The sequence below is a fragment of the Podarcis filfolensis genome (assembly GCF_964270895.1).
Source record: "Podarcis filfolensis genome assembly, chromosome: 7".
Lineage (NCBI taxonomy): Eukaryota > Metazoa > Chordata > Lepidosauria > Squamata > Lacertidae > Podarcis > Podarcis filfolensis.
In genome coordinates, this window is record NC_139603.1 from 7,376,103 (window position 1) to 7,498,111 (window position 122,009).

Below are 122,009 nucleotides of genomic sequence, written 5' to 3' on the forward strand. Positions count from 1 at the left end.
CACAGAAGTAATTTAGTAGTACAGTGGTACCTCAAGTTACAAACGCCTCAGGTTACAAATGCTTCCGGTTACAAACTTCGCTAACCTGGAAGAGTTACCTCGAGTTGAGAACTTTGCCCCAGGATGAGAACGGAAATTGTGTGCCAACGGCACAGAGGCAGCAAGAGGCCCCATTAGCAAAAGCACGCCTCTAGTTAAGAACAGTTTCAGCTTAAGAACGGACCTCTGGAACGAATTAAGTTCGTAACTAGAGGTACCACTGTAGTTGCCATCCATCTGTCCTGAGAGACAATGGAATGTGCCTAGGGGGGTGAAGTCAAACAGCTGTGTTAGCCGCCCCAAAGTGACCTCCAGTATGTATGGAAGTCCTGGGCTACTCAGATGACAAGACCCCACCTTGGCCTCACTAATGTGGTCCAAAGAAAAACAGAGCAATATGTTTGGCACCAGCTTGGCTGCAGGAGTTGCTGGAAGGAGGCAGACTAGACACCATCCAACTGTCTTAGGGACTTGATCCCGGATTTGTGTGGCATTTACTCTTCTTCTCCTGAAGATATCCTGCAAGGCAGCAGAGGTATAGTATCAGCTATCTTTCTCCTAGATGGACTCCCTCCCCAGGTGAACAAGCCCCATCTGCCCCTCACTTCCCTCCGCAGCACGTGCAGAAATCATTATTATTATTATTAGATCCCCTATGGATCTTGTCCCCTCAACCCTTCACATGCAGGAGAAGTCCCCAACCCACCTTAGCAGGCTGGTCAAAGCCATTCCCAACGTGTGGCTACTATCACCTGCTGAAAGCTGCTAGGAGTCACAGGTGAGAGCTGAGTGCAGGGTGGGGAGCAAAGGTGTAATAACGAGAGTAATATATATGCTTGTGATGAGTTTTTTACAAGCAGCTGTAGAAGTGAAAAGGGGATGTGAGTAAGGGGAATGTTTGAACACAAGGGCATTGGGGGAAGAACCAAAAGGTAGAGGAAATTTGTAGAGTTGCTAGTGCCATTCAGTGGTGCCCAAACTTTTTTCAAAGAGGGCCAGATTTGTTTTTTGTTTTTTAACTATATCTTTATTAAATTAAAATAAATACATTTATGAGAAAACAGACGTACGTACAAGTAAACAAACATACAATCAATCAATCAATCAAATTGATCAACAATTGATGATCAAACAAACAAACAGAAAAATCAAACCACCACACTATAAGATACAAGAAGAGTAATATAATTATCATCATATATACTCATTCTGAACACAATTATAAAACTTATAGAGAAGCAATTTAAAACTGACTTCCAATTAATCTCACTGTACTTTATCCATTACTTTATACCGCACAGTTACATATTTCTTATATAATTTCTTTTTACCTCCCTACAAACTTATATTTATACAATAAACTTTTATTTCTACTTATATTCTGCCAAGATGTTTCCTTTTATTCCATAGTTTTCTAAATATTCTTTAAAGATTCCCCAATCCTTATAGACTTTTTGTTTTGACTGGCCAAAGAGGGCCAGATTTGATGAAGTGAAGGGCCATGAGGGCCGACCAAAGTTGTTAACCTTTTTTTAGGATTGAAGTTGTTGAGCTTTTCATCGATATTACCCCAAAGTTGTTTTAGGATTGAATTTGTTGAAGTTTTTTTTTACAATTTTACCCCAGGAAATAAACTGCCACAGGGGCCAGATTAAACCGACCGGCGGGCAGATTAGGCCCCCGAAATGGACTTTGGACATACCTGTGAAATGGTGAAAGTTGTGCTCACCACCTTACAGGGCTTCAAACATCCAGCTGTCCCTGTCCCTAAGTTTCAGTTGCTCACTTTTTGGGATGCACTCAAGATACTTTGCATTTGTTATTGCAGCCTTCAGGTTTAAAGCTATCCATTTTCTCCATCCATATTCCAGACAGCAACATCTGCTCAGCTTTGTACTGAAACGTATTTCCACTGCGGAGTTCTAACAATTGCGTAGCAATTCTTTTCCATTCTGACTGATCTTAACACATCAAGGTTTTGTTTTTCCAGCCAGGCATACCATTTATGTGTGACAGAAATGGGGAAAGGTAAAACCTTGAAATGCGCATAATCCACACATTTCTCTCAAAGCCGCGTACTTTAGGAGTCACACAGATGGAAATGGGATTCACAGTCAACAGAGGTAGCAAGAGCTCCAGATTATGGATTGCACCTGGAAAAAGCACCCAATTCTTTTTCCCAGATTTGTACATAGACTATATAATACCAGTGAGTCATTTAATTAGATGACTAAGGGGAACTTCATGTTCTGAAGTTGTCATACGGATATTGTATTTGTACAGAAATAAGTACACCATCACATGTGACAAGTACACCTTTGTATGCACATGAACTTTATGTTGTGTGGAAGTCACTTTGGGGATGAGTTGCAGCTTGGAAGGTTAGATGAATCTTCCCAACCACCCACACTGTGGTCCTCCCCCAGTTCTACTCTAGTGGAATTGTTGCTTTTAAAATTACAGTGGTACCTCGGGTTAAGTACTTAATTCATTCCGGAGGTCCGTTCTTAACCTGAAACTGTTCTTAACCTGAAGCACCACTTTAGCTAATGGGGCCTCCCACTGCTGCCGCACCACCGGAGCACGATTTCTGTTCTCATCCTGAAGCAAAGTTCTTAACCTGAAGCACTATTTCTGGGTTAGCGGAATCTGTAACCTGAAGCGTATTGTAACCTGAGGTAGCACTGTACTTGCTGCATGGAGGCACAGCTGAGGAGTGGAGATAGTTGGGACAGGGAGGGAACAGGAAAGGGAGAAAGAAAGGGGGGGGGAGAAATGCAATGGATGGATGTGTGGATGGACGGAGTGTGTGTGTGTGTGTGTGTGTACTTGCATGCATGCATGAGAAGAAAGGGCGGGGTGATTCAGGCTCTGCCCTCATCCATTGCTAGCATGCAGTCCTGGAAAGTGCCTCATGGAAGAATGTGGCCCTGGGGCTGCAAGACGGTTCTCCACCCTGTGTCATCACCAATAATCTTTTCTCACCCTGTGCAGAGATGATCGAAGATCCATGTGCACGTTTGCCCTGATGAAATCTATCTAGGAAAATCATAGCATGTGAGGGGAAAGACCTGCTTGAAGCCAGGATTTCACCCTTTGGATCAGTCTGTGTTAATAGTTCTCAAAGCACCACACTGTTTTTAAAGTTTTATTTTAATGATTTGTTCTTTTTTGAATGTGTGCTGTTTGATGAAATACGTTAAATGGATTTGTATCTCCACTTGCATTTTGTAGTTCTATATGCATTGAATTTTGGGGCCCCATTACAGCAATATTTGATTCACATTTGTAACACTTCTTTTTATATGAAAATCTGTGATGTGAAAATCCGTGTGAAAGCGCAAAGCTTTCCTACGCACACTGTCAAAACAAAATACATTCATCTGTTTGAAATCTGAAGCAGCAAATGTTGCTGGTGGATAAATGTCTACTGCACTGCTGCACCATTAAGCAAAAATTAGATCATTAGAAGGTAAGTGTTTTGCACAGCGGCAAGAGCAACCCTAGTTGAGAAAGCAATTGATGGGCAAATAGCTTATATGGCACTCTGCCTCCAAATGAACTATGCGGCAACAGACTTTATTACATTAGGGATCTGATCTACAACTTCAGATTTTCTGTAATATTGTTATGACCATTATTTCCTGGCATGCAAAGTAGATAAATTGTCTCATCTTCTGGGCATCTTGAAACTTATTTTCTGCAGACAATCAAAGCTGATTAATGGGAAATTAGATGTGGCAGGAAGGGCTTTAAAAGCCCTTAGTCCCAAGCCAGCTGCAATTTAAGTGCCATGTACCAACACATAAAATAACAAAGGAAAACATCTCTTTGGAATACTTATTAAGGAAAGGCTTGAGGTTGTGAGGGCCTGGCATGATACAGATGTCAAAACAGCTTAGTGCGCAATCCTATGCCTGCCTGCTCAGGAAAGGAGGCTATATCCAGTTCGGTTCTCCGGCGATTCAATCACATACCAGCAAATTCAGCTTGTGCTGTCCTAGTGCTATTTCGAGGTCTTGTGCAATCAATGAGTGTCCCCTAAGGACTGGACTTTTTGCCATAAGGAAAACGATGGGGAAATCCACTGGAAAGTGTGGGATAACACAGTGTGTGCACAGCCTACAGATGTCCTCAGCAGGACCATTTAACCAACCCCCCTGTGCTTACCTGGTATAGCCTGTGGACCCTATGTCTGCACCACCATCTCCCAGCACCTCCCAAAAGTTAACAGCAGGAATGTACTCATTACTCTTGTCACCTTGCCCTGGCAACCAACCTTCCCCCTTAGCCAGGGGTTGCCAGCCCTTTTGGACCAGGAAGCACATTTTGAATTTTGAGGGAGTACTAGGGGTACCAGTCACAACACGACTGCCAAGGGAGCACAGCGTAGCACAAAATTAGAGACAGGGCAATCTTGGTGAAGCTTTCCCCATAATTGTGTTTTCATATGAGAAAAGGCTTAACCTATTGAATTTCTGCCTAGAAACTAGGACCAACGCTGAGGAAGTGCATTAAAGGGGAGGCTGAAATAGCAGTTCTTTAGAACCCCAAGGATTCTTATTGCCTGCCGTCCAAACAACTCTCTTATCCAGGGGTCAGCAACCTTTTTCAGCCGTGGGCCGGTCCACCGCCCCTCGGACCATGTGGGGGCCGGACTGTATTTTGGGGAAAAAAATGAACGAATTCCTATGCCCCACAAATAACCCAGAGATGCATTTTAAATAAAAGCACACATTCTACTCCTGTAAAAACACCAGGCAGGCCCCACAAATAACCCAGAGATGCATTTTAAATAAGAGGACACATTCTACTCATGAAAAAACACGATGATTCCTGGACCATCCGCGGGCCGGATTTAAGAGGCGATTGGGCCATATCTGGCCCCCAGGCCTTAAGTTGCCTACCCATGCTCTTATCCATCTCAGGCTCAAACTCCAGTAGAGGGAAGGAGCCAGTCTGACTCATTTCACAGGAATCCATTAGAAAGCTACCTGCATGTTTTGTTTCATAGCTTTTGCTTCTTAGCAAGGAAAAGGGCTAAAGACTTAACTTATCATTTTCTCTCTCCCCCCCCCCCATTTTAAGGAAAGCCCCTGCCCAACATGCGCCAGCAAAGAAGCCCTTTGAGTAGCCACGATTCCTGTCAAAGTACCTGTGCAAATGCCACTGAGAGGATGCTACTCCATACCTCTCCCCTTCGTTACACGCTTGGGGTAAAATGACTGCATGTGCAAATGGAGGGCTGACCTGGAGGCAAATCAGTTTAGCCCACAATTAATCCCTGTACGCACATAACATTGAGCTTTCTAAATCAGCGAATCTCATTTGCTTATTTATGGGTGGGGCTTCGATTATTACCTGGAAAGAGATTTTAACAAAATGAACGAATAAGTGACGTTAGGGATAGCACTAGACCAGGGCCAGATTTAGGTTTAATGAGGCCCTAAGCTAGTGAAGGTAATGGGGCCCTTTTTATGTCCAGCTTTCCTTTGTCAACAACAAATTGTCACTGTTTTTTGTGTTGAATATATGCTATATGGTAATTTATGGACCGAATAGGTATCTAAAGCCATTTGCACATGCAGAATGTAGGCACCCTATATATAGAAATGAGCAAACCAGTGATATTTTAGGGAGCAGGCTAGCAGGCGGGGCCCATTACGTACATCACAAGAGCCTACACAATGCAAAACACTGTTGATGTATGTAGGGTTTTTTTTTTAAATTTGTTTTTTATCTTATATTTTGGAAATGTACATCCAGGTTTTTTTTCTTTAATTTTTTTGTGGCCCCCCAAGAGAGTGGGGCCCTAAGCTATAGCTTGTTTAGCTTATACGCAAGTCCGGCATTTGAGACCCTTTCTCATGTCCAGTTCTCGCAAAGCAGGAATGAAAAGACGATCCTAGACGAGGCGAGCAGCCACGAAATTAAAAGACGCCTGCTTCTTGGGAGAAAAGCAATGACAAACCTAGACAGCATCTTAAATAGCAGAGACATCACCTTGCCAACAAAGGTCCGTATAGTTAAAGCTATGGTTTTCCCAGTAGTGATGTATGGAAGTGAGAGCTGGACCATAAAGAAGGCTGATCGCCAAAGAATGGATGCTTTTGAATTATGGTGCTGGAGGAGACTCTTGAGAGTCCCATGGACTGCAAGAAGATCAAACGTATCCATTCTGAAGGAAATCAGCCCTGAGTGCTCACTGGAAGGACAGATCCTGAAGCTGAGGCTCCAATACTTTGGCCACTTCATGAGAAGAGAAGACTCCCTGGAAAAGACTCTGATGTTGGGAAAGATGGAGGGCACAAGGAGAAGGGGACGACAGAGGACGAGATGGTGGGACAGTGTTCTCGAAGCTACCAGCATGAGTTTGACCAAACTGCGGGAGGCAGTGGAAGACAGGAGTGCCTGGCATGCTCTGGTCCATGGGGTCACGAAGAATCGGACACGACTAAACAACAACAGACGAGGCGCGCAGCTGTTGCACGAATTGCAGAAGCAGCTCCCGAGCTCAGGCCGGCAGCTCTGCAAAGCGGGACCGTCTTGAGGCAAACGTGGCCGCGAGGGGCGACTGTTTTTGTTATGTACTGAGTTGAATAGGATCCAAACTGCAGCAGTCTGATTGGTCCTAGAACAATAGGATCCAAAAGGCAGCAGTCTGATTGGTCCTAGAACAATAGGATCCAAAAGGCAGCAGTCTGATTGGTCCTAGAACAATGCAGCAGTATGATTGGTTGGCAGGAACCACCCAATCATGCTCCAGATAGAAGTGAATCCACAACTTGATTGGCTTACAGTAGAATTCCGGAATTAGCCAATCATGTGCAGCCCATTGTGTAAATAATGTATATAAAGCAGATGCTTTGAGGGGACTTTCATTCATTCCTCCTCACCACTACGAGCTGAATAAAGAGCATGAAATCACTTTGCAACTCTGAGTATATTTCAGTTTTTCTCACATCCGTAAATAATAGTGATCTTGGCCACGCTCCCTACATTGGAGAAGCCGCCGAGGTCGGTAGGAGGCAGCCCGCCGGCGAGAGATAAACCCCTTCCGCCGCCTCGCCCGGCCCCGGCCCTGAGAGCGTCGGGTGCTGTTTCCGCGGGGACGCTGTGCAACTGCTGCACCGGTCCCCCAGCGACGCTGCTCTCCGGCTCTTCCTCCTGTCAGGCCGGCCGGGCCATGCCGTCGCGGATGCTCTTCCTCGGCGGCGCCGGCGCCTGCGGGGTGTGCGGGGCTTCGGCGGCGACCAGGCGGGTCCGGCTGCTCCTGCGACAGGTGGCGGCCTCGGGAAGCGGCGGCGCCGGGAGCCTCCGCACCGGCCGGGCCCGGCTTCTGCACTCGACCGGCAAGGCCGAAGGTAACGGCGGGGTCGAGAGGGCGCCTTCCCGGGCCTCCGCCGGCTGGGGCGCCAAGGTCACCCCCGGCCCAGCGGGGACTGGGAGCCGGGTCTTTGCCGGGTCCCCTCGTGGCGGCAGGCCCGGGGGTCCTGAGGACCCCACAGGATCGGACGGAAAGGGCTGCTGGAGCGACGGCATCCCCTGGTCCTCCGCTTCTGGTCTTCCTGAGCTTATGGGACTCACTGCCACGAGAAGAGTTCGGTGACTTCTGCTCCCAAAGGGTTTTTTGGGTTTTTTTTAAAAGAAATATTTATTAAGATTTTACAAAAAACAGATATGCAGAAACACATAATACAAAAAAACAAGAAAAAAAATAAGAATAAACACACACAAAAAAAGATACAAAAAATTAAACACAATTCTTTTTCATAATTTAAAACTCATTTGCTTGTTTCTTTGACTTCCTCACACCTCCCCTTCTTGTATTCCCATTTAAATAATCAAATCAGCAAATCCTTACCCTCTTTCATTTATCTTATCTCTATATCTTGACATTTTACAACTCAGTATTTTCATCCATTATCAATTCATTTTTGCATATTCTTATTAACTTTGTTACTAATACCACTTATTTCCAATCCAACACCATTTTAGTTATTTTTTTTTTTACCTATTTATACCCTTCTTCCATATTCTTAAAGCATTACAGTTGGAAACCACTTAATTTCTATCCAACATCATTCTAACATTCATTGGGTTTTTTGGTTTTTTAAAGGCCCTTTTGTGGGGTTGCTCTTCCAAGAGTGCTTCAGCCCTTTCAGTGGAACCGCTTCTTTCTCAAAAGCCACACACCTCTCTGCACCAGCATATTGTTATTATTATTATTATTATTAATAATTGAATTTCCTTGGCCCTCCGCTTCTGGTCTTCCTTCCCCGTGGCTGAGTGAGCTTATGGGACTCACCGCCACAAGAAGAGTTCGGCCCGGGTGACTTCTGCTCCCAAAGGCCCTTTTGTGGGGTTGCTTTTCCAAGAGTGCTTCAGCCCTTCCAGTGGAACTGCCGCTTTCTCAAAAGCCACACACCTATTATTATTATTATTATTATTATTATTATTATTATTATTATTTATTGAATTTATATACCGTCCATGGGTCTCAGGGTGGTTCACAGAATAAAATCCTTAGGGGAGGAACAATCTACCTTCCTAACCCGCTTGCTGGCTTCCTAGCAGCATCTCTCGAAACACGACATCCTTTTTTCTAAACCCTGTTTCTCCTTTAAGTCTTCTCTCATTCCAATGGGAGCTATGCTTTACCTTTTTCCTTTACGTCATAATAATAATAATAATAATAATAATAGGGGTTGTTATTGACATGACTGGGCTCCTCCCGTTGAAATCAAGTAAACAAAAGCTACAAATTCTAAAAGGAACTGGAAAAATAGGCCACATGGATAGGGATAAATAGGAAATAGGCTCCTGCTCCCCCCACCCCTGAGACTGGCAGTAACAGCCTTTCTCGACTGGTCTTGCTAGCTAGGGATGATGGGAGTTGTAGTCCAATAACCTTGGGGGAAGCAGAGGTTGAGAAAGGCTGGAGACGAGCCTATATCTTAATCAATATTATTAGTCATTTCATTTCTAGGCTGCTTTATATTTTTAAGAAAAAAACCTCAGATGTGGTTTACAACACATTTACACTACTTAGTTTATGCTACTTTTATTAAACCCTTTATTGTGGATCTACTTTGGTGGGATTTCCTTCTAGCTGTGATTTTGCACGTGATACTAGAGGACCCTTGTTGTCCCTTCCAATTCCATTCCACAATTCTATGAGGTACACAGAATTGCAGCCTTGCTCTTAATTTCCCAGAATAAATTTACCGGTACTTGGATGCTCCATATTTCAGTATAATATAAAAGCAAACTATATGATTCTGTACCACTTTATTATTTTGGTTTGCAGATAATATAACTGTTTAATCTGTTATTGAGGTCTAGGTTTAACACTCTAGTATAATTTAAATGTGGTCAGAAGTGACCCTGATTTTTAATGGAACTTACTGCCACATACATGTGTTTTGGATGATATCTCAGCTTTGACTTTCCGTCACATTTATTTTGATTAAAGTGTTCCTGTTTCTCTTTTGTCAATGTTCTAAGCTTCTATATGGGAACCTTTTCTACGTGTTTAGCTCAGCTCTGTATGAAGTATTTGATGCGTATCTCCTTTTGACCGTCTTCCATGCTTTTCATTGTGCTTCTGCTGGGGTTGTGATCATAACATCTTGTTTGGAGAGTGGTTTGCCCATTTTTCGCTCTCAGTATAAATTTCTTGTTGTCTCCCAGGCGCACTAAGGATTTCTGAGCTTTTCCTTATCTCTTGCTTTTTAAAAACCTGGTAATAAGTACCGTATTTTTCGCCCTATAGCACACACTTTTTCCCCTCCAAAAATGAAGGGGAAATGTGTGTGCGTCCTATGGGGCGAATGCAGGCTTTCGCTGAAGCCTGGAGAGCAAGAGGGGTCGGTGCGCAACGACCCCTCTCGCTCTTCAGGCTTCGCAGACCTCTCCGCAAGCAGTGAGGGCGCTTCCGCTGCTTGCGGAGAGTTGCCTGCACGCCGAAGCCGGCGTGCGCTGAGATCAGCGCGCCCAGGCTTCGTGGACCTCTCCGCAAGCAGCGGGAGCCAGCGCTGGGCTCCCACAGCTTGCAGAGAGCTGCCTGTTTGGGGGCTGGGGTCGGCGGAAGCTCGGGCCTCCCCCGCCGCAGCCCCGCACCTGGGGGGGGGGGAAATAATTTTTTCCCCTTTATTTCCCCCCCAAAAAACTAGGTGCGCCTTATGGGACGGTGCGTCCTATAGGGCGAAAAATACGGTACTTCCACAGCAAGATTTGTGTTTGTCACCCAGTTGCCCAACAGCATCAGTTTCGATCAAAGTCCTTTTAGTTAATTTTTTCCTGGTCATCCCCCCCCCCCCCGCCCTGAAACTGACTTGCAGAAACTCAGATTCATTTCAGTTGCATTAAAAACATTATTAAAGAAAAATAATAACAGTTGACTTTAAAGAACATATTCAAAATGAGTAGTTAACCCTGGTGTTAAGTAACTATTTTTGAAAGGAGAAATGAGTATACAACAATTTACAGCTGGCAGGCAGGAAAGATAATGAAATCCTAAAATTGTTGAAATGGGATATGTTTGCCCCATGATCAAACAGAGATTTGTATAACATCCTCACATTTTTCACTTGAGAATCTAATGATTGAGCCCTAAATATCCCTGCTCTCTTTATCTTCACTATGGCCACATATGCATCCCAGAAGTGCTGAAAAAAATAATAAAACTTGTATGTCAGTCTTCCATTACCCCATGTTGTTCTCAGCTATAATTAGCTGTGATTGCCATGTGGTATTTCAGAGCCCCCCTCCTTAATTTAGTGAAAAAAATAAATGTTTTTACTCTTACAGCTTGTGGGGTCTATTCTGCCCCTCTTGGAATGACTGAGAAAACCACAAAGGGGTGCTTGTTACAAGTCAGTGCTCTTGCAAAACGTATTTAAATGTTTATTACCTGCCATATCTACAGATGCTTAGCACAGAACTTGCTCTGCTCATTTAATATGAAAAAAAAAATCATATTTGGTCTATTTTCACAATAGGTAATGGGGTGTACTATACACACACAGTAGTTTGAAGTGGATATGAGATGTGCATGCTTGTTCTCCACGTGGCATTCTCCTCATCAAAATGCCAACCCACAACTCTTCCCCTCCAATAAAATACTGATATTCTCATTCTGTGGATAACCCAATAAGGGAAAACAAGCCACTTGTCATCTGTAGCTGCTGCTGTTGTGGATGCTTTTTAGTGCTTATTTTTTTTGGTGGGCAGTTTGTCATGTGTGTTTCATTGAGGACGCTCTGTTGCCACACACCCTATTTCGTTTTTCTCCTTACCTGATTGCAACCTAGCCATTGGGTTTTGGGTAGCCTACATGATGCCAAAGGCATCTCACACAGGGCCTCAAACCCTTGGAACTGCCCCCCTCCCCCCGCATCCTGGAGCGGGCGCATTGAGTGGACCTTGCCCAGAAAGCAAGGCAGAGAGCTTAAAAGCTGTTTCCATGCTGGGAAATTCTTGTGTGCATTTAATTACACAATTTCAGGATTCAGGTGTAATAATACTTAAAATAGATTGGTTTAAACTAGATTTCAGTAGGCCTGTGCTAAGCATGACTAAGGCTGGATCCAACCCCACATCTTTAAATAAAATGTTAAGTATCTGTTATGTACTGAGTTGAATAGGATCCAAACTGCAGCAGTCTGATTGGTCCTAGAACAATAGGATCCAAAAGGCAGCAGTCTGATTGGTCCTAGAACAATAGGGTCCAGAATGCAGCAGTCTGATTGGTCCTAGAACAATGCAGCAGTATGATTGGTTGGCAGGAACCACCCAATCATGCTCCAGATAGAAGTGAATCCACAACCTGATTGGCTTACAGTAGAATTCCGGAATTAGCCAATCATGTGCAGCCCATTGTGTAAATAATGTATATAAAGCAGATACTTTGAGGGGACATTCATTCATTTCTCCTCACCACTATGAGCTGAATAAAGAGCATGAAATCACTTTGCGACTCTGAGTATATTTCAATATCACAACTTGAATGAATGACCTGTTCTTTTGTAGAATCTCTGCAAAGTGGCTGATGGAGCTATTCATTTACATGTGTCCTTTTTCTAAAGTTCTTGGGGTTGCAAAGGCCAGGAGTTGAAGTGGAAGCTAGATTAAGGTTACCAGACGTCCGCGTTTTCTGGGGACAGTCCCCAGATTTACAAATCAGTTCCCATACAAAATCCATTGAAGTTGAAAAGTGTCCCCGGATTCATTGAAAAAAAAAATCTGGTAACCTTAAGCTAGATATACTATGTTTGTTACTCTGTACAGAGGTTTACTATTGCAACTATTGACACAGAGAGTAAAGGCTATAACAAAGATTTTATGATTAAAATGCCATCTTGGATCATGCCCTGCAGGAAGGTTCAGAAAAATATTATGTGCCCTGAATGAGTAAACGTCTTTCTCTTTGTAGTCTGTGTTAGATTTGTGATGATTGTATAGTTAGCAATCAGTGACAGTTCTCCCCTTTCTTTTCAGGCGATACTGTTACTATTGGAGATGTGTCATACAAACTCAAAATTCCAAGAAATCCAGAACTTGTCCCAGTGAACTACAGTAAGAAACAATATTCTTCTAATACCCAGCTGGTTAAACATATATGAATAATTATAATGATTTTAAAATTTATTTTCACCCCACCCTTCTCCCTGACGGATTCAAGGCAGCTTACAGATAAGAACAAGATTCGCTAAAAATATATTAAAAAATAATTTAAAACAATCTGTAATAGAATTTTTTAAAGCTTTTTGATGTTATACTGTGAAATTATAGCAGAAGCCAGCTTGGCAGGATTTGACTAGAAGGCAGCCTGCAAATAGTTAAATAAATATTAGAAGAGTTTGATTACTACAGGGTGGAGAGAAGGTGGAGGAAAGATAAAAGGAAATGCGAGATGGAGAAAATCTGGGAAGATAAAAACATTTTAGTTGCCTTCATTAGTAATGGTTAATTACTTTATGTTAACCTGAGCACTAGTAAAATAAAACTGTAAGATCAACTAAACATGTTTGCCAATTCCTACCTACAAGCCTTTCTGTGCTCTTGTTATTTCATATAAAGGAAATAGTGAAATTTTGTAGGAGCTGGTTATAGTATTGAAAAGTGCATTTGAGTCCCCTTGTGTCTGTAGGGTCTGTGGCCCTGAGACTTTGGGGGTATTCTTGTATGCATTTATATTCTGTTCCTATCTGACAGATTGTTTTGCATTCTTGAGTTTTCTTTCCATTTTAGGTGTCTCTTAAATCTGATCCAATTTCTTTTCTTCAAACTGTAACTAAAAATAGGGTAAAGGTAAAGGTACCTCTGCCCATACGGGCCAGTCTTGCCAGACTCTAGGGTTGTGCGCTCATCTCACTCTATAGGCCGGGAGCCAGCGCTGTCCGCAGACACTTCCGGGTCACGTGGCCAGCGTGATGAAGCTGCTCTGGCGAACCGGCACCAGAGCAGCACACGGAATGCCGTTTACCTTCCCGCTGGTAAGCGGCCCCTATTTATCTACTTGCACCCGGGGGTGCTTTCGAACTGCTAGGTTGGCAGGCGCTGGGACCGAACGACGGGAGCGCACCCCGCCGCGGGGATTCAAATCGCCGACCATGCGATCGGCAAGTCCTAGGCGCTGAGGTTTTACCCACAGCGCCACCCGCGTCCCATGTAACTAAAAATAGAACTAGCTAAATTTATTAATGTGAAATGTACCAGGAGCGTGGAGTTGGAAGCTTCTAAGTCTGGCTGTGATCACACATCATGTTAAGCCGTACTTAATGGTTCATTATGGTTTAATGTGAACAAGCCCCCTGCCCCCTGCTGAGAAGTCCCGGCTTCTGGCTACACCATGCCGAGAACAGAAAGATGTGCAGGGTAGATCTGCTCCAGGGGACGCCAGGGATGCCACACCAGCGTATAAAGCTGTTTTCAAATCTCTGTTCTGCATTAACCGTGCCTAAGCCTGGCAAAGGAAGCTCACACATAAGAGAGAAGGAGCCATGTGGAGAATAGAATAAAGGCAGCCTTCTCCAGGGACTACAGCACCTTCCATAGCCCAGGGGTAGCCAACATGATGCCCTTCAGAGGTGGGTTTAACTCCCATCAGCCTTAGCCAGCTTGGCCAGTAGTCAGGAATGATGGGAACTGTAGCCGAACCTCAGGAGGGAAGCCACCACATTGGCTATTGCTGCAATAGCTCGATGGCTATTCCTGAGAAGACACTCTCTTGTATTTGTCTCATTTGTAGCCCCAAGGAGGTAAAAGAGCTGCCTTTGTGTTACTCTTATTTTACCTTCCTAAGTATCTTGTGAGTGCCGGCAGAAATGGTGTGCTAAAGTCTACCCAGGGACTTTCAGCGATGAGCAGACATTAATTATTTGTTTGTTTAGTTGCCTAACACAGGCCAGTCTTGAGACGCCTTAATGTTTAATCAAATGTCCAGCTGGAGGAAAATCTTAACCTAGCTCACCCACTGCCTTGGCTTTAAACCCAAGACTCTAGATGGCACTTCCTTTTATTATTTTAACTGGACTCTGTCCATCCATTTTATGCATCCCAAACTCTGACAGTTGCATTGGTTTGAACTTTAATAGATTTGAAATGTTTGTACTCTGAAAAAAAAGGACCTCTAAGCAGTGAAGCTAGGGACGTGGGTGGCGCTGTGGGTTAAATCACAGAGCCTAGGACTTGCTGATCAGAAGGTCGGCGGTTCGAATCCCCGTGATGGGGTGAGCTCCCGTTGCTCGGTCCCTGCTCCTGCCAACCTAGCAGTTCAAAAGCATGAAGTGCAAGTAGATAAATAGGTACCACTCTGGCGGAAAGGTAAACGGCATTTCCGTGCGCTGCTCTGGTTCGCCAGAAGCGGCTTAGTCATGCTGGCCACATGACCCGGAAGCTGTACGCCGGCTCCCTCGGCCAATAAAGCAAGATGAGCGCCGCAACCCCAGAGTCGGCTACGACTGGACCTAATGGTCAGGGGTCCCTTTACCTTTTAAGTAGTGAGGCTAGAAAGATAAATTCAGAAATTGAAGAGCAGTATCAAAACTATTAAAGGTGCTTTGGAATTTAAAAATATTTGTTTGTAAATTCTTAATTTAGACCAAAGTCCACACTTTTCTCATTCAGTTTCAGACTCTGTGGCTCAGTCTGTAATCCAGCATTTAAGATGGATCATGCAAAAAGACCTTTTGGGCCAAGACGTCTTTCTTATAGGACCACCTGGGCCTCTTCGGCGATCGATTGCCATGCAGTACTTGGTAAGCTTGGGGAGAGACTTAATTTTCATTTGGAAACTGGAGTGGACATTAGTAATTCTTAGGTCTTGGTGTAGTAATGTTTAGCAGTCTAAGAGACATGTATCCTAGGAGAGTATCTTTTTGGATTTCTGGCAGAAGGCCCTGTAAAGTGTCCATCCCGGTGTGCAGAGAGTATGTTTGGTAATCAAGGATTGTTTAGAGTTACTTCCCAATTTTGAAGCCTTTGAATCAAACCAAGAACACACTACAGTTGAGTTTCTAGACTTTTGACTGGGAGTGGCTGCTGGGACCATATAACATCAGTCCTAAAGGATCTTCATTGGCTCCCAGTGCATTTCCGAGCACAATTCAAAGTCTTGGTGCTGACCTTTAAATCCCTAAACTGCTTTGGCCCAGTATACACGAAGGAGCGTCTCCACCCCCATCGCCTCAAGAGATGGTGTTGCTCTTTAGTTTTATTCCATTTAGTGATGTGTCACTGCCTCTGCCTCTGCCTCTGTTGGATAATTTGCTGTGCTGATTGTAATCTATATGTTTTCAAATATTGTGCTATGTCCTACAGGAGTTGACCAAGCGAGAAGTGGAGTACATTGCACTCTCCAGGGACACAACAGAAACAGATCTCAAACAGCGGAGAGAGATCCGAGCTGGGACTGCTTACTACATTGATCAGGTGAGTACCTATAATTGCCGTGGGTCTTTATTGTCAATCTGATAAGAACTGATGATTTCTGGGCAAGGTTCTTGAGAGCGTGGTTGCCAACCAGATCCAGGTACTCTTGAGGAGTCAGATTTCCTAGATCCATTTCAGCCAGAATTCAAGCTTGGTTTTGATATGGAAACTTCCTTGGTCGCCATGCATGATGACTTGTGTTGAGAGAGAGACAGGGAGAGTGTGACTCCATGGATCCTACTTGATCTCTTGGTACCTTTTGATACTGTTGACGATAGTAACCTTTTGTTTGAGTTTAGGTATTGGGGGCACTGTGCTGTAGGGGTTTCATCCCTGCTTGAATTGATGGCTCCAAAATGTGGTTCCTGGAGGAGCAATACTTGGCTCTGGGGATACTCCAGTGTGGGGTCCCACAGGAGTCAACTCTGCCCTGCTCCATGCTGTGTAACATCTACATGAAACTGCTGAGTAGGATCATACAGAGTTTTGTAGAGCATTGTCACCACGACACACCTGCATTTCTCCTTTTACGTTTTGAATTAGCTCTTGGTTGTGATAATAGACTAGATGAGGGCCAATAAACTGAAGCTTAATCTAGTCAACACTGAGATGCTGTGGTGGGTGGTTCCTCTGGCATATTTGTGTGGTCCCTACTCTAGAGGGGCCGTTCTCCCTTGGAAGGGGGGGGCACGCGGTTCTCCTGGATCCATTGCAGTCCCTTGGAGGACAGGTGGCCTCGATGCCACAATGTTCCGTCCTTTCATTTAGGCTGGTGGCCCAACTGCAACTCTATCTCTACAGGAAGAACTTGGCTATAGTAATATATGCTGTAAGTAAAGGTAGGGCCCCCAATTTTTGCAATTCACATTCTCCCCTGAAAGTTGACAGATATTCCACCCCTGTTTTCACAGGGGAATATGGTCCTGCAAATGTGTGCAGTGGGAAATATTCAGCCCAGCTTTCGTTTTGTGAACTCTTATTCAGCTGTTTTTGCTTCTGAAGCTGATTTTGTTTTGATGGGCAGTGTGCCGTACGAGCAGCCACCGAAGGTAGAATCTTGGTTCTGGAAGGCTTGGAGAAGGCTGAGCGGAATGTCTTACCCGTCTTGAACAATTTACTGGAGAACCGGGAGATGCAACTTGAAGATGGCCGTTTTCTCATGTCAGCAGAACGTTATGACAAACTGCTGAAGGTATTGGGTTGTTCCATCAATATTAGATCCCAAACAACATTAAATCTAACATAAAAGTTGCTGGAGAAGCCTTGATCTCTAGAAGGCTTATATGGTTTATTTTATATTCACTCCTTCCCTGCTGGATCTCTCAAGTAACATTTTACTGCATGGAACTCTTTCTTTCTTCGTTATATTTCTATGTTTGCCCTTAAATACCACAATATCTATCTAACACATGCTTCTCATAGTGGGGAGGTCGGTACACCATAGGAATCCTGAACCCTATGACCCAACTTCCAGAACTTGCACTCGGAAAACTGGGTCTCCCTAATAGGAAGGTTGGTGAAAACGAAGGACTTCTTAAAAATCACTGCAACCTCCCTCCCCACCCAAATGATCTGGATTGCTGTGCATAAGAGAAACCTGGTGGACAAGCAGTGGCAAGAACAGGCGCAGCTACCATGCCCAGCCATGTCTCTGTTACACGTGCAGGTCAATTTCTTGATCGAGTCATGGATGGCTCTGGTCTTATGAATCATTGACCTGGCATTGCAGGTAATGATGGCTCCCTTGCCATGTACCAACATTTCCCCCCTCCTCTTGTTAAAGGAAGATTTCTAAAATTGTTTTCAGGGTTATGGCTCACTGTGAAAGCACAGTGAACATGCATTCAGATCACTAATGTGTGAAGTGACTCTTAAAATCCTAAAATCAATATACAGTTTTGTTAATACTGGCATTTATATTGAAGCTGAAGGAGTGTGAGCTCCATGTCTTCCAGATCTATAACTCATTTGTTGTCCAGTTCAAACAGCTCTTCATTGGGTACTCTGAATGGTCTTTTTTCTGAAGTGGTTGCAGAATTCTAATTATAGACTTAATTTATGCAGGAGCATAATAAATCAGAGTTGGATGCATGGAAGATTGTTAGAGTCAGTGAAAACTTCAGAGTCATTGCCCTGGGCCTTCCCGTCCCCCGATATTTGGGTAACCCATTAGACCCACCTCTGCGATCTAGATTTCAAGCAAGAGATGTTTATTATCTACCGTTTAAGGTAAGTAGTGTTACGGGTGTCTGGGATTGTACACAAAGTACAGTTGAATCATGCTTTAATGTGTGCATTTACATGGGAGTCAAAGGTGTTCTAAAGGAGGAAAATGAAATGACGGAGAAGCTAAATGCATTATTTGCATTTGTTTTTCACCGTGGAAGGGCAGATGCCTGTCTCTTTACTCACTTTATCAGGAAGTGAGTCTGAGGAACTGAGGCAAATAGTAGTGACAAGAGCTGATGTTTTAGGCCATGTTGACAAATTAAAAATGAAGGCTTCACCAGCTCTAGATGGCATCTACACAGGAGCTCTTTAAGAACTCAAAATTAGAATTGCTAATCATCTAGCAAAAAACAACAACCCACAGTTGGGGAGTAGGGATCCTGGAGATTACAGGACAGTTAACTTAACATCTATTCCAGGAAAACTGGTGGAAAACATGATTAAAGATAAAATTACTAAGCATACCGATGTTGTCTTGCTGAAGAGGAGCTGGCATAGCTTCTGCAAAGGAAAGTCCAGTCTACTTAACCTTTTAGAATTCTTTGAGTGCATCAATAAGCATGTAGGGAGGGATGGTGCAGTAGACTGTGTGTGTTCGACTTTTTGAAAAGCTGTTGCAAAGCCCACCACCAAAGACTTCTGAGCAAGCTTAGCAGTCATGGAATAAGTTATCTTATGGATAAGCAAGTGGTTAAAGTACAGGAAGCGAAGAGCATGAATAAATGTCAAAATGGAATAATGTAGGATCCCCAAAGGATCTGTATCGGAACTGGTGCTTTTTATATTCTTCATAAATGATCTAGCGTTAGTGGTGAGCAGGACAGAGGCCAAGTTTCCTGATGACACAAAATTGTTCAGAATATTAAAACGAAAAGGACAGTGAGGAGCTCCAAAAGGATCTCTCCAAACTGGGTGAATAGACATTAAAATGGCAAACACTGTTTAATGTAAGCAAATGTAAAGTGGTGTGCATTGTAACATAACATCTGACGTTGACGGACCAGGAACGAGAACTTGGGTGGAGAGCTTGATGAAGATGTCATCCTGCACCCTGGTGGACAGAGTGCTGTTGCTGGAGTAAATGGCCTGATAGGTGATACTGTCTTCTGTTTTAGGACCACCTTTCACAGTTATATTGTATTGGACCTAACGTTTCAACTGAGAGGTAAATATATGCATTACAGCTATGCATAAATGTTCTTAGAATTTAGTTTTCTTACCTATTGGCTTCCCTCGTAGAATATTAGAGTTGTGTAGAGTTGTTGTGATATGACCAAATGAATTGGGTGAGATAATCTAGACATGATATACAAAGGTTCAGATTTTTATTAGGCCTCCTAACAGATTTCATGGCTAATCTGGTGGTACAAAATTTGGGTACTTCTATCTTCCAACCAAACTCACATCTTTAGGATGGGGTGAGAAAGAATCCTCTGTGAATAAACCTAAATGAGCTCCTTGATTAACTTTCACTTCATGACAGAGGTCCTGTAGTTTGTTTAAACTATAGTTAATGAGGAAAAAGTCAGAAACAACTGAGCAACTGTGATTTCAGATCTCCCTGAAACCATAGTTTAAACTACAGTTCCCCAAGTTCAGAAATTATTGTGGGAATGTTCAGGGAGGCAGGAGAGGATATGTTGTTTATTAATATCCTTCCTAACTTGCGCTAGCAAGTTCGATAACTTAGCAGAGTTTTACATTCCCATTTTAAACGCACAGCAGATAGCTGGTTGCAGGGTTGTTTAAGCCTCTCAATATTAGATCCCTGGTAAGTTCCCTTATATCCCTCTTAAAAGAATAAACACACCACAATCTTGTGTAAAGTATATAAAAGAAGTTTACTCACATCATCAGTTCACAGTTGGATCCCTGAAGGCAGACTTAGTTACAAAGTATATACATGTGGATCTATCCCATATGGAGATAGTCCCAGTGTTCTCCGTTGGCTAAGAACCAACAGAGCAATTCTAGCTAAAAGCTGCTGCTCCAACAGAGGAGGAAGTCAAAAAAGAGTGTGGCAGCATCCCTTGTCCTTTTGTTACCTGAACAGGTAAGGTCACACCCACCTCTAGTCACATGCAAAGGAAGGATGTTCCAGCCCAGAAGGAAACAGGAAGCTTTCGAATGGCTGGACCAAACATTCCCCCAGAATGCTTCTCTAGGAAAACAAGGAATGTTGTGTTTGACTGCTCTCAGTGGATTACATCCCACAATTATGGGGAATTGCACTCAGTTTAAAATTGGAAGCAGGGGCTTCTGATCTCTTCCTTAGTGTGCAAAACAGGAGATACTGGGCATGCACAAGATGGAGGCCTGCAGCTTGTTCATGTAAGTGGTCATGTGAAGTCTGAATGGGGCCAATGTGAGATTAAAGATACTTGTACCTTTTTTGTTTTGATTGCTTGTTTCCTTTTTAGAATTTGTGGATAAATAAGCTGAATGGGCCAGGGATGGGAAATAGAACAACACATCTTAAATTTCAGCAATGATCTCTTGCTCTGTTAGAAATGTGCCTTAAAAACAACAACTGTGGCTTGCAGGATCAAACATTCTGTGCTGGATCCCATGTTGTGTGTGAACATGGCATGTACACAGGATGGATATATGCCTTCCTGTTTACACTCCTGATATTATGGTTGTAACAACTGTTATCCTTACTTTACTTAGCATTTTGAATTTAAGATTAAAATTTACCTAGATGGGTTTCTGTCAGTATATTATAAAACTTAAGGGTTGCCATATTTTGAAGAGCAAAAAAGAGGATCCATTTGTCGTCTTCTACTTTTAACTATGGATCACTATGACAACAGTCATTTTACATATCCATGAAAAAGAGGACGTGTCCTGGAAAAAGAGGACATATGGCAACCCTATGAAAGAAGCTAGTATTCTAATTAAAGTGGAACTAAAGAAAGTGGCCTCTATTGCAATATCATATAGAAGATTGCTCTATTTAACAATGATTTTAAGATGTCATCCATATTGGCAGCTAGATTAAGCAAATTTATTGCTAAATAATTTGATGCAGATTAAACTGGATTTATCCTAAATTTCAACATGAGAGTATATTAAAAGGTTAATAAATAGTATTAATGCTATCTATATTCTCAAACAAGGGACTAGCTTGTTTTTAGATCCCAAAAAGGCATTTGATAGGCTTGAAAGACCCTATCTAGCACAGGTTTTACAAACATTTGGAAGTGGATATGTTTCTTCAAGATGAATTAAAGCTTCCTGGATGGGCATGATAGCATCAGTTAAAATGATGATTTTACCATTTTTAATTCTTTTTGTTTCAAACTCTGCCTATAAGTATTTCAGGAAAGGACCTAAGGAAATGGCAAAAAAATGATTGTAAGTGTTGCTCATCAGGGCAAGAGACCTAGACTACAGTTAACTGTAATGTCCTAACCTTCCCAGAGAGGGGCTATGTGTTTACCACATCTGCGAAGATATAATGATGCGGTCCATATACAAAATGCCATTACAGGCAGCGGCCACTATAGGCACATCCGATATGTGTGAACCATGCACATGTGCCTTGTGCCAAACTCAGAAGTGACCCGAAAGCATGACAAAAATGTCACCAAAAGGGGTGGAACAGGGTGTTTGCAGGTTTTTTCAATGGTGTTTCAACCCCCACATAAGTTGGGAGTTGCCTGTAGTATGATCAACAATGTGAAAAGGGAATGTTTGGATACAATCAGAGTTTGATAAATTTGAGCACAGAATACCAGGTAACCCATTTTTTATTCATAACATAAACTGTCCAAGAAATTATAACAAACCCATTTTGCAAAAGCAGAATTCAAGATTGGCAATCCTGGATATCAAAATGAGCACCTCCTGTATCACAGTTGACTCCCTTCGCATTGCAGCCCTCCTTCCACACATCTGATTGGAAGCTGTTGGATATCAACTGGAAAGAAAGAGGCTTTTATAGATTGATTCACTTTTAGGAAAGCGATATTTCTCTCACAGCAGGGCAAATCATGGAAAGAATTGAAGGGTGTAATATGAATTGGCTATTGATCTTTCAGGTAAAACACTTTATCTCAAACTCAACAGTTAAATCTCAGGCAATGAGACCATTACCACCATTTGAAAATCTGATTTTGAATCCCCCTCCCCAGTTATCAATTTGAAGGTGAATTAAGGCTATTGTATAGTGCCCATATAACCAAGCTAGTCAATGATGGAGCTATTTCAGAGCCATTCTTATTAAACTGGGACACAAGGCACAGACACTCTTTGTCATCACTGCTGTTTGGATATTGAACCATTTGCCATTGCAATTAGATTTAGTGAAGGAACCAACAGGGTGAAGTTGGTAAAAAATATGAATCTTTTACAAAAAATATTATTTTTCTTTTAACAAGTGTTTTATTTAGAAGTATTGTTTGTCTAACATTTTCTGCCTTTGGGTTTTCTTTCTAGAATTTCTAAACTTTTGTCATTTGCAACTACTTTTTGCACCCAAGAATCCTCCGCCCTGGGTCTCCCTGATTTTCCTCTGGACACGTTAGCATCTGCTGTGCAGATTCTGGTAGGTCCTTGCAAATAAATACAGTGGTACCTCAGGTTACATACGCTTCAGGTTACAGACTCTGCTAACCCAGAAATAATGCTTCAGGTTAAGTAGTTTGCTTCAGGATGAGAACAGAAATCGTGCTCCGGCAGCGCGGCAGCGGCAGGAGGCCCCATTAGCTAAAGTGGTGCTTCAGGTTAAGAACAGTTTCAGGTTAAGTACGGACCTCCGGAACGAATTAAGTACTTAACCTGAGGTACCACTGTAATGGATACCAAGATGGAGATTCCTTATCTGGAGTTTAGGGAAAGCATTCAGGTATTAAGGATAAAGAAACTGCTTCTACAGTGTAGCTAGAAAAAAAGAAGAAGAGAAAATAGCAAATTGCTGCAGTGAAGGCTTATTTTCTTTCCTAACATAGTTGTCATCTGCAATTGAAAACAGTTTTGTATTTCTACTTCTTCTTTGTTATGCTGCTACAGATGCGTGAACTATAGTATGTTGCCTAACACTTTTCTGTTCCACTGTGGGCAGCTGAGAGCTGTTAACATGAAGATCCAATTGAGGCCAGTGCGCACCTGTTGAATAGTTTGTTTAAATGTTAGGGTTCATTATTGTTTCACAGGATGTGTACCACTTTAAAAGCCAGGGTGCTTCTCCTGACCTAGTTTTTACAGCTGTGTAGCAGTGTAGCAGGTGCTGATGAGTCACTGTAATTAGCTGTGTCAGCAATTGTGAATGGTATATAATGTGCTGTATGTACCTTACTCTGTCCCCTGGTGGATGGATGGGTGATGATTATAGACACTATGTAAGGTGTATGTTAGAGGAGTTTTGTTATTAAACCTTGCAAAGATCTCTTTGCGTCTCTTCAATGATTCCATCCGTGTGGTCTACTCTGCACGCACTCTGCGGCATGTTTCAAATGCCCAATAGCACCATGTCAAATCTTGGCCAGTGAACTAATGCTTTTTGGATCCACAGTCAAGGCTCAAATTTGCACAGCAGCAATCCTGCAGAGCAGAATAAAGCTCAATCAGTAAAGCCACAGATTCAAGACCGTAACTGAAAGGAATCACTTGGGTTATTATTGAACAAAACTTCACAACACTTTGAGAGATTATGGAATTTATAGGAAATAAAAGCTCTTTAAGCTCCCTATTGTATTAGGTTAATCAAATTCATAGTTACTAATCCAAGGCAGAAAGCTAGCCCTTGTGGTCTTCAGTTGCACAAGGCTTGCAAATGACAAGTCTTGGCTGAAGCAGAGCCAAGAATTTTAAAATTCTTTGAGAAGGTGAACTAGAATATTGATAGAGCTGATCCGGTTAACAGAGTGGACTTGGGCTTCCAAAAAGCTTTTGACAAGATACTTCACTGCAGACTCCTGAGATCACTTCCCAGGCATGGACCCAGAGGAGAGATCCTCCTGTGGATCTGGAGTTGGCTAAGTAGCAGGAAGCAGAGAGTAGCAATAATTCAGAGGCAACCTTTGTCCTTTTGCTTCAGACAGTCAACCATCTTCGGCAGGCCCTGCCTGTGGCCTTGAGGAAATCCTGCTTTTTTGCTTGGGTTTCTCTAATTTCAGAACAAAATTTTTTTTTCCCTTCCAGTAGCACCTTAAAGACCAACTAAGTTAGTTCTTGGTATGAGCTTTCGTGTGCATGCACACTTCTTCAGATACACTGAAACAGAAGTTGCCAGATCCTTCTATACAGTGAGAAGGTGGGGAGGGGTATTACTCAGAAGGGTGGTGGGAATGGGTGATTGGCAGATAGCTGTGATGAGCCTGTTGACGACTCTTAACAACTGCAATAGGTCTTACAGGAAAAAGCAAGGGGTGAGAAGGTGAAAAATGGCTTTGTCATGTATAATGAGATAAGAATCCAATGTCTTTGTTCAGACCAGGTCTCTCCATGGTTTTAAGTTTGGTAATGAGTTGCAATTCAGCAGCTTCTCTTTCCAGTCTATTTCTGAAATTCCTTTGTAGTAATACAGCTACTTTGAGATCTTGTATAGAATGTCCTGGGAGATTGAAGTGTTCTCCTACTGGTTTCTCTGTCTTGTGATTCTTGTTTTGACTATGGCAGACCAACACGGCTACCTATCTGTAACTCTAATTTCAGAGCTATCTTTTTGAGTCTAGTGGAACCTAGGAACCTCAGAAAATTGAGCTTGCCGAATAACTTTTGAAATACTGGTGAATGGCACTCACTTGCCTGTTTCCCACAAAATGTTGGCACCAATGTTTCTTTCAGGTCTAGCACAATAGTGATTCCATGTTCACTTTTTCTGTTCTCTCTCTCTCTCCCCCCTCCCAGAACTGCTTGCCTATGATGTCAATCCAGCATATAATCAGGTGGCTTTATCCATATAATGTTCTTTTGGGGAGGGAAGGCAAGACAGCCGTAGAAGATGCATTGAAGGTAAGCGTTCACTGTTTCCATAGGTAGCAGCCACACTTTACACTTCTCTGGAATAAAATAATAATAATGGCTAAATATCTTCTGCTGCTGTTTTATGTTTATCCAAAAGTGTCTTCTAGTTATTGTGGCTTTATGTATTTATTTCTTGTCATTTTGGGTGGGGACAGAGAGGACTGATAAAAACTGTAAGTGAAGGCCTTCCATGAGCTGTGTTTTCTTTTCGTGGTTCTTTTTTAAAATACATATTTTTATTAAAGATTTCTTAGTTTACAAAAATGCGTGCATTGTCTCTCTTTTCAATTTGTGTTCTCTACAGATCATTTTCATTTCATTCATGTGAGACATTAATGTTGCATACAGTGTTAGGTTAGGAAGGAAAGTGGGGGAGAGGGGAACAGCGAGTGGGGTGGGGTGGCAATGCTTCTATTCTTCTACTCAGTGTATGTGTGGGGTTTTGTGTCAGTGTCACTTGTGTGGGTTCTCTTACTATTCGCTTGTTGTATTTCCTTGGTGGTGAGAGAGGTTGGGGGTAGCTTAGAGTGTGGTTGGTTGTCTTTGTTTGGCTGTAGTGAGATTTGCTTTTGTTTGTGAGTGGGGTGTGTGTGTGTGTGTGTTTTCGGATCAGGTTAGCCAGATTGATTCTTATGCTGTCGGTGGATTCTTCTTGTTATCTTGTTGGGCTGTGTATGTTTCGTGATTCTTTTTGACATGTTGAAGTCTAATGATGATTGAATAGCAAGGATGTCTTGAGGGACGTAGTCTTCCATGTTCATGGTGCCCTGTAGGCTTATTAAATATAAGTTAATTGAGTGAAACACAGAAGATCTGCATTGACAGTGCTCTTGCTTAAGGGGACATATGCAACGCAAACCTGTTCATATTTCTTGAAAGTAATTCCCAGTGTGTTTAATAGGGCTTGCTCCCAAGTAAACGTGCATAGGATTGTAGCCTTATTTTTTTAAGACCAGTTTTCAGGAAGCTTTCCATGTTTGCTACCTTCCCTTCAAACTGATGACATTTGATTAATTAACATTTGATTATGACATTTAATTAATTAAACTAGATCTGAAATATTGAAAAATTAATCATACATTTTGGGATCATTTTACTTTTCCCAGTTATGAGGCTTCATTTTGCTATTAGATCTGTTCTTTAACAGAAAGGAAATACTATCTCCACCTGAGTCTCTTTTTTGGGGGGTGGTCATGTCTACAGGAGGTCTGGTTAAAGGAGCAGACAACATACAGCTGGCCATTATGGAAGCTATCTGATGTAATCCTCACCCTTTATGTGACTGCAGCCAGTGTTGTGATCTGTCCCATGAGGCCATCCCAGGTTTCTCAGGTTCCTTCTTTATCCCCCATGAACACTGTCACTGGGCAGGGGCAACTTCTAGACACTGGGTCTCTCTATTTGACTGTAAGTCCCTCTTGAGTTGCCCTGGGCAAGAGAAAGTGGCTAACAAATTTAATAATAATAATATTTGCTCATGGCTCTTGGTGATCCTGTAACATTGGTGCAAGTTCAGCATGGTGGCCAAGCCCAGACTAAGGACCAAACAAGGTGGAGGAGTTTGGGGCTGAAAATACTTTCACAAATAGAAAAATCTAGACCTTCTATTCCTTCCTCTTTCTTAGCGATTTGAGCTCCAGGATTCAGAAAGACCTGTTGTACCTACAAGAGTTATAAATGTGAACAAGAGGGAGGATGGCAAGGTTTTGCAGGCTGACGTGACAATTCAAATAGCCGGGGAAGCTGTGACATTTCAGGTAACTATTTAATTGTTTAACAAGTGGGAGGTTAAGCTTTATTGCACATGTATTGCTATGTTGCTGCCTTCCTTTCATTTCTGACTTTCCCAGAATTTGACATAAAAATCAACAATATGTTGCATTCCTGTAAACTGGGATGCTGACAAACTTGCTTGGGTGTCGTGACAAGCTATGGTTATTCTAAAGCAGGAGTGAAAACTTCTAAAACCATAATTGTGGCAGTTCCAGGTGCTTATGCATACGTGCACAAGCAGGAAGCTTGTTGTGGAGCACCCTTGAAGTGCTAAACCATAGTTTATTGTTTGATGATACAGTAGTCAGCAAGAAAGACTTAAGCTGAGCTATGGATGTAGACGTACATATGGTTTGTTCGTTGTTCAGGATACAAGTTATATTCATATTATTTGACAGGCAAATGTCAGAATTTGTTTTCTGGAGTGAAGGCTTGAGCAAAGAGAGCTATGTGTTGTTAGCATATTACAGATATTAATATTGCACAGTTTGAAGCAAAGGAATGCATGGAAGCAGAGTGCCATGATTATTCAAAATTTTACTTGCAGAATGTTCTTTAAAACATAACACACAAAAAAGTAAATGATAACATCAAAACAGTTTCATATCTTGTGCATGTCCAGCACAGGCTCAGCATCTTCTTAGAAATAAAATAAGCTTATAATGAGAGCTGACAAACACACACTCTCTCTCACTCACAGACACACAGACACACACACACACACACACACACACACACACAGAGAGAGAGAGAGAGAGAGAGAGAGAGAGAGAGAGAGAGGCATTGCCTACATTCCACCCTCCATTTTCCCTGGAGCTGTTTTCTCTCCCTTCAGGAGAGTCTTTTACACATCTTTACTCCACAGAGTCTGAAAGAACAAAAGATTCTAGCCACCACCCTCCAAAGATGGCGAATTTGCAACTCAATACCTTAATCACCTGATCTAAGGTTACTCACTCACACGTTAGCTACTAGAGAACTACAGTTAATTATCAATTCAGCTAGAGTTCAGAGACCCTTTCTTGGCTTTAATATAGCCCCATGGAAAACCCCCATGTTAAACCTGTTCACCAATACACAGGTATTCACCATTTCTGTGTGAATTAAACCAATTATACTTAACATAGTGCGATCTGTCTTTTAGGTTCCTGCTGGGACTAGGCCACTAAACCTGCATTCTGGGACAGACAATTTCATTAAGACTCCCAGCCATGAACAGCAGTTGGCAGAAATGATATTGTCCCACATGGTTAAAGATATCTGTTTGATTGGAGAAAAAGTAAGTGCCATAATGTAACTGTAAAGGTAAAGGGACCCCTGACCGTTAGGTCCAGTCATGACCGACTCTGGGGTTGCGGCGCTCATCTCGCTTTATTGGCCGAGGGAGCCAGCATACAGCTTCTGGGTCATGTGGCCAGCATGACTAAGCCACTTCTGGCGAACCAGAGCAGCGCACGGAAACACCGTTTACCTTCCCACCGGAGCGGTACCTATTTATCTACTTGCACTTTGACGTGCTTTTGAACTGCTAGGTTGGCAGGAGCAGGGACCGAGCAACGGGAGCTCACCCCGTCACTGGGATTCGAACCGCCGACCTTCCGATCGGCAAGCCCTAGGCTCAGTGTTTTAGACCACAGCGCCACCCGCGTCCCTAATGTAACTGTACATAGCGCTAAGTTTAATGCAGTATTGTGATAGACACAAACTTATACCAGTTGGTGAGGGTGGGGGAACTGCCCGTACTAATTTATCACAGACTGGTTTCTATTGTGCGCCTCACCTGGAAGTAATTGTTACTTGCTCAGGTTGAACGTACAGCTGCTTCAATCAGCTTGTTCTCCTTTCCCCCTCCAGGGTTGTGGCAAAACAGTTCTTGCTAAGGAATTTGCAGCTACATTAGGGTATAACATAGAACCCGTCATGCTATATCAGGTAAGTTTATCGATATCCCAACCCTTGGCCTCCTAGGCTTGTCACACACTGACCAGAGGGTTGCATTTGGATTGTCGTTCGTCTCTTATGGTGTTACCCTATTGCTTACTAAGGGAGTTGGACCAGGCTATACCATTGCAGATGCCATGCAGTTGAAGTCCCTTCAAGAGTCCCTGCCCTGAGAATTGTAGTCTATTCTTTATGGTTCCTGTGCTGCAGGGATGTTAATTTTTATATAGAAGAATAATGTGAGATCCCACCTGCAGTCTGAGGTGGTATAGCCCAGGCACTGCAGTGAAAAGTAGGCCATTGATTCTGCAATCTGTTGGCAACTGGAGCTGATTTCATTTTCAAAATAAATCTGCATGTTAATAGTTTAGGTTGCTTTTATGTTTACTTTAAAACAACAAAGTTGGGTTTGTGTTAAGGTGGTCTGGTGCAGCCTGCATGTCTTGGCACCATTTTATCACCAGAACCATAAAATATCTGTATGAAGAGTATAGGGACCAAGTTTCATCAGTGTTCGGATAGCACTCAGCTCTGCTTTTTGGATGGCGTCTGAATCAGGAGAGGCTGTGGGAGCCCTGGACCTGGATAAGGGAAAATAAGATGACATAGTAACTATCGTACATTGAAGTTGTTTAGAAACCAGTTTTTCTTTTCTACTGCTCTGTTCTTGGTATTGCCCATTAAAGGCATGGGTTGATGCCTAGGTAGCAGTGGCAACTAAGTAAGGACAACGGATTACAGAAAAGAGAGGTCAATCCTTAAACTGCACCAGGACTAAAACAGTATTTTGCCTTAATTGGCAACATCCTTTCATTTGAGGCAATGCTTGTTGCCTGTTCTGGAGACAAAGCTGTAGCATGCTTATATGTGTATCACACATTTTATGTGTGCATAAATCCATGGCTAAAACAATCACGATTCCCTTTTTGATGTGTCAATTAAAGCAAAATATTACAGTGCCTACAAAATAAATGCTTTGTATTATTGAGACTCACACTAATAGTAGTTTGCTGCTGCTGTTGTTACTCATAGGATATGACAGCCCGAGATCTACTGCAGCAGAGGTACACTCTCCCTAATGGGGACACTTCCTGGAGACCATCTGCACTTATAACAGCTGCCCTGGAGGGGAAGCTTGTTATTCTGGATGGGATTCACCGTGTCAACCCAGGAACCCTCGCTGTTCTGCAAAGGTCAGTGTGACAGTCCTAGAGGAATAGATCTGTGGGGTGTTAATGAAGGATGCAGTGACCGAGGCTTTAAGAAGTAGTAGTAGTAGTAGTAGTAGTAGTAATAATAATAATAATAATAATAATAATAATAATAATAATAATAATTTATTTATACCCCGCCCATCTGGCTGAGTTTCCCCAGCCACTCTGGGCGGCTCCCAATCAAGTGTTAAAAACAGTACAGTGTTAAATATTAAAAACTTCCCTGAACAAGGCTGCCTTCAGATGTCTTTCAAAGATAGGATAGCTGCTTATTTGCTTCACATCTGAAGGGAGGGTGTTCCACAGGGTGGGCGCCACTACCAAGAAGGCCCTCTGTCTGGTTCCCTGTAACCTTACTTCTCGCAATGAGGGAACCGCCAGAAGGCCCTCGGCGCTGGATGTCAGTGTCCGGGCTGAACGATGGGGGTGGAGACGCTCCTTCAAGTATACAGGACCAAGGCCATTTAGGGCTTTCAAGGTCAGCACCAACACCTTGAATTGTGCTCGGAAACGTACTGGGAGCCAATGCAGATCTCTCAGAACTGGTGTTATGTGGTCCCGGCGGCCACTCCCAGTCACCAGCCTAGCTGCCGCATTCTGGATTAATTGCAGTTTCCGGGTCACCTTCAAAGGTAGCCCACGTAGAGTGCGTTGCAGTAGTCCAAGCGGGAGAAAACTAGAGCATGCACCACTCTGGTGAGACAGTCTGTGGGCAGGTAGGGTCTTAACCTGCATACCAGGTGGAGCTGGTAGACAGCCACCCTGGACACAGAATTGACCTGCACCTCCATGGACAGCTGTGAGTCCAAAATGACTCCCAGGCTGCGCACCTGGTCCTTCAGGGGCACAGTTACCCCATTCAGGACCAGGGAATTCCCCCCCACACACACACCCTGTCCCCCCAAAACAGTACTTCTGTCTTGTCAGGACAGGTCCACACTCACCGGGGCTTCTGCAGGAGTGTTTCTGGAAGATTCTGACAGTGCTTGTGAAGAGTCACCAATCTGGTGGACCAGTCACGAATTATGGAGTCTGGGCGATATTTTTTCAAGCCAATGGAGCTGTGCAGCCTCGGACACCAGCCCCACAGAGAGCCCCCAGTTCAGGGAAATGTTGTTTCTGCGCAAGCACAGCCTGCTTGCAGTCCCACATGCTTCCGAGGCACGAGGGGAGCTGCCAGCAAGTGCGAGTTGGCCATAAAAAGGCAGTTCACTTAAAATACTATAAATAAATAGGTTGGCAAAAAAGGACTGAGGAGCACAGCAGATGTCATGTTTGCCACATAGGCTGGCCTTACACGGCTGATTTGACAAGCAGAATTGCCAGTTCTGAAGAAGGGTGATCTCGATGCAGAATGTGGAGGGAGGGGGCTTTAACTGTTGCCCTGCCGTAGCCCTTTTAAATGGCACTGCAAGTGGGGCATAGGATTTAACCACCTCCCTCCACACAAATGTCTTTCCTATGTATATGCTACATGCCCACATGAGGAATATGAAAACACAGGAAGATTGTGCTTCAGAATTAGGGGCGCTTTAAGTTAAATTAACTGAAAACAGCTTAGGATTTTATTTAAGTTAAGTGATGAATTAATATGTTTAATTTCACAATGTGAAGATCTAAGGATGTTAATGTTTAAGTTATTTTTTTTTTAAGAACTGTGATTTGGAAAACCGTTAAAAGGACATGCAATGAAATTCAACCAAGGGGAAGCGAGGAAGTCACTTAACAATGTTAATAAGTGTAATTTTTAATAAGGCTATGATTTATGTTTGTTTGTTCGTTTATAATGTTGTGAAAACCAATAAAAAAAATTTGGGGGAAAAAATTGGGGGCGCAGGTGGCACTGTGGTCTAAACCACTGAGCCTCTTGGGCTCGCCGATCAGAAGGTCGGCGGTTCGAATCCTTGCAACGGGGTGAGCTCCCGTTGCTCGGTCCCAGCTCCTGCCAACCTAGCAGTTCAAAAGCATGTCCAAGTGCAAGTAGATAAATAGGTACCACTCCGGAGGGAAGGTAAACGCGTTTCCGTGCGCTGCTCTGGTTTCTCCAGAAGCGGCTTAGTCATGCTGGACACATGACCCAGAAGCTGTATGCCGGCTCCCTCGGCCAATAAAGCGAGATGAGCACCGCAACCCCATAGTCGTTCGTGACTGGGCTTAACTGTCAGGGGTCCTTTACCTTTACCTCCACACAATGGACCTAATCTAGCTCTACTAATCCTACCATGACTGATTTTGTTTTGCTTTTTTAAACTGCCACACAAGGCCAAACCACGTGACAGGTGCCACGTCCATTTTGGTCCTGAGTTATCCTTAGGTTGCTTAAGTTGTTAAACACGATGGAAAGTGTATGCCTAGGTTTTGCATCTGATGCTCACATTGAATGGAAATAGATGAATTACACATAGGAATATTCCGCACTGTGACATTTAATGAAGTTAAAGCTGAATCTAGAAACCAGACTGAGCACATACAAAGCGACTTCCATTAGTTGTGGCAGTCCCGGCACATGTCTCCCTATGTTTATCCTGAAGCACAATCTTCCTGTGTTTTCATATTCCTCATGTGAGCATGTAGCATATACGCAGGAAAGAGTTCTTCCATGTAAAGTCTAAAGTGGCCCCAGGCCATAGCATTAACTCTTTCAGTATGAAATGGTTGTTTCATAACTGGAGCTGCAGTCTTCTGAATTTGCTGTTGGTTTCTTACTGCCCCTCTAAACGTCGTCATTCTAAATTGTTTCATTAGGGATTGAAATGAGATTTATCTGTGATGGTGATAATAAAGTGTGAAAATGTTCGGTGTGTACATTTCTAGTTTAGTTAACACCACTGATTCTGTGAATTTGCCTTCAGTTATATTGCTATGCTTTCCTTTAAATCACATTTTTGAATTTGTACTGGTTATGTTGTTGTTAACACCTTGGAATTGGGGGGAGAACAGGAAACTGTGTTGTGGGTAGGATATTTTTAGCCCTTATTTTCCCCTAGAGTGCTTGCTCCAGATTTTCAAAGTACTTTTCCTGTATGGAAGCTTTAAAGAGCGATTTGAGGTTGCCTTTTGAAAGAGAAACCCTTGGGCAAAGGATGCATGTGCAGACTGAATGCCTGGGCATCTCTGTGTCTTAGCCCATATATTTAATTTTGTTCATTTAAAACGTATTGTTAAACTGTTCAATACTACATTCTTTCAAAAGATAGGAGAGCAAGATTATTACTTGATTATTTCAAAGGATAGGAGAGCAAGATTGTTACATTATACTTCATGCATAATTTAAAAAGCAAGTGTTAATTCCTTGTCCTAATTGGATGTTCTCGATCAGAGCTTTAACAGAGTCTGAACTTCCGCTGTAAATTACATCCTTCAGAAAATGTGTTCAGATTGGAAGACGGCCCTCAACTCATTCATGTTTACCTGTAGGTTTGTTTTATGCGTGGATATTTCAACACATGAAGGAATTGCTCTGATGGTCAGTGGCAGGAAGGGCAAGCATGAAGTGTTTCTTTAATTAACAAGTACTGATTATTAGAACAGAACCTCTAACTTGCTTATTGCCCTCTATTTTGTAAAATCCTGTGCAGGTTGATTCATGACAGAGACATTACTCTGTATGATGGCACTAGATTGCTCAGGAATGAGAGATATCAGAAGTTGAAAGAAGATCTACAGCTTTCCGATGAGGAACTACAACAAAGGTAGCCTGCTGGGTGGTGGTGGTGATGATGAAGATTAATGTTCGTTTGCCTGTTTGTCTGACTGTGTTGCCCCAGCCACTCTGGTTGGCTTCCAACAAATTAAAACATCAGACACAGTAAAACATCAAACATTATCAAACTTCCCTATATAGGGCTGCCTTCAGATGTCCTCTAAAAGTCAGATAGTTGTTGATTTCCTTGACATCTGATGGGAGGGTGTTCCACAGGGCAGACACCACTGCCAAGAAGGCCCTCTGCCTGGTTCCCTTTAACTTCGTTACTTGCAGGGAGGAAACTGCCAGAAGACCCTCGGAGCTGGACCTCAGTGTCTGGGCTGAGCAATGGGGGTGGAGACGCTCCTTCAGGTATTCAGGGCTGAAGCCATTTAGGGCTTTAAAGGCCAGCGCCAACACTTTGAATTGTGCTTGGAAACATACTGGGAGCATATGTAGATCTTTTAGGTCCAGTGTTATATGGCCCCGGTGGCCACTCCCAGTCACCAGTCTGGCAGCCACATTCTGGATTAGTTGTAGTTTCTGAGTCACCTTCAAATGTAGTCTCATGTGTGTTGCAGTAGTCCAAGCGGGAGATAACCAGGGCATGTACCCGGGCAAGACAGTGCACAGGCAGGGAGGGTCTCAGCCGTTGTGCCAGATGGAGCTGATAGACAGCTGCCCTGGACACAATCAGTTTAATCATAGTCATAGACCAGCAGTTTGCTCTGGACGCAGAAGTGACTTGTGCCTCCACAGACAGCTTTGAATCCAAAATGACTCCCAGGCTGCGCATCTGGTCCTTTAGGGGGCACAGTTGCCCCATTCAGGAACAGGGAATCCCCCCCACACCTGCCCACTTCCTGTCTCCCAGAACTAATACTTCTTTCTTGTTGGGATTCAAACTCAATCTGTTGACTGCCACCCACCCCACAACCGTGAACACCCAGCCCAAACCCTGTGATGAAGAAGAAGAAGAGTTTGAATTTAATATCCCGCTTTATCACTACCGGAAGGAGTCTCAAAGCGGCTAACAATCTCCTTTCCCTTCCTCCCCCACAACAAACACTCTGTGAGGTCAGTGGGGCTGAGAGACTTCAAAGAAGTGTGACTGGCCCAAGGTCACCCAGCAGCTGCATGTGGAGGAGCAGGGAATCGAACCCGGTTCACCAGATTACGAGTCTACCGCTCTTAACCACTACACCACACTGGCTCTCCAGTGTGATGACACCTCCCAGCAGTCTCATATATTAAAAAGCACAGGGGAGCAGACAGAGCCCTGAGGCACCCCACAAGTGAGACCCCCCACTACTTTCTGGACACTGCCCAGGAGGAAGAAGCGGGACCACTGCATAACAGTGACATGCTTCATAGAATGCTCTGTGGCCACAAGAAGCACAATAGCTTGTTTAAAATCCTGGGTATTTTCCTTCTCATAACTTTTCCCCTAATTTTTTAAATTAGTAACATCCAGAATATGTGTTTGTAGCATTTTTGCAGCGCATGAGGAGCCATGGACTTGCTGTGATCTGTAGCTAACTGGTAAAGACTCAGAGGAGCCTCATGAACGTGATGAGGCTGCATATCGCTGGCGCTTTGCACCAGTGGCTCACAGATATTTTACCACGGGAATCTTTTTGTTTTTGAAGGCCACTTGCCCTATTAGTGCAATGCAGCCTGTAAGGGAACTGACTGCCAGAGCCCTGCATTTCCTGACACAAGTCATCACACAGAGGGATTGGAATGAGTTTCAGAAATGAGCACGTTATCCTGTTTACTAGTGAAAATAGAAGTGTATAAAATAGAAATGTGAAGACAGCTGCCCTACAAAAGTAGCTCTTTCTGTAATAATCATGGTTGCTTTTCTTCGACATTTGCTGGTTTCCTACATTTTGACAATTCCATATTCATTATTCCCATTTCACATTATTTATTTCAGACGCTTTGTTGTTTGTGTTTTATCAGTCAGGGATTAGCTTTGAGGCTTATGACTTTAAGCTAAAAATAACTGATGTCACCACCAGCATTTTGATCTGAGTCTTTTCAGCAGGCAGTTCTCAGCTTAGCCTTTGAAATACTAGATTTTTTTTTGTAACCGCCACTTTCCAAGCAGTGATGTCTAACGTACCATTCTTGTTCAGAATGCTGCCATACTGTGTTGGTCTGACAAAGTGAAAAACAGAATAATGTAGGCATTGCCGCCTCTCGGACAACATGCAATGAGTGGGAATGCGAAAGCGAGACGAGCTTTTGAGCTGCATTCAGGTGTTCTTCAGGCCTGGGCAAGATGGCATATCTAAAACTTATAATTTTCTCGCAGGTCCATTTTCCCCATTCAACCTTCCTTTAGAATAATTGCCTTAGCAGAGCCACCTGTCATAGGAAGCTCAACGCAGCAATGGCTGGGCCCAGAGCTCTTGACGCTTTTCCTTTTCCATGACGTAAAGCCTCTGAACAAGAGTGAAGAAATTAAAGTTATTAAAGGGGTGGTAAGTATTTGCAAAACTTTGCCTTGCTGCTTGGCTTTGGGTAACCATTCAAGGAGTCCTTTGAATGGCTACCCAATGCCCTTTCTTTCTTTCTCTCCCCCCCACCCCCCTCTCTTCTCAGCTTTTTGAGAAGCAGGAGGTGTGCGAGGTGCTGCACAAACGGTGTTTTTTGAGTTCTGCCCTCTCGTTTATACTGTGAAAATGAATAGATCAGATATAAACAGAAATACATGCATGGTATGTATGTGTATTACATGTATACAAGAGGGATTGGCAACAAAATGTTGCAGTGTGGTGTGCTGCTGTCCAGGGTGCTGATCGAACAGGCACGCAGCCCTGTCTCTTTTCAGATTACTCTCTTCTACTTCCATGGCCTTCTTCCCCATTTTTGGTTCACCCCTCATGAAACAGACATTCCGTGTTCTGTGGCTGCTGAGCAGGGTTTGTCCTCAGTGATCTGGGTTTTTTTTGGGGGGGGGGTCTTTCCTCCTAAGTTCTGTAAACTTGGGGTTTTCCAAGGCTGCTGATGCTTCTCTGTGGATGATGCCATTTTGGCAATGTCAGCACTCAGATAATGAATGAATTATATAGTGCTAGCCATATTTTATATTTGTATATATTTTTTTCAGGTTCCAAATGTTCCTAGTGCTGCAGTGGAGCAGCTGTTGAAATTAGCACACAAACTCCGCGAGACAAATGATCCCACTGTGAGTCCAACCATTCGAATTTCAATTGTTCCGTTTTGCTTTCCTCCTTCTTTATCGCGTCCTGTGTTTGACTAGAATAACAGCACTGCTGCAAGACCACCAGCAAATGCCCCACTTACCAGCCTAGCAGCTGTAGCCTTCAGACTGTCTTCAAGGAGAGTCCCATGTTGCAGTAGTCCTGGGGGGAGGTCACCCGAGTATGGACAACTGAGGCTCTTCTGGTCCAGGAACAACCGTAGCTGACAAGCTGACCTAAGCTGGGCATAAACACCCAGTTCATTCAAGGGGGAAGTGCAGCCCTTCCCAGAACAGTTCATTCACCTAATTCCTGGACACAGAAGCAGCCCCACTCCCACGCCTCTCTCTTACAGCCTCAGTTTATTGCTCTCATTCAGCCCATCACTGTCTCCCAACACCAGTCACACCTTCACAGCCTCCCCTAATTCAGATGGAACGGAGATATAGAGGACTCCGTGGCCTAGGTCTGCAGGTGACGGCTCCCAATGGTTTCATATGGTTGTTGAGTTGCATAAGGGAGGGAATGGTCCCTTGATGGACCCTACAACTCAAAGCCATGGGACTGAGCCACGGTCTTCAAGGACCACTTTCTGGTGGTGATCCTTTGGGCAGGAGGAGTGCCTCACCTGAGTAGTGCCTTTGGGAGACTCAGGAGAGAATCCACAGGGTTGGTGTTAAAACTAGGCCCGAAACCTGGCTGAATGAGTGCAGATGATCTGCTTTCTCCAGGCATGCTGAGAGCTGGCCTGCCATATCTGTCTTGACTGTCTTTCCCAGAAAGGGGAAGTCCAGGAGGGACTTCTTCAGGAGGTCCACCACTGCCACTTTATGGAGTGGGCATCATCCACTCCCTGGACCCATCCAGCCAACCCCCCTCCTGGATTTTACCAGCCCTAATGGGCATGGATGGAGAGGGCACACAGTCTGCCTCACTGTTGCAAGTGTCCTGTAGACATCCTGAGGCTAGAACCACTTAAGCTGATGCCACAGGCTGCAACTGTGCTCCAAAGACCCCCACTAATTGTGGCATCATGGATCTGAATGATTTTTCACTCCATGCCCTTTACGCCTCAACAGGAGTCTGTGAGTGGCTCATTAATGATACAGCTCTGGTCTGGACCAGTCCATTTGCCGCTCCAAACACCCCTACTGGGCAATTCTCAAGAAGCCATAGGGACCGAGAGGTTGTTCTCTTTGCTGCCACCTCTGACCTATGACCTATGACCTGTGTATTTGTACCTATATTCGATCAGATTCCCACTGAGACTTGTGCCACCTGCGTTCTAGCCATTATCCAGCACCCTTCATTACCCAGAATTCCTCAGAAAACAAAGGAGCCCATTGGACTGCCCTTGGTCAGAGAGGGTACTTAGAAGCTCATTGATGACCCTCTGCATATTGCCATTCCACTGTGAAACTAGGACCTAGAAGATCCCCCAGAGCATTCAGAAATTGTATTATTTAACTGCCATTCATTCTATGTCTGCATTTAATAGGAAATGATTACACATTACGTGTTTTGGATGCTGGTACAGTGGTACCTTGGGTTAAGTACTTAATTCATTCCAGAGGTCCGTACTTAACCTGAAACTGTTCTTAACCTGAAGCACCACTTTAGCTAATGGGGCCTCCTGCTGCTGCCGTGCCGCCAGAGCACGATTTCTGTTCTTATCCTGAAGCAAAGTTCTTAACCTGAAGCACTATTTCTGGGTTAGCGGAGTGTGTAACCTGAAGCATCTGTAACCTGAAGTGTATGTAACCCGAGGTACCACTGTAGTTTTGAAGGGCAAAAAAAAATCAATGTATTATTCATTTAATGCCTAATTAGCACCCAAATCTGCTATATCTAAAAAGAAAATCTATGTGGCCCTTCACATAGATACAGATTTCTGACATACAGTGAGTCTGAAAAGTGGGGCCTCTCCACAGGGATAACGTTTTGAAATTTCAAAATGTCCAGAGGCCTGCACATCAGAAGTGAGTCACAGTTCGGACTGAGGGGAGATTCCTACAGATGAATAGTGACAGGACATCTGCAGAAAGATATAAATAGCCCTCTTGTGCTGCGAGTTGAAATGTACGCCTTAGGTATACAATCCTTGATGGCTCATGCAGCGTCAGGGAGAGAATCTAGCTGCTCACTCCCCCCCCCATAGGGTTCCAGATGCATGTTTACCCTTGTGTAAGGCGATAATGACAGGGCATGAACTTGGTTGCTAACCTGTTCAATACACAAATTACTCTTGCTTTTAAACATGACCTGTATCTTGAACTTGAATGTCCCTGCCAGATGTTACATTTTCCAGAGTCTCTTTCTGTTCCATGTAGAAAATGCTCATATAAATAGTTGTAATTTGCTTGCATCTTGGCCATTGGAGAAAAGCAAAGTTTGCTGACAACAAATGGATGTGAATTTGTGAGCAGTTCTGCTTTGCAGTATTAACTTACATATATATATTTAAAAAGCTGACTAGTGCAAATTTGCTGTTTGAGGAGAGTGAGAGCCAACTGTATAAATGGATTCAGTGTCTCTTCTAAGCCACAAATATATAGGGTCAGGTTTAAGGTGCTGGTTTTGACCTTTAAAGCCCTCTGCGGCCTAGGACCCTCGTACTTATGGGACCGCCTCTCCTGGTATGTCCCGCAGAGGACCCTAAGGTCCATGAATAATAATAGCTTAAAGGTCCTGGGCCCTAAGGAAGCCAGACTATCCTCCTCCAGGGCCAGGGCTTTTTCAGTGACGGCTCCGACCTGGTGGAATGCTCTGTCCCACGAGACTAGGGCCCTGCAGGACTTGATCTCCTTCCACAGGGCCTGTAAGACAGAGCTATTCCGCCTGGCCGTCAATTTGAATTAGCCTGATCCTCTATTCCCTTTCCCCTTTCCTCTTCTATGAAGAAACCCTTTCTGGGACCCCACATTTAAATTCTTCCCTGTTCCCCTTGCTGGCCCTAGTAGGACCAACTTGGCCAGTTAGCCCTGGTGATCATTTGATGTCTACTGACTGGGTTTTTTCTTTCTTTCCCCAAAATGACCCCTGAATTTTTGAATTTCATTGATATTGATGCTGCATTTTATGTTGTATTTTATGCTGTTTTTAAGTCGCATTTTAATCAATGTTTTATATTGGCTGTTAGCCGTCCTGAGCCTGGGTTTTAAAACTGGGAAGGGCGGGGTATAAATAAATAAAAAATTATTCTTATTATCCCAAACACTATGGCTTTGGAAAGCACTACAAATGGTATTGCTCTGTTAGTGCAGGTATTTGAGAGAGAAGCTGCAGTATGTTTGCTGCTATCTTCTTACTGGTTCCCATTGTGCTATACTCACCGTGTAACATCTGGAGTTCAATGGATTGTTCTTATAGTTTATCATGCTGGCATAACCCCAGGGATCTCTTAACCACAGTTAAGGACTCAGAAGCAGGCTAGGGGATTGTGTACTTGCTCTTCACCAGACCACCCCACTCACTTCACTTGATGGGATTGACATTGGTAGAGCATTGAGCTGACACTGTTAAGGCCAACCAGAGTTTGCTATTCAGCTTCGAACTCCCATTTCAAATTCCATTTAAGAGGGAATTCTGGTTAACCATATCTAATCATCAATCAATCTTTATTACGGTCCAGAGACCCAACAAATCATTACAAATCAATAATCATACAGCCCACCTCCAGGTTAAACAAGCATTTTGTTTAGAATATAGGGCTCATTTGTTCTTGCAACCACCGATAAAAACTTTGCCACTGCTAATGTTCTAGCATTTGTCCTGTCTTCCAATAGGAACCTGACATAGTGAGCCTCTGATTTTCCCGGGAAAGGTACCGGCAAGGGTAGTATCAGTTCAGGCCTGGCTTGCTCATATTTTGCACAATGCAACAAAATATGTTTTATGGAATCGATGTCTTGAGCACACGAGCAAAGTCTGTCCTGGTAGGGAACTCCTCTCAACTTGCCATCCAACACTGCAGAAGGAAAGACGTTTAGTCTGGCTTTGGTGAAAAGCCTTCAGTAGTTTGGTACTGTCAGGTTTTTAATGTAAGATGTTAACTTAAAGACATACCCATATTGAACTCCTACTAATGTTAGTGCTCAAGTCTTGATGCTTGAACTTCCTCAGTTGAGATCTAGTAATTGACATCACTGTGAATTTATGGTATTTTTTATTTGGATAGTGGATTTTTTTCAGGTTATATAGCACTTAAAGCAGAGACGTGATTGAATTGCGCACTGGTGTCAGTTGCATAACCAAGGGCAGCTTGGGATTTAAGCCGTTTTCCTCCTGCGTTACTGATTAAGAAATGGTGAATAAAATTAATTTTACTTTGGCTAGGCTCAGTCATTGGCATCATCCTTGTCTACACGGCAGCTATTGAGAATTTGTCGGCGTCTATCTCAGTACCCAGATGAAAGACTCTATGATACTGTCAATAAAGCTTGTCTTTCCAGGTATATTTTTGCATTCTTACGGTTGTGAATTATTATTATTGTGTTTAGTTTAACAACACAAATACATTATTTATTAACAATCTGAAATTTCCAGATATTGCTTTTGATCTTTTTGTTTAACTGAATTCCACTTAATGACGATAAAAGGGCGAAGACAGAATTATTTGTTTGTTTCTTAACTGTATATCCCATGCTTCCTCTCAGTCGAAGGCAGCAAACAGAAAAGTGAGAAAACAATACAATTTAAAATAAAATAAAAGCACATTTAAAACATTTGAAAACATCTAAGAATGTGTTACAATATTGCAAACATCTAAAAACGTGTAATGCAATCAGATAATCTCACAGCTAATAATGTCAGGGTTGCCGGAAAGAGTAGCTGAATAGTAGACCTGGGTGTGGAGAGGGCAGTTGAGTGGGACCCAGCGAGGGGCAGCCTGAGCAAGGAACACCCACCCTGGCCTGCCCATAGAAAGCAAGTTTCCAGGAAGTCTTCTCATAGTGGGTGAGCTGAGAGTTTGCTTGGGCCCTGATGGCTGAGAGGGAGGGTACACCAGAAGGAAATTGAATTGAGATTCATTTAGATATTAGTAACTTTGTTTCTTGGGACGCGGGTGGCTCTGTGGTCTAAACCACTGAGCCTAGGACTTGCTGATCGGAAGGTCTGCAGTTTGAATCCCCGCGACGGGGTGAGCTCCCGTTGCTCAGTCCCTGCTCCTGCCAACCTAGCAGTTCAAAAGCACGTCAGAGTGCAAGTAGATAAATAGGTACCGCTCCGGCGGGAAGGTAAACGGTGTTTCCATGTACTGCTCTGGTTTGCCAGAAGCGGCTTAGTCATGCTGGCCACATGACCCAGAAGCTGTACACTGGCTCCCTCGGCCAGTAAGCGAGATGAGCGCCGCAACCCCAGAGTCGTCCACGACTGGACCTAATGGTCAGGGGCCCCTTTACCTTTACCTTTAACTTTGTTTCTATAGGTAATGTGTGTTTTTGCAATATTTTGTTCAAGCTCTCTGCTGTTGCTTCTTTTATGTACGCTGCTTGGAGATGTTTTTAATATATTAAAATCAGTCGGTGAGCAGAGGTTCAGTCCATCTCACTTTGGCTGAGCACACCTGCTCCCTTGCAGGGAACATGTCTGAGAAGCACACCCCAACAGGATTGAACCCCGCCCTCCTGCCCATCAGCTGATGCCACCCAGTGATGTCACCTGATGGGCAGGAGGGTGGGGCTTGGGGGGAAATTGCCTCACAGGCCAAGATCAGTCTGTACACTGGAGGTTCCCTCCCTGTGCTCTACAGCCCCCGAGTAAATAGGTTTGTGACCTTTGTCTTGGCTAGTGTTGTTTTAAATAACTAATGTATTCATTATAATCTGGGTGCATTTCGCTGCAATAAGGATTAGAGCAATGGAAAGAAATCGGAGAGTTTACCCTCCCATGACATAGTGTCTAAGATCCATGCTCAAACACAAACACATTTCCGTAGACACATCTGAAGTGGTTGAAGTAAATATGTGGATGGTATTCTAGGACCACAACACACTATGGTCTTGTCTCTCCGTATTGGAGAATTGCAAATATTGTTGATTATTTTCCCCCACCCAAAAATAAACTTTCTGCCATTTCTGTCTCATTAGGTTTTTACCCAACCTTGCAAAATCTGCTTTACATAAAAATCTGCTGGACTCTGGAATTGAAGCAAGCCCCATTGAAACTCTGGAAATGGAGGGGAAAGGCTATAGCTGTAAGCTGTGGTCATTTCTCTCTCTCTCTCTCTCTCTCTCTCTCTCTCTCTCTCTCTCTCTCCCCCCCCCCACCCCCTGCTGCTTCTGTTAAAGTGAACTTTAGGATAAACAGGTCATGATTTGGTGTTTCAATCCCACTACCTCCTTTAATGCCATTTGTGTACTTGTACCCTTTTACTCTGAGGGTTTGCTATGGCAGCCATTTCTCTAAGCAAAGGGAAACACAAAAGCTAAGTGGAAAGTATTGAAGTGCAGTCAGGCCAACCAGAATAGTGGCAAAGCACAGTGAACAGCTCACTGCTGAGAGCAGGCCTCCAATTCGGAACTCTAAACTCCTCAAATGCACATCTCAGAACCACGTTTTTCTTCTCAGAACCGCATTTCCTTCCCCCACCCCCCAAAAAACGTATTGACCGGTGAGCCATTGCATGGGGCTGCATTTCCCCCACTTCCCTAAAATGTGGCCTCTTCCCCTTTCTGCTACCTGGAAGATCTGTTGTAACTCTAAAAGTAGCAACAAGCATGTAAGACAAGTCATGGCATCATATGTCTACACGGTATTTAGTTTCTAAATAGTTTCTAGGTTTTAGAATGCACAGCTCTCCTGATAAGCATGTTTTCTAGCTAGATGCTCATTCTCAAAATCAAGCTTTCATAATGACAAGTCTCAATGTATCTTATCATAGAATCATAGAATCATAGAGTTGGAAGAGACCACAAGGGCCATCGAGTCCAACCCCCTGCCAAGCAGGAAACACCATCAGAGCACTCCTGACATATGGTTGTCAAGCCTCTGCTTAAAGACCTCCAAAGAAGGAGACTCCACCACACTCCTTGGCAGCAAATTCCACTGTCAAACAGCTCTTACTGTCAGGAAGTTCTTCCTAATGTTTAGGTGGAATCTTCTTTCTTGTAGTTTGGATCCATTGCTCCGTGTCCGCTTCTCTGGAGCAGCAGAAAACAACCTTTCTCCCTCCTCTATGTGACATCCTTTTATATATTTGAACATGGCTATCATATCACCCCTTAACCTCCTCTTCTCCAGGCTAAACATGCCCAGCTCCCTTAGCCGTTCCTCATAAGGCATCGTTTCCAGGCCCTTTATGTTCCCCACCTCCATGACTTTGCTAAAATCAAATATTTCCATTGCACTTCGAATGGATATAGTTGTTCATATATGTGGTTTGTATGAAACCTCCAGGTGAAGTGGACTCGGGAACCCTGAAGATTGGGGCAGTCACAATCCCAATTTATAACCCCTTGGAAAGGATGAAAGTGCCTGATGTTCTCTTCTATGAAAATACCCAAGTAAGTGCTGATCTCTCACTGACCAATTTTGGCCAAGATTTTAATAGCAAATACTTACGACCAGATTTCTCCGCCATCCTTTTCTAGTGTGATTAAAACACTGCAAACGTTATTCGAATGCTCTGACTAAATACATCGCGACCAAAGAATTTTGTTAACAAGTTTTCTGTGGCTGTTTACAGCAAGAAGTGGCACTCCTAATTTCTTCACTTACCTCAAGTCCCATTTGCCACGTAGGAAGTTTATTGGGAGAATCCTTCTTCCATTCATTGCTGTGTTAGTTCACCTTCCTAGCAGTGGATTTTACATTTTTCTGCTGTGCGTTAAGGACAGCCTCTGTTATTATGCCTCTATTATTATTATTATCAGTATCAGTTTTAGTATTATTCAATAGATTCATTACTGAGCTAGACGTACCTGTAGCTGAACCAATCAACATCGGTTCATAAATTCTTACTGATATAGATTAATGTGTAATTAAAGGAAATATATATTATTGCCTCTCTAAATGGGTGTGGCAACTGTGCATCACCAACACCACAAAAAATTACACATGTACATTCAAAAGCTGTAGAATACTTTTTCCTGCTGCCTTGCCATTACTAAGTTGTTTCAAGTTTTACAAAGCAGTTTTAATTTCTCTCTAGCATATGATGGTGATGGAAGATATGCTGAAAGACTTTTTGCTTGGCGAACACCTTCTCTTGGTTGGCAACCAGGTGAGAGCAACCCAATTTTTCTTGCTAGCGTGCACTTTTGTTTTACTGTAATTAGTATTTATTGAAAGCTCTGACCTGGATAATTTGACAGAGGACTGACACTGAAAAGTCCACTGTTACTGTACATTGGGGGGAAACCTTGCATCCAAGGATGTAAAATTATTTTGAATATTACCCTCAGTCTCAGAATGAGCTTTGGAAAAATAAGCAGACTAAGGCGGTGTTAAAAAGTGTGTGGCTCCAGGGAAGAGATAGCCACTGCTTTGCAGTGTGGCAGCAAAGCCCCTGTCTAGACGCAGGTGGCGTTGTGGTCCAAACCACAGAGCCTAGGGCTTGCCGATCAGAAGGTCGACGGTTCGAATCCCCGCGACGGGGTGAGCTCCTGTTGTTCGGTCCCAGCTCCTGCCAACCTAGCAGTTCAAAAGCACGTCAAAGTGCAAGTAGATAAATGGGTACCGCTCTGGCGGGAAGGTAAACAGCGTTTCCGTGCGCTGCTCTGATTCGCCAGAAGCGGCTTAGTCATGCTGGCCACATGACCCAGAAAAACTGTCTGCGGACAAACGCCGGCTCCCTCGGCCTATAGAGCGAGATGAGCACGTAACCCCAGAGTCCTCCACGACTGGACCTAATGGTCAGGGGTACCTTTATCTTTACCTTTTGTCTACTTATCTGAACCCAGGCTCATGGCTGGGCTCTCCTCCTTCATCATGAATGGTAGCTGAGGACAAACCTACAGCTCGTTGTTTGCAAGGGAAGTCCTTAACTACTATGAGCTCAGCTTCAGCTGACAGTGCAAAGCCAAACCTTGAGTTAGCTACTGCAGGTGCTGGGAAGGATCTCCTCTCCAGAAGTCAGCACGTTCCCACAGTCCTAGGAAGCCATTGTTGACTGTGTTGTGCGAACTAGGCCTAAAAAAATGTTTCTACATACAGTACGAGCATTGCTTTTTGTTAATCATTTTTCCATGGTTGGGGTTTGGTTTTCCTTGGTTGTAAAGAATATTTAATCCCGTTGCATTAATTTGCAGTTAAGGAATGGAATGGTTTTCCTTTCTGCAGGGTGTGGGGAAAAATAAGGTGGTTGACAGATTCCTTCACCTGCTCAATCGACCAAGAGAGTATTTGCAATTGCACAGGTAAGAGGGGCTGTGTAGTCATTTTACATGACTTCACAATCAGGTAGGCACCCGTTTAACCTGTTTTTGCTTATCATTGATTTTAATCATTTTTTAAATGTTTTAAAGAGCTGATATTAACTGTTTTTACTGATCATTTTACTGTTTTGTTCTTGTTAACAGCTTTGATGCTTTTTTTGTACACTTGGTATATAAATTTTATTATCTCAATTATTGGGCTTCACTATAAATTACCATATTTTTTGCTCTATAAGACTCACTTTTTCCCTCCTAAAAAGTAAGGGGAAATGTGTGTGCGTCTTATGGAGCGAATGCAGGCTGCGCAGCTATCCCAGAAGACAGAACGGCAAGAGGGATCGCTGCTTTCGCTGCACAGCGATCCCTCTTGCTGTTCTGGCTTCTGGGATTCAGAATATTTTTTTTCTTGTTTTCCTCCTCCAAAACTTGGTGCGTCTTATGGTCTGGTGCGTCTTATAGAGCGAAAAATACGGTATGCTGGATTTTTCAGACACATGACTGGTGAAATGTTACAGATGCTTTCAGTAAATATCCCTTTAGCTGGCACAACCTACTTCCAATACTGGATAGAGTGATATAGCAATTTAGAGTTGGAGTGAATAACAAGGTCACAGGAAATGTGCCGCATTTAAAGTTCTAACAAGACAACAAATTAAACAATTTTTAGAACATAATTTTAGGAAAAGGTGAGTTGAATAGTTTGAGCAGTCACCCATAAGAATGAATAGCTAATAAACAGAGACAAATGCACCCAGATCTATGTGCTCTTGCATGTTTCCCTCAGTGAAGCAATGCTTATCAACTTGTATCCCTCAGTTTAGCTTCTGAGTCTCTTCATGATCCTCTCCTGTTTCCTTCCTCTTCAATTCAGCCATTTCAGCTGATCAGGTCCAGCAATTACCTCTTCTGTTTTCCAACTCAACTCCTAAACAATATTTTCACTCCCCTTCTTAACCTTTTTAGCCAATCACCAAAGGAGAGTAAGTTTCTGTTCGTTTAGTTTTTCTTTCCCCTAATTGCCACGTTCCTGATCTAAACCTTTTAACATCCTGTGCAGAATTTCCTGAGCAAAACATCCCCTTGAACATTATTTTGAACTTTTGACCCTTCCCTTCAGGAAAGCTGCAAAAGCAGCCATTTTGCAGCCCATGTTGTAAAACCAAATGCAAAATGGCTGAAAGTCCTGCTCTTTTGCTCTCTTTGGAGTTATTCAATCCAGTGGGTGGGAAGAGGAGTAGTCGCGTTCTCCCATGAAAGATTCCTGCCTTCCAGGGGGTTGGACTTGATGATCTTTGTGGTCCCTTCCAACTCTGCAATTCTCTGATTCTGTGTTGAACAGGAGGGTGCATCAGATGAATTCTGAGACAGGTTGCCTTGGAGGGATTTGGGGTTTGTCCAAAGTTAAAGCAGGCGTCCCTTTGTGGCATCTTGGCAACCCAGACATAAAAAACATGCATGGACAAGCAAAACTGTTTCTTTAGGTTTATTGTGTATGGAGAACACCAGGGGAGAGGGGGCAACTTTGCAAAATTGAAACTAGTGTGTTCTAAACAACGCATTGGAGTGGAAAGATTCTGAATGGAAAGGGATTAAAGCTTTCAAAGGTTAAATAATGCTGAATGGCATGGTCTCTTCTACTCATTAAAACAAGGGACTGCTAACTGAAAAATCATCTTGAGGTGGTGAAACAGAGTATAACTTCCCCGAGAAGACTAACTTCGGTTCCCTTTTCAACACCAGTTTTGTGATGAAAGCATTTTTCCTTAAAGCTCAGTGCCCTTTCTAAGGTGGTTTCTAAGTGTAAAATGGAGTCTGATATTTTGAAATAAGAATAAATGAATTCCCTTTTTGACTTGTGCATGTTTTGCTATCTTAGAGACACGACCGTGCAGAGTCTTACGCTTCAGCCTTCGGTTAAAGATGGTCATATTGTCTATGAGGATTCTCCACTAGTAAGTCCACATTTGTATATTTGAATATATGAGTTCTTCACTAAAATTCGTTGATGGGTCCAAGTCCTTATCTTGAGATGAAATACATCATTACAAATCTAAGAATGCCCTGTTTCTTTTCAAAGTAAGTTTTCTAGCCCTCAAAACAAGTAAGTTGAAATGGCCGTTGATCTGGCAGAAGTTTCTGCTAATAGAAGTGGACAAGTGGAGAAAACAATCCATTGAATGTGTTCTCTTAAATACCCAAAATGTGAACTCTATGACAAATGCACAGGCAGTAAATTTATATCTTTATCAAAGTGCATCCAGAGTTGTGCAGTTTCTTTTCCAATGCGCGTGCTCTTTAACGTTTTCCAGGTGAAAGCTGTCAAAAAGGGGCACATTCTGGTTATTGATGAGGCAGACAAGGCCCCAACAAATGTCACCTGCATTTTGAAAACCTTGGTGGAAAGTGGAGAAATGATTCTGTCTGATGGAAGGCGCCTTCTTGCCAGTAAGTAAACCCCTGAACACAGTATTCCAGCAGTTGCATTTGTTGCAGATTAACGAATAGCACATTTCTCCAATGTTTGGGCCTTCTTTTGGTCATTAATTACTCTCTAAATATAGTTTACCAAAGAAAATAAAGCTTTTAGGTTGCAAACACTCAGACGGTACATTAGGTTCTTGTTCTCTGTCTCTTATGATTAATGTATATTTGAGAATATCAGAATAATTATATACCGTATTTTTCACCCTATAGGACCCAAAAATGAAGGGGAAATGTGTGTGCGTCCTATGGGGCGAGTGCAGGCTTTCGCTGAAGCCTGGAGAGCGAGAGGGGTCGGTGCGCACCGACCCCTCTCGCTCTCAAGGCTTCAGGAAGCTATCCGCAAGCCTGGGGAGCCCGCGGGAGTTCCTGCTGGGCTCCCTAGGCTTGCAGAGAGCTGCCTGCATCCTGAAACCTGGGGCGCACTGAGCTCAGCGCACCCCAGGCTTTGGGCGTCGCGCAGCTCTCCACAAGCCGTGGGAGCCCAGCGCGAAGTCGTGCCGGGCTCCCACGGCTTGCGGAGAGCTGCCTGCATCCCTGCGGATAGCAGCCTGTTCTGGGGGCTGGGGTTGGGGGAAGCTCGGGCTTCCCCCGCCCCAGTCCCCGCGCCCGGGGGGGGGTATAATTTTTTTTCTTTATTCCCCCCCCCCAAAAAAAAAACTAGGTGCGCCCTATGGGCCGGTGCGCCCTATGGGGCGAAAAATACAGTAATAAGAATGCATTGCCCTAGGAAACAAAGATTTTTAATACTACCAGCCAGTGCTGCGGTTTTGGGCTGGATAGCTTGCAAGTTTATTTTAAATAGTTCTGGGAAAAAGACCTTGGCTCTGCAAATCTTTGGTCCCAGGGGCCATAAGAGGCATTGGATGTGCCACATCAGAGGCAGAAAGACAGCTCCACCTTCAGAAAAGGAGACCCGGCTACCATTTCGCTGCCACCACAGCAGCTTCCATGCCATTTGCCCTATTGAGGTCAGAGCTCTGAAGTCAGTAAACTCAAGAGGGGATTTTCCAGGGTGATTTGGAGGGATTCTAGGGAATGCATGGATCCAGTCCCACAACATGCCTCTATTCAAGGAATAAATTAATGCATCCCAAATGGTGGTGGAGTTCATTCCAGTTTTTTAAAAAATAAATAAATACATAAATAAAAAGAACAGAGGAGCACAGATTGTGTTCCCTTTGCCCCTCACTTCCATTCTGCCAGCAAGAGTCCAGCAGACGTGCCTTCTTAATTTTCAGCCCCTCATGCCTTAAGATTGTTGCCTTAAGGAATTAAAATGGAAATATATGAGATTAGCAAACACTGGCCTCTTTCCCTCTTTCCTTCCCTCCTTCATCTTTCATGTCTCTGCCTCCCAAAGGCTTGCACAGCTGTTCGTTGCTGCAGCCCTGGCTATAAGCTCCGCAGGCTAATGGCGCTTCTGTGAGGCACCTCTCTTTGGGGTGCGGATGTCAGCATTTCACTCCTCCGTTGCTGGATGTGTGACTGCTATATCACATGTCTGTGTTTACTTTCCAGGCTTGGAAAGTATGAGAACGGAAGTCAGTCTTATCTCTTCCGCTGTATTGTACTTTTGTACTTACTTACTTTCTCTCTCTCTCTTGGAGAAGAAGTGAGAGGATACTATGATTGCTTTGTCCTATATATGTTGTTGTTATTTAGTCATTTAGTCACATCCGTCTCTTCGTGACCCCCTGGACCAGAGCATGCCAGGCACTCCTGTCTTCCACTGCCTCCCACAGCTTGGTCAAACTCATGCTGGTGGCTTCGAGAACACTGTCCAACCATCTCATCCTCTGTCGTTCCCTTCTCCTTGTGCCCTCCATCTTTCCCAAAATCAGGGTCTTTTCCAGGGAGTCTTCTCTTCTCATGAGGTGGCCAAAGTATTGGAGCCTCAGCTTCACGATCTGTCCTTCCAGTGAGCACTCAGGGCTGATTTCCTTCAGAATGGAGAGGTTTGATCTTCTTGCAGTCCATGGGACTCTCAAGAGTCTCCTCCAGCACCATAATTCAAAAGCATCAATTCTTCAGCGGTCAGCCTTCCTTATGGTCCAGCTCTCACTTCCATATGTCCTGTATATATTGCTTAATAAATACTTAGAATGCACACACCAAAGCTCCACTTCGTCCCTGCTATACTCTGCTGATTGAGCGTGCACATATCTTTGGATATGTGTCGCTGGTGCGCACTGGGGCTGAAGATTTATGGCCAAGCCGGGCTGTGCTTCAATCAGGAAGATGCCCGGAGAGGTTTGTCTCCATTTGGGGACTGTGTGTGCCCCACAGGCGTGTTCTGATGGAGGGGGGTGGTTCAAAAAAGGTTGAGAGGCTGCCAGCTCTGCAGGCAAGGGGTGACATAACTGGGTTCCTGAGTCCCACAGGGGAACTGTAGAAAGAATGTCGTTGGTCAAGGGAGCCGCGGACTCAAAAAGGTTGAAAACCTCTGCTATATTCAGAGCACTGGCATATTGGTTAGCTAAAAAATTATAACCAGGTGCGCCTGTCTAACAAAAAAGTGCTTATATTGGACTGTAGTGATCACTGTGCTGCACTAATGGATATTAGTTTTATTACATAAGGTAAAGGTAAAGGGACCCCTGACCGTTAGGTCCAGTCGTGACCAACTCTGGTGTTGTGGCGCTCATCTCGCTTTATTGGCCGAGGGAGCCGGAGTACAGCTTCCAGGTCATGTGGCCAGCATGACTAAGCTGCTTCTGGCAAACCAGAGCAGCGCACGGAAACGCCGTTTACCTTCCCGCCGGAGCGGTACCTATTTATCTACTTGCACTTCATGCCTTTGAACTGCTAGGTTGGCAGGAGCAGGGACTGAGCAACGGGAGCTCACCCCATCATGGGGATTTGAATCGCCAACCTTCTGATTGGCAAGCCCTAGGCTCTGTGGTTTAATAAATGTTTCAGATCAGAGTGTTAATAGAGAGCGTTAACTTGTCGTAAGTTTGCTTGGTGTGGGCCTGCATGATTGGAAAAGGTGGAATCCTCTACCTTTTTATGAAAAGAACGAGTTGAACAGTTGAGTTTCTCTAAACTGGAATTGAATGGAATAGTTTGGCAGCAGGAGAAAATGCTTTAGAATCAGTAAAATTTAAATAGTTGTGAAAATGTAACATATTGTTCAAGGGAAATGTGGGGATAGATGAATCAAAATACTTATGGTTCATATGAATTTTTCTAATTTACTAATCACCAAGTATTTTTTTAAAATCTGTATGAAAATTCATATTTAAATATGTATTTAAATGTATTTTTAACAAAATGCATAATCTTATACATGTTTGTACTTTTGGGGTATTCTATTGCAAAATTTTAACGATAATGGGATATATTCACTGTAGAGATAAGCAGATTATTCCATATATATTGATTATTAAAAACCTTTCAGTGGGCATGAATTTTGTTACTTGAACCGTGCCTTGTAAAGTTGAAAATATTAATTCAATTATATGTATTTTCTAGACTCTGCTAGTGTGAGTGGAAGAGAAAATGTGGTGGTAATTCATCCAGATTTCAGAATGATCGTTCTAGCAAACAGACCTGGATTTCCGTTTTTGGGCAATGACTTTTTTGGAACACTAGGTAAGTGCAGTGCTTAATAAACCTACAACAACTGTGTTTTCTACAGACTTCAGTATGGAAAATATAAGCTTTGCTGTACTCGTCCTCCTGATAGAAAAGATATACAGGAAACAGGCTGTTTTTTAAGAAATCTGTTCAGCCTTTCGGATAAGAGGCTGTGTCAGTCATTTTCTCGTCTGCCACTTGGAAGAGTATGACACATGGACTCTTTCGGGAAAGTGGCTGCATAAAATAAGGGATTTTGAATTTAAAAGTATTTGGCTAAACACATAGCAGAACATACTTTTTCAGAATGTTAGCAAGAAGACCTATGTTTCTGGGATTGTTATAAGGTAATTTGGGATGAGATGAAGGGGTCCAAATACTGGCATTGTGTGACGGTTGTGGGTCCCTGTACCCCAACCTTCCTCAGTGATGGATGGGCTTGATGGAAGTTGGCACTCCATTGGGAGAAGAAGAGGAGTTTGAATTTGATATCCCGCTTTATCACTACCCTAAGGAGTCTCAAAGCGGCTAACATTCTCCTTTCCCTTCCTCCCCCACAACAAACACTCTGTGAGGTGAGTGGGGCTGAGAGACTTCAGAGAAGTGTGACTAGCCCAAGGTCACCCAGCAGCTGCATGTGGAGGAGCAGGGAAGCGAACCCAGTTCACCAGATTACAAGTCCACCGCTCTTAACCACAACAACACCCTGGGAGGGCAGCAGGTTGCTGAAAGCTCATAGTATCTCCTCTAGTCCTAGCTCTTGGAAATCTCATACAAAGGATCTGTTCCCAGCCTTTCTCCCTGAGCTACTTTCAAGTGGAGGACTGGATGACTATGGTCCCCACTGAGGAGAGCACTCAGCAGCTGGCGAACTTCCATATGCGAAGATGCATTGAAGCTGGGCAATAGGTATCTAGAGGGACCGTTTGCCATAAAGACCCCTTTGAATAGCACAAGGGGCAACATGGTTGAAGGTTCAGTGGAGACTTCTGCCTCCAGTCCAGGAATGCAACTGAGTCAATAACACCTGGCTTTGTGGAGTTTGCATAGCTTCAGGGTTTCCATTACTATATGCTACAACCTTTCCACAACTCTCCATTCCTTGCTTGTTTATTCCAGGAGATATTTTTAGCTGCCATGCAATTGATAATCCCAAACCAAGCTCTGAACTTGCAATGCTTCGACAATACGGGCCTGCGGTTCCTGAGCCAGTCCTGCAGAAACTGGTGGCTGCTTTTGGAGAGCTCAGAAGCTTGGCCGACCAAGGAATTATCAATTATCCTTACTCAACGAGAGAAGTAGTGAATATAGTCAAGCATTTACAGGTACAGTATATACATTCCTGCTACTGGCGCGATTTGGAACAGACCCATTGATAAATATTGACATTTAACTTGCAAAAATCGTTCGGAAGAGTAGATTGAAATTGGTAAAGCCTAAAATGTTTGTAGGACCCATCTAAGTGGTTTTAATGGCTGTGGCCGATTCCAGAGTGAAAGCAGTGAAATTAGGTTAGTCGTGGATAACGCAAGTCCAGCAGGGGCCTGAATCTGATTGACTTCCTCTTGATCAAGACAAAATGTGCCCAGATGATTCCTCCTTTCCTATGCGTATAAAGGACCAGGGCCCTGCGGGATTTGACATCTTTCCGCAGGGCCTGCAAGACGGAGCTGTTCCGCCAGGGTGCAGTTTGACTTTCTTTTGTATAAAACAAGCCCGAAGGAGGGCCCCAACCCGCTCACAGGTCCTTGTATGATCAGTGTAAACAGTTGATCCTGGCAAGTATTAACCATGCTCAGTTCCAACTTGATAATTGTTACCTGCCCAGATTTTAACTCTAAATTAATTTTAAGATGTATTTTAATTAATTGATGTCTTTTTTTTGCATATTGTGTTGTTTTTATGATGTTAGCCGCTCTGAGCCCGGCCTCGGCTGGGGAGGGCGGGATACAAATAAAAAATTATTATTATATTATTCTTATTCGCTTTGTAGACATGCCACTTCTGTGTGGAAGCAAGCCCATAAGATAGGGGCTGCTAATCTTATCAGCCCCAAGCAACGTCTGATCCCTCCAGATGCCACATGCCAGCAAAGCACACACACACACATGTCTGGGCACACGCAAAATCTTTTTTTTTTTTTTAAAGAATATTTATTAAAAATTTTAGAAGTACAAAAAGAAAATACAAAAAAACATCATTTTAAACAAAAAAAGATAAAATACAAAAGAGAAAACAGAAAAATAAAAAGAAAGAGCAAAAAATTAAGATCCATTAAGCAAAAAGATAAATCAAAGAAAAATACGGCAAATCTTCCCATTACTTATCTTTCATTAGCTTATTTCCCTGACCTCCTCACACCTCCCTTTTTTGTATTCTAGGTCACTTATCCATTTCAGCAAATCCTTTCCCTCCTTTCAAATTTTTGTCCTGTAAATTTATCTTGGTATTAATATAACTTTACTTTCCCTCCTTTCACCAATTAACAGTCTGTTTTTTCCTAAACCTTTATAACATTTCTGCTAAAATCACATAAATTCATTCCAACATCATTCTAACATTCATTAATTTTGCAGTGTTTCTGTAAATAGTCTTTAAATTTCTTCCAATCTTCCTCCACCAACTCTTCTCCCTGGTCTCGGATTCTGCCAGTCATTTCCGCCAGTTCCATATAGTCCATCACCTTCATCTGCCATTCTTCCAGGGTGGGTAGATCTTGTGTCTTCCAATACTTTGCAATAAGTGTTCTTGCTGCTGTTGTAGCATACATAAAGAAAGTTCTATCCTTCTTTGGCACCAATTGGCCGACCATGCCCAGGAGAAAGGCCTCTGGTTTCTTCAGAAAGGTATATTTAAATACCTTTTTCATTTCATTACAGATCATCTCCCAGAAACCCTTAATCCTTGGGCATGTCCACCAAAGGTGAAAGAATGTACCTTCAGCCTCTTTACATTTCCAACATTTATTATCGGGCAAATGATAAATTTTCGCAAGCTTGACTGGTGTCATGTACCACCTGTATATCATTTTCATTATATTCTCACTTAAGGCATTGCATGCCGTGAACTTCATACCTGTGGTCCATAACTGTTCCCAGTCAACCATCATGATGTTGTGTCCAACATCTTGTGCCCGTTTAATCATAGCAGATTTCACCGTTTCATCCTGAGTATTCCATTTCAACAGCAAGTTATACATTCTTGACAAATTCTTAGTTTTGGAATCTAACAGTTCTGTTTCCAATTTTGATTTTTCCACCTGGAAGCCAATTTTTTTATCCAAATTATATGCCTCCATTATCTGATAATAGTGAAGCCAATCTCGCACTCTATTTTTTAATTTTTCAAAACTCTGCAATTTTAATCTGTCTCCCTCTTGTTCCAAAATTTCCCAATATTTCGGCCATTTGGCCTCCATATTGAGCTTTTTCTGAGCCTTCGCTTCCATTGGTGACAGCCACCTTAGGGTTTTATTTTCAAGCAGATCCTTATATCTTATCCAAACATTAAACAGTGCTTTTCTGACAATATGGTTTTTAAACGCTTTATGTGCTTTAACCTTATCATACCACAAATATGCATGCCACCCAAAAATGTTGTTAAAACCTTCTAAATCCAACACATCAGTGTTCTCAAGAAGCATCCATTCTCTCAGCCAGCAAAAAGCGGCTGATTCATAGTAAAGTTTTAAGTCTGGCAGGGCAAATCCACCTCTTTCCTTAGCATCAGTTAATATCTTAAATTTTATTCGAGGCTTCTTGCCCTGCCACACGCAAAATCAAGCTACCCTGTTATTTTCTTGCATTTCTCAAGCCCTCTGTGTAACGCTAAGGAACTCTTAGTTACTGAAGCTGGGGAGGATTTTTTTTTGGGGGGGGGAGATTTTAAGAAGATAAAACAGTCATGCAAGAGTGTTTCTCCACTTTTTTTGCCACTGTTTTATTTCAGGAAGATAATGGGCTGCAAGTTAAAGCTGCCGGCTCCCCTGAACCTTGCTTAGCGAGAAAGAGAGAGATAATGCAGGAAGATATGGGCTGCAAGTTAATGAAAGGATGTCCCCGGGCACCCCTGAACGTTTCTTAAATCACCCCTGGGTGCCACAGGACACTGGTTGAAAACCAGTGCTTTACATATTTACTCAGAAGTCCGGCCAGCTATGATCAATGGGGCTTTTTCCCTGTGAAGTATGTTAGGGTTGCAACCTAAAATACTCTTCTCAGAAGGTTCAGAAAAATTGTCCTGTGTTCTTTGTAGCTTGTTCAGAATGAAATAATAAAACCTATTTGCCCATTTTCCAGCCAAAGGCTTCCAGAGCAGTTTATGAATATTAGAAATGAGATAATCCCATGTTCTTAGGCTTGACCCCAGAGGAATAGGGATTGGGAGGGCTGAGGTAAAAAAGAAGCTTGGGAAGGAGTTCTCCGTTATTCAGCATATCATTGAGCTTCCACAGCGGAAGGCGGGCTGCTTTCTCTCACTAATTCAGAAGGACAAACCCCTGTGTTTCAAACTTAACACAACAAACAACACAAGCAACACAAAGACCAGTATACAAGATAGCACTGCAATTCTTATTGCATAATATACATAATTTAGTACAACAAAAACAAAATGTGTACACTTGTAAGTTCTCTAATATATTTGAAATCAAATGAACACACATCTGTCAATCTTTGAAAGTCCGTAGAAGTATAATAAGTCTGTAGTTGAAACAAAGTAATAGATGCTATCCTGTGGGCTAAGCAGTAAAACTTTGTGCATTTTTCTAATCTGTGGGTTGTGCTGAAGAAGATTCCAGTGAAACAGTCAGATTATCCGGGATCACTGTCCTACGTTGTTATTCACTTACTACTTCGGCACCATGAACGCCTAAAAAGTTTCACCGCTTGTACTAAATTATGTATATTATGCAATAAGAATTGCAGTGCTACCTAGCATACTGGTCATCATGTTGTTTGTTGTTGGTTTGTCGCTTTCTCACACTGGCCGTGGCATTGTGATAGCCAGTAGCTGGAGGGAGGGCGGCTTTCAACAGAGCTGTCTTGGTTGCGTGGCGACTTCCCGCCCCCACCCAGGAAGAAATAAAGACACAGGACACCAGAATATAAGGTTAATGGACGAAATAGGCCACAACTTTATTGATTACAGGAATGAGCGGTATTGGCTTAGGCATTGGCCCTATCGATTAGCAGGCTCCAGCCTGATTGCATGAAGACCAGCAAGGGTTAACCACCAGTAGGGGGAGCTCTGCTGAGGCATGTCAACTAGGAACTCCCCCGGAGTCACCGCTTGGGGGCGTGCCGTGGGCCCACACCTCCATAGGCTTCGGACAGAGCAACGCCCCCCCGGAGTCCTTTATTGGACTACCCTTTTCTGTGGGGGAGGCGATGGCGCTTCCCTCCCCCCTCTCATCCACTTAACCCTCCCTTGCCAATGCCTAACCGCCAATACTGAGGAGTTGTGACGAGTTGCTACGAGGTAGGCGAAAAACCAACTGGCTGTATATGCCAATTACCAATTGGGAAAAAATTCCTACCAGGTCCCGAGGCAACCAACCGAAGTCCATAGCAAGTCAGGGAGCCTACCTAGAGGAGATGTGATAGTCAGTAGCTGGAGGGAGGGCGGCTTTCAACAGAGCTGTCTTCGTAATGGGAAGGTGCTTGCCGGCTGCTTTCTCCTGTGGCCACCAGTGCCAAACACACTGCTCTGCTTTCTTTTGGACCACATCAGTGAGGCTGAGAGGGGAGCCTTGCCATCTTGGCAGCCCAGAACCTCCATACACACCACCCAGGCCTATGCCCAGAGATGTCCCTTCAGTGCTGTTAATGCAGTTGACTTCACCCCCGGACGGTCATTCCCATTGTCTCTCGAGACGGACAGATGCCAGCAATGGGCCTTCACTTCAGTGTATGAAACAGCCTTGCAATGTACATCCCTATTAAAGAATCTCAGTGAGTGGAGATGCGCCTGCTTACCTAGAACTCCATTTGCGCATCTCAGAACCTGTGACGCCTTGCATCTCGGTCCGTGGGGAGCTCATTAATCTTGTGCTCTTCTCCCTCTTTCTCCCTCTCTGTAGAAATTTCCAACAGAAGGGCTTGCCAACGTTGTCAGAAATGTATTTGATTTTGACTCCTACAATAACGAAATGCGTGAGATTTTAATCCGGACTCTGCATAAACATGGAATCCCAATTGGAGCAAAACCCACCAATGTACACCTGGCTAAGGAGTAAGACTAACATACATTGTATATTTGCTGCTAGTTAAGATCAACCTGTCTGCCTTGAATGCTTGAAGCAAATATTGCTAATTCCTGAAAACAGATTGATATATTATTGAACTATTATTAATTTATACTATTTTAACTATGCACGTTTACAGCATTTTGTGTAAATTGTGAATGTATTATATTATGAATAGTGATGATTTGTGTGATTAAATGAATCCAATAAAGGGGAAAATTTGTTCTTCTCGGTTTCTCTTCATTGAATGATCATTTTGCAATTTATTTCCATAATTAGTAGCAAATCCAAATTCTTTTTATCAATAGTGGGGAAATATGTTAGCCCCTATTCTTGCACAAATCTTTCAAAATACTTTGTGGAACATGTCCAAAGAGTAACTTATTCTTGAGTGAAGTTAGCATTTCAATACTTATTCCCATCATCAGACATTTGGCATGTACTTTGCAAAACCACAACTCCACAAACTTCTTACAGGCCATCCAGTTTGCTTCATGATTTTGGTGACCTTCCTCTGGTTTTCAGTCAGGTTTTTTTATGAGTATAATAAATGCACATAATTTATGTGTCATAACTACTAAGGCTGTGATCCTATCCCAACTTACCTGGGAGTAAGCCCTATTGATTTCAGTAGTACTTATTTCTGAGCAGACATGGATAAGATCACGCTGCAAACCAATTTCCAAAACCATTTATAGAAAAACAAATATTCCCCTTTATACATACAAACCACTGGTGTTAGGCAAATTGGTTTTTATGGAAACTGCCTAGGTGAAGGGCCAGGTAGTTAGTTAGTTAGTTAGTTATTTAGTTAGTAAATACCATCTGAAATGCATGCCTAAATTTAAATTAGGATTCTAAAGATTAAAAGGAGCACCTTGCATTGGGCATAGAAACAAACAGATAGTCAAGTGAAGTTGTTTTAAAATTGGTGAAATAGGTTCATGTTGCCTCATTCCAGTCAATAATTTAGGAGTTGTATTTTTTTGAAAAATCAATTACAGTTGTTAATGTAATCCAAAACAAAACTTTGGATTTGCTCTCCTTCCTGGCCGTAGACGATGGGGACTGTTTGTGCTCATTGCACATAACATAACAGCCAGCATTTGCCGGGCAGTTCTCGTATTTTATTCATAGCTGCAAGGCGGAAGGCATGTTGGGGCAAGGATTACTGAGGGCGAGGAAATATTAGAAGCAAAAGTGAATGTTGGCTTACGGTTGGCTTACGGATCTGAATCTCTGAGAGACTGGGTGCAAAAATCTTGTTAAAGCATTTGGGAACTACCTCTCTTTCCATTGTTAGCTTCATATGTACAGTTCCAGCACAGAATATGGTTAGGGTCGAAGCTGGGGTATGTTATGCTGGCCTGAGCCCAGATCATCATGGTTTGGAGCAATGAATTCCAGTGGCGACACTTCTTCCAGAAGAAAAGGAAAAGGGATTTCCAACTACCCATTTGCCAGTTATATATACAAGAGTTCTTCAAAATAGTCAAAATATTTACTCCAGGGTAGTATCCAGCTGTTCCTCCCTCTGCTAATTGACTTTTCCCAGCCTTCAGTCTGGACATCTCAAGTTCATTCATTTTTCCTTCCAGATAAGAAGTCCAAAAGAGGTTCCCCGATTGTTATTATGCTATTATATATAAAAGTCAGCAGTAGTCTTCCTCCAGTCCGACATCACAACTGGATCTCCAATATTAAGAAACATTCAGTCCTTGTTTTTTATTCCTCAAGGGTTTATTCACTATGGTTACCGTATTTTTCGCCCCATAGGACACACCGGCCCATAGGACGCACCAAGTTTTTTTGGGGGGAAATAAAGAAAAAAAAATTTATTTCCCCCCCAGGCGCTTGCGGGGCAGGCAGCGGGGAGAAGTGCTCTTCTCCCCGCAGTCCGCCTTCAGACCAGGTCCGGGGACAGCGGGAAGACGCGCTGCGCCTCCCTGCTGTCCCCGGAGCTTGCGGGGCTGGCAGCGGGGAGGAGCGCTTTTCTCCCCGCCACCCGCCTTCAGACTAGGTCCGGGGACAGCGGGAAGACCACATCGGGAGACAGCGGGATGGCAGCGTTCCGCCTCCCCGCTGTCCCCTGACCTTGTGGGGCTGGCGCTGGGGCTCTCCTGAAGCCTGGAGAGCGAGAGGGGTCGGTGCGCACCGACCCCTCTCGCTCTCCAGGCTTCAGCGAAAGCCTGCATTCACCCCATAGGACGCACACACATTTCCCCTTCATTTTTGGAGGGGAAAAAGTGCGTCCTATAGGGCGAAAAATACGGTATTTGTTAAGACAATAATAGATAGCTATTTACTTATTGTATAATCATTAATTCACATCCAAATCCATATCTTCCAGTCCCATTTCCTGATGGCCACTGTTTTCAGTCCTTTTTAAAAAATTATAGTTTCCATTTCCTCCTTTTCCATTCTTTTCCCAAACGTGTTACAAGAGTAAGTAGCTTTCCCCTCTAGATTTAATCCAAATTGTACACAGAATCCTTTCGTTCTCAACTCGTCTTTGACAGCTCAGGTTTTTTTCTTAGTCTCCCCATCCATGGACCCCTTCCCCTCCTCCAACATCATAGCTCCTGCACTTGGCTGTTTCATTCCTCCAGGCACCTGTGTGGAGGTCCTCTCACTTTCATCATCCCTTACCTTCAACTATATCATTCCATTCTACTGGTCTGGCAAATCTCCAGCAGTATTTTTCCACAAAGCCTGTGGAAAAATCCAGCCTCAGCTTTGTCCAATTAACATTTAACATTTTATGCAGCTTATTTCCTTTAATTGCTCATTTAATAATTGTCGCATGACTGCGACAGTCAATGCAGTATTTTTCAGCATTTTCACCATCCTGAGTGCTTTCTCAGAAATTCACACAGTCCTTGCTTATCTGGAAATTGCAGGAAGTTGCATTTCTAACATTGCCTTCTCACAGGGAGCAGCCATGTAGTTTCACAGTACAAAGCAGCACATTTACCAGTAAAACAGGATTAAGACTAGAACAAAATAAGATGAAAATTTCTCAAAGTTGGAGAATCTCTTAGCTGTTTAAAACACTTTCTTTGGTATGTAGAATAAGAGCATGCTTTTTGATTTATTTGTTTACAGCCCCTTAATGGCGTCTCCTCTTAAGCCAGCTATTGGGTTGTATTTCAAATGAACATTTTAACCAGCAGAGAGGTAGTCATAGTAGTAATTTATAGGAGTTTCAGAAATAATTGAAGAATGGAGCTTTTGATTATCTTTGCCCTAGGGGCTGACCTCTAGCGCTATTAAGTGGTGTTTGGGCAAAATTCACCCGTTTGGGTTCCTTGAAGATTTCTTGGTCCCATGGTGGGACAATCCTTCCAGAACATTTGGAAGATAATCCCTGTTATATCTGTTCCTCAGAGAATAATGCGAGACAGTAGCTATCGTTAATCACCACTTAATTATCTTTGAGGATAGAGCCTCAACAGAGACGGCTAGCCAGCCATGATGCCTCCCCAGAAGTCCAAGAATAATGAATTTGCAATGAAATTGAGCTGGACAAGGTGGTCCCTAGCATAGTGTTAGATTACCCCGGGACTGTTGCCCTGGGTGACTCCATTGTCCCTGTGGAGGCTGCCATTGGGCTGGTTTGAAATTTCATGTCCTCCATGACACCATGGGAATGTCTCAAGTGGCTGTTGGGCCAACGGATTAGGCAGGGCACACCTTTGAGTGATGTGAGGGATGGTTTGAAAATGAGGGAATACAGTGCAGTCCCTTGTTATTTTTGGACCATTACCTGGTCTGGTGCAGTTTGGCTTGGTAGTGGCAATTCCTGCAAGTAAGGGGAGTGGGCCTATTTGAAGGGCCTCCCCTCAGAAACTGATGTGTTCCCGAATGACTGTGTCAAAGTGCTGACCTCCCTATGAAATGACAATATGAAAGGGGCGGTTGACATGATCGCTCCCAAGCATCATCTTCCCCTAAGTGGCCCCTTGGTATCTTGGTGATCTTTGGGCTATGAAGCAAGCCCACTGCCCCCCTGCTTCCTCATAAAACTTGTTTGAAAAAGAACACTTGCCCCTCAGAGTCAAGTTTGTATTGTTAGATGTTTTAGTAGTAAAGCGAGATGAGCGCCGCAACCCCACAGTCGTTCGCGACTGGACATAACTGTCATGGGTCCTTGACCTTTAACAGTCATAATGTTGGAAGTCTGGCAGGTTTAACAAGCATTATCTTAACTAATGTGTTAAGATAATGGGTGTCCTCCTCCGCTTCGATTCTATGCCCTGACTGCATTCTGTGACAGGCAAGAAATGCTGGGAGACCTTCTTCTGAGGGAAACACAGCCGTTCAATGGCAATGCTTCATCAGTCATGGCAGTTAATGAAAATGGGCTGAGCTGTATATGATAGGGTTGCCATATTTCAAATTTTTGCAAAATCTCCCCAAAAATGGCGTCTTTTTTTAAACCTTTTTTTTAAAAAAAGGAAAATACAAAAAATAATAATCAGCACTTCCGATATGGGCTGCCAGGTTTTCCTGGACATTCGTGCTGCTTTTCAAAAATTCCACCCAGACGCCATTTTTGACGTACAGGTCCCAGCTATCTCTGGGAAATTCCGAACGTATGGCAGCCCTGGCATAGAGGACATTTCCTATTATTTTTATCTAGTTTCTCCTTGATCTTGTCAGCTCCCTATCTATCTTTCCCACCCCACACCAAAAAAGAACCCAACTTGGCCGCCTCTTTAAACTCTTACTTGGCAGAACTTGTTTGCATTTTCTAGAATCATAGAATCATAGAATCATAGAATCATAGAGTTGGAAGAGACCACAAGGGCCATCGAGTCCAACCCCCTGCCAAGCAGGAAACACCATCAGAGCACTCCTGACATATGGTTGTCAAGCCTCTGCTTAAAGACCTCCAAAGAAGGAGACTCCAGCACACTCCTTGGCAGCAAATTCCACTGTCGAACAGCTCTTACTGTCAGGAAGTTCTTCCTAATGTTTAGGTGGAATCTTCTTTCTTGTAGTTTGGATCCATTGCTCCGTGTCCGCTTCTCTGGAGCAGCAGAAAACAACCTTTCTCCCTCCTCTATGTGACATCCTTTTATATATTTGAACATGGCTATCATATCACCCCTTAACCTCCTCTTCTCCAGGCTAAACATGCCCAGCTCCCTTAGCCGTTCCTCATAAGGCATCGTTTCCAGGCCTTTGACCATTTTGGTTGCCCTCCTCTGGACACGTTCCAGTTTGTCAGTGTCCTTCTTGAACTGTGGTAGAAATGTATTTCCTTCTTCCTTTGTCAGTTGTTGCATTCAAACCTGTGGCCTCTGTGCAGCCAAAGTGTTTCTGGATATGTTGGGACACAGCTTATACTTGCACAGGCCATTTGGGTTTCCAAGTCTTTCCCTCACAGAGCATAATTTTCAGTGGGATTCCTCCTGGTATTGTTTCCTTGAGATCTTAAGACTGCTGACTCTGTGGCAGGTTAACAAGGAAACTTTTCAGCTCAGAAATGTATTTTTAGATGAGTTGCCGTCTTAAAAGAGAAAGTTATGGGTGGGTTAGCATTCATGGCACTTCAGGTGCCAATAACTTGCATTTTCCCTCTTACATTGATTTTGGTTTTGTTTTGTTCCTCTCTTCTCTTTGTTGTTGTTATCTGTAAATGTTTGAAAACTACCATCTATCTAGCTATCTAAAAAAAACAAATTAATAATAGTTTCTTTGTTGGGCAGGTTGCCATTGCCAGGTGCAAAATTAATGGGCTACTGGAAAGCCAGCCAGCTGGGTAATGCACAGCAGAAACTTTTGTGCCCAACTGAAACACATCACATAGATATAAAGGTGAGATTTAAAAAAATAAATCTTAATGTTGACTGCAAGCATACCCTATTTTCCAGGATTTTAAAGTCATACAGAATTTTTTCAAGTATTCACAATTTTCAGTCTGCCAATTCCAGGGCTGGATTAAGACCCTCAGAGGCCCTAAGCATTTAAAAGATTTTGGTGCCTGCATATGTGTCTTAATACAAAATATATTATATTTCTTTTAGGGTCCAATGTACTTAAATGTGCAGGCATTTCCGCTGGAAAGACACGAAGCCAGATCCCTGAGCTTTACAGAAGAACGTGCCTTTTGGTCGCTGCCTTTGAATGAAGTTAATTTAGTGTGCGATGTTGCTGTGGCGCAAGGTAGAGTATAATTTTTATTTTCTGTTTATTTTGTGATGATGAGAAACTGTATGAATGTGTAGATATCTAGAACATAATTAATATATATTAGTTTGTATGCCACCTTTTTTTATTCCCTCTGCTCTATAAACCTTCCGGTGGGAAGGTAAACAGCGTTTCCATGCGCTGCTCTGGTTCGCCAGAAGTGGCTTAGTCATGCTGGCCACATGACCCGGAAGCTGTACGCCGGCTCCCTCGGCCAATAAAGCGAGATGAGTGCCGCAACCCCGGAGTCGTATGCGGCTGGACCTAACGGTCAGGGGTCCCTTTACCTTTACCTTTGTATAATATGTGAATAAATATATATGTGAATGCATATAGGATTATTAATAACCTGCTATATTCTGTATAGACTCATTCCATATATCAATATATTTATGCAAACAATGTCTGTGCCTATAAGCAATCTGTTCATATGTTTGCTTTCATGTAATCTGCATCTTATTCCCGCTTTTGGAAGCAGAAGACGCCCTTTATGTGGCTACATGCAATCCTGTGTCCTTATATGTCATGGATCCGGCCAGTAAGAATGGATGCATTATAGACTTGTATGACATCTTCCCAAGGACCGTTGGTGGAATATGGCAACCCTTTGTGACATTGGCACCTCTGGGTAACCCTCTCAAAGGTCAAGTAGTTCTACACGAAGAGCAGGTAAAAAAAGCCAACATGATTTCCATTTCTGGGGTTAATATGTTAGCACCAAGAAGAGGGATCCCTCATATTTCTCAAGCTCTAACGTCTGTCTGGTTTTGAGATCAAAAATAATTCTCATCCAGTTCATCTTGGTTGGGATTATGGAGGACAAATGTTCCCCTGGTGTAGGGCACTGCCTTTTGTTGTTTTCGCCAAACGTTTCCTGACTGCGTAGGAGCTGGGCTTGTGACACATCTTGCTTGCTCACTTGCAGTCCTCCGTAAACTTGGCTCCTTGTACCACATGAGAGCTGGTGTAGTATGGGGGTTAAGATACTGCATTATGAATTGGAGACAAGATTTGGACCGGGGATTTTCTGTCCAAAAACTAATTGGGGGTCCTTTAGACACGCCACTCTGCCTCCACATCCACATCTGCAAGAGAGGGATAATTCTATGGCACTATCGTACGGACTTGTTGAAAGCTTTATCTTCTATTCCAACAGTATATTACACATTTTAGACAGCACTTTTACATTACATTCCAACAGATCTCTCTCCAGTTGTGATGTTTGTTCCCCAGTCCCTTGTATTCTATCTTTCTTAAGTACTTCATTCAAATGAGGATATTGTATCCATGTTGTCAATTTTCCTGATAATTCCTTAAATTATTCTAATTTATACTCATCACAATTTTTAAAATAAATTTCTATAAGTTGTCCAACCTTCCATCATATTCTTTTTCTTTACCGCTATGGCTTCCTATGGTGACAGCCCAAGTACTGTTTTTGCCTCTAATATGTTTTTGTATTTATTCCATTCTCTATACAAATTTTTCCCAGTTATAGGATTTGTAAATCCTTTATGTACTTTCACCTTTTCATACCATAAATAAGCCTGCCAACTGAAAATATTCTCATGACATTCTAACTCTAAAATATGTGAATTCTCCAATGTCATCCATTCCTTCAACCAACAAAGACAAGATGCTTCACAGTATAATCTCATATCAGACAGGGAGAAACCTCCTCTCTCTTTTGCATCTATCAATATTTTATATTTTATTCTAGGTTTTTCCCCCTTGCCAAATATATTTAGAAATATCTTTTTGCCATGCATTGAAATAATAATAATAATAATATTTATTTATTTATTTATTTATTCATTCATTCATACATACATACATACGTACCCCACCCATCTGGCTGAGTTTCCTAAGCGACTCTGGATGGCTCCCAATCAAGTGTTAAAAACAATACAGCTCCACATAATCCTTTCACAGAGTCTAAGACAAGGATTTCCGGAATATTAGCCTTGTTTCACCATCCTAGGCTTCATCAGTAGAACAGGCTCATATGTAATATTACAGGATAGTGGATCTTATAGCATAGTAGTGGTAGCAACCCTTCATGTGGATTATTGGACTCTTTGAACAGACAGGTGGAATAGATACTTATACATGTATAGACCTTATGCATGAACTGACTAGAGAATGAACTGATCCACTGGGTCTTCTGCTTTTTTCGAACTTTATGAGACTTCCGTTGAAATCTACAATTTGATACAACGAATAGTATACCTTATTTTTTAAAAAGTACAGCCTGCTACGCCTTCTGGTTACTCATGCAAAAGTATGGAGCGACAGTGTCACCATTTGCAAGTTTCTCTCTTCTCGCTCCACTTATTAGGCAGAGCAAAATTTATGGTGACATAGTCTCTCCAGTTTTGCATTGCTAAACACTGAAAATGAAAAGAGAGGTGTTGCTGCTGCGTTTGATGGCAACTTCGCACTCGCATAATTCCCGAACCAATCATCTGTTTGCTTCCTGCTGCTCTTCCTATCCTTTACAGTCTGTTCTAACAAGATAAATGCATTCTGGATATTTCATTTAACTGGTGCATTGGGGGGAAAATGCCTTTATTCATGTTCCAGGACCTTAATGGCACAGAGAAATGCAGATAATTGTTCTGCAGGCTAAAAGCAGTTTGCCACCACCATTCAGAGTCCAGTTTAAATCCTAATTTCCTTTTGCAGACTTTGTACAAGAAAGCAGATGAAAGCTGGGGCTCACCATTAAGCACTTAAAAAAAAAAAAGTTGTTTGCTTTTATTGCTCTTGCAATGCGCTTGTACTGTCTGAAACAGTCTCGAGCTCCAGCAGAAAGTGAAGAGAAAAGGAAATTAATGAATGCCTCCAAAGCTCTTTCAAGCAAATGTACAGCTACGCACATGCACAAAACAAAAATATTGAGTACTTTCTTGTTCTTGGGGGGCATGAAAAGGGGGAACTGGGTATGGCTTTGGAGGAAATATTTGCCCGCAGGAAAGGAGGGGTGGCAAAGCAATAAGGAAATAAGTCCTGTTCAAATATTTTCTTTCCTTTCTTCCTCCTCTGCATTTTTAAGCTCCCCTCCTCCCATCTAGAAGAACTCTAACATCAGCTTCCCTTTCCCTTAGTCGCAATTACACCCTTATTTGAACTAAGTTCTTCCAAGGGAGGAAAGCCCTGGCGAAGGAACAAACTGCAACAAGGAAAGGGAAGCTTTGCAGTAGCTAAAAATAAAAGAGCGGCGCCTCAAAATAATGGCTGTTACATCTGTTGAGTATTTGGAATTCAAGGCACTGGGGACATGAGGTCACCCAAAGGTTTCTTTTCTCCCAGTAAAGAATAAACATAAGCGAAACTGTGCACAAGCACAGCATATCTTCCCAGCCCACTTGAAGAATTGCCAAAGCTGTAACTGGAAGTATTCACCAGTGATGCAAATTTCTATTTTTATACGCAAACCAATACACCACCAGTCCCTGTTACAGATGGGAGCCATTAACATCTGCAAGGGTTGGGAAAGGGGCCTTGTTATGGTGCCAGCCGACCTCCTGAGCCCACCACTAAGTGAAAGAACACAACTGCCTTGTTAATGCTTGCAATGGCTGGGGAATCTTAACCCTTTATTTAGTTGGATTGCGCTAATGCGCATTCGAGACTCATCAAGAAGGCATTTTTAATCTTCTCCTTCATGTACTTTTGTATATATAGGGGCTGTGAGCATTGCAAACACTTTCTTGGAGTTATGTAGGATATAATGCCAAGTGTTTGGCAGTATCTTACTGGGTTTGAGTTAAAACCTTTCTTTTTTAAGAAGAGATGTTGATCTGCTGAATATAACTACGATCTGGAATGTATGAGTGGAGATTTGTTACATGTAAAATATGTAAAATATGGTCCGAAGCTCAACATAAAAAAAACTAAGATCATGGCCACTGGTCCCATCACCTCCTGGCAAATAGAAGGGGAAGAAATGGAGGCAGCGAGAGATTTTACTTTCTTGGACTCCATGATCACTGCAGATGGTGACAGCAGCCACGAAATTAAAAGACGCCTGCTTCTTGGGAGGAAAGCAATGACAAACCTAGACAGCATCTTAAAAAGTAGAGACATCACCTTGCCAACAAAGGTCGGTATAGTTAAAGCTATGGTTTTCCCAGTAGTGATGTATGGAAGTGAGAGCTGGACCATAAAGAAGGCTGATCCCTGAAGAATTGGTGCTTTTGAAGTATGGTGCTGGAGGAGACTCTTGAGAGTCCCATGGACTGCAAGAAGATCAAACCTCTCCATTCTTAAGGAAATCAGCCCTGAGTGCTCACTGGAAGGACAGATCCTGAAGCTGAGGCTCCAATACTTTGGCCACCTCATGAGAAGAGAAGACTGCCTGGAAAAGACCCTGATGTTGGGAAAGATGGAGGGCACAAGGAGAAGGGCACAACAGAGGACAAGATGGTTGGACAGTGTTCTTGAAGCTACGAACATGAGTTTGACCAAACTGCGGGAGGCAGTGGAAGACAGAAGTGCCTGGTGCGCTCTGGTCCAGGGGGTCACGAAGAGTCGGACACAACTAAACGACTAAACAACAACAACAACGAGGGGTTCTCAGCTAGAATCTTTATCCCTCATACCAAGTTTTCTGTGTTAGGAATTCTTTTGCGTGAAGGAACGTTCAGGGAAATGCGTTCCCTTTTGCTACCTGAAGTGTTATCGCCCAGATACAAATTCACCACCTCAGTAACAACAAGGCATAATTGACATTTACATAATTCACATAATTTACATTTCTGCCAAACTGATGCTTGCCTGTTTTTTAGGGTGAAGTTATAGCAATATGGCATGGAGATCCCAGTTGTCACGGTCTTGAATAGGTAGCTGAATTTTTAAAAAGAAGGAAATGAAGTGCTTTACCTTAGTGCCATATCCTAAAAGATAAGGGGAGCTGTCTCACCACACTTATTTCCAAATAGACATGCATGAATTTTATGGTCCTAGATTGTGCCTCATCTTATTCCAGGTTGCTTGAACACTTTCACTTGCTCCAGCCTCCTTCAACAAAATAACCAAAGAAGTGATCTGTAGCAGATCTTGGAATTAATCTGTGATTATTTCTTTGGTGCTCTCCCATTCATATGACATTACATGGGTTGGGATATTGAGACCAGTTTGACACAACAGACCAACCATATATTTCTCTTCTAAGTCAAGGATTTCAACCTAACAGTGAACTTTGACAAAATACTGTTGAGGGGCCTCTTTTGAAAAAAAAGAAAAAGAAAAAAAAGCTTAGGTAGTGGTTTCCAACAAAGAGAAATCTACTCAAAATTCTAAAATGTCTTCAGTGTCAATCTTTTCAGTGAAAGAAATCAATGATGCCATGAAAATGGCATATGCTGGAAAAGAATGTAATTTTTTACTTTCTTTTTGCAGAGCAATGTTATTCTATTAGTGGACATTAACACTGGATCCATACGCCGACTTTTACTGTCGCCAGATGTGAAAGAGGGTCCTAAAAGGTCATCCTGGTGGGGCAACAAGGAAGAGCAGGTAAGGCAGGGGCCAGCAACCTTTTTCAGCCATGGGCCGGTCCACCGTCCCTCAGACCATGTGGGGGACTATATTTTGAAAAAAAAAATGAACGAATTCCTATGCCCCACAAATAACCCAGAGATGCATTTTAAATAAAAGCACGCATTCTACTCACGTAAAAACACCAGGCAGGCCCCACAAATAACCCAGAGATGCATTTTAAATAAGAGGACACATTCTGCTCACACTGATTCCCAGACCATCTGCTGGCTGGATTGAGAAGGCAATTGGGCTGCATCCAGCCCCCGGGCCTTATTTTGCCTACCCCTGAGGTAAGGCAGCCCAGTAGCCAACTATGCTTTGTGCGAAATGAGAAGCTTCGGTCTCCTCCAAGCCTAGTTATCACAGTTTTTTCTGTCTAGCCTTTATGAACAGCAACACATAAAGGAAGCTCTTCACTTTGAAACCTCATGCCAGGGTGCATTTCTTTAGTTTTTTTTTTATGGTACTACAGAACAACTATTTTTGTTTGCAGGCACTGACATAGCTACTCTTCAGGAATATGTATGCATGTATTTTTAATTAAATTTCCCTTACAGTCAGATATAGGAAATGGGCTTTAGAGGAGCTATGTAGTCGTGATGCAGTATAATTTGCATGTGAAAGGGCCTCTTGTTCAGTACCCAGGATCTCAATTCAAAAGAACTAGAAATATCTCGGGCTAAATTCTTCAAGAGTAGGGTAAAGTCTACTGTCCTAGATGGGCCCAGTGGTCTGACAGCTTCGCATGATAAATCTCTCTTGTTCCAGTCTCAATCCAGTTTATGTTGAATAAACCAGGAAATCTGTGGTTATAAGCATTTATATATCAGTAGAGTGCACCCTGCTGGCTTTTGGAATATAGTACTATATTTTTTGCCAAACAAGGTCTCTATGGAAGTAAAAGCCTGATCTGAAGCCCTTTTCATTCATATAGATAGAGGCCAAATATCCATTTGCTGTTTGTTTGTTTTTCCTCCTGTAAGCAGGCAGACAACTCTTTTGCAACTGAAGTTGTGATGAGTTTGGTAATTTTGTGAGTTTGAATTGGGTAATTTTGTAATTTGTTTTTTTCTTAGAAGAGTCACAAAATGTGCAGGGAGTTTTCACACAAAAACTGGCTGGTGTTCTATAAAGAAGAAGGGTGAGAAAGAACTCCTGTTTCCTATTCCCTCCCCTCATTGCAAAAATACAGGCCCCTCTCCTGCGTTTGTCCTCAGCCTAATTTTGTCTTTCTTACCCCTTTATTTTCCAGGAGTCACCTTACTGTTTTAGATGTCCTGGAAGGCCATGCTCACACCATCGCGCTGCCTATCAAACTCTCCTCCGTCTTTTTGGTGGCTGAAGACCACTGGCTCCTGGTCGAGAGCAAAACAAACCAGTAAGATACTAGATATGCCTGCATGTTCCACCCAGAAACTTAGACATATCCATGCCCTCTCCATGCCTAAATATTTGCATGAAAATATTTCTCCATAACTTGGGAATTTCCATTTTTTGTAACCCCAGCTGCTGCTTTAGCAAGTTTTTTGGCATGGTCCAGCCAAAAATACTGGTGTGGTTTTTATGTAACACTAAGCTAAACTTTGGCTTAGTTAGAGCCGGTAATCCTGGGGGTATCTGGGGTGAAAATTTGCTGCCACTTGACTCCTCCCTTGGCCATGCTACTGCTGTCCATGGCTTGGCTCAGTGCTTGGCTTACAGCCTGGACTTGTGGTTTGTCTCTCTCCCTATAAACTACAGGCTTATAACAAAGCTTTGTTCTTGATTTACCATTTGTGGTTTGTTTGGGGGAGGTAAACCACAAACCTGGTTTCACACATGACAGTCAACCAAACTATGGCTTAGCTTTGGGCTGCATGGCGGCAGCAGGTCCAGGGAAGGAGCAAAGCAGCTGTGATTTTCACTCCAGGGACCTGCTTGTTCTTGCTAAGCCATGGTTTGGCTTAGTGTTCGTGCTAATGAATTAAAAACTTGCTTTGCTCCAACCCATTGAAATCCACGGGTTTTCAAGCACTTAACGTGGGGTATAAATCTTAAGAGGGATGCGGGTGGCACTGTGGGTTAAACCACAGAGCCTAGGACTTGCCGATCAGAAGGTCGGCGGTTCGAATCCCCGCGACAGGGTGAGCTCCAGTTGCTCGGTCCCTGCTCCTGCCAACGTAGCAGTTCAAAAGCACATCAAAGTGCAAGTAGATAAATAGGTACCACTCTGGCGGGAAGGTAAACGGCATTTCCGTGCACTGCTCTGGTTCGCCAGAAGCGGCTTAGTCATGCTGGCCACAAGCTGTACGCCGGCTCCCTCGGCCAGTAAAGCGAGATGAGCGCCGCAACCCCAGAGTTGGCCACGACTGGACCTAATGGTCAGGCCCTTTACCTATGAATCTTAAGATTGGTAAAGCAAATGTAATATTCTTTGTAATGGTGCCTACAAGGATCAAGGCTATCTGCAGTCAACACAAAAAGATTACCTCTGTGATCTCCTACCCTAAATTTAAGAGTGGGGAACCTTCTTACTGTGCCCAGGAAGGTGGGGCTGCCGCTTTTCTGTGGCTGCAGAACAGCCGTGGCACCTCATGAACATCAGCAACATATGTGGGAAGAAGAAGTCATGTCATCAGCCTGTCTCCCTTAATTCCCTGCATAAAGATGTTGCTGGTATTATAATGGAAGGAAGGAATCATTTTGAAGTGGTAGCTACGTCACTGTTAACCTGAGAATAAGTCCTAAGGATAATTTGAGGGTGGGAGAGAGAGATTGGGGGCGCAGGAACCAAACAATTGTGACGGTGTTGATCAGTGCAATGGACAAGAGATAAATATGGCCGTGTTAAATAACCACTGGGCAATTCCACCTGATTTGCAGAAAATATCTTTTAACTAAGCCTACGCATATGGAATCTGAAATGAATGGAATTTGCCAGTTACACGCACTGAATGAAGAGCCAGCGGAGACCGAATCTGGGATAAAAACAGGTAGTGAATTTAAAATTGATTTGGCACTGCATGAGTCGGGTTTCCACCTGTTCACACTTATTATGTGAATTAAAAGCTTTAACGGGACAATTCCGAGTCATCATTAATCTTACTACAGTACTGCTAACAAGATTGTGGCCTCTTCTACAATGGTTTCCCTTCCAAATGCCATAGTAGGAGAGTTAAAACTTCAGATGACAAGATGTAGTGACTCACATCCAAAGAAAGTTTATATTCAGTGTAATTGAAATCAACAGGAAAAGTTAGTTGCAACTCATTTATGTCTTCCTGTTTTAACTGGGAGCCTCAGTACAGGCGGTGAGCATTTGAGGCGTGTCCAGTAGCCACACAATTGCCAAAATGAGGGTCCTTTTGGACCTGGAAGAGAGTGGGGCAGGGCGTAACCGGGCAGAGGGTGTGCTCCGCCCATGCACACGAGGGCCGAGAACAGAACCCCTGTGCGAAATGGTCACTGCCCGTACTTACCGTATTTTTCGTCCCATAGGACGCACCGCCCCATAGGACGCACCTAGTTTTTTGGGGGGGAAATAAAGGGGGGGAATTTCCTTTATTTCCCCCCCAAAACCAGGTCGGGGAATGCAAACCAGGTCGGGGAACAGCAGGATGGCGGCGCTCCGCCTCCCCGCTGTCCCCCGAGCTTGTGAGGCTGCCCAATGTCTGCCCGAAGCGCGGGGCGCTCTTCTTCAGCGCGCCCCGCGCTCCATGCAGCAGGCTGCTATCTGCAGCCTAGGGAGCCCTGTGGGAACTCCCGCAGGGCTCCCTAGGCTGCGGATGTCTGCCTGAAGCGCGGGGTGCTCTGCTTCAGCACGCCCCGCGCTCCGTGCAGCAGGCTGCTATCCGCAGCCTAGGGAGCCCTGCGGGAACTCCCACGGGCTCCCCAGGCTTGCTGATAGCTTCCTGAAGCCTGGAGAGCGAGAGGGGTCAGTGCGCACCGACCCCTCTCGCTCTCCAAGCTTCAGCGAAAGCCTGCATTCGCCCCATAGGACGCACACTGATTTCCCCTTCATTTTTGGAGGGGGAAAAGTGCGTCCTATAGGGTGAAAAATACGGTACTTCTCACAGTTCTCTCCATGTCAGGACTAGCATGTCAGGAAGAAAGATTTTAGTCTAGCCTCCTACTGTCTCAGTGAGAACCACACCTAGTTTCCAATAGTGTGAATGGAAACTGGCAGAGCCACCATATATGCAAGGCATTGTGTGGCTCTTCCTTTCATGCCAACAGTCCACTACATTTTAACCAATATACGTATTTAAAACAACAACAGTGGTATGAGACCAGAAATTCCCAGCTGTTGTTCTGTTTAGGCTCACTGTTGGTTCCATAGAATGGTTTGCAATAGACAGCTGTAGGTGTTCAGTTCAGACACGTTTGGTAGGGACTTGTGGTGGCCAGTGTCAACTACTGTCCTGCATGTCTGCTACAAGAAAGTTGCCTAAATATGGTTTGTGACTGCATAATAAAAAGCACAAAACTTATGCCTGGAGGTGTAACGCGATTCCCATACTTTTCTGTGCCTCCTGCCAATCACCAGGTGAAAACTGCATCTCATCACCTCTTAGGGAATAGCTGCTGAACCATGAGAATCCTGCTCAGCCTACAAACTATCAGTGGGCAATATCTAATTTAAATCTCTTGATTTTTTTCAGTGAGTTTATCTCAGTATGACTTAGGGAGCAATCTTGTGCAAAAGAAGCTGCGTTAAAGCGAGCTGGAGTAAATTAAGCTGGTGTAAAATCATACTAGATCTAAGCCCCCATTCAGCAGTGGGGGATCTCCTGTTGCTCTGCCTAAGGGTGGCAGAGGGAAAACAAGCCTTTAAAAGAGTGGTGTGTGTTGGGTTGCCAGCTGAATGGACTGAGTCCCCCGGCCTCGAATCTCCCCTTGCACCAGACTCCGCCAGTTTCAGTTCAGCTCACTGTTCCATCGCTGAGCCAGGAAGAGCAAGTTTACACTGGCATATCTTTGGCTGAGTTGGGGTTGGCAACTTAATGCCAGCTGAGCCCAGGTGAGCTGGAGATCTGCGGCATCCTCAGCTGCTCTCCCTGACGTACAGTATCTTGCCATAGGATTGGCCCCTTAGCTGGATACAAGCTTTTGCTCTTCGGGATTAAATAAAAAATGTTTCTGTATACCTGAAGGAGCGTCTCTGTCCTCATCGTTCCGCCCGGACACTGAGGTCCAGCACTGAGGGCCTTCTGGCGGTTCCCTCGCTGCAAGAAGCCAAGCTACAGGGAACCAGGCAAAGGGCCTTCTCAGTGGTGGCACCCGCCCTGTGGAACGCCCTCCCACCAGATGTCAAAGAGAAAAACAACTACCAGACTTTTAGAAGACATCTGAAGGCAGCCCTGTTTAGGGAAGCTTTTATTGTTTGATGCACTATTGTATTTTAATATTTTGTTGGAAGCTGCCCAGAGTGGCTAGGGAAATATATTATTATGATTATTGTTATTGTTGTTGTTGTTATTTGTTTGCTTCACTTTTGCCTCACTTCAGAACTGCATATGCCACAGGCAGTTTCATGTGAACAGTTGTCTTCTGAAAACCTAAGTGTAGCACTTGGGCAGAAGATCAGCTCCCCGAACAGAATGCTCTCCGATGAACATAATTATGCTTCTCTCATCGTTGGATTTCCACACCTCATGGTAGGCATCGTTTTTACTTAGTTTAAATAAATGAAATATCAGCATCAAGGATGCCACACTAGGTAGATAATTAGCTCTGGACAAGCTTGATAAAATTCTGATCCTACATGGTAGCAGTTGATGCCCTTCATATAATGGAGGCATTTATGGTGCCACCATAAAAAACCACAGAGCCTCTTGGGCTTGCTGATAGGAAGGTCAGCGGTTCGAATCCCAGTGATGGAGTGAGCTCCCATTGCTCTGTCCCATCTTCTGCCAACCTAGCAGTTCAAAAACACGCCAGTGCGAGTAGATAAATAGGTACCACTGCAGCGGGAAGGCAAACGGCATTTCCGTGCTCTCTGATTTCTGCCACGTTGTCCTGTTGCGCCAGAAGCAGTTTAGTCCTGCTGGCCACATGGCCCGGAAAACTGTCTGTGGACAAACGCCGGCTCCCTCGGCCTGAAAGCAAAATGAGCGTCGCAACCCCATAGTCGCCTTTAACTGGACTTAACCGTCCAGGGGTCCTTTGCCTTACCTTTTTTTACCATCGTCTGTTGCCCAGAATTGGAGAGGAGATGCCACCACCTCTTAATTATTGGATCGTGCAGCGGGATTTAACTGAAATATACCTAAGAAATTAGGCAACGCATTGTAGATAAAATTAAATATAACATTTCAGTAAAAGTAATATACATTTTTCATTTAAATACCTGCTTAGTTAACAACAACATTCCAAACAAGATCTAGGAGGTGTTCCTGTTAACACACCTTGAAAGATGTTTTGTAGGTAGATTTCACCACAACACGGGTCCCTGTGGCTAGGAGGAGCCTCAGTTGGTGAACTTTTAATTGCAAAAGCCTGTTGAGCCTTCATTAGTCCCTGTTCAAGGAAGTGAATGTTTAAGTTGATATTTCCCTTTTCCTCATTGTTCATCCTTAACACATTTTATGGACCAGGATTGTACACTCTGTTGTGCAGTGCAGTCCTATCGTCCTGCTTCTCTTGTGATTTTCTTGCAGTCTCCCAATGAGGTTTACAGCTGGAAGAGGGACTCTGTCCTGGGCCAGAGGCAGCCTTTGGCTTCTGATCCCTTGTATTATGGAAAGCGCAGCAAAGGTGGAGCAGCAAAGCGACCAAATTGTGTGACTCTTGCAGCTGCCAATCAGGTGGTCAGGGTTCTGGCTCCTGGAGATGTGCCTTTGAAAGAACTTTATCCCAAAGGTAACACGAGTGGGATTACTAAATTACATTTCACTTAGCTTGCTGCAGTTCTTAGAAGTAAATAGTGTGATTTACTTTTAGTAAATATACATAAAATTGGGCTGTGAGATTCTTTGAGAAGCAGTAATCTCTACAACAGAATGCTGAATTGGCAAATACAGAATTTTGTACTCTGTTGTGTAGTGTAGCCCGTGTGCTTCATGATTCTGTGTAAATGCACAGTATGTGATGCTGGGCGCATAACAAGAACCTCACTTTGTAATTAATTAATTATGTTTCTATACCACTCTTTATCACAGGCGGTTTGCAACATAAAAATGAAAACACAAAATACATAACATAACAGCAAGAACAGAAAATGACCCCCTCCCACAAATGCATTTAAAAGGCCATAGATTATTTAATTAGCCAAAGGCCTCGTTGAAAAGAAAAGGTCTTTTATTTTGAAATCAAGTTTTTTGCCCTTATGCTTGTGAAACTATTCTGTAGTGACGGCAGAAGCCTTCCAGAGAGATTTCCAGTGTGCTTTGTGGTAGGGCTTGCTAATGCTTACTAATGCCAGTGTGGTGTAGTGGTTAAGAGTGGTAGACTTGTAATTTGGTGAACCGGGTTTGTGTCTCCGCTCCTCCACCTGCAGCTGCTGGGTGACCTTGGGCCAGTCACACTTCGTTGAAGTCTCTCAGCCCCACTCACCTCACAGAGGGTTTGTTGTGGGGAAGGGAGGGAAAGGAGAGTGTTAGCCACTTTGAGACTCCTTAAAGGGAGTGAAAGGCGGGATATCAAATCCAAACTCTCTAATCAGTTCTTTCCAGTTGTTCGCAGCACATGTCTATAGGGGTTGTGCCCTTGAGCGATTGGGTAGAGCTGCCTCTATGGTCAGTATAGAAGTTATGTTCAACCCACCTGGGTCTAAATGGTTCAAGTGCAAGTTAAGTCTTCTGCTTGTATGTTCATGCATTAACCGCTTTAATGCTGCTAGATAACTATCATACCAACTGAAAAAGCGTGTTTGCAGCTTTTAAACTCTGCTAGTCTCTAAAAATTTGGAAGAAGAAATCCATTGGGGCATCCTTGTCTCAGTCTGTATCTCTGGCATTCAGCTTTTCCAAAGCCTTCTGTGTTGAAATGCTCTTCAAGTGTACTTATATTTTAGTATTTGTTACGAGATGATAGATTAAGATGGGCTCAGTCATGCCTGATCAGGTTTTGTTCATGTTTGCTTATAGTTCAACATTCACAGCATAAGCATTTGTCTTTGTTTTCATTTCTTTTTTTGAAATTAAGCTTTATAAAGTGTTTTTGAGAAATGTGGCAGCGCGATTTATTGAAAGAGTTTGCTGTTAACTATAAAATATCCCTCCAATACTTCTGTTTGCAGATGTTACTCCTCCCCAAGCTGCTGGTTACCTGGAAATTACGGATCTTACAACAAAGAAGCTTAAATATATTCCTGTTCCCAGGTATTTCATGTTTAAATCTGTCTCAGCTGCAAACAACAAACAGAAGCCATTGCACTAATATTTTAATTCGTAGGGCTTTCCTAACTTTGTTCAAAGCTCAGCACCATTTTCAATTCTCCATGGTTTTAAAATAACCCTTTTGGTAAACCATCTTCCCTTGGTTTTCAGACCAATGAACCTGACTCCCTATACATCGTGGCTCTCGGCGATTTCAGACACAGACGTCTTGCTGGCCGCACTCGGCGAAGCAGGTGTGGTCACTGTTGACATGGGTGGCAATGTCAGGCTCTGGGAAACCAGCTTGGAAAGTCTTCAGAGATCACTCCAGGAATGGAGAACGATGATTGGAGAAGAGAATGGCAGGCCTGTGCAGGTAAGACGAAGAAGCACATTCCACATCGGGGGCTCCAGGGGTTAAATTTTGTGCTTTTAGGCTGAAACACAGCCTTTTGAGTTACCTGGGCCTGGGGGTGCTCAGTCCTAAAAATCCTCTCCTGGTATGACCGCCTCTCCTGGTATGCCACGCGGAGGACCTTAAGGTCCACAAATGACGACATTTTGGAGGTCCCAAGTCGCAAGGTCTCAACTAGGGTCAGGGCCTTTTCAGCACTGGCCCCGACTTGGTGGAACGCTCTGTCACAAGAGACTAGGGACCTGTGGGACTTGACATCTTTCCTCAGGGCCTGCAGGACAGAGCTGTTCTGCCTGGCCTTTGGTTTGGACTCAGTCTGACCCTTATGTCCTCCTCCCCTTATGGTTTTGATCTATGGGCTACTTTTAAAATGAGGCTGCAATTTAAATTGCATTTTAACCTGTATTTTAAATTGGTGTTTTTTTTCCTATTATGTTTTTACTGTAATTTTACTGAGCCCGGCTCTGGCTGGGGAGGGCGGGGTATAAATTATTATTATTATTATTATTATTATTATTATTATTCAAGGACAGAATGGGAAAGCAGCCCCTGAAAACGGCATTGTGTTTTATTTGCATTTTGTGGGGGTTTTATTAATAGTTTAGGGTTCTTACTGTTTTATGCTGTGTTTTAATTTTTGGCCTTTTATTTTGTGAGCCTCACAGACAGCTTCTCTTATGGGGCAGCTATAAAAATCTAGGACGGAAGCTTACAGTCAGTACTAGAAGCCCTGATTTCTGCCCTGAACTTACCAGAAGGCCATTATTATCTTTGCCTGCCGCTCTGCAGGCTCCAGTCCCAACCTCCCTTATGGCTCCAGATTCCCTCAAAGCCTGGATTGAAGACAGCGTATTACAGGTTTGGATGTGGGTACAGTGCCAGGCTGGCCTGAAAGTACAAAAAGGCAGAATGCTTCTCGTCTGAAGAGAAAGCTCCCCACAGATGTCTGCAGGAGATGGCAAGGTTAACTATGCAGAAGAAAGTAGTAAAGACTCCAAACACGGAGCCACAGATTGCTGCACACAGCCCATAATACCAACAATATCCAGGCAACCTCTTTTAGCCTCCATCTTCTGCATTTTCTAAAATGATAATTGTTTCTCGTCTTGAGCAATATATCTTAAACCTCAGCAGCACCTGGTAGGCTGGTTATGGAGCCAGGATGCAGGAAGCAAAGTTCCTTTCACTGGGCGATCTTTTCTGTCCCATATTCCCTTTTAGCAAGATGCTCTCTGTTTACAGAACCTTGTGTAACTGCTGACGTGCTCCTGCTATTGGAGTCATCAAATGCTTTTCACAGGTCATGAGAAAAAAAAGGCTTCTGGCGGCCTGTTCCTGGTGTTACTGCTCTGCCAGGGCTATCTGCTCTCATCATCACTAGAGGGACAACAGCACCATCCATTGGTCAAATAGAAATATACAGTACAATTCATAGAGTGGCATTTCCCTTAGAGTCGTTCTCTGTAAAGGCTGTGGTAAATGGCTGCTTACAGGTACCTATAATGGACATGGATGGAGAACAAAGTGAATAGGTTTGGTGATAAATGTATCCAATATATTCAGCATCAAATTTCTAATGAAGAATGGAAATGAATATAGAAATTGTCCTCAAGCATTTATTCACTACTGATCTAAAAGATAACTTTAAAATATATATAATAAACTATTTTGGAAGAAACAGAGAAGGCATTCCTGTTGGCCCATTAAAGGAAGCGGTGAGGTTCAAGGTCATGCAGTTGAGTTGCCCAGGAGAAAGGGCAAGGTCCCTGGACTTGACGGGAAGTTTCACGTTTTTAGCACCTTTGACGGTGGAAGAAGTTAAATCTTAGGATGCAAATCCAGACTCAGAAGCAAGTTCAGACACTTCCGCATTTTGTGCCCTAACTTCTCGGAAGCAAGGGAGCATAAAGAGCATTTTGACAAAATTCAAATTAACTCCTTTCATTCTCTCTGCCCTCCTTGTTGATTTCTCTAAGGAGCCCTGAACAGCTACTCTTCTGTGATGCTTTATATGTTTTGACTTGCTCATACTCTTTCAGTGCCCCAGATATAGCCCTGATCTTCTTTCCTTCCCAGGAAACCTTTTATTTGATGCATTGCATCAGCCATCCTTTGGGCAAAGGAATAGTAATATGGTCAAGTTGGTTCTATGCCTGGACCTTATAAAGAGTGCATGGCTCTCTTTATATCCTATAACCATCATTTTTCTGCAGACTTTGTTTTTGCTTCAACAGATAACTATCGAGAGAGAAAGCGGTTTGGATGTCAGCTCTCCTAAGCATGGGAAGATAGATCCAGATAATACTCCTCATGTTGGTGGAAACATGTGGGCTGGTGGAACAGGTACAAAACCATTGTTTGCGCCTGATATTCAGGAGCCATCCCTGAAACGTGCTGAAGTGGTTAGGGTGTCCCAAGCTCTGTTGCGTATGTAGCATGCAGTTCTAAACAATTCACTTGAAATGACAGTGTGCTGATCTCATCATTCTCTAGGGCAGAGCTTTCCAAACTGTGTCACAACGCAACACAACACAACACAACACAACCTTCGGTTTGCTAGTAAAACTATGACTGTGTCGCGAAATGATGCATGATGTCTAAAAAGTGTGTCACCAACATGAGACGTTTGACAAGCCATTGGATTCTCCTCCATCCAAAATCAAGAGCACCGTTTCTGCATCTTTTCTAGGTGGAAGAGACACGGCTGGGCTGGGCGGCAAAGGCGGTCCGTACCGACTGGATGCTGGCCACAAGGTCTACCAGGTGTCTCAAGCAGAGAAAGATGCTGTGCCTGAAGAGGTGAAGAAAGCCGCCAGGGAGATGGGAGAAAAGGCTTTTAAACAGAGGTTAATATTCACTTTGTAATGGATTTCTCTTCATGCAATGGACACTTTGAAAGAAGCATTGGGTTTATAAAGTGAAATCCCTTGTGCCTACTAGACACATGATCCATCAAGGGCCCCAGCAGATAATGCATGTGTGTGCATTTAACATGCCTGATCTTTGTCATTTAAGCAGCAACAAGAGGAGCACCGATCAGGACTGTACCATGTAGGGAGCAGGGGTAGTTCACTCTCCCCCCCCCACCCCAGGCAGCAGTCCTAATAAAAATGATGCTAATACATGGGAGCATAGCTGTCAACCGTCCCTTATTTGGCGGGAAAGTCCCTTATCCCAGCACTGTGTCCCGCTGCTGTCCCTTATTGATGATGTCCCTTAAATTTCCCGGATTTCAAAGGAAGCAGCTCCTCTCCCTCCCTCCCTGCTGGCCAGGGAGGAGGGAGGCTCCAACTGTGTTGCTTGGCTGCGTTGCTCACCCTATAAGGAGTCTTAAGAACGACTGGGGGTTGGAGCTTGCATGCCTTGTGCCGATCAAATCAGCCGTGTTGCCTGGGGACTCGCCTTTGCTCAGTGCTTCCTGGCAGAGAGGCGACGGTGGTTTTCCTTGCTGCATCCCCTTTGCCAGGTTGCTGCGCTGTGGGAACCACCGCTTGAGGCTTCGTTTGGCTGCTGGTTGACTAAAATCCCTTATTTTGGCTGCTGATCCCTTATTTTTGAGGCTGCTATTTTCAAATCTGTAAGTTGACAGCTATGCATGGGAGGGATTCATTCAGCTCTTGTGAAAACATGAGCATGCATAAGAAGGCACAGGCAGTTGCTCAGTAAATTATTTGCTCCTTTACCTTCCTTCTCCACTTGATTTGTTTCTTGATTCCCCCAGGAAGTTGTTTGCAGTTATGTATAATTTACACCAATTGTCTTGACTGCTCCATTACTTGAAAGATATTGTGCTATTTAGTTTGAAACCTGCTCGTCACACACGTGATCGCATTGGGAGCATGTGGGCGCATTGTTACTGAAGTGCTCTGATGGGGAGCTAAAGATTGGGTTTCCTCGGGAGAAAGTGGCAGGACAAGCGGAAGTCTGGATGAGCCGTGAGACAGAGTCATAGAACTGTATAGAGTTGGAAGGGACCCTACTGGGGTTGCCACATGCCCTCTTTTTCCAGGACACGTCACAGATAGAGTCATCATAGCGATTCATAGCTAAAAGTAGAAGTCAGCAGATTTGTCCCCTGTTTTGCTCTTCAAAATATGGCGGCCTAATTCTAGTCCAACTCCCTGCAAGAGAGGAATCACAAACTCTGTTTAAAAACCTCCAATATATGTGAAGGAAATCAAAGTGGCTAACTGTGAATGCTTCAGTTTTCTTGATTTCACTTCTATATCTTCTTGAAACAGTATAAGACAAGCCAGATTTCAGGATGTGAGAGTTCAGTATAAAAATAGTCTAGCTGAGATTCAAACTCTGTTGATATTTGGACCATCCCAGTTAATGTGGTAGAATATCTGTTTTAGAACTTAAGCTAAGAAGGCCTGTTTTATTCCGTACTTGTATGTCCTGTTTTAAGAAAGTTGACCAACTCTTTTATAGCTGTGCAAAATGCCTCTTACTCATTTCATTCTATATTCATCTCATTTTTTCAGACTAAAAGAAATCCAGATGAGTGAATATGATGCATCTACGTATGAGAGGTTCTCTGGAGCTGTTCGACGGCAAGTTCATTTACTCCGAATCATCCTGGATAATTTACAGGTAATAATTGACTTTTTAAAAAGTGATAAACTCCCTTTTCTGCACTTTACCTGAGAGGAAATTGTTTATTTTCAAGTTATTGGCAAGGAAAAAATATATGAAAAGACGGGAGGGGTCTCTCTGGTATGAGGGTTTAATGGATGACTTGTGGGAGCTGTTTTACGGGTCCCACTCAAAATTCTCTAGTGGTAGAAAACTAATCAGCTAGCAATGAGTTGTGATATTTGAATTCATTACTTGCTGACCCAACCAACTGGACATAAGTTGCATATCTGGGTAGACTGTCACAATAGGGATTTTCTGCCATGGCTGCTGTATCTCTTCACATTTCAGCAGAAGTAACTCACACGTCCAGCTGCTGCCCATCAGGTCTAAGGCTGTGAACAGTAGATCCATGTGAAATAAGAGGTGCTTCCTGCTTTGAATTTAAATCTTCATTTTGGAGTCCCAAAGCATCTCAGCCTTTTTTCTGAAGCTGCACCAATGCACCATCAATTACCTGTTTTTCTATTTTGTATTTCCAAGTTTTGCTTAGGCCTCTGTGCAGTTTGCCACAGTTTTCAGTTCACATCCCTTCCTGGCGGGATACATACAGCACCAAAAAGGATCACAATGTGATCACACAACATACATATTGGTGCACAAATTAAATCGCAGCTCACAAAGGAGTTGTAAACCAAAAGGAAGAGCAGAATGCAGGGAACCCATGGAATGGAAAGGAATGGAAAACCTTCTCTTCCTTAATGTGTGCATGTATGAACCAGGGCTAAGCTTATTTGTGGCAAGGGGTTAGAATATTGGAATGACAGCTGTAAATATATAGAAGAAGAAGAAGAAGAAGAAGAAGAAGAAGAAGAAGAAGAGGAGGAGGAGGAGGAATTTGGACTTGATATCCTACCTTACCTCACTCCCCTTAAGGAGTCTCAAAGTGGCTAACAGTCTCCTTTCCCTTCCACCCCCACAACAAACACTCTGTGAGGTGAGTGAGGCTGAGAGACTTCAGAGAAGTGTGACTAGCCCAAGGTCACCCAGCAGCTGCATGTGGAGGAGCGGAGATGTGAACCCGGTTCACCAGATTACGAGTCCACTGCTCTTAACCACTATACCACGCTGGCACGGAGATGGACCCTGAGCTCCTCCAACACCCTTGACAGGTCCATTTTGATAGGTGGGTAGGGCTCCCCATCCGTCACTCACTTGATTTTGCCATGAGGTCAGGTGAGTTGCATTTTTCCCTGCTCCACACCTGACCTTATAGCTAATGTCAGATGTCGAGAAGGTGGGTGGAGCTTGTGGGAAATGGCCCTGTGACCTCGTTTGGGCCATTGTCCATCCCTTTCCCGCTGCTGCTTTAGGAGGTGCTGCATCTAGTTTTGAAAGAGAGGGTGATTCGTGTCATAGTTCACTGATCCCTGAAACTCATGCCATTGTGCTCAGATAATGCTTTCAGCTGGGTGAGCCTTTACATCTGCTCCAGGAGTGTTTCAGCTATTTGTCCATGGCGTGATCTTTCTTGACATCTGTGTTTCGCTGTCTGAAAGCCAGGCAGAGAATGAGAAATGTACAAAGAGAATCAAGATAAGCTTCCATTTGCAAAGTGTGCAGTGAAATATTTTTTTCTCAAAATCTGAGGAGCTCATACTTTGTAGAGATTAGAAGAGCCTGATTCTGCCCCGAAATTGTTAAGACAGTGTGCTTCCCCCCTGCCCCAGCTTCTCTTTTTATGTAAAAAAACCCAAATAGTTATTCCAGGTCATAAGTGAAGAAACCTTCAAAATTCTGTTTGTAGTGGTAGTACAGTGGTACCTCGGGTTAAGTACTTAATTCGTTCTGGAGGTCTGTTCTTAACCTGAAACTGTTCTTAACCTGAAGCACCACTTTAGCTAATGGGGCCTCCTGCTGCCGCCACGCCGCCAGAGCACGATTTCTGTTCTCATCCTGAAGCAAAGTTCTTAACCTGAAGCACTATTTCTGGGTTAGCGGTATCTGTAACCTGAAGCGTATGTAATCTGAAGTGTATGTAACCCGAGGTACCACTGTAGTAGCAATAATAATATGATCAAAATCTTCTTTTTGAAGACGCTTTACTGTTGTTACATGTTATATATTGCCGAAAGTTACTGGGCCTCCCCAAGGGCTCGGTTGCTGCACAGTTAAGAACTGAACTGGGCCTCCCCTCTATTGTTGCGAGAGCCCACATTAGAATAATTAGTTTTTATTGTAAATTAATCAATGCCCCAGGCTCCCTACTAGCCAGGCAAGCCTTTTTAACTTGTGCTCATAACAACAAATGGTCCAAGGCCATGGAGATTATCACGGCACGCTACTCCCTCCCAGATCTTGACACGCTGTCATCTTGGGACTATCATAATATCCGGGCCTGGATTCTTACAAGAGACGAGGCCATGGACCGGGCACAGTCCACCACAGCTCGCCTCTCCAAGTGGCTCCCTAAAGTGAAAGTGGTAAGATCACTGGCCAACTACTTGATAGACTTGACGGAGCCCAATTTGAGAAGAGTGTTTACCATGGCCCGTTTCCATTCTATACCCACGGCCTTCTTGCAGGGGATTTACTTTAAGACCCCCATTACTCAGCGTCTATGTCCATGCACAATGAATGAAGTAGAGGACTTCATACATTTCTTTTTCTACTGCCCTATTTATGAGCTAATAAGAACTAAGCTCCTCCTCTTGATCCCGCCCACCATCACATCTAAGGAAGACTGTTTGAAATCGCTTCTTGTGGATGCAAATCCCCAAATTTCACGTGGGGTGGCAATCTTTATAGTGCAGGCTTTGAAACTCAGGGCTACACTGACTGGGTAGTGTGTCCCAGACCTGGACCTGTTTTAATTCTTTGTATTACCTTTTTAACCTAATGTGTCGAGCCTATTTTGGGGCCATTATATGTTTTATATACATCTGCATTTTAGATTCCCGGCGCTGGCAACTAAATTTTTGCATTATTGTTTTAGGGTAATTTAAATGTCACAATGCCAGTATTATCGTTTGAATCTTGTTAGGTTGCTTCTCTCTAGCATTTTTGTCTTATCCTCCTATGGCTGTATGCTAATGCAATCAAGGTTTGATGGTGATGATATTGCATTTTAGGCTGTGGGCTCCACAATTCAGGACTGCTGAGGAAGAAGGGGGAGGGAGGCAGCAGCCGCTAGCCCTGTGCCCCCTCCCTCAGGACCAGGGTCTCAGGAGTTGGTCCCTGGGGCCTAGAGACACAGAGCAGCCCTTGCCACAACATCAGGGAAGGAAGCGCATCCGTTTTCCTTTAGACTAACAAAAGGTTGCTTTAAGTTCATGGGGAAAGCGCCGTATGCTCTGTTTCCTGAGGCTGCATTGTCTTCCTGGGAAATGTGTAGCAAAACTATCTGACCAAGAAACCAGACATTCTTTGTTGCCTGTAAAAAAAAAGGAGGAGGAAAAAACTCGTATAACAGTGAAACTTAACAACCTGCTTATTTGGTGTATGATCCCGTTATTTGGGACTAGTTCTCACTGAGGCGATAAACCTGTGCCTGTGTGGTGCTGCTTCAAGCTGGAGGTTCGTGTGGCTGAATGGACAATGGGTGCCACAGAGACGTGATCTGGACTTATCTTCTTCTTAACATGCACACAATAGTGCCTCCTGCTCAGAGTCACAAAGCATCCTTAGACCAGTGAAACAGGGCAAGTCATGACATTGTACAGTGGTACCTTGGGTTAAGAACTTAATTTGTTCCGGAGGTCCGTTCTTAACCTGAAACCATTCTTAACCTGAGGTACCACTTTAGCTAATGGGGCCTGCCGCTGCGCCACTGCCACACAATTTCTGTTCTTATCCTGAAGCAAAGTTCTTAACCTGAGGTACTATTTCTGGGTTAGCGGAGTCTGTAACCTGAAGCGTCTGTAAATTGAAGCGTCTGTAACCCAAGGTACCACTGTACTACATGTGGCTTAAGTGATGGCCGGCTATTAACACGTCTCTCAAAGTCCAGTTACGTATGTCAGTAACTGAAAGCTAACTGTATTTTGAGGGTTGTATTTGCTAACTGTATTTGCTGTGTCATCTGCCCATCATCACTTAAGCCTTACAACTTGAACTATTAACAGTTTGTTTGATAGGAAGGATCGATTATCAATGGAAAAGGGCTGTCGCTCATTGGCAAAAGGTCCCAGCTGGAATCCCTGGCATCTCTAGGTAGGAAATGTCCGGGTCCAGTATAAGACAGAGCCCTGTGTTCCTAAATACTTGCCTATTCGTGTTTTGGTTTGAATATTTGTGCCAAACCTCATTGTAGAATTTGCAGCAGAAGTCCCATTATGACTTCCAAAGACTTTTCAGAAAGAAGATAGTCTTAAAGACAAGTGTTTCCTTTTTTTCACAGGCGAAAGGAAAGGAAAGACAGTGGCTCAGGAACCAGGCCGTTGGAGAACTAGATGATGCCAAGATAATTGACAGTCTGACAGGAGAAAAAACTATCTATAAGCGACGGGGAGATCTTGACCCACAAGTAAGTTAACTGAGACAAAGTTAAAGTGCATGCACACCAACTGTTCTCCTGGCATACATGCTTTTATCAGTCCATTTAACATTTTGCTGGGTAATTTGGTGTAGTTTACAAAATTCTGCCCGCCCACCTCATTATTCACACATTTTATTCATGCATAAGGCAGAGCTTGCACAGAGCCTGCGCTGCAACTTAAATGTAGCCCAGCCAACATACCCCCCTAGAGTCTGGCACAGTGAATTTCCACAGAATTATTGCCTGTTCTGGGAGGCAACTGTGGCTGTCATGCAACTCCATGCAGGTTCCAGAATCACACTGTGCAATATGTTTGGAACAGAGTCAGTTCTCCTGCGGAGTCCATTGACATAGTTTGTGCTCATTTCATTTTGTTCTGCAGCTCTGTGTGACGTAACTCTGTCTCCAAACATGCCTTTGAGAGCAACTTTTCTCAGTCTTGCGTTTATGATATTGAGTCAGCTGTTTTTACCTTTTCTGGACCCAGGGTGCAACCAGACATGACAGCCGGAGGTCTGGGATTAGAGCAGCTTCCCCTTTTTATTTACTAAGTAGCTGCTGGAGGTGGTGAGGCGGAATCTGATAAGGACTGCGGTGCTGCTGGAAGAAGTTGATTCTTTCTCCCCTTCCTCCATTTTCCTCATAAAACTGCCCTCTCCAAAGCTGCTATTTTCTCTGCAGGTAGCACACTTTTAAAGAATAGCAGGAGACCCAGTTACAGATTTCCCACAGTCTTCTGCCATTTGTTTTTTTTTTCCTTCAAAATTTTGTATTGATTTTCACAGTATTATAAACAAACAAACACATAAGACAAACAAACATAAATCATAACCTTATTGAAAATTACACTTATTAACTTTGTTAAGTGACTTCTCCGCTTCCCCTTGGTTGAATTTCATTGCATATCCTTTTAACGGTATTCCAAGTCACAATTCTTATAAAATTTAACTTAAACATTAACATCCTTAAATCTTCACTTTATGAAATTAAACATATTAATTCGTCACTTATCATAAATAAAATCCCAAGCCAATTAAGTATCTGCAAGCTGTTTTCAGTTAGTTTAACTTAACATATGTAACTAAATAATCATTAAATTTAATCCACTCTTCCTGATACTCCTCCTCCTTCTGGTCGCGGACTCTTCCAGTTAGGTCGGCTAGCTCTTCTGCCATTTGGCCCTCAGAATATGGAGATAATTGATATATGAACATCGTAATGGGCAACTTGAATCAGCAGCCACATTCTGGGCTCTCTTTGCTGGCTGTGTGCCCTCCTGGGGAATTTCCTTCCCATGGCTGACCATGAAGGCCTCCGCTTGGATGTGTCGATGTATGAAGGCCTCTGGTCCTAGGCCTGCAACTGTTGAAACTCCAGAGAGCTTAGTGTTTGCAATTCCAACCTCTTCTTATAATGTCTGCTCTGGGTCTTCTGGATTGAAGTAAATCATAAATAATGGGGACAAAGAACCGAATTATGAGAAGCATCTGTATTTCAGTGGAGAAGAAGAGAATTCAAAAGAAAATGCTTGAACGGTGATTCAGTGAAAGAATGACACTGGAAGCTAGTAGAACAAAACAAATATTTTAAGCGTTTTTATCTGTTTGCCAAACTCTCCGTAAGCAGCTTGGTATTTGTATTCCGGCTTGCCTTGTTTCATGTGTCATGAAATACCTTTTCAGATCCAGGAGCAATGCCAGAAAGTGTTAAAACAGACGCTTCACTTTTAAAATGATCTACTTTATAGTCTGAGTGCAGTGTCGCCCAGAATCCCATTTTAAAGGTTGTAATGTCCGCAGACAAGCTTTGCAACACAAAGCCGAATTATCCCCATAATGCATGTTTTTTAAAAAATCCCTATTTGCTTTTGGAATGAATTCTGAATCTGAGATTTTAGTGTTGTTGGTTTTTTAAAAAAAGACTTTTACCTGCAGAACCTTATGTGAGATGTTTCTTGGATTTTGTTTCCAGTATGGGCAACTTAAATCCAGAAATCTATTCAGTAGATTTTTCTCAATACAGTGGTACCTTGGTTCTCAAACTCAATCCGTTCCGGATGTCCATTCCAAAACCAAAGCATTCCGAAACCAAGACACGCTTTCCCTTAGAAAGTAATGCGAAATGGATTAATCCGTTCCAGACTTTTAAAAACAACCCCTAAAACAGCAATTTAACATGAATTTAACTATCTAGACCATTGATCCATAAAATGAAAGCAATAAACAATGTGCTACCGTCACACAATCAATCAATCAGTAGCTGAACTGGGTTCCACACAGTCACAAAAACAAAACAAAAAAGCCGCAAAAACAAAACTGCAAAATAAATAGCAAAAACAGACAGACCTCAACACTCGAAACGGAAGTGTGGCACTCAAAATGGAAGCGTAACACTCAAAACAGAGCACGTTCAGCTTCCGAAAAATGTTAGCAAACCAGAACACTTACTTCTGGGTTTGCCGTCTTTGGGTTCCAAGTTGTTTGAGTACCAAGGCGTTTGAGAACCAAGGTAGCACTGCATCTCAAAAGAAGTGTTTTCCGTAATATTTTAACAGGAACACAATACCTTTATGAGGTACAAAAGGTAAAGGTAAAGGACCCCTGAGAGTTAAGCCCAGTCGCAAATGACTCTGGGGTTGTGGCGCTCATCTTGCTTTACTGGCCGAGGGAGCCGACGTTTGTCCGCAGGCAGCTTTTCCGGGTCATGTGGCCAGCAAGACTAAGCCGCTTCTTGTGAAACCAGAGCAGCGCATGGAAACGCCATTTACCTTCCCACTGGAGCGGTACCTATTTATCTACTTGCACTTTGACGTGCTTTCGAACTGCTAGGTTGGCAGGAGCTGGGGCCAAAAAACCGGAGCTCGCCCTGTCGCGGGGATTCAAACTGCCAACCTTCCGATCGGCAAGCCCAAGGCTCAGTGGTTTACACCACAGTGCCACCCGCGACCTTTATGAGGCCCATGTGCAATTCACAAAACAGTGAGCTAACCCTTACTTTTCAGAGAATTGTTCCTTTGGGTCCGTCTTAAATGCACAAATGAAGAAGCAGAGGTAGCAGAGAAGGAGCTCATCTGCTCTTAGAACAGTGATTCAGAAAGGTACCTGAAAAAGTAATCAGAAGGATTTATGCCCAGTTCACCTAGGTACTTTTGTACCAATTTTGCCTTAGAACATTTCTTTAAATCTGCCCTTCAAGCTAGCACGTAACTGTTTGTCCCTTTTGACTGAAGCTCCCCCACCCCCTTCACCAACGTGACTTGCTGTTGCTTTCTTTAAGCTGGGGAGTCCTCAGCAAAAGCCCAAACGCCTCCGCCTGGTCGTGGACGTCTCTGGCAGCATGTACCGCTTCAACGGGGTGGACGGGCGGCTCGAGCGCTCCATGGAAGCTGTTTGCATGGTTATGGAAGCCTTTGAGAATTATGAGCAGAAATTTAAGGTGATTTGCACATGAACCTATTAACTTTTTGGCACTAGCTTTTCCAGTAGACCATTGCCAGTAGAAATATGTAGACTGCACTTCTGCTTGCAAAAGGAACAGACATTTCTTGCTCTTACAAAACCAAAAAGCAGTCTCACCACCATTGTTTGGGAACATTGCAGAGTACAAAAATCAATTGCGTTTTGCCTCTAGCTTTAGTGTCTAAAATGCTCATGTTAAATGTTGGTAGTAGTGAGGCTTCAGCATATTGCATCAATATAGCTTTAACTTTAGCTTTATTTACCGTATTTTTTGCTCTATAGGACGCACTTTTTCCCCTCCAAAAATGAAGGGGAAATGTGTATGTGTCCTATGGGGCGAATGCAGGCTCCTTGGCTTCAGCGATAGCAACGCGAAGCCTCTGGAGCGCAGACGGAGAGCTCCCCCCGCGCTCCGGAGGCTTCACGTTGCTTTCGCTGAAGCCTGAAGCCCCCGGAGCACAGTGGGAACGCCCGCTGCGCTCCGGGGGCTTCAGGCAGCTATCCGCAAGCCTTCGGAGTGCAGCAGGAGTTCCCGCCACGCTCCGAAGGCTTGCAGATGGCCGCCTGAAGCCTGGAGAGCGAGAAGGGTCGGTGCACACTGATCCCTCTTGCTCTCCAGGCTTTGCTTTGCTGGAGAGGCACTGCACAGTTTTCCCTCTCTGCGCAGCGCCCCTTCAGCGAAGCGGGAGGAGAAATGGAAGGGGCCCCGTTTCTCCTGCTGCTGCGCTGAAGGGGCGCTGAGCAGAGAGGGGGAGAATTATTTTTTTCCTGTTCTCCCCCTCCTATGGTCCGGTGCGTCCTATAGAGCGAAAAATACGGTATCTCATGTGCCTTCCTTTCCCCCGGACCTTTTCATACATCAACAGAGCATGAGACACTCATTTTCATGGGTTCGAGCCCCACGCTGGGCAAAAAGATTCCTGCATTGCAGGGGGACTAGATGACCCTCAGGGTCCCGTCCAACTCTCTGGTTCTCTGATTCTAGTCCACAAAAGCTAATGGTGCAAAAGATTTGTGAGTCTTTATGGTGCAATTGGACTCCCTTCTGTCTTTGTAAGAGAGGTTTCGACATCCCTCTCTTATCCGGAAACATTTTAAATGTCTGTTGGCCAGATCATGCTTCTACTACATGTCTAGTACAATGTTTATGCATTTTTTTGTCCGTTTGGTTTTAACATTAATGTTATCAATATTTTTAAATGGCTATTTTATATTTTTTATGTAAGCCTCTTAGTTTTTGTTGATTAAGTGGCATATAGGTCTTGTCAAATAAAATTAATATTCATAGAAATATAGGCAGTCAGACACTGGACAGCTTAAAAGATAGCCCTTCCCCTGGTATTCCAGTATGAATTTGTCTGATCTGTCCATGCAAGCTGATGCTGAAAAGCACATGCTGTTGTGGTTTGCTTAAAAGGGCTGAACAATCAATATTAAGAATTTGAATGTGTAACTAAAGGCATAAAATGTGCCTCTTCCAGCCTTAATTTGTACTTTGGCCTGTGAGCACAAGGTTTTTTGTTTTTTTTTAAATAGCACAGAAATTGGTGGGTGGCAAATGGTGGTTCAAGGCTCCAAACTGTGATTGGTGCCTTATAATAAAACATACATTTTATTATGGGGATGATGCTTAAAAATGATGTTTAAATCTTTTCCATGCAGTATGACATCACCGGGCATTCGGGAGATGGTTTTAACATTGCCGTGGTCCAGAATGACAATGTTCCGAAGAACAATAAACAAAGATTGGAAATTTTGAAGGTAAACCTTTACTGACTGAAATTCTTAGACATTTGTGTAGTGCCTGGTATGGCAGAAAGAGAACCAAGTGAGACAGGGAATGTGAAAGTATGAACATGCTGTAAAAAAACCCCACCTTTGGCACTTAGGAATCTGAATATAAGAACGTAAGGAGAAGCTGCTGGATTCGGCCACTTGCCCATCTAGTCGAGGATCCTGTTCTCACAGTGGCTGCCAATATATTATTTGTTTTTACGGAGTGTCTTTCTAGAACGGCCTCCTGTAACATACGGATTTCCTTCCCTGTCCGGATGGTGTTCTCACCAGTTGCTACTGTTGTGAGTAGTTATAGTTTTCTTCTATGCATTTGAGCTTTACAGCGGGTTCACAGACCACCTGGACCTCTCGCATTTAATGGGTTTTCTTCAAAAATGGCGTGCGCATGGAGATAGACATCAATAATGAATCTCGTCAACTGAAGATAACACTTCACAAATCCTTTCTTTTCTAAGGAACCACAAAACATTTTATTTTTATTTTTCTGCAAATTCTCATCTCTTCTTGTTAAGGCGTCATATCCCATATTTTACTATTGAAATAAACGCTAGACACCTGGTTTTTCTGCACGCGCTTTGAGCCTTCCAGCAAAGGCCTCTTATGGATGGCATTCATTTTTTCCTACTCTGCTCTGGAGCGATGCTGTCAGAAATGAAGGGCCGTTCTCTTTAATTCCAATTTGGTCGACATGGTGCATATACTCAACCACCACCTTCTCAGTCCACTAGGGGTTTGCCTAAGAAAGCTGACGCCACAAGTCTTACCTTATGTTTCCAGTGAGATAAGTTTTTGGTTTACAGATCCATTTATTTTCCATATTTGTCCCCCAGGTGCATAGCTGTCAACCGTCCCTTATTTGGCGGGAACCTCCCTTATCCCAGCGCAGTGTCCTGCTGCTGTCCCTTATTGATGATGTCCCTTAAATTTCCCAGGTTTCAAAGGAAGCAGCTCCTCTCCCTCCCTCCCTGCCGGCCAGGGAGGAGGAAGGCTCCAACTGTGTTGCTTGGCTGCATTGCTCACCCAATAAGGAGTCTAAGAACGACTGGGGGGTGGAGCTTGCATGCTTTGTGCCGATCAAATCGGCCGCATTACCTGGGGACTCGCCTTTGCTCAGAGCTTCCCAGCGGAGAGGTGACGGTGGTTTTCCTTGCTGCATCCCCTTTGCCGGGTTGCTGCACTGTGGGAACCACCGCTTGCTGGCTGGGCTTTCTGCCTTTGGCTCGGAGGGGCTCAGAAGTTGAACATACCTGTGCCCAGAAAATCCCTTATTTTGGCTGCTGATCCCTTATTTTCGAGGCTGCTGGTCCCTTATTTTCAAATCTGTAAGTTGACAGCTATGTCCAGGTGTGTCCCATCTCATTTTGCTGTGGAGAAATGGGAAGGTGCTACCCTTCCATTTTTTTTCAATCAAAAAGTTGCTTTATCGTCTGAACTAAAATTTGGACACGAATTCACATGCAATAGGCTTTTCCATTCAATGGGTGCTGAAATGTTTGCTTCCTTGTTTTTCATTTCCGTGCCTCTTTTTGTTGATGTTTTCACCCCCTCCTCAGATAATGCATGCCCACGCGCAGTTCTGTATGAGTGGCGACCACACTCTGGAGGGCACAGAGCACGCCATTCGGGAGATTGCGAAAGAAGAGGCAGACGAGTACTTTGTCATAGTCCTAAGCGATGCCAACCTTGAGCGGTACGGCATCCCCGCAGCCCGGTTTGCTCAAGCCTTGACCATCAACCCTAAAGTGAACGCATTTGCCATATTCATAGGCTCCTTAGGAGATCAGGCAGACAGGTAGGTCAATGAGTTCATGGCATGCATACATATGGCATAAGTTTTCTTTAAAAATGTGTTCTGCACAGTTCTCCACAAATCTGCTCAGGTCTGGCCCTCTGGCCAGGCTGGTTGCCTAGCATCACACAAGAGTTTCTTGTGCTGTGAGTGGCAGAGAACTCATGCCAAGCTGAGCTTTGCAGAAAGGAGAAACATCTGCCCATGCCAGAGTTCGGTGTGACAAATGAGAGATTCGGCCTTTCTTCTGCTGTGTGTTTAACTCAGTATTGGTTGAAGTAAAATGCTACCTTACCTCAGGGCTGCTTGTATTCTGTGCCTCCAAAGACTACCTCTCACAATTAAGAAATGTAATAATAATAATAATAATAATAATAATAATAATAATAATAATAAAATAAATCTACTTTAAATCAGTCATTGGTTTTGTGCTCTGGGGAACACAAAACACGTTTCCTCATGTATATCCCACATCTTAGGTGACACCCTATCGCAGTCCCATTGGACAAGCCCCATAATATCCGGAGTGTTAATGCTCTACTTTCCTTTGTGCTGACTGCCACGCATGTGCATAGCACATAGCAAACACAAATAGAAAGGAGTCTTGCTGCAGAAAGACTTTTGCAGAGGCAAAGCTTTTTCCGATTGCTCCCACCAAAGTTTCCAAGTCTTTCAGGTTGCAGTACAAGAGATTTAGAAGGAAATTTTTACTTTCTTCTTAAGAGCATTTAAACGTTATTTGATGTATTTAGTGTAAAGGTAAAGGTAAAGGGACCCCTGACCATTAGGTCCAGTCGTGACCGACTCTGGGGTTGCAGCGCTCATCTCGCTTTACTGGCTGAGGGAGCCGGCATACAGCTTCCGGTCATGTGGCCAGCATGACTAAGCCGCTTCTGGCAAACCAGAGCAGCACACGGAAATGGTGTTTACCTTCCTGCCGGAGTGGTACCTATTTATCTACTTGCACTTTGACGTGCTTTCGAACTGCTAGGTTGGCAGGAGCAGGGACTGAGCAACGGGAGCTCACCCCGTCGCGGGGATTCGAACCGCCGACCGTCTGATCAGCAAGCCCTAGAGTCTGTGGTTTAGACCACAGCGCCACCCACGCCCACGTATTTATTGTAGTGGGACACAATTGGCAATCATGTATTTTTCTCTTTCCTGATCTGCAGGTTGCAAAGGACGCTGCCAGCCGGCCGTTCCTTTATTGCCATGGACACCAAAGACATCCCACAGATTCTACAGCAGATCTTCACCTCCACCATGCTGTCAAACGCCTAGGAAGGGGCCTGCTTTTAACCTGTAACTGGTCGGTTGTATTTTGGAAGCACCTCGGTGGAGTTTAAGAGGGTGATCTAATTCTAGTAACACTGGGCGGAATCTAGCGTTGTACCGGTGGACTTTGTGCTTCCGTAAAGGGACTTTGCCTCCCTCCCCTCCCTCCCCAAGCCCATGCGCCTCAATGTTTTCTGTGGAGGGAGGAGCCCTCAACATGATTAGAGGAGAGAGGATAGGAAGAAGCTGCTGCCTTCTACACGTGTAAGTGCTGCTCATGGATGGCACAGAATACAACCCGTAGGCCTTCAGTTGGAACAAGTACTATACTTTACATTGGAGTATATATTGTACTTAAATGGGCATATCTACCTATTACTGCTACATTTGAGTAAAAACCTTAGTGGGTTGTTTTTTTAAAAGAAACCCCACCCACATTAAAAGCTTTCAGTAATTTAAACTTTCCATCTACAGTTTCCTTAGACGCTGATTTGCACTGAATATCTTGTCAACTGCAGGCATGTCCAAAGTCCATTTCGGGGGCCTAATCCGGCCTGCTGGTCGGTTTAATCCAGCCCCTGTGGCATTTTATTTCCTGGGTAAAATCCTAAAAAAAACCTCAGCAACTTCAACCCTAAAGAAAGCTCAACAACTCTGGTTGGCCCTCACGGCCCTTCACTTCATCAAATCTGGCCCTCTTTGAAAAAAGTTTGGACACCACTGGTCTACTGCAAAAAGCAGGATGTTTTGTCATTTCCCATTGATCCTTTTTTGGAGCTGGTAAAACTCATAACAATTTTCTGTCTGCTAATAAGAATGAATGTGGTAATGTGCACATCAGACAGATCTAATAGTCTTCCTTTGCGTTTTCTGCCTCGAGTAGAAATGCAGGGTAGTGTTAAGGTGTGGAGGCTGATGGGCTGGGACGCTTCGCAGTTGTCTCACAGGCATCTGAAAACTTCCGAGAATTTCAAATGAAAAACCAATTTGTTTAATTCTAGATTGTTAATCTACCCTTGGAATGGCTGCAGTGTGAGCAGTGATTTGCTCGCCCATCAAAGGTACTGCACACATGGGACAAGTAGCGTTTTTTTAAAAAATAATATAATTTCAGCTCTTTATATGTCACTTAATCATGAATGTTTCCAAGTGGTGTACATAGAAATTGCAAAAGCATATTAACGAATAAAATAAAATAAAAAATCATTAAAAACTCCAAAGCTTCATTTAAATGCCTGCTGGAATAGAATGGCCATTACTGTTTTTCAGAAGCTTAGGATTTTCTTCTACTCTGTGTAGAAGAAAGGATTTTCTTCTACTCTGTATAATCTAACTGTGATTATAAGCTACAGTGCATCTGCAAACACTGAAATAAAATGCCCAGAGGCATTTGGTTGCAGCTGACTTTCTGAGACTGTGTTAAGTGAAAATATTTGACCATGCTAAGAACCAAATCAGATTTTCCCAATCTAAATGTTTCTCTTGAAGCTGCTGTTTGTCTCGTTGGGAGGAAAACACTGCATAGCACGATGCTGACTGTCCAATTATGAAGAGACGGCAAAAAGTCTCAAGAGAGCTCCACCATCCACAGTGAAGTGGTACTTGAGAGCCATTCCCTGTCCACTGAATGAGCCAGAAAAATGTGGAGTCGTTCTGAAAGCCAGAGCAGTACAATATCAGAGCAAACTCCTTAGCATGATTTTCCATCATCCAAGGCAGTGAGATGTTGCTGTACAAGGGCATGACAATGTTCCTGATGATGGAAGGGCAACAGATAATAGCACAAAACTGGTAAAGGTCATGAGTTTCCTCTAAATGCGAAACTTTAAAAACAAAAACCAGCTTAGGGGCAATGCGAGGAATCAAGAGACACAAATGGTAATATTTTATTGCTTTCGTAAGCTGACTGGCGTGAAAGCACCACCATCCACGTATGGCAAGCTCTGAAATTCCGTTTTAGTTTAGTAAGTTGCAAGAGTGAATCATGGTTATGTATTAAGATGCCTCACAATTCATGCATCACTTGGCTCTGGAGCACATGTTACTTATCAGTTTGTTAAATCCGCTAAATTCAAACCAGGGGGAGGAGAGGAATAATATTGTGGATTTCATTCCTCCCCAACAAATCCTCAAGGCGGTTCACAATGTATTTCAAAACGTAAACATCTCAATTCAAAATTCTGGATTAAGAGAGAGAGGCAAGGCAGGTAATACATCAGAAAACGAAGCGGGTCAGCAGAATATCTTCAGCTAGAAAATGTTTTAAGATTTCAAACATTAATTAACATTGTTTCCCGGGAAAATAACAATGCAAGGTGGTTGTTTACTGAAACAGTCACACCCCCCCATGTGAGACTGTATGTGTTGTGATACACAAGAGAATGAGCTGAAGAAACAACAAAGCAGTGTGTGAACCAGGCTTTTTAAGAATTAGATGTAAAATGCAAAATACACTTTCTACAAATTTCTTACAACTTTTTTCTTATGTGCAACTCAATGACAAATAGAAAATCTATGGGGAAGGTTGATTTTTTAAGGAAAATGGTAGCATTTCTACTTCTGTGCCCTAAGACCCTGAAGGGCTGTACTCTTATTTTTTAAGATTTCTTCATAAGTTGGCGTTTGGACTCATTCCTTGTTTTCTAGACTTTGCATTACACTCACAATGTCAGTCAGTTTTCGGATCTCTTCCCAGCTCAGCCACATTGGCAAGCAAGTAAATGTTTCTTTAAATAGCCCATCTGCTGCATCCAGAGACGTGTGAACAATAATAACCCGTTTTCCCCATTCTGACATTTAAAAGAATAAATAAGGGTCTCTTTGTATCTAGAGAACACAGTGTGTAGGTCTTTATTTTCTATTCTCACTCATAACAGAATGCAGTGGGGGGGAACTCGCCCCAGTGTGAACCATTTCCCACAAGTGTTCTTTTTGAAAATATGCTTCAGTGCCTCTCTGGAAGTTAATGTACTACAGCCATAAAGAAATTTGCACTTGGAGGAGGAAGGGATTCAGTTCGGGGAAAGCAGCTGCAAGATTTGATAAAAGGTTTTGGGGGGAAAGTCAACTAACCTTTACTTGCTGTCCGAGTGATTTATTTAAAGGCGGCTTCTAAAACAGTACAAACCCAGGAGGAGAGTATGATACGAGTCTCCTCAATGCAACCCTCAAATAATCTTCACATTCAAAATAGCCCTGTGGTGCAACCCTCCTTCAGAACAGGACGCCTGAATCTCCCTCTTCCCAACAAAAATGAATACATCAGGAATATAGTTAGGCTCAGCATTCTTGCCCTCCAAGTTCATCACGAGTAACCAAATATTGAAAGACTGCGCAACACGCAATGTTGCTTTTACTGAAATGAATGTCTACATTAATTAAAATGGGGTCAGGAAACATGCCGGGAGGGGGGGGGTATTCCTTATGAAACCAGACCGAATGCAAGAGATCTGGCTTCACAGACTACCGTACGTACGCCAGCCGAGCGTTCCCATTGTTTTGATGCTCAATAGAAGCTCAGTTGCTACAGCTCTGTCGCTCCCATCCATGTCTGTCATATCAGATGAGTATGCCTCTCGTCACTGTAAATGGGCACTGAGAAAGAGAGGCAGAATTGTGCCAGCAAGCCGGCCAGCGTGCTATCTAATGCAAGATGGAATCCTTGCAAGCCAATGGGCACAGGGTGAACTAGAACCACACTGATCTGGGTGGATGCTAGCTTCCCAAGTTAACGGCTGTAAGCTTCTCAAAGAATGGGATGAAAGTGTCAAATAGCGGACAGCCCCCTTTTTCAAAACAAAAAAATCCAGTTCGTATTTTATTTGCATACAAAAATATATTTAACCAAAAAAAAAAAGCATTTACATTAGCTATATAAAATTACAAACCTTTTTGTCAGCTCTTTTAAATTAATGTTAAGCTATATCTTATGAAAAAGTATGGCATCAGCAAATTTGTTATTTGAAGAGAAAGTTACAAGAGTCGTCACGGTTAAAAGTGGAAGAGCAGGTGGCAGGTTGCACACTTGGGAGATGAGGGTCTCCGTCTGTGTCTTCGTCGTACGGAACAGGATCCGCCCAGACTCAGCCTCATCCTTTTGTAGGCCAGTTTCATGCAAAAACAGATATTTCACATACCTATAAGAACATAAGGCAGGGCAGGTATTAAAATGGCCTGCTGTCATGGACTCAAATGTATTTTTGGGGACAGTTTCCTTAAGCCTCTATGACACCAAGATAAACCTCGCTAAGGTCACACACAAGTTCACAAGTTATACCAACAAGGAGTAATCACTCCAGCCCTTATGGCCAACCGGAGGATGCAATGGGGACAAGTAGGCGAGGGCCGGCCCACCCATGAGACCAGGTGAGGCGATCGGCCTCAGGTGGCAGAATCCATAGGAGCAGATCCGGTGTGATGCATTCCTCGCTGCTGCCAGTGGCAACAATGGCTGTGGTGCCACTTTTTTTGGGGGGGGGTCAGACCTGCCTCCTGCTCAACCTCCCTCCCCCCCAAGGCTGCCTCTATAGTGGCCTCTCAATGAATAGCAAGTACTGGGGGTCTCCTCCCATGCCTAGGAAGGAAATGGCAAGGGCTGCCCTCTGGGGTCTCCTGGGCTCTGCACACACCCAGAGGGATTCAGAGCAGGTCCCTTTCCCCCTGCAATGACCTCTGATTCCCACTTCAACTGTTGAGTAAGGTTGGTTGGATTTCCCCCTTGTTTCCGATGTAGATCTTCGCTCGCCCCTTCTTCCCTGGCAGACAGACGCCATTTTGTGGTTTGCCTCAGCTGTCTAAAGTAGGTTCCGGTTTCCCCTTGGTATTCATGCCCAGGATCTGAGAGGTGAGGCTTCAGCCATCCTTTCCCAGCCATCTGCAATAAATGAATTTGAGTCTAGTTGCCCATTAGCCTGACTTACTTGCCAAGGTCCTATCAAGATCAGCGATAAAATCTTCTAATTCTTTAGTGTCTCCAAGCTTTCCTGGAAAAACAAGCCCAAGATTGATATGGTGCTTTATGGTGCATGTCTAAATAAATAACAACGAACATTTAAAGACACAAATTCATGAGTTTTCCAGAGTTCTAATGCCACTTGAGAAATTATTCACAGGCAACCCAAAGTAACTTACAAAAAGAAAACAACTACATCCATCCATCAAAACCCAGCAAAGAACATAACATTAAAACATCCCACCCACTAATTTGTCCTAATATGCGCAAGTCTATGCAGTATCAACATTTTTGCAAAGTAATTTTTCAAAATATAATGAATTTTTGTACGTTATTTTCACTAATGCTATATATGCATTTCTATGCACACTTTACTGCAGTGAATGCAGTTTTATTTCCCATTACTTTATAGATGCTAAAGGTTCTTCCGTGGCATGGAAACAAATTGAGCACTAGCAGAAACGAGGTCCGTAATGCGATCCTGAAGCACAGGCAAACACTGTCTTTGTAGGGCAGGAGCAGGCATCAAATGGCCACCATCCCACGGAAAAAGGGGCCCAGAGCCACATGTGGGAGCTTAGAGGCCGAAGAGGGTGGTTCCTAAGGAGAAATCCCTCTCTAGCCTGCACACTCTGATGTCCGGTCTCTGAGCTCATGGTGGTCTTTTCTTCCTCCTCACAGTGGGAGCTTAATCAAGTCAATCCAGGAGTTTGGGGGGTGAGGGTGGATTATCTCTACAACATAGAATAAGATACATGGATGCTCAGCATAAACGTGACCCTATAAACACACCTGTGCTATTGAGAATTGCATTACCTTTGCGAGAAGCTATTGTTGGAGTAGACACAGCTGGAGGAGACAGCGCTGGGGAATTTAGCTTTCCGTCACTGAAACCGAAACTATTTCTGCAGAGTGAATCTGCACCTGCAACAAAAACATATCAAGCATTTAGGGCAGGAAAATCTGTAGCAGCAGTAGCCCCCTTCCTCAACCCCCTCCCACCACCAGAGAGAGAACGAATGACTATACCCATGCTATTCTGCTAGTGCTGCGAAATTTGATTACCCCGTAGACTTAATCAATGAGAGCTGATTAAAATCCCTTCACCACCACCCCAAATAAATGAGAAAAAAGAAGCAACAGATTCCTGAAAGGTTTCACAGTTAACTCTCTGTGTGCCTTTCCTGGCTCCTGTCCCAAATCTTCAACAGAGGCTCTTACGTGTAAAAAAAAAAGGGGGGGGTGAGCTTTATTCACAGCCTGCAACGAACGAAATCAGTGACAGATAGTCTGCGGCGCAGCTATAGACGACAAGAACGGCATCAGGGTTCCAAGATGGGATAAAAGTCACAAAGATGTCTTAATAATGGTTACATCCCTCCCAATAATAATAATAATAATAATAATAATAATAATAATAATAATAATAATTTATTTATACCCCGCCCTTTCTGGTTCAAAAACCGGGCTCAGAGCGGCTAACAACAAATTTAAAACACTTAATTGTAAAAGCAGCATAAAATACAGTATAAAAACATGAACAACAATAAAATTCAATGTTCAAAAATCAATTTAGGGGAAATCCATCTAATAAATATTAGATAATCACCAGGGCTAGCTGGCTGAATTGGTCCTAGTTGGGCCAGCGAGGAGGCCAGAGGAGAATTAGCTGTGGGGTCTCAGAGCGGGTAATCTTCATAAAAGGGGAGGGGGAGGGAAGGGAAGGGAAATAAAAGATCAGGCTGAATTCAAATTAAAGGCCAGGCGGAATAGCTCTACCTTACAGGCCCGGCGGAAGGAGGTTAAATCCTGCAGGGCTCTGGTCTCATGGGACAGAGCATTCCACCAGGTCGGAGCCATCACTGAGAAGGCCCTGGCCTTAAAGGTAAGGTGGTGTGTTCACTCGCAAAACTCCCTATGAGACGGGTGCGTTTGAAGGTGTGGGTCTGTTGCCCATGGCAGAAGCAGTGGCAAGTTATTGGTGGCGGGGGGGGGGGGGTCAACTCCTCTGGTTCTCATTGCTCCTCCAGCTGTGCAGCCTCCCTTCCCAGCTTGCTAGGAAATATGGCTGCTCTGTGGATGGGGCAGGAGAGTGAGCCAGTAGGCCTGCGTCTAAAGGCAAAGGGGCAAAGAAAGCCCCCACCCTCTCAGGTTGCCCCCACATCCTCCTCTCCTTTCTCATCTGACAGCAACTGTCACCCGAGCCAGCTGGAAGGTTGTGCAATCTTCTTCACTGGAGGTTTTTGAACAGAAGTTAAGAGTCCATCTGTCAGGGATTATTTAGCTGTGGTTCTTGCGTTCCAGAGTCTTGGACTTAGAAGGTCCTTGGGGGGGGTCCCTTTTAGCTCTCTTGATTCTATGAAATGCAACAGTGAAATTACCTGGAGGAACAATGTTTGAATTCTCAAGCGATGAGAAGCCATGCACTTATTGTGAGATGATAAGCTTCCTCTACGCACCCACAATGTCCCCCCCCCTCCCCGAGAGATTCTGATCTGCAGCTAGATGGGATTTCTACCTGAGCAGCTATTTGGAACGCTTGTAAAAGCAAAATTAGCACGGGAATTGTTCCGTCGGCTTATCTGAATGCCAGAACTAACTGAGGTTTGAAACGACCACGGTAAATCACAAGACGTTTCAGGACAATGGCAGCAGCTGACAATGACAGCGTGGCTTCGAAGGCGTTCTCAAGATTTAATGCTGTTTGACTTTTGTGCTTCAGTCTTAATGCTCCTTCTGTCTCTACCAGCTGCTCTCTGCCTCTTTGGCTGTGGTACATGCGCAGAAGCTCATAAAAGGTTTCTTCTGCTGTCGGCTAGCTTGCTTCTTCTAACGGAATGAAATAGGCTAGGTGGGCAAGGGGGTGAAAATATTTAATGTACTCTTGCATGCAGCAGACATCCCACTGAACGCAACACAACTAGCTACAGTATGTGGGTTTATTTACACTTCTGTTCATCCTTCGTGCAGTTCGGAGAGGTTGGCATAAAGCCCCTGTTCACTAACTAGGCTGAGACTTTCCCCCAAACCTCTCCAGGCCCCTATGTAAATGGCTATTATGGGCTCCGTGCCCACAGAAGTACAGCTCTAGAAACAGGCTGAGGATTTTAAGGGGCTGAAAAGCTCCCCTCCATCCGAGTGTCTATTAAAATAGGAATCTAATTGATCCGTGTGGATTTGTGTGCTTTTGGCCAGACACATGAAAGCATGCGCTGCCCCGGCTGATTAGATCTGATGTAGCTTGGATGTGCTGAAAACAAACTTCTGCCTTCGGGCCATTCGATAGTGTAACAAAAAATGCCCTTTTTTCTTTATGGGGTATCCAAGAACCCATATAGAGTCCTTACATAGGTTCCCTATTGGAAGGAGAAGATAACAGAGGCCAACCAGAGAATATTGAGAAGCAAAGCAGCTAGTAAGCTTGATCTTTATTGATCTGTTGCAACAGGGTGCTCCCCTTACCTGCAGGAGAGGAGGAACCCAGAAAAATGGTGCGCAAGGCCTTATAAAGACTTTTAAAATTGCCACCCTGTAGATCAAGACCACCCCTCCATACATCATACATACATCACAGAAGGGGTGTAACCTAAGACCACCCCTCAGATACATCATACCTACATCACAGAAAAGCCAGTCTAAAACAGAAATTTCAATATTGTTTTCTCCTGTTGTTGTTTATCTCCTGTTGTTGTTTATCTCCTGTCTGGCAGGTTACTTGATTGGATTGCCTGGGGAGCCTGGCCAGTCTTTTGTAATGATAAATACTTAGTTCCTGGGCCAGGTCACAGGCTCACACCCTATTCTTAAATGTGCCCTTAAGACAGGATTTGTGAGGAAAGAGACAATGGGGAGGTTTCCCACTTTGACCTTGCAGAGAAAACATTTGCTCAGTTTAGGAATCAAAATGGTTCCAGGTCGGTCTTCCTGTGCTGATCTATGTACGTGCTTGGTTGGTACGCTTATGAACATTACCATATATCTAAGACCTCAAAATCCCTATCACAATAGGGAGCAAGATCTTCGTGGTCTGATGGCACGGCAGAGAAAACAAAAGGTTCAGATAACTGGCAAATATTTAACCAACTCCGTGTTGTCAGCTGCACTCGGTTTTTAATCACCCCTTCCACATTCTGAGCTCCCATAATAGTAACACTCCTGAAATCATGCTATTTATTAGGTGAAAATATAGAGGGTTTTTTTCAAAGTTTCTTGTTCCTATGGCTATATGGGCGCTGGACTACAAAAGCTAGTAGAGAATGAAAGATGAAACCGGGTATTTTAAAAATGAAACGCACACAGACAGACAGGCAGGCAGGCAACATTTTGAAAGGTGGCAAGATGGACCATGCTATAACCTGGAAGTCTGCTCCTCAGGGTAGCATTTTCTTTTTAATAATAATAAAAATTAAATAAATGAACTTCAGCAGAACCTGAAAGATACCCCACAACTCTAAGCAGCGCAATCTGCCTTGGAGAGGCAACTTTAAGCATTTTAAAACTATCCAATCTGCAGAAATCAATATGTTGATGGGAAAAGCAGCTCTAATTCCCCATTACAGTTGCTTTCATAGCTTCTGTCCACATATTTAGTAGGGATAACTGAGGAGAAATGTGACGCTGCTGGACATAATTTTCTTTTCCCAATACAAAATGGTTTTCTGTCAAGGTAAATCTACAACCTGAGGATGATATTCCAGTGGAAACAGTAAGAAGCGCATTGGGGGGAAATGACCCTCCATCCTGCCCTCCCGTGTCCTGATCTTTTAATGTATATGGATTTTTTTGTATTGCTGTAGATGCCAATTTACAAAACGGTTACGCCTCTAAATCCACGTGTAGTAATATCTCATGCTCCAACATAATCCATTTTTTATCAATCTTTCTCTGAATAAAGCTGAGTTGCCTCGGCTGAAAAGCATCATAATACATAATCTCCATCTGCCCCTTTCCGATTTTCCGCTGGCCAATTCAGGTTACTTTTTCTGAAATGCAAAAACAGGTATAATTTTGGGCCATTGTTTCAAACTACCTGTTTGGAGAGGGGTGGGGAAAACTTGAAACAAAAAGAGTAAGTTCTGAAGTATCATAATATGTGCCGCCACAACTCTTCCTAAAGCTGTTAATTTTTTCCATCTACTCATGCCCTTTAAAATTTTTTTCACTAAAAGAACAATTTAAAGTATGTAATTTATTCAAGTTTCAGGGTATCCGGAAATCCTTATGACATTGTGGAATATACATCCATTCTTTTAGGGGCATTTAATCATTGGGGGTATACTGAAATATGTTATTTAAGATGTATCCAAAAAGCCAGATATTTCAAATTCACCAGGTTTTTCGACAATGCTTGTAAGATATCCTGCATCATTTGAGTCATGCATATCATATCATCTGCATAGAGGTTCAGGATATACTATTCTCCCTCCTGTAACCCCTTCTATTTCTATCATTATGCATTATGGCAATTTCCAGAGGCTCCAGGGAAAGGGGAAAGAGCTGTGAGAATAAGGGAAATCTCTGATGTCTACTGGGACCCACATCTAACTTATTGGTATGAACTACTGCAAAATTGGCACTATGTGATGCTTTGATTGAGACTACACAATTATTTCCTAATTAGAATTTTTCAACTATCTAAAGTAGAATTATTATTTTTTTAAAAAAGACTACTGCAATGCACTTCATGTGGGGCTGCCCTTGAAGATGAAGTTGTAACTGTCATCAGCTGAAGGGAGCACGGCTCTACACACCAGCCCCCTGATGTTCCAAGTACCATGTCATACCGAACAGTTAGCTTTTTGGCTGTACTCTCTCTCTTCAACCCTCTTGGATCCATGCGTCTGCTACAGCTAGTGCTAGCATGTGGACTCGATTCCTGGACTGTATCGTTTAATATTTAGCATCACCCCAGATAGAATGTGGGCACCAAGTGTCCATGTCCTTCGCCTGCATCCGACTCCTGATGCCAGTCGCACTAACTTTGGTGGATCAGACTATGAAAAATTCTAAGGAAAGTATCGTCAAGCCCAGTTCTTTGAATGTGGATTCAAGTTCCTAAGCAGATTCAGCCTACTTTGGCTGAAGCAAAACTTACTTAATGAAGGGTTTGAAGTACAGAAAGATGGATGCTTACCTTGGCAGGCAAAATAATTCATGGTTAGCTCTGGTTATTTCTATTCCAGACTTCAGCGAAACCTCAAGAGATCTACTTACATGCAGGACTGCCTGCCTCTTAAGCAACAGTTAGTTATTACACTAGTCGAAAGGGCAGTGGAAGAACACTCAGAGTTTCCTTTTAGAGCAAAAAGGGAAGAAATCACCATGCAATTATTTTTAAACAACACATTTATTCTGGAACAGCTGTACTCAACTTTTTTTCTGACTAGGGACCCACCTTTAGTCCAGACATGCACTGTGGGACCCGATTTTTAATTTTTAACTTTATACCATATAATCTACACAGTGATAGCAGTGCTGCTGAAACCCACTTTAGGTCAGACCGTGCCTCACTAATGAGTGGAAAACCAGTGTCCTAGAAGACAACCCATAATCCTTAGTGTTATAGCAGAAAGTCACCCTGCATCTTTGACTTAAACGTATTCTTCCACGCCAGTCCAACTTCCAAGCAATGCAAGATTCCATGGGATTGTATTTCCTTTGGGAATGAGGCACTGTGGAGTCTTAATGATATATGGTTTATTTCCTCCCATAGTCTTGGATTCAAACAGAAATCCTTTGATGCCCAGGAGAGAGGTAAAAGGTAAAGGACCCCTGGTTAAGTCCAGTCAAAGGTGACCATGGGGTTGTGACACTCATCTCGCTTTCAGGCCGAGGGAACTGGTGTTTGTCCACAAGCTTTCCGGGTCATGTGGCCAGCATGACTGAACCACTTCTGGTGCAACAGGACACTGTGATGGAAGTCAGAGAGCACAGAAACGCCATTTACCTTCCCGCCAGAGCGGTACCTATTTATCTACTTGCACTTTGATGTGCTTTCGAACTGCTAGGTTGGCAGAAGCTGGGACAGAACAATGGGAGCTCACCCCATCGCGGGGATTCGAACCGCCGACCTTCTGATCGGCAAGCCCTAGGCTCTGTGGTTTAACCCACAGCGCCACCCGTTACACAGATGTAAAAACTAGCTCAGGATATGCACCCTGGCTTTTAAAGTGGTACACATCCTGTGAAACAATAATGAACCCTAACATTTAAACAAACTACTCAACAGGTGTGCATTGGGGCCACGGCCCCCGTGGGACTCCCCATGCTACGCCTATGGGGGATTTTTGTATGCATCACAACCAGCATCTCTCTATGCAAACAAAAACAAAACTCATTCAAAATGGTCTAACTTGGAATAGAAGACCCCAGTGCTTTTGCCAGAGACATGCTTTGCAGATTTGTTGCAGCAAAACACCAAGACCTTGTCATCATCAATAGGTGGGCAAGGTTGACTTACCCTTCTATTATTCAGAGATGGAAGTCTACAGATGCAGTTCTAAGCTGTGTTGCGTGGATTTAGTCCTATAGCTTTGTGCCACAAAAGCACAATCCATCTTTGGTGGAGTTCCACTAACTGAATTCAGCATGAAAGCATGGAGAGACCAAACTTGGCTGTTGAGCCAAGAATAAATTATGTCTAACATTCAATCAAGTGGTAGTCATCCAAATCTGAGACAGAAGAGTCAGCAGAACTAGCTAAATCCGCAGAGCATTTTACAATCCAGCACAATATCAAAGTCTCCTGGAGGATACGAGCCACAAAATCCATGCCTTCACAAGGTTATGCTCCAGTTCTGACAACGCCCCACTGAAATCTGTGCCATGAATAGGTAATTATTGGGCTGGGCAAACCTGTGGCCCTCCAGAGGTTGTTGGGCTCCAACTTCAATCCACCCTGACCACCAGCCATGCTGGCTGGGGCTGATCTGAGGTGGAGTTCCAGCAAAATCTGGCCAGATGTTCCCCACCCCTGGCCAAGTGCAGATGCCACCCAAACTCTCTTTACATCTGCAACTAACTGTCCATGTAGAACAGGGGTTGTCAACCTGGTCCCTACTGACCACTAGTGGGCATTTCAGGATTCTAGGTGGGCGGTAGGGGGTTCTACGGCACAAGCTGAATCCTCCGTCCATCGAGCAATTTTACCATCAAGAAAGATGCATTAGTGGGTGGTAGGTTTAAAAAGGTTGACTACCCCTGGTGTGTCCCATGGACTGCAAGAAGATCAAACGCATCCATTCTTAAGGAAATCAGCCCTGAGTGCTCACTGGAAGGACAGATCCTGAAGCTGAGGCTCCAGTACTTTGGCCACCTCATGAGAAGAGACAACTCCCTGGAAAAGACCCTGATGTTGGGAAAGATGGAGGGCACAAGGAGAAGGGGATGACAGAGGACGAGATGGTGGGACAGTGTTCTCGAAGCTACAAACATGAGTTTGACCAAACTGTGGGAGGCAGTGGAAGACAGGAGTGCCTGGCGTGCTCTGGTCCATGGGGTCACGAAGAGTCGGACATGACTAAACGGCTAAACAACAACAACAACCCCGGTGTAGAGTATCAGGCCCCGTGTGTGTCCTGAAGAGTGCATGGGGGCACCAACAAAAGTCCATAGCCAGGACTGTGGGGTTTGGAGGGAGGGGAATAAACTTTTCTGCATGAGTGGAAAGTCTTTCTATGGCTCATTAATGTGTTACTGGAACACCACCTTTTTCCTCCATCTCCAATGTGAACATGCTGCTTTTGGCATATTTACACACAGAGATTCAGACACCCACCAGCCTTGCTGGCATAAACTAGGCGTTTCCAGATGGAGGAGCTCTTAGGTATTAAGCGCCCTGGTTCAGGAGAACCACACAGGGATGGCCAGTTCCAATTTGCTGCACAATCATGCACAACTTCCTTCTTTTGATGGTACTCCTTATCTACTGTAGGTCTGTTGCCCAGCTATTCTTCCAGCAGTGAGGGAAGCTTGTTCGGATGCAAGCAAATACACCTTGATTCCAATCCAGGAAGAGAGACAGAGAAACGAGCAGCTAAGAATTACTACAAACATGTAGTATGAATTTAACTTACTTAATAAATACCCCTAGATCTCCCATTTATATTTCACAAGGACATCTTACTAATGCCCCCCCCCATTTCATAGCATTTAAAGAAAACTGTACACAACCAAAGAGCAAGACATGAAATACTCCTACTGACATTTTGCTTCTTTGTGAAAAAAACGTTGGGGGGAGTATCTATGTATCCTGAAAGCAAGTTGTTTTTAGTAACAACGGGTTGTTTGGGGTTACTTTAACTGGGGTTTGGGGAGATGACAGCAAGATTAAATTGCCAAAAGTGCCTACATTTTACTGATACTCACCAGTGGCTTGGCTTGAACTAATTTAAATTATTTTTATTGATTAATATTGTACTGTACAATGTTTCACAGCACATTGGTTCACAATAAGCATTTCATCGTTGTATAAAAAAGAATATACTAAAATAGAAATGAGACAGAAATACGTACTGGAACATTATTATAAGACTAATGTATAAAATAGGGACGCGGGTGGCGCTGTGGGTAAAACCTCAGTGCCTAGGACTTGCCGATTGCACGGTCGGCGGTTCGAATCCCCGCGGCGGGGTGAGCTCCCGTCGTTCGGTCCCAGCTCTTGCCTACCTAGCAGTTCAAAAGCATACTTAAGTGCAAGTAGATAAATAGGTACCGCTTTATAGCAGGAAGGTAAACGGCATTTCCGTGTGCTGCGCTGGTGCCGGCTCGCCAGAGCAGCTTCATCACGCTGGCCACGTGACCCGGAAGTGTCTCCGGACAGCACTGGCCCCCGGCCTCTTAAGCGAGATGGGCGCGCAACCCCAGAGTCGGTCACGACTGGCCCGTATGGGCAGGGGTACCTTTACCTTTACCTTTAATGTATAAAATATTAGATTCCCCACTATTGTTCTGAAATTACACATCTCAATCAATCAGTACAGAACATATAGAATTAACCTTCTACATGATAGTTGCAGTGACAATACTGTCGCCCACAAATGGAAAACTCTATTATTGCCTCAGAGTAGTGACTGGATAAATAAGTTTTGGGAATTAGTTTTGATGTAAAAATTAACTGATTATTTTTGTAGCTAATGGTTCTGAAACCAAGGCGAATACATAATACATGATCATGCTCTTCTGAAGTTTACTATACAGCGGAAAGGAGCAGCCAAGCATACTAGGACTCAATTTCTTGACTTTAAGAAAGCCGACTTCATAAAACTTAGGGAAGTGCTGGGTGAGATCCCATGGACAGTAATACTAAAAGGAAAGGGAGTTCATGATGGCTGGGAGTTTGTTAAGAGGGAGATAGTAAAAGCACAACTTCAGGCAATACCAATGAGACGGAAACATGGAAGGTACCTAAAGAAGCCAGGGTGGCTATCTAAATAACTTTTAACTGAGTTAAGATTAAAAAAGGATGTGTACAAAAAATGGAAAAGGGGGGAAACCACCAAAGAGGAATTCAAACAAATAGCCAGCACGTGTAGACACAAAGTCAGAAAAGCTAAAGCACAGAATGAACTCAGGCTTGCTAGAGAGGTTAAAAGCAACAAAAAAGGCTTTTATGGGTATGTTCGTAGCAAAAGGAAGAACAAAGAAACAGTGGGGTCACTCAGAGGAGAAGATGGTGAAATGCAAACAGGGGACACAGAAAGGGCTGAACTCTTCAATGCCTTCTTTGCCTCAGTCTTCTCCGATAAAGAAAACAATGCCCGACCTGAAGAATTTGGAGCAAATGATTCAGCAGAGGAAACACAGCCCAGAATAACTAAGGAGATAGTACAAGAATACTTGGCTAGTTTAGATGTATTCAAGTCTCCAGGGCCAGATGAACTGCATCCAAGAGTATTAAAAGAACTGGCAGATGTGATCTCAGAACCACTGGCAGTCATCTTTGAGAATTCCTGGAGAACAGGCGAAGTCCCGGCAGACTGGAGGAGGGCAAATGTTGTCCCTATTTTCAAAAAGGGGGAAAGAGAGGACCCAAATAATTACCGCCCAGTCAGTCTGACATCAATACCAGAGAAGATTCTGGAGCAGATCATTAAGCAAACAGTCTGTGAGCACCTAGAAAGGAATGCTGTGATCACCAATAGTCAGCATGGATTTCTGAAAAATAAGTCATGTCAAACTAACCTGATCTCGTTTTTTGACAGAATTACAACCCTGGTAGATGAAGGGAACGCAGTGGATGTAGCCTACCTTGATTTCAGCAAGGCATTTGACAAGGTGGCCCCTTGATATTCTTGTAAAGAAGCTGGTAAAATGCGGTCTTGACTATGCTACCGCTCAGTGGATTTGTAACTGGCTGACTGACCGAACCCAAAGGGTTCTATGATTCTATGTTAACAGTGATGACAAGGGACAGCCTTAGCTTTTGTCTTTAGTCCGTTCAGAATTGGATTTAGACAAATCTGAGCTCGCAAATCTGTTTAAATCGCATGAACTCATCTTCTATACTTTGCTCCAAAGATGGTCACAAAAGGAAACGGCCATATAGAGCATTTATAAAAACTAGTCATTACACTCGACTCTTCTGCAAATTCTACATTGAAGAAATAAAGGTTGCTGTGTAAGGAGAGACCACTGTTTGATCCCAAGGGCCAGAAGGCAATAGGAGCTCCAGTGCTGGTAGCAGAGGCCCTCACATTGGTGCTGCAGTTACACCTAGAACCTACACCTAGAATCATAGAATCATAGAGTTGGAAGAGACCACAAGGGCCATCGAGTCCAACCCCCTGCCAAGCAGGAAACACCATCAGAGCACTCCTGACATATGGTTGTCAAGCCTCTGCTTAAAGACCTCCAAAGAAGGAGACTCCACCACACTCCTTGGCAGCAAATTCCACTGTCGAACAGCTCTTACTGTCAGGAAGTTCTTCCTAATGTTTAGGTGGAATCTTCTTTCTTGTAGTTTGGATCCATTGCTCCGTGTCCGCTTCTCTGGAGCAGCAGAAAACAACCTTTCTCCCTCCTCTATGTGACATCCTTTTATATATTTGAACATGGCTATCATATCACCCCTTAACCTCCTCTTCTCCAGGCTAAACATGCCCAGCTCCCTTAGTCGTTCCTCATAAGGCATCATTTCCAGGCGTTTGACCATTTTGGTTGCCCTCCTCTGGACACGTTCCAGTTTGTCAGTGTCCTTCTTGAACTGTGGTGCCCAGAACTGGACACAGTACTCCAGGTGAGGTCTGACCAGAGCAGAATACAGTGGCACTATTACTTCCCTTGATCTAGATGCTATACTCCTATTGATGCAGCCCAGAATTGCATTGGCTTTTTTAGCTGCCGTGTCACACCTAGTACCTCCTGCTCTGGAACCCATCACGATCGCACACGGAGTGGGCAGGTCAAAGGCAAAGTGGGGAGGTTAGCTATCAAGACTCTCAGTTATCGGTCCACTGCACAATGCAGATGGTTACACAGACACAGTATAGTCACAGCCCTAGTCCCAAAACAAAGAGAGAGAGAGGATCTGTAGAAAGAGCTGGTCGAATGCTTTTCTTGGCTTGTGGTTAAGCTACTAGCTAGCAGAGATCAGAAGAAGCCGATATGAATTTGCAGGAAGCCGGAGGAGAGAGTATGTGTAAGGAGGCTTGCTGTTCCATCCAATAAAAGTTGTTTACAGACAAAATACCACCTAGCAGCCGCCTTCTTTTTTTAATACTGCGGTTGCTGCAGATTTGTGTTTTTAGAGCATGTCTTCTTGTGGCCTGCCTTCTCCCACACTGACATTTCGCATAAGTGTTACCAAGGAAACGGCAGGGTAATGAATTTGGCACCGCAATTTCGCTACGGAGACAAAAAGGGAAATAAACTTGTATTCAAAGAGGGAGAGTCGATGTTTGAACAGTACTGGACTGTGAGAGGCTGTAAATTTAGCAGCTTGTGTCACAGAAGGCCAAGGAGGAGAAGCAGTCAAGTTATGACATCTGGGCATTTCCCTAGAATAAAGGCCCTCTCTATTAATCCTGCTACGCCTTTCGGATTTCTTTACAAAAGGTCATTGTCGTTTCTTTATATTGCCATTCAAGAATACCAAGGAAGAAATCAAGGCATGTCCATGTAACTAGAAGTCTGCCTCCTCCCAATTTGATGAGGGTTTAAACACACCCAGACCCTGACTTGTCTTTTGATATAATTGAAATACTTTATTGTCACTTGTACAACTTGTACACAGTGAGATTACACGAGCACCTCCCACTCAGCTCTCTTAGTCTTAATTCCCCTCGTTTACTGACTCACACCCGCCAAACCCGAAAGTCAGTTGCCCGGTTGTTATCTTTTCATTCAGCAGCCTAACAGCCAACGGATAAAAGCTGTTCTTTACCCTGTTGGTGCGACTAATCATGCTTCTATATCTTCTGCCCGAGGGCAGGAGATCAAGAAAGTGCCGGCCAGGGTGTGAATCATCCCTGAGAATTTTCCTCACTCTCCTGAGGCAACGTTCTTCCGCTATTTCATCCAGGGGATTCACGGGACAGCCCATAATATCTTGTGCTATATTCACCACCCTCTGTAGGCACTTCCTATCAGTTGATGTCAAACCAGCGTACTACACCATGATGCAGTATGAAAGGACACTTTCTATTGTGGACCGGTAGAAGGAGATCATCAAATGTTGATTGACATCGTTCTTCCACAATACTCTGAGGAGATGGATATACACAACGATGGAGACCCTGTAGCCTTCCAGATGTTGGTGGACTACAATTCCCATGATCCCTGGCTGGGCCTGAAGGACCACAAGCTCCCCATTCCTGCCCTAGAGCTAAATCATCTTCTTGAGAACCCAACAACCATCTTTGGTGATCTCCCTCGTTCTACCCACTCAACAGACTGGACATGGTGCTTTAGCCCCTATTTCATATGCTTTATCATGGCAATATTTCAGGCATTATTAAATTTCGATTTTCACTGTTGCTTTGGAATATGATTGTGGTCAAACGACATCGTAGCAAGAAGGATGGTGTTAAAAGTTGTCTGAATGGAAGCTGCGAGAGGAGGACAGGCTGGCTGGCAGGGCAACAGAAGTCTTTTTTGCAAATATTGCCTATGTGGTTCCAAATATCTTTATACAGCAGCTGCACATTTGCTTTGTGTTTTCTTTTTTAAGAAACAGAATGTTTGAATTCTCATTTTGTGTGTGCTAAATATCAGTTTATGCCACACTGCAGATTTGGGAAACGATTTCTAGCCAGTGGGCTGGATGGCTATTTCCCCAAACCACTAGGTTCCCCACAGTCCCTTTTGACAGGTAGGTAGGGTCACCCATCTGTCAGTCACCTGGTCTACCACAAGACCAGCCCCCTCAAATATTTTACTGGGGTGTGTGTGAAGGGACCTGGGACCCTAGGAATTGGCACTTATGGAACAAGTCTACAGCTGTGGTTTGAAGCAACTGCAACAACCCCGTTCTCTAGAGATCCCTCCAGATGTTCTGCCGTTCCACTGAAGAACGGGTGGGAGTACCCTGCTTATCTTTTCGGGATAAGAGGACTTCAATACTGCGAGGCACCTTACATGCAACACAGTGCAGATGCTGTTTTTAGGCCTGGGCTATGTATCAACCCATTATCAGGACTGGTTTGAGAGCTAGAGCACAATGGCACTTCACCCAGAGGTTTATTGTCAAGCCTCAGTTTCCTTCCTCCCCGAGCCGGGTGCTGGCAGTGGGGGGAGCCGAGGCAGTTTCACATCAGCGCCATGTGGTGACAGGGCCAAATGACGCTCCTTCCTTTTCAACATCACAATGGATCTCAGTTGGCTTGAGCGTGGTGCTGATAGCGCCAAGGTTGCCGGTTCGATACCCGAATGGAGGATCCTTAATGTTCCTTGAAACTCTGCAATTCTACAATCACTACGATCACATTCTTTAGCTGGTGACACATTGCGATGTTGGAAAGTTGATACAGTCCAGCCCTAGCTGCTTCCATGGCCAATCATGGAGATTTTTAGCACTTTTCTATACAAGTCTACTCCAGTGAATTCTAGGGACTTAGGACTAGATTTCCCAACCACCAGAGTTTTAATGACACAAGATATATCGCAATAAATATCGTCAGCAGGAAAAACACAGGCACAAAACAAAGCTGTGCTTTTGTTTCTGTTGGGTGGGGGTGTCTGTGTCCCAAGACAGGTAAAAATAGCTTTGAGAAGCATTCCTCTCTCAAGAACAAGTCGTGCAAACAAGCGGACGGCTTTGGGCAGCAAACTGCTGAAAGCAAATGTTTTTGAGCAGTTAATTCTCAAGTGCAGCAGTCAAGTCCCGGCTCTGCTATGAATGGCACTGAGCAAACTGTCAGAAAACGCATCTGTCGTAAAGGTGTTTTTGTTTTGTTTGTAAAATAAGAAACAATCTTGGGAGCCTATCAGAGCAGAGATGCAAAAGATAAAGGTCAAGCCAACACCTTTTTCACAAGAACACTAAGCCGCAGCACACCTGAGGTTCTCAAATGCATGGGGGGGGAGGCTAAGTGCCATAATTAAGTCCATAGATGACCATTCAGAGTGGTTACAGATAGGTTGGTCTGCCATAGTCAAAACAAAAAAAATTTTTTCCTTCCAGTAGCACCTTAAAGACCAACTAAGTTAGTTCTTGGTATGAGCTTTCGTGTGCATGCACACTTCTTCAGATACACTGAAACAGAAGTTGCCAGATCCTTCTATATAGTGAGAAGGTGGGGAGGGGTATTACTCAGAAGGGTGGTGGGAATGGGTGATTGGCAGATAGCTGTGATGAGCCTGTTGACGACTCTTAACGACTGCAATAGGTCTTACAGGAAAAAGCAAGGGGTGAGAAGGTGAAAAATGGCTTTGTCATGTATAATGAGATAAGAATCCAATGTATTCAGAGTATTACATTCAATGTATTACATTCAATGTATTACATGTATTACATTCAGAGTGGGCACCTCTTATTTGCCAAGGCAGGGAGAACAGCAGTCAATTTCACAGGACTGCACATCTATCAGCACATTTTAAACAAGCAAGCAAGATTCAGCGCACTAACATTCAAATGCCCAGAACAGGTGAAGCAGCCCCTGTGTGCTCCATAGAGCTGGACTTGAACTGGGAAGTTCAGCTGACACTCGGAGCCATTTCTGCTCTGGGCGACTGAATCCCCATCATTCATGCACACGACCGTGTCGACTTCAGCTCCCCCCTGAAGCGCTCGGAAAAGCAAGCGCTTTCTGTGGGGCAGACGCGTGTCCGTCGAGCAAAAGGACGGGGAGGAGATGAGCCCAGGATCCCCGGGAGATCCTTGAGCCCAAGGCCGGCCCAGGGTCCCTTGAAGGGGGGCTGAAATAAAGGGGGAGAGCTCCCTCCGGGCAGCAGCAGAACATGGACTCACTCTGGCCGTCGAGGCGGAAGAGGGACTCCGGAGGCTCCTCGCCGGGGAAGCGGCGCTCCGGGGCGCCGGGAGAGAAGGCGTCCAGCACGGCGTCGAACTCGCGCAGCTCCTCCGCCAGGTCCCCGGGAGCCCCGTCGAGAGAGCAGCGAGGGCCCTCCGTCGGCGGCCGCCTGGCCGAGACGCTCCCGTCGGCGGAGAGACAGGGGCGCCTCCGCCCGCCCAGCTCCGCTGCTCCCCGACGCCCCGACGGCTCCGAGGCGCCCCAGGGCTGCTGCTCCTCCGGACGCTGCATGGCCGCCGGGCGGAGAGAGAGACGTCGAGCCACAGGCGCCCAATTCCCCCTCCGACGGAGCCGACCGGGAACCGCCGCTGCCGCCGTCGGGGAACGGGAGGCAGAGGCAGGGGCCGCCCACGGAGCCTTCTTCCCCGCCCCGTCTCTCTCTCTCCGGCGAAGGGAGGCGGGAAGGCTCCCCGGGGCCCCGCCCAGCGACGCCGGCTGCTGGCCGCGAACCGCCCGACGGTCTTGGCGCGCGCAGGGCGGCGTACAAATGGGGATATCCGTGCGCGCGCGTGCGCGCGTGCAATTGCGGTTATCACCGATTAAACTGCAGGTTGCTGTTTTCATTGGAGTAGCATATGCTCTGCATCGTGCGCGATTTCTCTTTGGTGCATTGCTCCCAGTGTCTTCAGAATAAGAGTGTTTCTGCAAATGCAGAAAGAACATAGCTGTCAAGTTACAGATAGGTAGCCGTGTTGGTCTGCCATAGTCAAAACAAAAAAAAATTTTTTCCTTCCAGTAGCACCTTAAAGACCAACTAAGTTAGTTCTTGGTATGAGCTTTCGTGTGCATGCACACTTCTTCAAAGTGTGTGTATACACACTGGGTGTATCTGAAGAAGTGTGCATGCACACGAAAGCTCATACCAAGAACTAACTTAGTTGGTCTTTAAGGTGCTACTGGAAGGAAAAAAAATTTTTTGTTTTGACCATAGCTGTCAACTTACAGATTTGAAAATAAGGGACCAGCAGCCTCGAAAATAAGGGATCAGCAGCCAAAATAAGGGATTTTGGCTTAGTTTATACAGGAATCCGGCACTGATGGAGCCAGGCTGCTTTGGCTGCCACTGACTGTGTTTTGCAGGGGGTTGGACTAGATGATCCTAAGGGTCTACAACGCCGACCAAAGAAGAGGGGCAGACAAAACTGATGAACGACGTCGAGATGGCAAAGCTTACAGGCAGAATTGGAAACCAGGAAGAGGACCTCTTTAATAAAGAATGGGGAAAGTTTATCATTTAGTGGAAAAGCTATTGTAAAGAGTTACATACATTGGTAGGATTGACAGAAAACTTGTAGTAAAAATTTGAACTATGGATGGACAAATGATTTATAAAAATAGAGTTATGAAAGGGATGCAGAGGGGAAAATCACTACATTAAGATGCTGCACTGGTTGGAGGGGATGCTAAGCAGCACGTCGGGGCTGCTGTCGTCCTGGTGCAAGGAGTTCCATCGGCCCTTCCCCACCTGAGAGAGAGGGAGGGAGGGAGACTCTCGCCCACGCCACCCACGAGCCTGGCATGAGGTGGTTGCGGCGCCACGGCGGCCGCTGAAGCGCCGCCCTTCTGCATCCCTCCCCATCCCCTCCTCTTCCTCCTCCCTCAGGCCTCCCTCAGGAAGTCTCGCAAAAGAGGGGCTGCCTGCCCGCCCGCCCCCCCATCTCCTCACGACGCGCCCGAGGGGGAAAAGGGAGAGACGGAGACATGGCAGCTTGTGCGCTCTCTCTTTCAAGGCGGAGGACCCCAATCCGCCGCTTTCCTCCCGAGCGGGGAAGCATGAAATCCGGGAAATTTAAGGGACATCATCAATCCGGGACAGCAGCGGGACACAGCGCTGGGATAAGGGAGTTTCCCGCCAAATATGGGACAGTTGACAGCTATGAGAAGGAAGGCTACAAGGAGTGGCCCCTCCAAGTGCTTTGCCTCCATGCCCAAGGGGTCCACTTGCTCCGCCCCCCACCCCCCAATGGAGCCAGGAGCAGCTCTGAACAGTGAGCATGCAAGTGCACAGCCGTACCCCTGGAGGCTCCCTCCTGGGACTGAGCGGCCCTGTTGCCCAAGGCTCCTCCTTGCGCCACATGTTCCTGCCCCATGGATCTCCCTCCAGCTCTTCTGCTGAAAGCCAAGGTCAGGGGGCTGAGCTGCGGTGAGCAGGCATTAATGTGCAGTACTCCCTTCTTTAAAAAGCAGAGACATCACCTTGCTGACAAAGGTCCGTATAGTTAAAGCTATGGTTTTCCCAGTAGTGATGCATGGAAGTGAGAGCTGGATCATAAAGAAGGCTGATCGCCGAAGAATTGATGCTTTTGAATTATGGTGCTAGAGGAGACTCTGAGAGTCCCATGGACTGCAAGAAGATCAAATGTATCCATTCTTAAGGAAATCAGCCCTGAGTGCTCACTGGATGGACAGATCCTGAAGCTGAGGCTCCAATACTTTTGCCACCTCATGAGAAGAGAAGACTCCCTGGAAAAGACCCTGATGTTGGGAAAGATGGAGGGCACAAGGAGAAGGGGACGACAGAGGACGAGATAGTTGGACAGTGTTCTCAAAGCTACCAGCATGAGTTTGACCAAGCTGCAGGAGGCAGTGGAAGACAGGAGTGCCTGGCGTGCTCTGGTCCATGGGGTCATGAAGAGTCGGACACGACTAAATGACTAAACAACAACAACTCCCTTCTTTCAGTGCAAAGCAAACATGATCACCCCAAGAACCTTCCAGTCAAGAAATGATTGCTTTTATATTTACTTACTGTAAGCACCAAGAGAACTTTTATTCTATAGGATGCCATTAATAATAATAATAATAATAATTTTTTATTTATACCTCACCCTTCCTGGTTCAGAAAACCAGGCTCAGGGCAGCTAACAAATTTAAAACATTAATTGATGCAACAAAAAACAGCCTAAAATACAGTATAAAATGTGAGTAACAATAAATTCAGAATTCAAAAATCAATTTAGGGGAAAATCCATCCAATAAACATTAGGTGATCACCAGATGATCTAGCTGGCTAAATTAGTCCTATTTGGGCCAGCGAGGAGACCAGGGAAGAATTAGCTGTGGGATCCCAGGGTGGGTAATCTTCATAAAAAGGGGAAGGGGATAAATAGATAAATAAGTCTGTGACTTAGCAGGTAACTCAAGAAAGTGAGCTTTTACCAATCTGCTTCTATTACATCATATTACAAGAATCGGATAAATTCAAACCCAGAAGCTGCTACTGAATTTGGCAGTCTAACTTCACTACGATTGTGGATTTTGTAACGTGAACAGATGTCTAACAGCAGAAATTGAGTGGGAGCCAAGAAGGCATCTTAACGTAAGAAATCACAGAGGCATTAACATAATAATTAACAAATGCTAAAAGCTGTGTTTTGAATCGGTGACCTGGAAGTGAGCTCCTCAAAGCAATATAGAATGTGTGTGTGTGTGTGCATGCATGCGTGCATTTGTTTTTAAAATTCATCTTTTTCCTTTCTTGTTTTCTTTAGAGACTTCTTACATATTTCCTTTCTCACTGAGATTCATGAACATCCCACAATGGATATTAGAATTAGTTAACACCGAAACCCTAGAGAAACCTTCACGAAACCCAGTGTTCTGCATTTGGATCTGAAAGAGGAGCTAAATTAAACCAGTGCAGGAGGAGGCTGTGTGAACGGCCCTGAGACCTTCAGGTATAGGGCAGTATATATGGTAAGTTCAATCAATCAATCAATCAATCAATCAATCAATCAGTCTTCCTTCTAAGTCTCTCCAATGTTTAACAAAGGTGAAACAAGTGTCCATCAGCCAACAAGGCTTGTTCTTCAGGTTCTTATTGTTGTTGACACACGTTTACTAATGGGAGATGTGGAACTTTCCTAATAACCTGGTGGATAAACTCTGCCTTAGAAATCCACTGCTGACAGACAAAGCCATCACATGGTGGTGGTAAGTTCTGATCTACTAGAAACCCCCTCCAGGTCAACATGTGGCTCAAAAATTCCACAGCTCAGTGGTAGAACATTTACCTTGAATGCGGA

General features: G+C 43.8%; 2 protein-coding genes and 1 long non-coding RNA gene across 6 annotated transcripts; 2 read left to right on the forward strand and 1 right to left on the reverse strand.

The window, feature by feature from the left end:
* The first annotated feature begins 7,118 nt into the window (after positions 1–7,118).
* Positions 7,119–97,787, forward strand: VWA8 (von Willebrand factor A domain containing 8). 4 transcript variants are annotated; one of them, XM_083624583.1, is made up of 46 exons: positions 7,119–7,403; positions 12,541–12,618; positions 15,172–15,302; positions 15,865–15,975; positions 17,000–17,167; positions 18,040–18,204; positions 19,320–19,369; positions 22,645–22,753; positions 25,057–25,161; positions 26,799–26,930; positions 28,091–28,225; positions 28,801–28,878; positions 29,920–30,080; positions 33,680–33,793; positions 36,107–36,275; positions 36,905–36,982; positions 41,334–41,449; positions 43,088–43,194; positions 44,397–44,503; positions 45,151–45,222; positions 46,281–46,357; positions 48,252–48,327; positions 48,685–48,820; positions 52,334–52,453; positions 53,558–53,763; positions 58,518–58,669; positions 64,397–64,505; positions 64,715–64,853; positions 65,356–65,546; positions 70,281–70,397; positions 71,498–71,562; positions 71,674–71,799; positions 73,284–73,393; positions 75,909–76,057; positions 77,060–77,261; positions 78,640–78,721; positions 78,890–79,094; positions 81,368–81,476; positions 81,823–81,979; positions 83,621–83,729; positions 88,111–88,236; positions 91,525–91,683; positions 93,369–93,467; positions 95,057–95,295; positions 96,465–96,601; positions 97,569–97,787. In XM_083624583.1, the coding sequence occupies exons 1-45, from the start codon at positions 7,226–7,228 to the stop codon at positions 96,571–96,573; spliced, it is 5,733 nt and encodes a 1,910-aa protein (XP_083480709.1). In that variant the 5' UTR covers positions 7,119–7,225; the 3' UTR covers positions 96,574–96,601; positions 97,569–97,787. The 4 variants fall into 4 exon arrangements, with proteins under 4 accessions (XP_083480709.1, XP_083480708.1, XP_083480707.1 ...); XM_083624581.1 differs by having other exon boundaries at positions 7,144–7,403; positions 65,353–65,546; XM_083624582.1 differs by having other exon boundaries at positions 96,465–97,787.
* Positions 88,246–90,093, forward strand: LOC310767644. The gene is made up of 2 exons (XR_014551000.1): positions 88,246–88,979; positions 89,412–90,093. It is a non-coding gene; the product is annotated as an uncharacterized lncRNA (long non-coding RNA).
* Positions 97,788–98,429: 642 nt separating the features above from the next.
* RGCC (regulator of cell cycle) lies at positions 98,430–118,377 on the reverse strand. Its single transcript, XM_083624804.1, has 4 exons — positions 117,924–118,377; positions 102,335–102,442; positions 101,487–101,549; positions 98,430–100,703 (listed from the first exon to the last, which is right to left on the reverse strand). Exons 1-4 carry the CDS (start codon positions 118,213–118,215, stop codon positions 100,696–100,698), a joined length of 471 nt encoding a protein of 156 aa, XP_083480930.1. The 5' UTR covers positions 118,216–118,377; the 3' UTR covers positions 98,430–100,695.
* Positions 118,378–122,009: the final 3,632 nt, after the last annotated feature.

Excerpts from the sequence above, each read along its gene's own strand:
- VWA8 (XM_083624580.1), top strand. The coding sequence starts at position 7,226 with ATGCCGTCGCGGATGCTCTTCCTCGGCGGCGCCGGCGCCTGCGGGGTG. Across the intron at positions 7,404-12,540 it reads CTCGACCGGCAAGGCCGAAG|GCGATACTGTTACTATTGGA; the intron begins GTAACGGCGGGG and ends CTTTCTTTTCAG. Across the intron at positions 65,547-70,280 it reads TAGTTCTACACGAAGAGCAG|AGCAATGTTATTCTATTAGT; the intron begins GTAAAAAAAGCC and ends TTCTTTTTGCAG.
- RGCC (XM_083624804.1), bottom strand. The coding sequence starts at position 118,215 with ATGCAGCGTCCGGAGGAGCAGCAGCCCTGGGGCGCCTCGGAGCCGTCG. Across the intron at positions 102,443-117,923 it reads CTTCCGCCTCGACGGCCAGA|GTGCAGATTCACTCTGCAGA; the intron begins GTGAGTCCATGT and ends TTTTTGTTGCAG. Across the intron at positions 101,550-102,334 it reads AACAATAGCTTCTCGCAAAG|GAAAGCTTGGAGACACTAAA; the intron begins GTAATGCAATTC and ends TTGTTTTTCCAG.